This window comes from Microcaecilia unicolor, chromosome 1 (genome assembly GCF_901765095.1).
Source record: "Microcaecilia unicolor chromosome 1, aMicUni1.1, whole genome shotgun sequence".
NCBI lineage: Eukaryota > Metazoa > Chordata > Amphibia > Gymnophiona > Siphonopidae > Microcaecilia > Microcaecilia unicolor.
In genome coordinates this window covers 320,472,125-320,616,303 of record NC_044031.1, presented here as the reverse complement: position 1 = coordinate 320,616,303, position 144,179 = coordinate 320,472,125, and the positions used below count along the sequence as shown (strand labels likewise).

The 144,179-nt window shown below is 43.7% G+C and overlaps 1 protein-coding gene across 1 annotated transcript; it reads right to left on the bottom strand.

Annotated features, from left to right (window-relative positions):
* Nucleotides 1–52,540: 52,540 nt before the first annotated feature.
* Nucleotides 52,541–106,589, bottom strand: LY86 (lymphocyte antigen 86). The gene is made up of 5 exons (XM_030190053.1): nucleotides 106,415–106,589; nucleotides 71,973–72,059; nucleotides 68,388–68,516; nucleotides 54,055–54,107; nucleotides 52,541–52,858 (listed from the first exon to the last, which is right to left on the bottom strand). The coding sequence occupies exons 1-5, from the start codon at nucleotides 106,533–106,535 to the stop codon at nucleotides 52,775–52,777; spliced, it is 474 nt and encodes a 157-aa protein (XP_030045913.1). The 5' UTR covers nucleotides 106,536–106,589; the 3' UTR covers nucleotides 52,541–52,774.
* Between the last annotated feature and the right edge of the window lie 37,590 nt (nucleotides 106,590–144,179).

The following is a 144,179-nucleotide window of genomic DNA, read 5'->3' as shown; positions in this document are numbered from 1 at the left end:
AATACATAATAAAATATTTTAATAGACAGCATAGGGTATAAGCAAATATGGAAAATATAAATAGGTAAGGAGTAAGGAAGTAAATATAAATAGGTAAGGAGTACCAGGAATAAGAACATAGGGGGATTAATTTAAGAAAGCTGCAAATGAGATCAGAAAGGTGCTTGAATGTTATCTTAGTTAGGATAGGAGTGGATAAACATGTCTGCCTACAGTATGTACAGCCAGTGTCACCCCTTGTATGTGTGTGTGTGTGTGTGTGTGTGTGTGTGTGTGTGTGTGTGACTAGCAAGTTAGTTACTTCTTCCATTGTGTTAAGCAAAGCATTCCAGAGTGCATTCCAGATTGTGGGGGCTACTCCAGGGAAGCCTTGCTTGCGGGTATCACATCATATGATGTGCTTTGGAGAGGGTGTGGTTAGGGATATTCCTTGGGAGGGTGTGTAGAGGGTAATCCTGTTCTTTCAATATTCTGGGCCATTTCCTTTCAGGACCTCAAAGATCACACATACAGTTTTAAATTTAACCCTAAATTGTACTGGTAGCCAGTGAAGTTTTTGCAAAAATGGTGTGATGTAGTCACATTGCTTACAACATTCTATTAGTCTTACTGAAGCATTCTGAATCAATTGGAGCTGGTGCAGACTCTTTGTAGTCAGACCATTGAAGAGTGCAGTACAGTAATCCAGTCTTGATGTTATCATGCCATGCACAACTGAGACAAGATTTGTCTTCTCAGGCAGGGTGGTTGTCGCAGATGATAGAAGCAGCTCTTGAGGGTTGCTTAGATTTGGGGAATTAGAGTAAGTGTTGAATCGGTTCCTGACTTGTGATATGAGGGGGGGTTTGTATTTCTCAAAAGAGATTTTGATGTCAGGTATGTGCCCAATTGTGTTAGAGACCCATAGAAGTTCGGATTTACTTGGATTCAGGCAGAGTTTGTTGTTTTTAGCCCATTCTTGAATTGATGCTAGACAGGTAGTCAGTTTATTCAGGGCTGTGGGTAAGTCAGGCTCAATGGAATGAGTATCTGCATATCATCTATGTAGATATAGAACTGAGAGTTCACCAATCGAATCAGCTCGGCTACTGGCTTGAGGTAGATGTTGAACAGAATAGGTGACAGTATTAATCCTTGTGGTACCCCACAAGTCAATGCCCATGGTGGCGATGAAGTGCTGCCAAACAGTATGGACAGTTGCCTGTGTGATAGATAGGATCTGAACCAAGCAAGTACTGTTCCATTGATACCTGTTTCTGCCAGTCATACTATCATGATATCGTGATCCACAGTGTCAAAAGCTGCTGAGAAATCTAGTAGTACTAACACCAAGGCAAATCCCCATCTCAGTTTCTGTGAAGACCATCTAGTAGGGATACGAGGACTGTTTCTGTTCCATAATAAGGTCTGAATCGAGATCGACATGGATCTAGCCAGTTTATCTCTTCTAGCCAGTCTCTGAGTTGAACATAGATGGTTAGGTTTCTTCTATACGTTTTCCTAGAAATGGGATGTTGGATATTGGCCAATAACTTTCAAGTTTGTCCTTGTCAAGATTGTTCTTCTTTAGCAAAGGATGCACCACTGCTCTTTTTAATGCTGTTAGTAGTTGGCCATTAGAAAGAATTGTCTGTTTCCTCATGCAGTTACGTGCTGAATATCGACTCTGCCCCAACTCCACCCCCCGACTACCTACAATAAAGCTGATTTCAGTTAAGGCAGTTAGAAGGGATATTCAGTAGCACTATCCAGTTAAGTGCCACTGAATATCCCCAGATAGCTCTGAACAGGCAATTTAACTAGTCAGGAGCCTCTCCTGGCTGGTTAAATCACTGTGAATATCGACCCCAGTAAAATATAAGTCGATATTCTCATTTCATTTCACTAAGAATAAATTACGTCTTTTTCACCATATCCACTACACACTGAAAATTATACCTCAATCGTTTGTACCTTCCCTGGTTATCCATTCATTTTAAGTTTCCTGAAATAAGAAGGCTTTTACACCATTAGTGTCCTTTGCCCTTATTTTGGTGCCATGTGGTAAGTTTGATTACAAATACATGAAAAAGCCCATGGCTAGTGTGCAATATTGCTTTCCCAATTAACTTGAATAGAAAAGAATGAAACAAAGAAACTGAGGAATTTGGAATCTGTAAAAAAAAAAAAAAAAATTATTTTTTTAACATGTGGATCCCTTGTGAATATCAAGATCTCTGGTTAGGGATTTGCTAAATCAGGCAATCTATAGTATAAATCCTGACTAAATAAAAAATACAAATGCCAACAGCATACTAAGCTTGAACTCTGATAGCAAGAGTGGGGAATGTATTTACATACAGTGGGGGAAATAAGTATTTGATCCCTTGCTGATTTTGTAAGTTTGCCCACTGACAAAGACATGAGCAGCCCATAATTGAAGGGTAGGTTATTGGTAACAGTGAGAGATAGCACATCACAAATTAAATCCGGAAAATCACATTGTGGAAAGTATATGAATTTATTTGCATTCTGCAGAGGGAAATAAGTATTTGATCCCCCACCAACCAGTAAGAGATCTGGCCCCTACAGACCAGGTAGATGCTCCAAATCAACTCGTTACCTGCATGACAGACAGCTGTCGGCAATGGTCACCTGTATAAAAGACACCTGTCCACAGACTCAGTGAATCAGTCAGACTCTAACCTCTACAAAATGGCCAAGAGCAAGGAGCTGTCTAAGGATGTCAGGGACAAGATCATACACCTGCACAAGGCTGGAATGGGCTACAAAACCATCAGTAAGACGCTGGGCGAGAAGGAGACAACTGTTGGTGCCATAGTAAGAAAATGGAAGAAGTACAAAATGACTGTCAATCGACAAAGATCTGGGGCTCCACGCAAAATCTCACCTCGTGGGGTATCCTTGATCATGAGGAAGGTTAGAAATCAGCCTACAACTACAAGGGGGGAACTTGTCAATGATCTCAAGGCAGCTGGGACCACTGTCACCACGAAAACCATTGGTAACACATTACGACATAACGGATTGCAATCCTGCAGTGCCCGCAAGGTCCCCCTGCTCCGGAAGGCACATGTGACGGCCCGTCTGAAATTTGCCAGTGAACACCTGGATGATGCCGAGAGTGATTGGGAGAAGGTGCTGTGGTCAGATGAGACAAAAATTGAGCTCTTTGGCATGAACTCAACTCGCCGTGTTTGGAGGAAGAGAAATGCTGCCTATGACCCAAAGAACACCGTCCCCACTGTCAAGCATGGAGGTGGAAATGTTATGTTTTGGGGGTGTTTCTCTGCTAAGGGCACAGGACTACTTCACCGCATCAATGGGAGAATGGATGGGGCCATGTACCGTACAATTCTGAGTGACAACCTCCTTCCCTCCGCCAGGGCCTTAAAAATGGGTCGTGGCTGGGTCTTCCAGCACGACAATGACCCAAAACATACAGCCAAGGCAACAAAGGAGTGGCTCAGGAAGAAGCACATTAGGGTCATGGAGTGGCCTAGCCAGTCACCAGACCTTAATCCCATTGAAAACTTATGGAGGGAGCTGAAGCTGCGAGTTGCCAAGCGACAGCCCAGAACTCTTAATGATTTAGAGATGATCTGCAAAGAGGAGTGGACCAAAATTCCTCCTGACATGTGTGCAAACCTCATCATCAACTACAGAAGACGTCTGACCGCTGTGCTTGCCAACAAGGGTTTTGCCACCAAGTATTAGGTCTTGTTTGCCAGAGGGATTAAATACTTATTTCCCTCTGCAGAATGCAAATAAATTCATATACTTTCCACAATGTGATTTTCCGGATTTAATTTGTGATGTGCTATCTCTCACTGTTACCAATAACCTACCCTTCAATTATGGGCTGCTCATGTCTTTGTCAGTGGGCAAACTTACAAAATCAGCAAGGGATCAAATACTTATTTCCCCCACTGTAAGTACATAAGTAATGCCACACTGGGAAAAGACCAAGGGTCCATTGAGCCCAGCATCCTGTCCACGACAGCGGCCAATCCAGGCCAAGGGCACCTGGCGAGCTTCCCAAATGTACAAACATTCTATACATGTTATTCCTGGAATTGTGGATTTTTCCCAAGTCCATTTAGTAGTGGTTTATGGACTTGTCCTTTAGGAAACCGTCTAACCCCTTTTTAAACTCTGCTAAGCTAACCGCCTTCACCACGTTCTCCGGCAACAAATTCCAGAGTTTAATTATGTGTTGGGTGAAGAAAATTTTCTCCGATTTGTTTTAAATTTACTACACTGTAGTTTCATCGCATGCCCCCTAGTCCTAGTATTTTTGGAAAGCGTGAACAGACGCTTCACATCCACCTGTTCCACTCCACTCATTATTTTATATACCTCTATCATGTCTCCCCTCAGCCGTCTCTTCTCCAAGCTGAAAAGCTGAAAAGCCCTAGCCTCCTTAGTTTAATGATATGTTGCACACTTTTGGCAAGTAGATGATCCACTCTTTTGTCATAACTCAACTTGATTACTGTATTGCTCTTTACAATGGTCTTATTCACAAAGCTATTTGTCACAACTCATGCAAAACACCACCATAAAACTGATCACTGGATCAAAAAGATTTGACAATGTTTCCCCACTTCTCAGGAAAGCGCATTGGTTACCCACCACACAGAATTACATACAAAACTTTGCTTTTGGTACACAAGATTATAATATCTGGCGAACATCAATAACTCTCTTGCCTCCTAACCCCTTATATTTCCTTGTGAACACTATAATCAACAGCTCAACACCTCCTGATTGTTCCATCTTTCCGGAAAAATCACCATGAGCCCACACGATCTGCATTTTTTCAGCACACAAAACTGGAACAAACTCCCACAATCATTGAAGGGACATATGACACTTCAAAATTTCAAAACCGATTTAAAAACTTTTCTGGGATGCTTATGGTTAGAGCCGTCACGTATATATATAGGTTTCCCCTTTTTCAAATATAAGTCTGGAGCTTATCCCCTCTTTTGTACCCCCCCCCCCCCCCCCCCCTTGCTATCCTATCAATTTGTAGTTCTGCTCTCTTCCCTCTTGTTTCTGGTCTTCGTTTTCCCTTTTTTGGTTTCTCTATTGTTTAGTATGTAAGCCGCCTAGATGCAACTGGTGATGGGCGGGGGCAATAAGCCCTCAATAAACTTGAAACTTGGAGTGGAAACAGAGCCAAGGAGATGACAAGCAGCTAAGAGTCAGCCTGGACACTATAGACCTCCCACCCTATGACTTACACCATCCAGTGGCCTAGCTGCATTTTTACACATGGATAAGACTTGGGGTACAGTGGGAAAAGGGAAAGGAGGAGGGTAACTGCAGTGAAACAACTCAAAGAGGTTCCTTTCTGCTGGAGTCTGCCTGAGGAGTGCTCCTGCCAGGCCAGTCCTAGACACAAAAATGACCCCACAAGGTCACTAGGAACAAGGGTTTTCTTTTCTATACAACCCACTCCTCCTAACACAGAGTCCTGCATTTCTTAATTTTCTCAGTGTAGCCAAAGAAATCTGAGCAGTAATTCTGTTTTTCAGTGGCTTGTCTGGGAGAAGAAGAAGGCCAGAGATGGAATGTAAGGCTGAAATGGGCAGAGGACCACTGTGTGGAATATGATGAGGGAAAGGCGAAATTGCTGAACACATTTCGTTTTGGTATTTCTGGAAGAAGACCCTGCAGATGCCCAGGAAAGATACGTATAGGAATGGAGTAGATACCACAATGTTCACATAAAACAGAGAGTTCATGAACAACTTTCAAAACTCACAGTGAAAAGAGCAACTGGACTGGAAAAGATAAATTCCAGGATTTTAAAGGAGCTCAGAGAGGTTCAAGTGTGTCTGCTGCATAATGTATTTATTAGATGTTTAGAGACAGGAGAGGTTCCGCAGCTTTGGAGAGGGGCAGCTCAGCTGTGAACCTTCTTCACAAAAGATGTAAAAGAGAAAAGGTGGGAAACAGTAAGCCAGTGAGTCTTACTTCAGTGGTGGGAAAAACAGAGATCCCACTGAAGGAAAAGACAGTGAACTATCTATATGGAACCCAGGGAACTACAAAATCTGACGCAGCATGGTTTTACCAAAGGCTGATTGTGTTCAACAAATCTGATTGACTTGTTCAATTTGGTGACTAGAGAATTAGATCAAAGGCACATATCAAATGCAGACTAATCAGATTTCAGCAAAGCCTTTGATACTATTCCTCATAGGAGGCTTGTGAATAAATTGAATGACCTATTACAATGTACCACTTGTAGGCCATTTTAAATGTGGGCACTGTTGTTCCATCACCATAGCAGCAAGAGTTTTGAAAGTCCAAAAGACGGTTGGAAAATGTAATTTCTTTAAAGTTTCAAGTTTATTAAATTTTTTTTTTTACTATCTTGCTTATTTTCGAAAGAGAAGGCCGGCCATCTTCCGACACAAATCGGGAGATGGCCGGCTATCTCTCAAGCCTGGCCAAATCGACATAATCGAAAGCCAATTGTAAATATAGAAAAAAAAAGAAGCCTTTACCTTGTCCCCCCCTTATTTTCCTGGAAGGGGGGCATCCTGCAGAGGACAGGGAGGTACAGAGGTCTCAGGGCAGCACAACACTGACACCTTTTAGTTAAAATGTTTAAAGTGTTTATGATGCTCCAGCACTGCTGTAAAACAAAGGTGTCCATGGCTGCTAGAGGTGTGTTTAAAGTTTCACGAGGTTGAATCTGTGGGAAAAGGGTAGTGAAATCTGGTACAAGGCTCCCAATTTGCTGGCTGAGGCCCCAAAGCAAGCTGGGAAGTAGAGGAGGGGCAGTGTGGAAGACAGCCAATAGGAGCCAAGATCTGCTAAAGGGCACAAATTTGGACCAATGAGGTGGCAGGAGGCAGTCTGACCCTTAGATTGATGTGAATTTCAAGCCAATCCAGGGGACAGGCAAGGTGGAACAAAGAAAAAGAAGGGAGTCCAAAGGCAGCCAGGGAAGAGGAAGGACGAGCCGAGACAATGGAGGCTGCAAGCATGGTCTGAGGGCAAAAGAAAATCGAATCCAGGCAGGAGTGTACAAGCTGGGGCAGAGAAGGGTATTCTCTGGCAAGAAGAGACAGCTGCAAGCTGGAAGAGAAGGATCCACTGATGAGCCCCAGATGAAGAGAGGGAGCTGGTGAGTCCTATAAGGGGGCGGGCACTAAAGCAGACAGGAACAGAGGAGGAGAAGAAGGGGGTCTGGAGTGTGTTGGGAGCAGTGCAGAGCTGAAGAGAGAGCAGCTTGGTGAGGTCCCTGAATCCCAGAAGTCCACCCAGCGCATCCCTCTGTGTGTTTGCCTGTCCAGAGAGGAGAAAGCGGCCATGTGACTGTCTGTCCTGTAAAGAAGAGGCTTATCCGGAGAGGGAAGAAGCCCCACAAGGAGAGAGACACCCCCCCCCTTGCCCTGAGTGTCCAGACTAAAAAGGAACTGTTTCTTTGGGTGCCTGCCTCAGGAGAATCCAGACAGAAGCCTGCCCTGGGGGAAAAAAAAAGCTGCCCAGACTAAAAAGGAACTGTTTCTTTGAGTGCCTGTCTCAGGAGAATCCAGACAGAAGCCAGTTGCCTGGGGAAAAGCTGCCCAGCCTAAGCCTCGAGTCCTGTGAGTGCCTGCCTTTAGGAGATTTAGTTTAGCAGTCCAGCAGTGTGATTAGAGGGTGGTTGTATAGCAAAACAAAAGAAAAGGGGTCATGTTTTGGGAGGGTTAGATAGGAATTTCCCCTGCTTATCTTTTTTATTTGAATCTAGTTAGTCCACAAGGTCCTTTGCCAAAGAAAATACTGATTGAGGTTAGTACACACACCAAGCACATGGAGTCAGGGTTTTCCTTTTTTGAGTTTTTTTGAGTCAGAGCAGTAGGTATCCTGGAGTTCCTGAGCCGGTGAGCTGACCTCGCCAACCGAGGAGACGTGGATATGGAGAAGACCAAGGTACCCAACGCAAGAAAGCGGCGATGCTAGCGAAGATTTGATATACCGGTAACATTATTGTGTGCACACAAACTGCAAAAAAAAATATATCAGATCTGAGTGCAATAATTAGAGCTGTATACATGTTTGGGATGTTTTGTGTTATTGCAGAAGTGGGGTTGGGGTCTTGGTAACTGTGATTGTAATTTTGAACATGTTATTATCTTTATTTCCTTTGTAACTTACCACAAAGTATTTAATACCTTGCACTAGCTTTATCTAATACCATCAAAGCTTAACAATTGGTACCAACATTTAGGAACATAACCAACAAGTGTTTCTATTTATTTTATCATTTAATAAACCTTTAATATTTTTTTCTTGTCAAATCCCTTGGCTGCGTGGAGTTTATTTGGGAACCCTATGTGAAACTGTGACATTCATATATATTTATTTCTTTAATTATTGTAATTTACCTGCTCCACGACTAGGGGGTTTACACGATTTTGGCTGGCTTCAACTGCAGTCCGTCACAGGAGCGGACAAAGTGTAAGGGGGCATGTTGGAGGCGTAGTGAAGACGGGACTGGGGAGTGGTTAACAGATGGCTGCTCTCAGCCGATAATGGAAAAAAGAAGGCCGGCCTTGACGAGCATTTGGCCGGTTTGACTTGGTCCATTTATTTTTAGGACCAAGCCTCAAAAAGTTGCCCCAACTCACCAGATGACCACCAGAGGGAATGACCTCCCCGTACTCCCCCACTGGTCACCAACCCCCTCCCACCCTAAAAAAAACCCATAAAAAACATTTTTTGCCAGCCTCTATGCCAGCCTCAAATGTCATACCCAGCTCCATGACAGCAGTATGCAGGTCCCTGGAGCAGTTTTAGGGGGTACTGCAGTGCACTTCAGGCAGGTGGACCCAGGCCCCCCCTACCTGTTACACTTGTAGTGGTAAATGGGAGCCCTCCAAAACCCACCTGAAACCCACTGTACCCACATGTATGTGCCCCCCTTCACCCATAAGGGCTATGGTAGTGGTGTACAGTTTTGGGGAGTGAGTTTTGGGGGGGATTGTGGGGGCTCAGCACCCAAGGTAAGGGAGCTATGTACCTGGGAGCAGTTAATGAAGTCCACTGCAGTGCCCCCTAGGGTGCCCGGTTGGTGTCCTGGCATGTGAGGGGGGCCAGTGCACTACGAATGCTGGCCCCTCCCACAACCAAATACCTTGGATTTGGCCGGGTTTGAGATGGCCGGCCTCGGTTTCCATTATGGCTGAAAACTGATGCAGGCCATCTCTAAGGCCGGCGATTTGTACATCTCAACCTAAATGTTGAGATTTGGCCGGCCCCGACCGTATTATCGAAACGGAAGATGGCTGGCCATCTTGTTTCAGTAATACAGCTTGTCCCGTCTGTTTGCGGAGCCGGCCATCTCTCAGGCCAGCCATGTTCGATTATGTCCCTCACCAACCATCAAGTACCTTCGGAGCGGTGTACAAATACTAGTATATTTGTCTATGGAAAAAACTTTGTTGGACAAACTATAAGATCTTTTTGGGCTTGAATAAATGAACATCAGAGCTGTCTTTGTAGGACCTCTCTTGAGGATCCTGTGCTCGCACATTATGTTCAGTAACAGTAAATGAATTAAGCAGAAATATTCACTAGTGCCCGACAAAAAAATATATGTATCAGTGGTATCAGAGATAGTCACATCAGATAATTTCTCAGGTCACAAGACCTATTGAAGTTCTCACTTCAAACGGGCTAGACCAATATATGTAAGCTAAGGACTAAGGGCTCTTTTTTACTAAGGTGCGCTAACGTTTTTAAAATTAGCACACGCTAAATGCTAGAGACATGCATATATTCCTATGGGTATCTCTAGCGTTAGCATATGCTAATTTTTAGTGTGTGCTAAAAATGCTAGCACGCCTATTGCATGGCTTAGAAAATCGAACCCTAAATTCTATAAATGGCGCCAAAAAATAGCACTTAGTGCTTTTCAATAATCAGCACTCAAAGTTATGCACTGGGATCCACGACTAATTTTAGACATGAGCATTTACACCAACTGAACCCTAGTGTAAGTCCTCACGCCTAAATTAGGCACGGTATAACTTTATTTTGTAACAATGCGCAGAAATTGCAGAAATGCCCCCTGATCCGCCCTACCCTACTACTACTACTACTACTACTACTACTACTACTATTTAACATTTCTAAAGCGCTACTAGGGTTACGCAGCGCTGTACAATTTAACATAGAAGGGCAGTCCCTGCTCAAAGAGCTTACAATCTAAAGGACAAATGTACAGTCAGTCAAGTAGGGGCAGTCAGATTGGGGCAGTCTAGATTTCCTGAAAGGTATAAAGGTTAGGTGCCGAAAGCAACATTGAAGAGGTGGGCTTTGAGCAAGGATTTGAAGATGGGTAGGGAGGGGGCTTGGCGTAAGAGCTCAGGAAGTTTATTCCAAGCATAGGGTGAGGCGAGGCAGAATAGGCGGAGCCTGGAGTTGGCGGTGGTGGAGAAGGGTACTGAGAGGAGGGATTTGTCCTGTGAGCGGAGGTTTCGGGCGGGAACGTAAGGGGAAATGAGGGTAGAGAGGTAATGAGGGGTTGCAGACTGAGTGCATTTGTAGGTAAGAAGGAGAAGCTTGAACTGTATGCGGTATTTGATCGGAAGACAGTGAAGTGACCTGAGGAGAGGGGTGATATGAGTCTATCGGTTCAGGCAGAATATAAGACATGCAGCAGAGTTCTGAACGGATTGAAAGGGGGATAGATGGTTAAGTGGGAGGCCAGTGAGGAGTAGGTTGCAGTAGTCAAGGTGAGAGGTAATGAGAGCATGGATGAGAGTTCGGGTGGTGTGCTCAGAGAGGAAGGGGCAAATTTTGCTGATGTTAAAGAGGAAGAAGCGACAGGTCTTGGCTGTCTGCTGGATATGCGCAGAGAAGGAGAGGGAGGAGTCGAAGATGACTCCGAGGTTGCGGGCGGATGAGACGGGGAGGATGAGGGTGTTAGATCGAGAGCGGTGGAAGAGGAGAAGTGGGTTTTGGTGGAAAGACAATAAGCTCGGTCTTGGACATGTTCAGTTTCATGTGGCGGTTGGACATCCATGCAACAATGTCGGATAAGCAGGCCGATACCTTGGCCTGGGTCTCCGCGGTGATGTCTGGTGTGGAGAGATACAGCTGGGTGTCATCAGCATAAAGATGATACTGGAAACCATGAGATGAGATCAGTGAGCCCAGGGAAGAGGTGTAGACTGAGAAAAGAAGGGGTCCAAGGACAGATCCCTGGGGAACTCCAACAGAGAGCGGGATGGGGGTGGAGTGTACTCTGAAGGTGCGGTGGGAGAGATAAGAGGAGAACCAGGAGAGGACAGAGCCCTGGAACCCAAATGAGGACAGTGTGGCAAGAAGTAAATCATGATTGACAGTGTCAAAAGCGGCGGATAGATCGAGGAGGATGAGGATGGAGTAGTGGCCTCTGGATTTGGCAAGGAACAGGTCATTACAGACTTTAGAGAGTGCTGTTTCTGTCGAGTGTAGAGGGCGAAAACCGGATTAAAGTGGATCGAGGATGGCCACAGAGGAGAGAAAATCAAGGCAGCGGCTGTGAACGGCGCGCTCAAGTATTTTGGAGAGGAAGGGTAGGAGGGAGATGGGGCGGTAGTTGGAGGGACAGGTAGGGTCAAGTGATGGTTTTTTGAGGAGAGGTGTGACTACAGTGTGCTTGAAGGTGTCAGGGACAGTTGCAGTGGAGAGAGAGAGAGGTTGAGGATATGACAGATGGAGGGGGTGACAGTATGAGAGATGGTGTTAAGTAAGTTGGTGGGGATGGGATCAGAGGAACAAGTGGTGCATTTCGAGGAGGAAAGAAGGCGGGCGGTTTCCTCCTTGGTGATATCAGGAAAGGAGGAGAAAGAGGCCAGGGTTGGTTGGTTGAGGGAGAGGGTTGAAGGGTGAAGAGGAGGAGGTGGCTTGGTAGTGAATTCATGGTTGATCTTTTGCACCTTGTCGCGGAAGTAGTCAGCCAGTGATTGAGGACAGAGTGAGGGGGGGTGGGAGTGGAGGGCACTTTGAGGAGGGAGTTAAGGGTGGGGAAGAGACGACGAGGGTTGGAGCTAAGAGAATTGGTCAACTGGGTGTAGTAGCCCTGTTTGGCAAGGAATAGGGAGGACTGGAAGGAGGATAGCAAGAATTTGTAATGAAGGAAATCTGAATAACTGTGAGATTTTCTCCAGAGGTGTTCAGCAGATCGGGCGCAGGAGCAAAGGTAATGGATGCAAGGGGTCAACCAGGGCTGGGGATTAGTGCGCCTTGTGGGATGGGAGATGGATGGTGCGAGGGTGTCCTCCAATGGCCATGCCCCCTTTTAGGAGCTGCATGTAAAATTTATGAGTGGATCCAGGTGCATAAATTTACACACATAAATTCAATTAATGTCAATTACCATTGATAATAGGGTACAATTATCAGCGCTAATTGGCTCGTTAATTAAATTGCATGTGCAAATTTACAGCACAATTTAAAGCGCCATTTAAAGAATCTGAGGATAAATCATCTACCTTCTTAAACACATCAAACATACTCCTAAACCAAAAACAGATTTTAAAAAATAAAAATTATGCATACTTCCATTATAAGCTCATAGTCCCAGTGTTACACATCATGTAATCTCTTAAACCTGAAGTTCAGTTCTCCATGCTAATAGTTCAAAAAATCAAAGTCCAGTTTCTACTAGTCTTCAAACACCAGCAAATATTCCATTCCATATGTTTCAAAAGAAATCACAGAGGTACTTATCTGTAACTGCTGTAGAACAATCATATTTCTTACTTAGTCCAACACCCACAAGATAAGGGGCAAAGGGGTTTTGGTACTTGGTACATTATCTGAATGTACTTGCAATTATTTCTTCAAGTTAATCACCCTCTTTTATCTTTCCTAATTGTTTTGCCATACTCTGTCTTGCCTGTCTCTATATTCCACTTCTGAATGTCTCCACTAGTAAGATGGTTTCATGTGTATTGTGCTGACACTGGAAATATCATGTCTCTATGGCATGAATGTTTTACTATGAATTGTTAGTTGAATATTTTACTGTTTTATTTTAATGTATACTGTCTTGACATTGTGTCATATTATTGGTATTACAATTGAATTTGCTTAGTCCCAAGTTTATGTTGCTATTCTAATCATGCACTATGCTAGCGGTATTTGAGCATTTTATTGTGGTCAAACTGTCACTATAATTGTAAATTGTATATGTTCGGTTAAACTTGCCGCATACCACATTGGGGTGACTATCTGCAGGAAACTGGTTGATAAATCCAAATAAACAATACATGACAAACATTAAAGTAAGCGTAAAAGTACTTTCACTTTTTGTACTAACGCCAACCTTTTTTCATATACTAAAAGTAATAGTGCACATACTTTTGCCCACATATGAGGAGGGAGGAAAGCAAGGACATAGACACAGGTGAGTCTGGGTGCATCCACTTTACCCTCAGGTCCATCCAGCAGCTAGGTGCACCAATCTGGAGGGGGGGGGGGGGGGGGAAGCCCAAGCCCCAGCCCCACCTGTTGAAGAAATCTGGAGCTGAGTTCAGTCACTAAAGTGTGGCACTCAGCAGCAGCATGTTGAGCTGCTGACCCTGGCATTGCGAGTATGCTTGGTTCTTGGGCCTGCTCAGTTCCTGTGGGAAAACTGAGGATGCTCAGAATGCCAATCTCATTGTACTGCAGCTGAAGTCCTCACCAGCTAATTTTTTTTTTTTGGGGGGGGGGGGGGGACGGTGGGGGTGGTGGAAAGGAAGGCAAAGAAAATGGACTTTCTAGTGCCCACCCATACTAACCATTGACGTCTTCCCCCACCTCACCCAAGTCAGTTCTGGTTGTCACTGGAGGGAAGAAAAATCATGAAACAGTTTCATGTGGCTAATACTGCATTTACATATCTGAAAAATGATCATTGCTGCTATAAATAAAGCCCACTGCTAGCCACAAACCCCACTTCAGCAAATTATGAAAAAAAAAAAAAAGAACCAGCCAAAATAAATGTCTTTAAAGGCTGGTTAATTTGAAAGCTTCCAAAATTAATACTTTATTGCAATAGCTTTTAAAAGACAATTTACACAATTAATTATGATGGGCAGATAGTACATAAGGCAAATTTAACTATAGCATCAAAACAGTTAAATCTACTTCATTGATTGGTTCTCCTGCATGAAAAGCCCATAGGAGCAATTTTGGCAAGAGAATGTTAGAGAAAGATTTTTACCTCTAGGATGCTGCAGAAGTGAAGGAAAATATGCAGGGAAAAGCTTCTCCTTTTAAAACTGATGTACAGCCTTAACAGACAAAACAGTAAAGAATTACTTGAATAATCAATACATGTACAAAAAAAATCAATGAGTAAATAAGAAGCACAATAGAAGATTTTAGGCAGGAAGTACCTAGCTCAAGGGCCTACACTGTGGTCTTTCTGGGAGATATCCATATACAGCCAGCTCTCTGCCAAGTTGAATTGTCATCGTGAAATAGAAATAAGATAGTGTTTTTTTTTAATGTGGTTTAGATTAAAACTTTATTCCCTTGGGATGAGCGCTTTGTGCTGAAACTTGCATGAGCCAGGATTCATGTGGAGTAAGCGTTTTTTTCTTTTATAGGCACTTTCATTTAGAACAATTGTGCAGTGCTTTGCTGTTTTTATTTTAATGATCTGTGTCGTTCACTCATTTCTGGTTTTGATCTGAGCACTGTATGACTTAAAGTTATTTAAAATCAAATTTCTTTTAAAACACAAGGAATCCAGAAACCAATATTGGTGTCCATGATGTTTTTTTCTTATCTCTGTTGGATGTCAAGTCCCAGTATGCACACAAGTATTTTAGGGGCCTTTTCACAAAGCTGAGGTAAGCACTAACGCGTGTTTACCACAGAAAAAAAACATCATACCACGGGACACGAGGCATCCTGTGGTAATTTTGCTATGTGTGAGCACTATCCGTGTACTAAAAAATATTTTTAATTTTTTGGTGCAGAGTGCATATCTGGGAGAGGAGAATGGGCATGTTCTGTGCTAATTGGTTAGCACAGCTACAATGCTGCGCACTAACCAGCGTTTCCTCTGAGGCGAGTACATAAGCTATAGAAATGATAAGTAGTAGTAGTAGTCATACAAACTGGGAGAGTCACTCACTTCGGATCAATGTTCTCTCACTGTCTCGTGCGGAGCTCACCTTAGAGGCATACTGATTCACATAACTTTATTGGCAAGAAACAGTTCTACTATGTAACAGCAGCCTGTGAACAGTCCCAGTAAAGACCAGCCTGCAAACAAGTAAGAGCAATCATGTGACTTCAGTATGTCACAGCAGCAACAATCTCCTTCCATTCCAATTTGGGTTTGAAACCTCCATGAGCACTGCACACAAGGTAATGCTTCTTAGAGCACCCAAATCCAACCTCCTTGAGAGCACATTCATGCAGCAGAGGCACTGTCAGTTCCGCCCTCCCAGCAGCATGCCTATTCTTAAAGGGGCAGCTTCCATATTCAGTTCAGATGAGCTTCTATCTTCACTTTGTTCTGCTTTTAAGTAGCAAACTGCCCAGCTCCTATTGTGCAGTTATTTGTGTTCTTTGTTTATTCATGGTGTTTATAGAGTTTGGCAATGTTGTTGTTGCTGCTGCTAGTGCAGAGTTGTTTATCTTAGCTTCACCATGCATGATCTGAGCTGCTGTAATCCCAGTATAAAACATCACGTCAAGAATATACAAAGGAATTTTTTAAAGCATGAACATGATGTGATGTTGGAAATAATGGGGTGTACTGTTCTTTTCTTCCTTGTGCTTTGGCTTTATTTATTTTAGGGATTTAACCTTACCATCTGTTTTCTGTCCAGTAACCAATTCCTAATCCACAGAAGGACATTGCCTCCTATCCTATGACTTTTAAATTTTCTCAGGAGTCTCTCATGAGGAATTTTGTCAAAAGCTTTCTCAAAATCTAGATACACTATCAGGCTCATTTTCAAAAGAGATAGACGTCCAAAAAGTGAAATAAGTCAGCATTTGGATGTTTATCTCACAGAAATGTCCAAATCGGTATTATCAAAACCTCTTTTTTGATGTCTTTCTCTGAAGTCAGTCCAAATCTCAAGGGGGCAGGATTTGGGCATTCCTAAGACATGGAAGATGTCCTAGACTAAAACTTAGATGTTTTGAGCTAGACCTGTTTTTATAGCAAATGGCTGAAGTGGGAATTGAACCCATTTCCCCAGGATCAAGGTCTGCTGTATTGGATACTAGGCTATTCCTCTACTCCACACAAGGGGTGCCCCAAATGACCAGATGACCACTGGGATCACCTCCCCCAGTGGTCACTATCCCCCTCCCATCCCCAAAAATGTGATTAAAATATTACTTGCCAGCCTCTATGCCTGCCTCAGATGTTATACTTGTCAGCAATCATTGTCTAGGGATGGTCCTGGGTCCAGTTCACCGAGGCAGTGGGTTTCCAAAGAATACACAATCCACACGGGTTTGGATATATATAGAAAGTATATTGTATGTACATATATAGGCTCACAGCACTTAGTACAGGGAAATAGTACAATGCTGTATCTGTGTGTGTGTGTTTAGATGGGAATCAATGAGAGAAAGAAAGGATAGTGGTGTTAAGAGGAAGAGAGACACTTTGGGGTAGAGCTGGAGAAGAAGGGGGGAGCAGGGAAAGAAAAGAAAGAGCAGAGCCTTACGCTCTGGGGCTCAAGATGGTGGCGTGCAGAGAAAGAAAGAAAGAAAGAATAACTGCCAGCCCAGAGCCCTGTGCTCTGGGGCTCAGGATGGTGGTGTGCAGAGAAAGAAAAAGGAGCTGAGCCGAGCCATGTGCTTTTGCTTTATATATATATATATCTAACAGGAACAAAGAGAAAATCAAACAACTTCCTTTCTTCCCAGCCTTTGTTTGTCAGCTCTCCTTTACAAACTCCAGTTTACTTTCCTGAAGTCAAGGTGACCATTTTCACAGGTTGTACTCTTTGAAGTTCCTAGTTCTGGAGCCTATCTGTCTGGCTTTCTTTGTTCTTAGAGAGCCCTGCTCCCAGATAGGACAAAAGGTATGTTAATCAGGGGTAATTAAGGAAACACAGGGCTAGCAGGCAGCTGGGTACCATTTGGTCCATTTGCCATCCTTAGTGATTCCTGAGGGAGGGGGGAGTTCTCAGAAGTCAGAAGCTGGTTTCATCAATCCTGACATGCAGCTATCCTGAGCATGCAGCCATCCTGACAATACTCAGGTCAATCAGAATAGTATGCAGGTCCCTGGAGTAGTCTAGCAGTGGTGCAGTGCACTGCAGACAGTGGACCCAGGCTTCTACCTCCCCCTACTTGTTGCACTTGTAGAGGAAACTGCGAGCCCTCCAAAACCCACTGTACCCACATATTAGTGCTCCTTTCACCTGTAAGGGCTATGGCAGTGGTGTACAGTTGGGGTAGTGGGTTTTGGGGGGGGCTCAGCAGACAAAGTAAGGGAGCAATGGTGAGATGTGTACCTGAGAGCATTTTATAAAGTCCACTGCAGTGCCCCCAAGGATGCCCTATTGCTTTCCTGGGATGTCACTTTCCTACTATTCTACCTGATGTCTATTGTTTATCATTAGATTTGGGCTTTGAATTCAGATCTATAGACGAAAAGGAGGTCTCATTACATATATCTAAATACCAGAGTGCTATTTTTCCATACTTCATAGCAAGAGTGTACATTCCCTAATTACCTGTCCCAATGCAACTGAAGTTTTTACCTCCTCAGTGCATGTAAATGGTTTCATCCCTTATGGATTCTCTGATGCCGTGTGAGGCTTTCTTTCCAATCAAAGCTTTTACCACACTCAGGGCATGTAAATGGTTTCACTCCTGTGTGAATTCTCTGGTGCATTGTGAGGTTTACCTTCTGACCAAAGCTTTTACCACACTCTATACATCCAAATGGTTTCTCTCCCATGTGGACTTTATATGAACTTCTGTCCCAGAGATGAACAGTAACTCACATTTTTCATTTTTGCACTAAAGCTGTGACATCCTTTGGCAGAAAGTTCATCAGTTAAGATTTACTCTTAATGACCTGTGCTAAAGGAAGGTCCCTAGTACGTTTCCATCTAGTGTCTGACCTTTTGTTGGCTTACAGCCATGATAATACAGAACTGAAATCTAAACTACCCCTCCAACTCCCGGAAAGTGAGGTTTTTTTCTCTTGCTGCTAAGTGGAAGTCTTAGGGTTGCTACAGTAGCTAAAACAGAGGATGGACTGTAGACATGCTTTTGGCTCCCAACTCTGGAGCTCCATTTTCAAAGTAACCATGAATTAACACAGTAAAATTCAGAGAATTGGTATTTGAGCAAAGATGCACATATAGGAAAAATATGCTGTAGTGGTGTATGTATACCACAAATTACTGTTGTGGAAAGGTAGTAGAATAATGGGGGACCTAGCAGGTTTCAGTATGCAGTAATGTCAAAAGGGATTATTATCTCATATATGTGGACTTCTGCTTCTTTGAAATACAGATCGCCTCAGGGTAGAGGTGTATATCGTCTAGCCAAAATGCAATAACAGCAGCCTCTTAATGCTAAAGGGATCTCCTTTTGCATAGGCTTGGTTCTGGGTCTAACAGCTTGTTTATATGGAGAAGGCATAGGCTGAGGTACCTGCAGAGGTATTGGCATAGATTCAGAATTGATGGGCCCTGGGCAGGGCTGACACAAGGGTATCTGATGCCCTAGGCACACTTTCAACCGTGTGGCCTCTTCCTCCTTGTAGTTCAAGGCAATCAGCTTTTTGAGGCAAGGGATGAGGTAGCAACCCCCACCCCCCCAGACACCAAAAAAGCAGATCCCCCTCAAAGCTCTGGATAGGGAGTAGGGAGGGAGAGAGGGAGGTTTTTCCCAATAAAAAGAATGAAACTTATGCTCCCAGGCAATACAATAAAGACGTTAAATCTTTGGAATCAGCTTGTTGTGCCCATCAAAAATTGCAGTAGTTAAAATTATGTTGTTAAGGATTCTTATGTTAAAAATGATTGGCCCCTAAAGTCTCCCTCACCTAATAATAGATGCAGAGCAGGACTAGGGCATTTCTCCTTAGATCTCACCATAGAAAAAAAATGTGTGATTCTGGTTTTAATAACATAAATCCTTTCTAGGACTTGGTGAAGATCTAATTTCCACAAACTAAAAATGGGAAATTCAAAGACCAAAACTACATTGAAACTGCAAGAATCCACAATCTGTATGCAGTGCAATACCAGAGAAATAGAAACAGTGATGCATTTCCCCCTGCACTGAGCAAAATATAAAGATAGCAGATATAAATTCTAAAAACTGACATATTCCAATCATTGCATTGAAAATAAAAATTTACCTTTTGTTTTATTTATTTATTTTATTTTGATTTCTTCTGTCTGACTTCCTAGGGCCTTCTGTCAATCTGCTATTTCTTTTCTTTCCTCCTGTCTTCACTTTCTTCCCTACATACATCTTGGATATTTATAGTAGTTTTCTTTATTTTTCTGCTTCTCTATCCACTCAGATTTTACTCCTCCTTCTCACCTCTTCTCCCTTCAGCAACCCTTATATTCCCTCATCTTCTCTTTCCTTCCATGGCCTTCACTGACTTTCCCTCTCTCCCCATTTCTCACATATCCTATGTCCAGCATTTCCCCTTTTATCCCAGTTCATCCATAGTGCAGGATCTCACCTTTTCTATCCCCATATGCCCAGCATCTCTCTTGAACCACCTGCTCCATAAAGCACATCTTAAATGAGAATGGCTAAAACCAATAGAAATGGCAAACACCACATCTACCATTCGAGCAGAAAAGTCGCAATAACCAAACTCACAGTTTACAAATCAGAGAGGCAGTAACTTTGGAATAATCAATAAATCAATCATTCAAAGAGTAGAATGTGATATTCTAGTACAAAAGCATGACTAAAGCACAAAGTAGCAAATTCACTTCTATATGTCATCCAGCAGCATACAGTATTGTAGTATAAAACCAAATATGAGTTTCAACACCCTTACGTTTATTTATTTTGTTTACTTATTAGGGTTTATTTACCGCCTTTTTGAAAGAATTCACTAGAGGTGGTATACAGTAAAAATAAATCAAACATAAGCAATATACAATTACAGCAGTAAAAATATTCTGACAATACAAAGTATGGCATAGTATACTACTTACAATGTCAACACAAAACATAATAGAATAATTTAATACACAGCATAGGGTATAAGCAAAGATGGAACATAGATAAGTAAGAGAGTAAGAGGAGTGTGACTAATTTAAAGAAAGTAGCACTTGAGGTCAGAAAGATGATTAAAAGTTATATGTCTTTCAACATAGGCGCCCAGTATAAGAGGCTTGGAGAGGCTAAGCCTCCCCCCTGCTGCAGCAGAATGGATCAGCTGTGGAGTCCAGCTGCTCTGAGGGGATTAAATTGTTGATTTACCTCCATCCTCACAGCAGGAGCTGCAGTGAAAGCCCTCTAGCAGTTGTAGAAATTGGTTTATGGTTTGTTTACCTTACTGCTGGGAAAGCAGGGGGGGTTGGCTGGAGGTGTCCTGGGTTGCCAGGGAGATATTTAACCAGGATGACTTCCTGACCTGCACTGAGGACAGATAGCAGCAGAACTGATACTGGGCCAGCATGATCAGAAAAAGTCACCAGACAATAAAGGTAGAAAAGATCATTTTATTTTTATTATAGTGTTTGGAATATGTCCACTTTAAGAATCAGGTGCTCAACATTAAAAGTTTATATTTATTTACTTATTTATGGCATTTTATCCCACATTAAGCATGAATTAGGGTGTTTTGTGGCTCTACATGAGAACTGTGATGATATGATCCCTTGTTTCATATTGTTGACAATCTGCATTTTCCGTATGGGTGGTATATTGGTGTATTAGGTCTGCCCAGTGTAATATTTATGGTACAGTAAGGTTCTGAGTGTGTTTTTGGACAACGTTGTGCATAGTGTTTTGCAGTTGAGCGATTGTGGTTAGAATATGCTTTGAGCAACCACTTTATTCTTTGACATATGATACATATCTAATATCTAAATTTAATAAAAGGTATTAATTGTGACTTTTATTTTTATTTATTTATTTTTTCTGCATGTTATCAGACAATTATGGATTTAAGCTCCACCCCTGGCCCACCCCTAACCCCACCCCCTTTAGCCTCCCCAAACAGTTGGGCCACCGACTGCCTATGTCTTTCAAAGGTCACATGGTCTGCAAAAAAGGTAAATAACTTTTTTTCTTGAAATATGGACTATCAATTTAAAAAGAGGTTGAATGAGCTACTTGATATCTAAACTGCAAAAATGTATTAAAAACCCAGGGATTGATTACCACAGAAACAAAATAAGGAAGCTAAGGTAACAGCTACTTGAACTGATATCAATACAGAAATGTTTTCAATAACCAAAATCAAAGAGGACATGATTGATTACCAGTTAAACTGCATAACAATAACATTGATACAAGGAGGGGCATAATCGAACGGGCCACCCATATATAAGGGTGGCCATCTCCGGGGACGGCCCTGGGAAGGGGCAGAGCCAACCGTATTATCGAACAAGATGGGCGGCCATCTTTTGTTTCGATAATACGGTTGGGGCCGGCCAAATCTCAACATTTAGGTCAACCTTAGAGATGGTCGACCTAAATGTTGAGATCGCCAGACTTAGAGATGGCGGGCTTCAGTTTTCGCCGGTAATGGAAACCAAGGCCGGCCATCTCAAACCCGGCCAAATCCAAGGCATTTGGTCGTGGGAGGAGCCAGCATTTGTAGTGCACTGGTCCCCCTCACATGCCAGGACACCAACTTGGCACCCTAGGGGGCACTGCAATGGAATTTATTAATTGATCCCAGGTACATAGCTTCATTCCCTTGGGTGGTGAGCCCCCCAAATCCTCCCCAAAACCCACTACCCACAATAGTAAACCACTATCATAGCCCTTATGGGTGAAGGGGGGCACCTAGATGTGGGTACAGTGGGTTTTGGGGGGGGGGTTTGGAGGGCTCAACACTTATCACCACAAGTGTAACAGGTAGGGGGTGATGGACCTGGGTCCGCCTGCCTGAAGTGCACTGTACCCACTAAAACTGCTCCAGGGACCTGCATACTGCTGTCATGCAGCTGGGTATGACATTTCAGGCTGGCATAGAGGCTGGCAAAAAAATGTTTTTAATTTTTCTTTTTAAGGGTGGGAGGGGGTTGGTGACCACTGGGGGAGTACGGGGAGGTCATCCCCGATTCCCTCCGGTGGTCATCTGGTCAGTTTGGGCACCTTGTTGAGCCTTGGTCCTGAAAATAAATGGATCACGTAAAGTCGGCCAAATGCTCGTCAGGGCCGCCCTTCATTTTTCCATTATCAGCCGAGGGCGGCCATCTCTTAACCATGCCCCCGTCTCGCCTTCGCTACACTGCCGAAATGCCTCCTTGAATTTTGGCCAGCCCTGCGATGGAAAGCAGTTGAAGGCGGCCAAAATCGGCTTTCGATTATACCGATTTGGCCACCCTTAGGAGAAGGGTGCCCATCTCCTGATTTGTGTAGGAAGATGGCTGCCCTTCTCCTTCGAAAATAAGCAGGAAGGTCAAATAATGATTAAAACAATGCTCTTACAGCCCATATGTTCCAAATTGACATTGATGCATGCATTCCGATGATCTTTGTATGTGTCAATGATGCGTATATGTGCTATACTGGCGATTCTTCCACCGCAAAGTGATTCTAAACTAAAAATGAATGCAAAACTGAATTAAACCAAAAATTGCCAATCTTAAGGCAGATAAAAATACCTTAAAACCGAAAATAGGATTAAAAGTTAAATACATCACAAAAACTAAAAAAATATTCAGCAGTGCTTTTTTTTAACGCTGACTACCGCAGACAGAATTATCCCTGGATATTCAGTGCTGGGCCATGTCTGGGGCAGCAACATTGAATATCTGGGGCTAATCCAGACATCACTGATATTTAGCGGGGCCCACTTATGAATTTTGGCCAGGACCCACAAATAGTTTCAGATGCCTCTACCCCTTTGATCATCTCATCCCCCAATGGAAAATGAAGTACGGGCCAAGCCCCCCACCCTGATTCCTCCTTCCTCCTCCTCAAAGGAAAATGAAGTGCGGACCTGAGCCCTCCCTACACCGCAAAAAAAACAAAAAACAAAATAATGCACAGCAAAATACAATATAGTAAACAGAATAATATTTGCAGTATTCTAGAAATATATGTAGGTACTTTAACAATTGGCTCCCAGCCAGTCCTTCCTCCCCAGTCCAGCATCTTCCTGTTGTCTAGTTTTCAAACAACAACTGAAGTGTGTATAGAAATGTTTCCTAGTCTTATTTCGGTTTCCATGGATCCTCAGAATGTATTTCATACTTAGCTACGTGGGGCCACGGGGGCCCCCTTAGATTTGGCCCTGGACCCCCTTGCCGATGACTGTCTTGACCCCCCTCCCCCACCAACCCTCCCCCGCCGCCGCCGTCACCTACCTTTGCTGGCGGGGGACACCAACCCCTGCCAGCCGAGGTCCTCTTCTTCCGGCGCAAGGCTGCAAGGCTTCGTTCTGTTTCTGCGAGTCTGACGTCCTGCACGTTGTATGTGCAGGACGTCAGACTCGCAGAAACAGAACGAAGCCTTGCGCCGGAAGAGGACTTCGGCTGGCAGGGGTTGGGGTCCCCCACCATCAAAGGAAGGTGACGGCGGGGGAGGGTTGGCGGCGGGAGGGGGGGTCGAGAGAGTCATCGTCAGGGGGGGTCAAAGTTGTTGTTGGTGGTGGCGGGGGGGGGGGGGGGCGGCGATGGGGGGGCTAAAATGTGCCCCCTCACCTCGGGGTCTGGACCCCCCTCCCACCAAAGTCTGGCTACGCCCCTGCTCTACGTGCTACTCAATTACCACTGTGTTAGCATAGGAGCCCTTACCGGCACCTTAATGGGTGGCAGTGACCCCCCCCCCCCCCCCCCCCCGCATAGCCACATGGTAAGAGCAATCTTTACTGTATGGCCATGTCTTTTTTCGGTCTTTTTACCTGCTGCGGTAAATAGGGCCTCAGCGCACAGCAAAAACGGCCCCCGCCACTTTTTTACTGCAGCTTAGTAAAAAGGCCCCTTAGACAGATCTTCCTTTTATAAGCTACTAACAGATCTTTACCAGCAAAATGTTGTATACCCTGAATTATATGCCAATGTTTTAAAAACATCTTTGTAATATCTTTAGATAAATATATGAAAGGTAATGCACAGACTACTCTTTGTCATGTTTTTCTGTCTTTGACTCGTGCTGATGTTGCTTGTTTATATCCTTCTTCTATACAATCTCTGCGATAACCCCTTTCTTCAAATCTGTCATCACTTCAGGATTAATATTCAAAATCATCATGATCAGAACATAACCTTCTTATTCAAAAGAACTGGCTGTATGGCAAATAACTTTTTAATGCTCTATTGTGACAACTAGTTCAATGTGAGAACTTGTGCGAAAATTTGGGTCCAGAAGTGCACAAAGCACAAAAGAACCTTCAAGAGTGGAGCAAATAGAAAATCCTTTAATTTAATTGACCGGACAAGGAATCATATGGCCCATGATGGCTCAATTAAATTAAAGGACTCTCCATTGCTCCACTCTTGAAGGCTCTTTTGTGCTTTTTTTTGCTGCTTCTTTAAATTTGATCAGTATATCAAGAAATGAATTTCTTTGTCATAACACATCTGAAACTTTAGAGTCATATCTCTTGTGTTGAGCCAAATTAAGAATTCAAACTAGGTGTTTACTTCTTCACTACAAGCCATAAAAAAATCAATATATTTCTGCCATAAAAGAATATTTTCAAAGAGATGTTCCAGTGGCCTAGCCAGACAGCCAATTTTGGGTGGACCTGAGCCCAAACATAATAAGGACCTCCAAGCTCTGTCAGCTGAAGACTACTTTCTCTTAAGGTGGCCAGAATACCCTTTTACCAATCTTGACAGGCAGCAGCAACATCCCTAAGCCACTGATGCCAGCACCCCACGCACGTTTAGTTGTCGGTGGCTCAATGATGCTGTCGCCATCTGCAGAGCTTGGTAGAAGGGAGTTCTGGCCATCTTTGGAAGAGGTCCTCAGCTGGGGATGCTTGGGGATCTCCACCAGCTATACAGCAAGGGCCACGGCCATTGTTATCCATGATAGGACCTAGGCCAGAAAATAAAGGAGGGTGCCCCACTCCTCTCTGCTTCCCCACCTGCCATTACTATCACAGCAACAGACCCTTACCAAATATAGAACAAGGGTTCACAAATTAGAAATAAAAATATTTAGACAAAAACTGACCTGGGAACCCCAAGAAGTTAAACTTAGCATGTACTGCAACACTGGAGAATTAAAAATAGAAATGCATTTCCTTTTCTACTGAACATAATACAAAGACATTTGCTATGCACATTTCTCAAAGCTAACATATTCCATTTAAAACATTCAAAATAAGTACATAAGCATTGCCATACTGGGAAAGACCAAAGGTCCATCAAGCCCAGCATCCTGTTTCTAACAGTGGCCAATCCTGGTCACATGTACCTGGCAAGATCCCAAAAAAGTACAATATGCAAGAAAGAACTAAAAATTATCAGAGGATAAAATCACACATGCAAGCATGACAGGAAGCCAACAGCTGGGTAGCTGTGCTATTGCTCATCTGTGTTCCATTAGTTTTGGAAAAAGCCATCACATTGTGATAGAATCAGGCTAGTGGTCTTTCCAAAGAAATGCAAGTTTTCCTATCCTATGATGTAATCCCCCACTGTGAGTAAAACTGTTGCTCTGCTGAAGGAGGCCTGAGAATGTTTCCCTGCTTTGAAATACTGCTCATCCAGTGACTCTGAGTAGTTAACTAGAAGTCTTCTTGCAAAGTGTGAAAGTATTTGCATTAATAAATTATTTCTACATCTTTATGTGGATACGCTGAAAAGTTTCCCCCAGTTAGTCTTCTTTTCTTTCTCCAGTTCTGCAAACCCCCTAGCCTTGGGATGAGCAAGTTTGGAGTTTAATTTTTCTTTTTTTGGATAGTGCAGTTGGAGCTAAGTTTGACGCCCTACTATTATGACAGCTGCACCATGCAAGTAGGCCCCAATGCTCATACCTCTGGCACTGTACAGAATAGCGACAGAAAATACCGCAACAGTAACACCCAAAAATAATTCCCTAATGTTCGATGCTAATAATATGCAAATGATAGGCATGCTGTTAGTGTCAAGCATTAGAAAGTTAAGCGGCAGGATTGTGCTTTAGACATGTGCACTAGAGCTGTGCCAAAGCAAATCTGTTGTGCTCATGCACAGCCCAACAGCGGGAGAAGCAGTACGGCAAAGGCGGAGGGAAGTGACCCAAAGTGAGGAGCAGTGGAATGGCAGCTGGAGACTGCAGCAGCCTTTGCATCCTCGCTTCTCTCACACAGCCCCCCCCAGCCCCCTCACATTCCCGCAGCACGGTCCCTTGCCTTACGTTCCTACAGCATGCTGGCTGAAACGCCTTCCAAATCCTCAAAAACTGCCTCTGCGGATGACATGTCTCTGCATCCTTCACCAGCTACATGGGAAAGAAGGGGACCTTCATCCCATCACCTTGCTTGATGTGAGTAGTGCTTGCTCCGAGTTGGCGTACGTTTCTGTGCAGTAGAGCACCCTTCTTCTGGGGCGTTGTTTTCTGTGCATCGGAGGGATGTGGAAAGGCCTCATTTTAGTCCCTTTTTCCTGCATTTGCATGCGATTAGCATTGATCCATTGCAAGCTCTCGTATGCTTCGGTAAGGACCTTCTGATCATATTGTACTGGCAAACATGGGTGTTAGTCTGGTGCTAATGGCCTCTAGCACCTATGTTTGCTTCCAGGGTGAATCCCTACATATTTAGGGGATAATTCTATACAACAGGTGTGTCACATACCACCCACTTGTAGGTGTGGCCTGAGAATCCATGAAGTCCTTTCCATCCAATTTATTATCTCCCTGGTGGTTCAATCTTAGTGGGGTCACCTGAAGGCCTCAATCTCCCACTTAGGCCTCTTTATCCTCTTTGGGTTTTAACACCAGTTCCAGCAAATGTTCAACAAAATTCCATAGGCATCCAAGTTAATGTATTTAGAAAACTGTCCATTAATTCAAATGTATCCCAAAACAAAGTGTGTGAGTTAAGATCAGGCCTTGCCTTGGCCTGCCCAACTGCCACCACCCACATAGCCTGAATTGCTCTGCAACTATCCACTGGCTTTCAGGCAGGTAAGCACTGTCATGTCATCTGGAATATGTAGACTTATTCCAGATTTGTCCAAAATAAACAGTTTGTGAGGAAAGCAAAAACCACAGGTAAAAGTGTAAAAGAGAATCCCATACCTTATACCATGTGTTGCAGCCTACAGACTCCACTCCAGCTTCCTCCAGCATGGCATCTTTACAGGGAGACTGTGCGCTGTCACAACTTCTTCCTCTAATAGGGCAGTATACTCCTCCCTTAAGCCTCAACCTGCAGCTAGATTGGAGGGGAATATTGATCTATTGCTTCTATTGGGGAAGCTAGAGGGCCTGCCTTTAAGTCTCAGGTACTTTCCCTCTTCTATCTTTTTCCCTAGAAATGGATCTCACGTTTAACAGGGTGATTCTGTTCTATAATCACCTACTGAGACTGAAGTTGATTCTTCGGTTTTAATTACCTCCTCTATCCTTTTCTTATGCCCTGGGTTTTCCTATGCAACAGGACATAGACCTTGTCACAAGGTGCTAACATTTATGCACTAGTAATGCACATAAATATTCAGAATGCATGCAAATATTTGCTCACATATGTATGTACAAGATGGATTATGTGATATTCTGTACAATCTTTAAAACTGTGAATGAAAGTATTACAGCTTCTTCTAGCAATTTAATAAATAGATCACTGAATATAGGTGTAGTGCCACAAGAGCCCACTTTTAAAAGGTGAAAAATTAGATCCTAAGTTACCTACTATTGTCCAGTGTCCTTCATGAAAATGTGGTTCTTCAACAACTCCAAGATTATATTGATATTCATAATTTACTAGATACACATCAGTTTGGTTTAAGACCAAAACATAATACAGAAACACTTCTTACATCTGTCCTTGATACAATTAAAATGGTATTTGATGATGGAAAACAATATTTTAGGGTCACTTCAGATCTTTCAGCAGCATTTGACACCATAAACCACCAAATTTTGATCTTGCTGACACTGTTTTGTCTTGGTTCCAATTTTCTGCTTGGATGACCATTAACCCCGATTGTTCCACAAGGCTCTGCCTTCTCCACATTACCTTTTAATCTTTACATGACACCTATTTGTAAACCACTTTCTTGTCTAGCTCTGAATTATAAACTCTATGCGGATGACTTACAATTTTATTTTCCAAGTTGAGGGCTCCATTGAATTGACTCTAGTTCATCTATTATATTCTATTAAATTATTTAAAACTGGATGACTGCCAATAGACTTCATTTAAACATTGCTAAGTTGCAAGTTTTATTTTTAACTAGGATACCTTCAACTGACTGCCCTCCAAATTTTTCTTTGAATGGTTGTCTTATTCCAATTCAAAGAGAAATTCAATATCTAGGAGCATAGGCACCAACTCCATGGGTGCTGTGGGTGCTCGAGCACCCCCAATATTTCACCCACCGGAAGTTCCCTTCACCAGTCCAGAATTTTAAAAGTCCCTTCCTCCCTCCCTCTGAGTTCCAGGGTTGTGCCTCCCCCTCCCTCTCCCTCCAAGTTCTAGGGTACTCTCTCCCTCCGGATTTAAAAAGTCATCTAACCTTGTCGGGGTTACGCCGGCAGTAGCAGTGAAAAGTGTGCAGGCTCAGTGCTTCAGCCCTTCCCCTCTCTCTCAGCTCTGGACCTGCCCCAAGGGAAGGGCTAAAGCGCCGAGCCTGCACGCTTTTCACTGCTGCTGCCTTCGTAACCCTGATGAGGTAAGATGACTTTTAAAATTCAGAGGGAGGGGGGACCCTGGAACTGGGAGGGAGGGGGGAGGAGGACCCGAGAAGTCAGAGGGAGGACCCTCAAAGTCGGAGGGAGGGGTGGAGGACCCTGGAAGTCAGAGGGAGGGGGGAGGACCCTGGAACTCAGAGGGAGGGGGCCCTGGAACTTGAAGGGAGGGAGAGAGGGGAGGGAGGGAGGGAGAGAGGGGGGCCTGGAACTCAAATGGAGGGAGGGACTGGAACTTGGAGGGAGGGAGGGGGGCCTGGAACTCAGAGGGAGGAGGGGCCTGGAACTCGGAGGGGAGGGGGGGAGAGGGGGGAATGCATCACCTGTAAAAAAAAAAAATTCAGCACCCCCAATCATTTTGAAAAGTTGATTCCTATGTCTAGGAGTGCTACTAGATACTGTATTACCTATGCAGAGCCACCTGAGATATTTAATTAAAACAGTATTTTTCAAATTGAGACTACTCCATAGACTTGCTCTCTTTTGAGAATTTCCATACAGCCTTACAAAGCATTAAATTTCCACATTTTGACTATTGTAATCTTCTTCTGCTTGGTTTACCAGCCTGTGCCCTTCAGATGCCTTATATTGCACAAAGTTCAGTAGTGTGTTTGTTAACTTGTGTATCAAAAACTGAACATATTACACCGATGTTAGCATCTCTTCACTGGCTTCCAATATCAGTGAGGATCGAGTTTAAAGTTTTAACATTGATTTTTAAAACTTTGAGGGGTCCTTTTACCAAGCTGCGGTAAAAGGGGCCCTGCACTAGCAATGGGGGCTGCTTTTGCTGCATGCTGAGGGGTAAAAAGGCTGAAAAAAAGAAATGGCCAGGCGGTAAGATTTCACTTACCGCATGGCCATGTGGGGAGGCGTACTTACCGCCACCCACTGAGGAGGCAGTAAGGGTTCCAGCGCTAACCTGGTGGTAACCTGGCAGCGCACAGCACTGTCCATTTATTGCAGGGTTAGCGCCACTGGTAATATTTTTTGAATATTTCCACTAGTGCCAGCAATGTCGTGTGCTGGGAGTGGAACTACCACCGGCGGTAAGCCCACGGTGCACTTACCACCACTTTGTAAAAAGGCCCCTGAATAATGCAACTTCATCTACATTGTTGTCCACTCTAAGAATTTATAAACCTACATGGTCTTTGAGATCTACTGATAAAAATCTATTGACTGTGCCAACTTCTCTTTGGTCTCTGCCTCTCTATCTTCAAGTAGCCAGTCCTAAGTTGTGGAATAGTCTACTAGTGGAATTGTGCACGCAAATCCATTCGTATTCTGGATTTGCACGTGCAATTTAAGTACTGAACAAGCCACAGTGTCGATAATTGCCACTTAACAAGAATTATTGATACTAATTGCCTTTAATTAGAATTTAGGCGCACAACCTGCTAGGCATATTCTGCAAAGTGGTGTGCGTAAATTGTAATGTGTGCTGCCAAAAAGGGGGCGTGAACTGGGTGGACTGTGGCTATTCCAAAAATCTACACGTGAGAATATAGAATACACCTGCTCCGCACCAAACTTAGGTGCCGGCATGTACACCAAGTTTTACTTGGCACAAATGGACACGTCTAGACTTATGTGCAGGTTTATTCTATAAACCCGTTAAGCATATTCTATAAACCGCTCCTTCATCTAGGTCTGGTTTACAGAATACGCCTAGGCGGAAATATTTTGGGGGCCAATTTTTCAGGCGCTATATATAGAATCTAGTCCTTAGTATGTCTGGAATGAAACAAAGTTAATGAGGCCTGCATAATTAGCCTTCATTTCATTGCTTATTTAAAGGAATGCTTGAAGAAATTACATTTCAGTGGATGGTTCATCACATCCGTACATTGTCCAGGTCCCCCTTCCATTCTTTTTCTTTCCTTCTTCCTAGTAATTCCAATAAAAGCTTCAAAATGTCTGTTGTTGCCAACACTCCTGTCTGTGTGAACAGAGGAAAATGTATTGTGTTTCCTGTATTTACTTTGGGAGGTTAAACTTTGTGCAGTATTATTGAAGCAGCACAGAACAGAAGCAGACAGATCGAGCCCTGCTCTTCATGCAAATCTGATGTGCATAGTGCATACTTATAAGTTAGTATTAAGTATAATAAATCCATGTACTGCAAGTCAAGCTTTTTATCGACACAAGCAATGAGAGCCATATTATTTTTCTTCTTTCCATAATAAACCAAAATTGCAACATGTTATTTTTCTTCCTCACTTTAGAGCAGAAATAGGGCCTAACATCAGTTACCTCCTTTAATTCTTACTTTCCAAGGCTGTGATATATACCAACAGCTGGGTTTCTATGAAAGGGATGCTGAGGGAAAGGCAGACAAGACAAATCTATCTTCTCTGACCAGTTAAAGACTTCTTGGGCAATGCCAGGGTTTCTATAATTTTCTCTTCTTGCAAATATAATGGCCTAGTGGCTGGTGGGGGGTGGGGCTTCATCAGATATACAATGTTGGGCAGAGGCAGAACTCTAGAGACCAGGGCATATGTGGGGAGAGCTAGCTCTATAGCCCGACATTCTGTGGAATGTGTCTTCCCCCTCTGGCTGCATCAATTCATTCACCATTCAAGCACTCTATAAAATAAAGTTCACTGTCCAAGCCAGTCTGTGCATAAAACACAAGTAAAAAGACCAGCATGGAGGGTGGAACTCAAAGCAAAATCTATCAAATCATTTTGGGGTTCCTTACATACTTCTCTGTTCACTGACTGTAGATTTTGGCCAGCTCTCTAGCTCCTCCTTTCCCCTGGTTCTTCTGGTACTCTTTCTTCTGTTACCTGTGGAGAACTGAGTAATTTCTTCTTCACGTTACAGAAGATCTGAGATAGAACCTTCTCACCAGTGCTAGCCACATAAGGACTCTCACTGTAGGGCCTGAGATGCTCATCCTTTAGTCCTAGCCACCATGTGAGCAGAGTTGGCTGCTAAAATGATGCATACTTCAGTATGGACCCCTGCTCTCTAGTGCTAGTCACAAAAGGACTAACACTCCTTAAATGTAGAGTCCAGCATTCCCATTGGACCTTGCTACCTACCAGCTCAGTTGCAGCTGCAGAAAAAAAACTTAACTTCTCCCGCCACCAGGGCTGTGATACCACTCCCTTAGGGCACCTTCCTTTGGACATATCCCACAAAACCGTCCTCCCTGCATGCAAAACTGTAGGAGATCATAAAATGAATGCTCCTAACTTTGTTGATAGCAAAGTGGAATCAAACCATCATTGCTTAAAAAGACAATTGTATGCAAGCACAATACAATGCTTCCCTTGAATGTGGTTGGTATCTTGCCACTAGCTTTGATCCTCTGAGCCTGGAGATGGCATTCTAACCTTTTCTTTGCACAGATGTTTCACAGAGGTATCACGGCTGGCTTTTGGGTTGTGTTTTAGATATGACTTAGTTTAGAGCCTCCAGTTTTACTTTGTATGCAAAATGTGTAGCCCACCTAGCACTGAGATAATCTGGATAGAAATCAGTCCTAAGTGAAATCATATCTGTCTTCTCTGAGTCATTTTCAATGAGCTAATCATTATTTCTTCACAACCTAAAATGTTGATCTGACAGTATTCTAAAATTAGGACAGTATGCTACACTTCTCGGTTCTAAGCAAGCCAAATATTTATTTCGGCGAAAACATTTCTTTGTAATTATTTATTTTGTAGAAAGCAGGTCTATAGCAAGGTTGGAGCTAAGTAAAACTGCTTTCTTTCATTAGAAAAATGATCACACACAGATAGCACAAGAAACAGCTAGTTCTTGAGAGAGCAAGTAAAAAGGGGCCTGCTTTGTGAGGGAACAGAACAGTGGCCTATTTTAAGGTTTTTTTGCTAGATGGGAATGGTGGTGAGGAAGAAAGTGAAACCAGATGTTTTCCTTTCACTGTTGCTTCATATTCTTGCTGAAGAAGACCATAAAAATGTCATATCTGCAGATCCCAGGAGCTCAGATTTATGCTCTTCATGAATCAGTGTGGTGAATTCCTCCCACCCTACTATAAATGTAGCTTCTGGAAGACTCTGGCACTGATAAAAAAAACAAATCCCTTTCTTAACAATCCACAACCTGCAATGTTTCACTCCTTCTCTAGCAAAACAGAGAAGAGGGACAAAACTTCACACCTCGAAGCACAACACAAGATAATAGAGATAACCAAAAGAAACCAGCGTGCAGCCAAAAGGGTCTTCAAAAAAGGAGTTCTTTTATTGGCATCAGTTCACATGGATATGATAAAAGAGTTCAGATCGCTTGATGGGTTTGTACAAAATCACATAGTGGACTCATTTTCTTGAGGCTGTATATGAGAACCAGATGCTGGTATGTAAGGTATAGGTTCTGCAGATGATGGCCAGTCTTGGCTCCCTCTTCTTTGAGAGTGTATGGCTCCTCTGTTTGTTTGAATGATTGGTTTCCTCTTTCCTGTCTTGGAAATAGCGTTCCTTTCTCTCTTTAAAGTTTTTAGTCTGTAAACCATCTTGATCTGTGTGCTAGGAAAAGTGGTATAGTAAGCCCTAAGTAAGCATATAAAGCTACTAAATACACATCATTAGCTAACTGCTATATATAAAGAGTTCTGGCAGCAGCACCCCTCCTTTTTCCTCTGTGGATGCTGTCTCTGTATATAAGGTCTTTGAAATCTTATATCAGTTTAGGCATGAGCTAAAAACATTGTTATTTTTAGAGGCATTTGGTGTGTGTAATTGTTCTGTCCCTGGCAGCCTTATACTAGTTTTATAGCGTAGCTCCAAAATATATCTAATGCTTTAATGTTATTCTCACTTCTCAGGATTTTTAGTGCTGCAGTTTCTTCCTGCAATGATATGTGAACAATGCATTGTGTGTAATGTACTCTCATATGTACTGCAGCCACCCTTGTTTGTTTGTATAAGCTTTACTTCTAGTGGTCTATTCTCTTGCTAAGGCCTCCTCCCTTTCTCAGCTGAGCTTGATTCCTTTGTCTACCTGCAGTGATTTCCTGAATATTCCTACTATGTTTGTTCTGATGGGTCAACAGCCTTTTTCTCCAGTCAAGGAATGCCCTCTATGACCACTTCTGCTACCTGGTCTCAGGTGCTGTTCCTATTGGCCCCTTTCAATCCGTCCTCCTTTTTCTGGAGCCATATGGTAACCCTAATCTTATCCCCCCTGAACTTGTGGTTGTTCTTCTTGACCTCTCTGTCCCCGCAAGCCAGACATTCTCCATCTTGTCTCATGCACATGTCCCTGCTCCCCTACAGTGAACTTGTCTTTTTACCTCGCTCACTCTCTTTCTTACAATATTACACAAATCCAGCACTCCATCTCTGAACTGCTTCCCTCTACCTGACCACTTTCCCACCTCTGCAGTAAAGATTCCTTTTCTTCAAGTCTCCATATCCACCCAGTAGTACAGCTTTCAGAACTGAGAAGTCTATTGCACTGGGGCAATAACTTCTGAGAATTTGTCAACTGTGAGGAAATTAGCCACATTTATTCAATAAAAGTAAATTTCAGAAACAGATTAGAGACTTCTGCTGTTTGTTGAGGTTATACTCTCTGGTTATTTTAGCACATGTCTACTTTAAGAGGACATTACGCTTTAAGAGACCAAAGCAGTAATATGCATACAGCCTTCTTTGGGGTGACTCCCAGGTCCACTCCAATATGCTCAGGGCCTTCGCTCCAGTTTCCTAGCGCTCCTACCAGCTGCCTTCTAAGTGCTGTGGAGGACTTGCAGCCCGTCTGCATATCCTCTCAGATTTCTCCGGGGTGACACCCAGGCCTATTCTGATCCACTCAGGGCCTTCGCTCCAGGTGCTGTGTGCCGAAGCATTTTCTCTATACACTTTGGGCTAGATGCACTAAACCTTAACGACCCTCTAACAACCCTTTAACGAAGGAAATTCCTAACCGTTGCATGCATTAAAGGCCTTTTTCCTATGAAGCAAGCAGCTAATGAAAACGGAATGCAAAGGAGAAACTACCATTGAAATGTGGACAATTCGGAATGCACTAACCATACTGATGATTGCAACGAATCATTTACCGTCAGAAATTTTACGTGTGCTCAGACCTGTCGTTAAGGCCTGAGCTATCATCTCCCCGCTGCCCCCTGCACCATAAAAATCCAAGCCAGCATGTTTAAAAAGAAAAGTGAGATACAAACACAAAAACGTGGTTCTCCGCTTTCCCCTGCATCATTACAAAACAAAACATACTGCTTCTCCCTGCAGCTTAAAAATCCTGTCTCTCCCCTTCTCCAACAGCTTTGAAAATTAACACTCTATCCCCTAAAGCCAATTTTCCCAGTACTGTAAACAAACTGCAAAGAGGTCTTTTGTTACAAAAGGGGATTTACGAGGGTCGTTCTTTTTAGAGTTATCTTCAACTGCACTCTTCTGCTAGATCAGACAGCTAAAAGGCTTGCAGGTCGGGATCCCCCCCTCGCACGCCCCAGTCTGACGTAAGTAACCTACGTAGGTTTAATATGTTTGTGGCTGCTCTGCGCATGCTTAAGGAGCAAATTAACGATGGGGATAACGTACGCTTGATACATTGTACTTTTCAATACCGCAACGAACATTTCTGAGCTGTTTTTTTTGTGCATTCTTCGTTGTTTCAAATTCGTTAAGCACTTTTACGATTTAGATTTTTTAACGTTTGGTTGATGCATCTAGCCCTTTGTATTTTCTCCCAGTTACTTCTTATGGCTCCAGTACACTTTTTCTTCTTGGTACTGTCCCTTCCCAATCTCTTTCTCCATCTGAAACCACTGTATACTGCAGGAACACATTGCCCACCTTCTGCTTTCATCATCTCACAATCTCTTTTGTCTTCTCCCTTCTTCTCAAATCTCAACTTTCAACATTTCCTTCCTTCTGTTCAACTATCTGAGTTCTGAATTCATCTCGCCATTGTCACTGTCATTATGTTTCTACTTTTCTCTGTACTCTCTTGATCCTTCTCCTGCTCTCTGCTGGGGATATCAATCCCAATCCAGGTCCTCAACATCAGATCTAATCCTATTCATGCAGGTCACACCGTAATGTCTCCAATCTAATTTCTGTTCCTCTCCTCGCCCCCTTTTCCTTGCCTTTTTCATGTGCTCTATGGAATGCCCGCTTTGTCTGCAACAGACTTTCCTACATCCATGACCTCTTTATCTCTCATACTCTCCATCTACTTGCCCTAACTGAGACTTGGCTTTGCCCTGAAGACTCTGCTTAAGCCATGGCCCTGTGTCATGGAGGTTACCTTTTCTCCCATACTCCTTGCCCGGTTGACCGTGAAGGTGGTGTTGGGCTACTACTTTCACCCTCCTGTAGATTTCAACCTCTTCTTCCACCTTAGTCTCACTGCTTTTCTTCCTTCGAAGTCCACTCCATCCATCTATTCACTCCTCTGCCTCTCCAAGTATCAGTCATTTATTGACCTCCTGATAAGTCCCTTTCTTCCTTTCTCACTGACTTTGATGCCTGACTTTCCTTCTTTTTATTGAATCTTCATCTCCTTCCCTCATTCTTTGGGATTTTAACATTCATGCTAATGAACTCTCTGACTCTTATGCTTCTCAGTTTCTCACTTTAATATCCTCTTTCAATCTTCAATGTGCTCCACTTCCCCCACTCACTAGAATGTCCACTGTTTTGATCTTATCTTCTTCTCCAGCTGCTCACTCTCCAGTTTCTGTACCTCAGCTCTTCCCCTCTCTAATCATCATCACACTTAACCCCCCCCCCCCCCACATCCCATCCAATCTCATCCAATACATTTAGGAAGCTTCAGGCTATTGACCCTTCTACTCTGTCCTCCAGTGTTTCAAATCTCTTCTGAACCACTATGTTATCCAAGTCTGTCAATGAGGCTGTGTCTTCCTATAATACTACTACTCTCTCCTCTGCTCTGGATATTCTCGCTCCTCCCATTCCCAGTTCTGTAAGGCATATCAAACCCCAGCCTTGATTGACCTCTAGAATCCGCTACCTATGTTCCTGTGCCTGCTCTGCTGAACGCTTTTGCCTGAAATCCTGTGCCCATGCTGACTTCATACACTTCAAATTCTTGCTGACCTCCTTCCAGTCTGCTCTTTTACTTGCCAAACAGGACTATTACATCCAGTTGACAAATTCTCTTGGCTCAAACCCTCAACATCTCTTTGCCACACTGAACTCTCTCCTCAAAGCGCCTTCACCTCCAACTCCCCCTTCACTTTCTCCCCAGACTCTGGCTGAGTACTTTCATGATAAGGTTCACAAGATTAAACTTGAATTCTCAACCAAGTCACCTCCACCTCTCCTTCCCTTAGTCCATGTTCTCAACCCTCCTTCAACCCCTGCCTCCTTTTCTTCCTTTTCTGAAATCACTGAAGAAGAAACTGTAAATTTTCTTTCCTCCTCAAAACTAACTACCTGTTCCTCTGATCCTATTACCACCAATCTACTTAGTACTATCTCTCCTACTGTCATCCCTTTTATCTGTCATATTCTCAATCTTTCAATTTCCACTTGTGACTGTTCCTGATGCCTTCAAACATGCCATAGTCACACCACTCCTCAAAAAACCTTGGACCCTATGTATCCTTCCAACTATTGCCCCGTCTCCCTCTCCCTTTCCAATCCAAGATACTTGAACATGTTGTTCACCACCATTGTCTTGACTTTCTTTCATATCAAGCTATTCTTGATCCACTTCAATCTGGCTTTCGCCCTCTTCATTCAACTGAAACAGTGCTTGCTAAAATCTCTAATGACCTGTTCCTGGCCAGATCCAAAGGTCTCTATTCTATCCTCACCCTTCTCGATCTATCTTCTGCTTTTGACACTGTTGATCACCGTCTACTCCTTGATACGCTGCCCTTACTTGGATTTCAGGGTTCTGTTCTTTCCTGGTTTTCTTCTTATCTTTCCCATCGTACTTTTAGTGTATACTGTGGTGGATCCTCCTCCACTTCTATCCCACTATCAGTTGGTGTACCTCAGGGAACTGTCCTGGGACCTCTTCTTTTCTCCATCTATACTTCTTCCCTTGGTACTCTGATCTCATCCCATTGTTTTCAATATCACCTTTACACTGATGACTCCCAGATCTACCTCTCCATACCAGAAATTTCATCCAGGACAAAGTATCAGCTAGCCTGTCCGACATTCCTGCCTGGATGTCTCACTCCATCTGAAACTAAACATGACCAAGACCAAGCTTCTTATCTTTCCCCCTAAACCAACCTCTCCTCTTCACTCATTCTCTGTCTATATGGATAACACTCTCATCCTCCCTGTCTCATCAGTTTGTAACCTTGGGGTCATCTTCGACTCTTCTCTCTCTCTCTCCTTCTCTGCACATATTCAACAGACTGATAAAACCTGTCATTTCTTTTTGTATCATATCACCAAAATTTGTCCTTTCCTTTCTGAGCACACTACAGAACTCTTATCCACACTGTTATCACCTCTCACTTAGACTATTGCAACTTGCTTATCACAGGTCTTCCAGTAAGCCATCTCTCTCCCCTTCAATCTGTTCAAAATTCTGCTGCACAACTTATATTCCACCAGTGTCGCTATGCTCATATTAGCCCTCTCCTCAAGTCACTTCATTGGCTCAATATCCATTTCTGCATACAGTTCAAACTCCTCTTAATGACTTACAAGTGCATTCACTCTGGAGCTCCTCAGTACCTCTTCGCTCTTATCTCTCCCTACACTCCTCCCTGGAAACCCCATTCACTGGGTAAATCTCTCTTATCTGTAGCCTTCTCCTCCACTGCTAACTCCAGACTCCATTCATTTTACTAACCCTTGCTCGCTTGTTCAGTACCCATGCTTTATCATTCCCACCTTAGTAATTCCCTTATCCCTTATTTGTCCTGTTTGTCCTAAATAGATTGTAAGCTGTCGAACAGGGACTGTCTCTCTGTGTTCAGTGTACAGTGCTCCATACGTCTAGTAGCGCTGTAGAAATGATAAGTAGTAGTAGTAGTAGTAGTAGTGTTAGCTTGCAGTCTGTGTGAGGATTCCTTGATGTGGTGTTTTATGTGATGGTCTCTGTTTTTACAATGCCTTGCCATTTCATCTCTGTGAACGTACTTATTATAAACCACCAAGAGCTCTACAGATTTTATGGGTTATAAATGTTCTACATAAATAAACTGAGAGATAGAGAAGGAGAGAGCGACTGTGATTAGCAGGGCTACAGCAGGAGACCAGAAAGCAGCCAGAGTGCTGGAGTCAAATGCATACGTACAGAGAACTGTATGTAAATACAAATATTTTTGCCCCGGGCCATTGTAGGGCTGGCTGCTGGGTGATTGCATCAGGGTTTGCAGTCCAGATGCTATATTGAGGCTGTGGCTAGCTCAGGGAGAAGGGGACTGAGCCATGTCTCCCCCGAATCCAGAAGTGCTCAGGCCATGGTGTCTGCAATCCAGGCCTGTGGGATTGGTGGCTTATGTGAGCTAGCTGTCCCAGGAGCTGTCGGGGCTGGTTCTGGATGCAGGAGATAGGCAGGAGAAATGGACCACTTATTGGTGCCGCAGGTACTGTAGTCAATCATGCATGCATGACTAGTGCACATGAGTGAGGAAGACAGTAAATAAAGTCCCCAGATCAGTACAAAGAGAGCATGCTTATAAGGAGGGGAGAAACAAGAGGAAGTCCTCAGATTTCTACAATAAGTGTGCCTGTGAGGGAGGAAGCAGAATTAGCCCTGATAAAGAGTGTGAGTGGAGCAAACTTGTGCATGGAAAACACGAGGCAGAGCAGTGTGACCAGAGCCTAGGGAAGGGAGCAGATAGGCATAAGTTCTGAGAGAAGAGGCCATTTCTCTGGTAAGTGAACGCTACTTTGCTTTGTGCTTTGGGAACTTAAAGATTGGGGTTTAAAGGAGGAATTGTAGGTTAGTGTTGGGCAAAATAAAAATATAAAAAGCAAATTTTAACAACTAATCTCCATAGTCTTTTCCACTTAGTTTTAAAAGCTTTGTACCACAACATTAACAGATAGAATCTAACAGGCACTGCAGGATCTAGTTTAGTCTTCCCACCCCTAGGACAACTCTTCATTTATAGTCAGTTATTGTAATTAGGGTAACAAGCAAGGAGTGCTTTTACAGAGTTTTAAATACATTTCATTACCATCTAAGAAGGAAACACTAAATAAATCATACAATATACTATATAAATTAAAAGACACTTTTATATTAGGCTAATATCCTAAATACTGTAGCAAGTTTTAAATTATTGAAAAACTCAAAAACACTAAGATGGAGTCAGCAGTCCAGCAGCGAGAGGGTTACTATCCAGTTTTTTTCATTGAGTGTCACATATATGATTATCTCCCAGTTGGTGAGATGTCATATGTGTGTGCCTGATGCAAAGAGCTCCTAGCTCATAGAGAACGTGTCCGTTCTCTTGAGGCTAGAGAAGCAGACTTGGTGGAGCTGAGGGAGACAGAGAGGTACATAGAGGAGACCTACAGGGATGTTGTAGAGAAGTCCCACCTCCAGTCTGGTAGCCCTTGTGCTACCTTGGAGGAGGGAGGTCTTCTAGAAGGAGAACATCACCCTGGTGAAGTAGGAAGTACTCCTGTAGCCAGGACCTGCCCACCAGGGGATGTACTATCCTCTCGCACCAAGGATATGTCTCCAAGTGCTGCCCGGGAGGGAAAGGTTAGGACAGCCGTTGTAGTTAGTGATTTGATCATTAGGCATATAGATAGCTGGGTGGCTGGTGGACATGAGGATCGCCTGGTGACTTGCCTGCCTGGTGCGAAGGTGGCGGACCTCACGCGTCACCTAGATAGGATTTTAGATAGTGCTGGGGAGGAGTCGGCTGTCTTGGTACATGTGGGTACCAATGACATAGGAAAATGTGGGAGAGAGGTTCTGGAAGCCAAATTTAGGCTCTTAGGTAGAAAGCTCAAATCCAGATCCTCTAGGGTAGCATTTTCTGAAATGCTACCTGTTCCACGTGCAGGGCCAAAGAGACAGGCAGAGCTCCGGAGTCTCAATGCGTGGGTGAGACGATGGTGCAGGGAGGAGGGTTTTAGATTTGTTAGGAACTGGGCAACACCTTAACCAGGGTGGGACCAGGCTGCTGGCATTGGCATTTAAAAAGGAGATAGAGCAGCTTTTAAACTAGAAATGGGGGAAAGGCCGACAGTCGCTCAAAAGCGCATGGTTCGGAATAAGGTATCTTGCAAGGATACCTCACAAACAGGGAAGATAGGGTTTCTGGATAGTGAGGTTGCACAACAGACCGTGGTAGGCCAGGTGCCCTTAAATACAACTAAAGATCAGACAAAAGATGGCAAATCAATAGTGTCAAGTACTAAGCATCATGCAAATAGGAACAACAAACATATTCTGAAATGTCTATATGCAAATGCTAGGAGTCTAAGAAATAAGATGGGAGAGTTGGAATATATTGCACTAAATGAAAAATTGGATATAATAGGCATTACTGAGACCTGGTGGAAGGAGGATAACCAGTGGGACACTGTCATACCGGGGTACAAAATATATCGTAGTGATAGGGTGGACCGGACTAGTGGAGGGGTGGCATTGTATATTAATGAGAGCCTTGACTCAGATAGATTACAAATTCAGCAGGACACAAATCACACCTTTGAATCATTGTGGGTTGAAATTCCATGTATGAAAAGGAAAAGGACGGTGATAGGAGTGTACTACTGTTCACCTCACCAGGATGAGCAGGTAGATGCAGAAATGATAAAAGAAATCAGAGACGCAAACAAAATGGGCAATGTGATAATAATGGGTGACTTCAATTATCCAAATATAGACTGGATAAATGTAACATCGGGACACGCTAGAGAGGTACAATTCCTTGATGAAATCAAGGACAGCTTTATGAAGCAGCTGGTGCAGGAGCCGACGAGAGAAGGAAAAATTCTAGACTTGGTCCTTAGTGGAGCGCATGATCTGGTGAGGGACGTTATGGTACTGGGGCCGTTTGATAACAGTGATCATAATATGATCAGTTTTGATATCAACCTTGAAGTAATTATACACAGGAAGTCAAATACGTTATTGTTTAACTTTAAAAAAGGAGACTATGATAAAATGAGAAGAACGGTTAAAAAAAACTTAGGTGGGCAATTGAGAGGGTAAAAACTGTACAACAGGCGTGGACACTGTTCACAAATATAGTCCTGGAGGCCCAGGCCATATATATTCCGCGAATTAGAAAAGAAAGACGGAAGTCCAAAAGACAGCCGGCATGGTTGAAAAGTGAGGTGAAGGAAGCTATTAGGGCTAAAAGAAATGCCTTCAGAAAATGGAAGAAGGAACCATCTGAAAATAACAAGAAGCAACATAAGGAGTGTCAAAGCAAATGCAAGGTGCAGATAAAGAAGGCCAAGAGGGATTACGAAAAAAAAGATAGCATTAGATGCAAAAAAACATAGCAAACATTTTTTCGGTATATTAAAAGCAGGAAGCCGACAAAAGAATCGGTTGGGCCACTGGATGACTGAGGGGTAAAAGGAGCGATCAAGGAAGATAAAGACGTAGCGGAGAGATTGAATGAATTCTTTGCTTCGGTTTTCACCGAGGAAGATTTGGGTGGGATACCGGTGTCGGAAATGGTATTTCAAGTGGACGAGTCGGAGAAACTTACTGACTTCACGGTAAACCTGGAGGATGTAATGGGGCAGTTCAGCAAACTGAAGAGTAGCAAAACTCCTGGACCGGATGGTATTCATCCTAGAGTAGTGATAGAACTGAAAAATGAGCGTGTGGAGCTACTGTTAGTGATATGCAATTTATCCTTAAAATCGAGCGTGGTACCGGAAGATTGGAGAGTGGCCAATGTAACGCTGATTTTTAAAAAAGGTTCCAGGGGAGATTATAGACCGGTGAGTCTGACGTCGGTGCCGGGGAAAACGGTAAAGGCTATTATCAGAAACAAAATTACAGAGCACATCCGAGGACATGGATTACTGAGACCAAGTCAGCACGGCTTTTGTGTGGGGAAATCTTGCCTCACCAATTTGCTTCAATTCTTTGAAGAAGTAAACAAACATGTGGACAAATGGGAGCTGATTGATATTGTGTATCTGGATTTTCAAAAGGCGTTTGACAAGGTACCTCATGAAAGGCTACAGAGGAAATTGGAGGGTCATGGGATAGGAGGAAATGTCCTATTGTGGATTAAAAACTGGTTGAAGGATAGGAAACAGAGAGTGGGGTTAAATGGGCAGTATTCACAATGGAGAAAGGTAGTTAGTGGGGTTCCTCGGGGGTCTGTGCTAGGACCGCTGCTTGTTAATATATTTATAAATGATTTAGAGATGGGAGTAACTAGCGAGGTAATTAAATTTGCTGATGACACAAAGTTATTCAAAGTCGTTAACTCGCGACAGGATTGTGAAAAATTACAGAAGGACCTTATGAGATTGGGAGACTGGGCGGCTAGATGGCAGATGACTTTGAATGTGAGCAAGTGCAAGGTGATGCATGTGGGAAAAAAGAACCCAAATTATAGCTACGTCATGCAAGGTTCCACGTTAGGAGTTACGGACCAAGAAAGGGATCTGGGTGTCATCATCGATAATACACTGAAACCTTCTGCTCAGTGTGCTGCTGCGGCTAGGAAAGCGAATAGAATGTTGGGTATTATTAGGAAAGGCGACTAAAATGATAGCGGGGATGGGATGACTTCCCTATGAAGAAAGACTAAGGAGGCTAAGGCTTTTCAGCTTGGAGAAGAGACGGCTGAGGAGAGACATGATAGAGGTATATAAAATAATGAGTGAAGTGGAACAGGTGGATATGGACTAGGGGGCATGCGATGAAACTACAGTGTAGTAAATTTAAAACAAATCGGAGAAAATGTTTCTTCACCCAACGCGTAATTAAACTCTGGAATTTGTTGCCGGAGAACGTGGTGAAGGCAGTTAGCTTGGCAGAGTTTAAAAAGGGGTTAGACGGTTTCCTAAAGGACAAGTCCATAAACCGCTACTAAATGGACTTGGGAAAAATCCACAATTCCAGGAATAACATGTATAGAATGTTTGTACGCTTGGGAAGCTTGCCAGGTGCCCTTGGCCTGGATTGGCCGCTGTCGTGGACAGGATGCTGGGCTCGATGGACCCTTGGCCTTTTCCCAGTGTGGCATTACTTATGTACTTATGACCTTGAGATGGGGGTAACTAGTGAGGTACTTAAATTCGCAGATGACACAAAGTTATCCGGGAGGAGTGTGAAAGATTACAAGAAGACCTCATGAGACTGGGGGATTGGGCGTCCAAATGGCAGATGAAGTTCAACATTGACAAGTGCAAAGTGATGCATGTGGGAAGGAGGAACCCGAATTACAGCTATGTTATGCAAGGTTCCGCATTAGGAGTTATGGACCAAGAAAGGGACCTGGGAGTCATTGTGGATAGGACGTCGTTTTTTCAAATATAGCACCATTCCTCCACCCTTTTGGCCCTCCCTATCCTTCCTAAAAAGATTATAGCCTTGTGTGGTAATGTCCCCTTCATGGAAACCATTGAACACATCTCTGTTGGAGGAAGAATATTGAAGTTTACCTCAGATATCAGGGCTTGCAAATCTTGAAGCTTGTTACTTCAACTGTGATTGCCTTTCACTTGTTGTTCATGAATGAGTTGCTTAGATGGTTTATTATATTAACTTTATCTTCTGTATTGCTGTTATGCTTTTGCTAGGAGTCACCCCCATTCCCTAGTTTAAATGCCTAGAAACATACCCCCAGATTCTGTATAGGTCACCCAAATTTGGGCACCCAGGGCAGATGCGCACACAAATTAACTCGTTATTGAGATGACAACAATCAATAATTGGACTTAATTGGCAAGAAGTCAGTATTCTATAACATTTGCGCCCTTTGCAGAATAGTAGTTTAGCACAGATATTTTTGGCACTTAACTTTGGGTGCCATTTACTGAATTTGGCCCATACTGCCTGAATTTCTCCCTAAGGATCATTTTTCCTGCCACAGAAAGATGTAGCCCATCATTACAAAGTAGCTTTGTGTTTTTTCATGCATTGCTCCATCCTGCTATGTATCTAAAACCTATTTCACAACACCAGGCTTTGAGTGACTTATCGAACTTCTCTGTATTATGTAGTCTTTCCTCCCCCTTTCCATAGGTAGGTAGTACTTTGGAAAAAAGCTATAGTCTGAACTAAAGGCTTCAGCCCCTCCCCTAGCTTCTGGAAAGCTCTCTGTATTCTATGTGTGGTATTGTTGGTCAAGTCATTTGCCCCCAAGTCGATTACAAAATCAGTGTTAGAATCCTTACTCTCTTAATTTAATCCCTTAAATTATCAACTAGTCTAAATTGGCAGGTAGATTCTTAGCTCTCTGGTGTACAGCAAAGTCAAACAGTTGTGGTTGCTGAATTTTTCAAAATGTGCTCAGTTCAGAAATTTCTTCACTTTTTATCCACTGCTCAGTTTCACTCTGTTTTACACATCTTGGGTGCTTCCTGGATTAGATTATTGTAATGCTTTGTTTTTTGGGTTGCTGATTACAAGTGGTATAGAAAGTTAAGGCATGTTTATTAACAAGGTATCCTAAAACAGTTGTACTGGCCTCCAGTGAAACAATGTATTAAATTCAAGATCTGTATCTCATGAAAAGACACCTAAATACTTTTTTTTTCATTCTGTTTATGCTTCTAGATCAATTGGTATTAAGAAACTCATTATTCCTTCTGTAGCACAGGCTAGACTTGTGATTGTAAGAAAGATGGCTCTTTTGGTAGCCAGACAAATCCTATGGAACTCTTTGCCCAGCACTTGAAGCAATTCAATAAGTGGGTCTCTCCATTTAGGTGCCCCCATACCACATAGTGAGAGCTTATTCAATAATGGTATCTAGGTAGCATCTAAATGGCAGATGACGTTTAATGTGTGCAAGTGCAAAGTGATGCATGTGGGAAAGAGGAACCCGAATTATAGCTACGTCATGCAAGGTTCGACATTAGGAGTCACGGACCAAGAAGGGATCTAGGTGTCGTCGTTGATGATACGTTGAAACCTTCTGCTCAGTGTGCTGCTGCAGCTAAGAAAGCAAATAGAATGTTAGGTATTATTAGGAAAGGAATGGAAAACAAAATAAGGATGTTATAATGCCTTTGTGTCGCTCCATGGTGCGACTGCACCTCGAATATTGTGTTCAATTCTGGTCGCCGCATCTCAAAAAAGATATAGTGGAATTAGAAAAGGTGTAGAGAAGGGCGATGAAAATGGTAAAGGGGATGGGACGACTTCCCTATGAGGAAAGGCTAAAGCGGCTAGGGCTCTTCAGCTTGGAGAAAAGGCGGCTGAGGGGAGATATGATAGAGGTCTATAAAATAATGAGTGGAGTTGAACGGGTAGATGTGAAGCATCTGTTCATGCTTTCCAAAAATACTAGGACTAGGGGGCATGCGATGAAGCTACAATGTAGTAAATTTAAAACGAATCGGAGAAACTTTTTCTTCACTCAATGTGTAATTAAACTCTGGAATTCATTGCCAGAGAATGTGGTAAAGGCAGTTAGCTTAGTGGAGTTTAAAAAAGATTTGGATAGCTTCCTAAAGGAAAAGTTCATAGACCACTATTAAATGGACTTACGGAAAATCCACTATTTCTGGGATAAGCAGTATAAAATGTTTTGTACTTTTTTGGGATCTTGCCAGGTATTTGTGACCTGGATTGTCCACTGTTGGAAACAGGATGCTGGGCTTGATGGACCTTTGGTCTTTCCCAGTATGGCAATACTTATGTACTTATGCTGGGTATAACCTGGCATCCGCATGCCTAAAATTTAGGTGCCCACATTTATACCAGTCATAGACCTGGTATAAAAGTGACTCCATCAATGCAGCAAGGATGCTGGTATTCTGTGCATCTATGCATGTAAGTGGTGTGTAAATGCAGGTGCTCAGTTATAAAATTACCTTTTATGTGGGTAGAAGTGGATAGGAAGCAATTGATGGATTTTGATGCATGAGGCAGATTGCTAAAGCCTAATGTATTGATTGGAGGTTTAGGAACTGGCTTTATTGTGTGCACTGTATTGTGTGTATTATTTGTATTTATTGTTTGTGATGCCAATTTGTGTTGCTATTTTATGTATATTTGATTTGAAATCCATCTAGAACATTTATGTACAGAACGGAATATAAATTGAAGCAATGAAAAGTTGAGGAGGCAAAAGTGGAGGAAAAATAGTCTTCCATTTATTAGAAAAAGAACACTTGATTTATTGAGTTCCTTATAGACCCTCACTCACTTCATAAGGCTTCAGGAGCATTTAATCATCTCAAGGGACTATTTGCTATGGGGAGTGGGCAGACCCTGCCAATTATTTTTTTTTCAAATAAAGATTATTCTTCTATTTAACTCCTTTTTCCTGGTGAGATCATCTTCTGAGATGCTAGCTGTTTGTGCCTTCTGATTTTCATTTAATTGCTGAAGCAGAGGTATGGGGGTGGGGGGGGGGGGGGGGGGGTTGCAACTCATTATGAAGACATTCATTAGGAATTTGCTTATTCTTTCCAGACTCCTGTTTTATGTTTCATTTTCCATCATCCTCTTTGCTTTTAAAATATGCTCTTTTCATGTGTTCCATTTGTTTTATGATTGCAATCCACTGAAAAACTGGGTTTTCTGTATCAGTGTAAAATAATATTGAAATAAAAAAAAAATAAACATTGCTTCACTGACTGCAGGGTAATATTTACACTGTGCTAACTGCCTACACATAGTATTATTGTAGATGATGGTAGATAAAAATCAATCAGCTGATCTAATTGGCTCAGTTATTCTTGTGCACACTTTAAAGGATACATCTATATCACCACTGAAGCTTGGCATGTCATTAGCCCAATGAATGGAGTTAAATAATCCATTTTAATGCATGTATTCTTTCTGTGAGGGAACACATTAGTGAATTGGCCCCATATGCTTTAATAGATTCCTAACCCACAATGCAAGTGTATAAAACTGAAGGCACAGCAAGGAAATAAGGATGTGTATTCATTAGTGCCTTAAAAAATGTAGGGGCCCTTTTACTAAGATGCATTAAGCAGCTAACATGGAATTTATTGCACGGTAGACCTTAGAGACTTCTTCTGGTACACATCCCATGTTAGCTATCACAGGAGCAGGCAGGAGATGGATGTGACATGGTTGGGCGGAGGAGTGGCTGGCTGTGACAGCTAGCACAAGGGTCGGTAGTGCATGTTAGCTGTCACAACTGTCAACAGCGCAGCTGATCTTACCGCCAGCTGCAGTACTAGCAATCCAGTCACAGTGCAGCATCAGAGCAGGTGTGGTGGTGTTCCTTTGGATTCCCTTGAGTAGACCCCTGAACTCCTTTGAAGTCAACACCAAAGCCCCCGATTCAAGCCTGACTTCTCAATGTCAATACCAAGCCCTCTGATGCCAGCCTGAGCCCCCAATGTCACCACAAACTGCCCTGACATCAGCCTGACCCTCCTTCCCCAGATGTCAGCACAAATCCCACCAACATCAGTCACACCTCACCCACCCATGTGAACACCAAGCACTTCAGTGTTCTTCCGCCCCCCCCACCTTGATGTGAATCCCAACCACCCCAATGTTCAGCCTTACTGCCTGATCCAACAACCCCACCCCCTTGTAGATCTAAAAGAAGACCACACTCCCACATACCTTTTCCCCACACCAAGGATTTACCTGGGAGTCGGCACTGGTGGGGCAAGAAGTTCTAGAAAGCAGTAATCCTCCTCTACTACAACCTGAGTTAGCACCATAAGCCATAATGGTTAGGTTGAACATCAGGGTGGTTGGTGCTGACTTTGGGGGGAAGGGTTAGACCATTATCAGGGGAATTGGTGCTGACATCAGGGGGAATCAGGCTAGTTCCAAGGCAGTTAATGTTGACATGGGGGGGGGGGGGGGTAGACTGGTGTCAGGGTGGTTGGTGTTCACATTTGTGGGGTCACACTAGTGTTGGGGTAGTTAATGTTAACATTAGGGGGAATGCCCACTCAGTCTGCAACAAACTGTCTCTCACCCATGATCTCTTTATCTCTCTCTCCCTTCAACTGCTCGCCCTAACCAAAACCTGCATCTCCCCGGAAGACTCTGCCTCAGTTGCAGCCCTCTGTCATGGAGGCTCTCTCTTCTCCCACACGCCCCGCCCAATTGGCCACGGCGGAGGCGTTGGGCTACTACTCTCACCCTCCTGTAGTTTCCAACCCCTCCTCCTACCGCAGTCTCACTGCTTCTCATCCTTTGAAGCCCATTCCATCCGGCTATTCTACCCGCTACCACTGAGAGTGGCAGTCATTTACTGCCCCCCTGATAAATCCTTCCCTTCCTTCCTTACCGACTTTGATGCTTGGTTCTCTATCTTTCTTGACCCCTCATCTCCGTCCCTCATTCTCGGAGACTTTAACGTACATGCTGATGACCTATCCGACCCCCATGCTTCTAAGTTCCTCACCCTAACATCCTCCTTCAACCTCCAGCTGTGCTCCACCACCCCTACTCACCGTGATGGCCATTGTCTTGACCTCGTCCTCTCTTCCTCCGGCTCACCCTCCAATTTCCACGTCTCAGCTCTTCCTCTCTCCGACCATCACCTGATCACATTCACACTTCTTCACCCCCCCCCTCCACCCCGTCCAACTTTAACCACCACCTCCATGAACCTCCAGGCTATTGACCCCTCCACCTTATCATCTACTATCTCTAATCTCCTGCCCTCCATCACGTCCTCCGAAACTGTCGACAAAGCGGTCTCCGCTTACAATACCGCTCTCTCCTCTGCTTTGGACACCCTCGCGCCATCCATCTCCCGTCCCACAAAGCGCACCAATCCCCAGCCCTGGCTGACTCCTTGCATCCGTTACCTTCGCTCCTGCACCCGATCCGCTGAGCGCCTCTGGAGGAAATCTCGTACCCTTTCAGACTTCCTCCACTACAAATTCATGCTATCCTCCCTCCACTCCTCCCTATTCCATGCAAAACAGGACTATTACACCCAATTGACCAATTCTCTCAGCTCCAACCCTCGTCGTCTCTTCACCACCCTTAACTCCCTCCTAAAAGTGCCCCCCACTCCTACTCCCCCTTCTCTCTCTCCTCAATCACTGGCCGACTATTTCCGCGACAAAGTGCAAAAGATCAACCTTGAGTTCACGACCAAGCCACCACCTCCTCTTCACCCCTTAACCCTCTCCCTCAACCAACCTACCCAGGTCTCTTTCTCCTCTTTTCCTGAGATCACCGAGGATGAAACTTCCCGCCTTCTTTCCTCCTCAAAATGCACCACCTGTTCCTCTGATCCCATCCCCACCAACCTACTCAACACCATCTCCCATACTGTAACCCCCGCCATCTGTCGCATCCTCAACCTCTCTCTCTCTCCACTGCAACTGTCCCTGACACCTTCAAGCACGCCGTTGTCACACCTCTCCTCAAAAAACCTTCACTTGACCCTACCTGCCCCTCCAACTACCGCCCCATCTCTCTTTTACCCTTCCTTTCCAAAATACTTGAGCGCGCCGTTCACAGCCGCTGCCTTGATTTTCTCTCCTCTCATGCCATCCTTGATCCACTTCAATCCAGTTTTCGCCCTCTGCACTCGACAGAAACAGCACTCTCTAAAGTTTGCAATGACCTGCTCCTGGCCAAATCCAGAGGTCACTACTCCATCCTCATCCTCCTCGATCTTTCCGCCGCATTTGACACTGTCAACCATGATTTACTCCTTGCCACGCTGTCCTCTTTTGGGTTCCAAGGCCCTGTCCTCTCCTGGTTCTCCTCTTATCTCTCCCACCGCACCTTCAGGGTACACTCCCATGGATCTTCCTCCACTCCCATCCCACTATCTGTTGGAGTTCCCCAGGGATCTGTCCTTGGACCCCTTCTCTTCTCAATCTACACCTCTTCCCTGGGCTCGCTGATCTCGTCTCATGGTTTTCAGTATCATCTTTATGCTGATGACACCCAGCTATACCTCTCCACACCTGACATCACCGCGGAGACCCAGGCCAAGGTATCGGCCTGTTTATCTGACATTGCGGCATGGATGTCCAACCGCCACCTGAAGCTGCACATGGCCAAGACCGAGCTCCTCGTCTTTCCTCCTAAACCCACTTCTCCTCTTCCTCCACTCTCTATCTCTGTTGATAACACCCTCATCCTCCCCGTCCCATCTGCCCGCAACCTCGGAGTCATCTTCGACTCCTCCCTCTCCTTCTCTGCGCATATCCAACAGACTGCCAAGACCTGTCGCTTCTTCCTCTTCAACATCAGCAAAATTCGCCCTTTCCTCTCTGAGCAAACCACCAGAACTCTCGTCCACGCTCTCATTACCTCTCGCCTTGATTACTGCAACTTACTCCTCACCGGCCTCCCACTCAGCCATCTATCCCCCCTTCAATCAGTTCAGAATGCTGCTGCATGTCTTATATTCCGCCAAAACCGATATACTCATATCACCCCTCTCCTCAAATCACTTCATTGGCTTCCGATCAGATATCGCATACAATTCAAGCTCCTCCTCCTTACCTACAAATGCACTCAGTCTGCGGCTCCTCGCTACCTCTCCACCCTCATCTCCCCCTATGTTCCCGCCCGTAACCTCCGCTCACAGGACAAAGCCCTTCTCTCAGTACCCTTCTCCACCACTGCCAACTCCAGGCTCCGCTCATTCTGCCTTGCCTCACCCTATACCTGGAACAATCTTCCTTTACCCATACGCCATGCCCCCTCCCTACCCATCTTCAAATCTCTGCTTAAAACTCACCTCTTCAATGCTGCCTTCGGCGCCTAACCGCTCGAGATATATAGAATGCCCCAATCTATCCACCCTATCAGACTAACTGTTCACTCGTCCTCTAGATTGTTCACTTGTCTTTAGATTGTTCTCTTGTCTTTTAGATTGTAAGCTCTTTGAGCAGGGACTGTCCTTCTATGTTTAAATTGTACAGCGCTGCGTAACCCTAGTAGCGCTTTAGAAATGCTAGTTAGTAGTAGTAGTAGTTCAGGCTTGGTATAGGGCAGATGGGGTAGACATTGGAGGGCAGGCTGGGATCAGGTGCTTTGATGTTTACATTCTGGGGGTTGGGCTGTTATTGGGGTCTTTGGTGTTGACATCAGGAAGGTCAGGGTTGTATTCCAGGGGCAGGGGGGTACTATAGACTGTTAGCATTGCTATGGGTAGTTAACATGTTGGATTGTGACTCATTGTTACTATTTTATGAGCCTCTGCACTATTGGCTCAAGTGTGTAACACAGTGGCCATGAGGTAAATGCTGGGAAGATGCAGAGCACTCCACTAAACTTATCGCATAGGTTCTGCTCTTATCATTCATTTTTATTTTAAACATGTGCTTATATGCAAAGCTTACTGCAGTTTTGTAAAAGGGCCATTTAGTGTGCACTAAATCAATTTAACACAAGTTAACCTATGAATTAATGTGTGTCAAGTCATTAAGGCATGTTAAAAAGTTCTAATGTGCTTTAAACATTATTTATTAAAATGAATGTGTGAAACAAACAAACAAAAATGCTTAAAAATTGGAAAGAAAGACCAAATAAGCTGAAAATGAACCAAAAACATTTGCCTTGTGCATATCCCTAAAAGAAAGTATGCCAAGGCAGATATTAATTCAAGCATATAAGGAAGGAAATAGGGAATTATTTAATAAATTGTCCATTGATGATTTTATTTTGACTCACACCCCTGCCACTCTACACAGTTAAAGCAGTTTGTTGGATTTCAGCTTTTCAAGTTATTTCTGCAAAATGTTGAGATGAACTAAAAACGTAGTCAGCGGCTAATCAGAGTAATATTGGCACAACCAATATTATAGTTGTCTTCATTAAACAGCTCCAGTGACACATTATATTCTCCCTGTAAAAAAGCACAGAGGGACGAGTATGTCAATGCAGAAGAAGACAATTCAGAATAAGAATATGACATCATGTTTCATGGTATGCTGTGGTTTGATCTGTATAGAGACATGTTATATTCACTAGATGATAACCCCTCTCTAACCTTACTGAATCCAAACTAGAAACATTTTTTAAAGAAAAGAGACACTAACAAAAGACCAGATTACAATTTTAAACAAAATAACACATATTTTACCATACAAGAAGGAGAAAACATAAATAAGACCACCACATGGACTTTCATACATAGGTTGAAACCACAGTTTTCCACTAAACAAAAGAAATTTGTGTTCAACCTCTCTCTACTAGAAAAAGCTGCCATAAAAAAAACCCTACAAAATAACCAAAATATTATCATCAAGCCTACAGACCAGTATTCTTCAATGTACGGCCTGCAGGACAATGGCGGCCCTAGGGGACCTCTGAGGCTACCCTGCTGTCATTCTATTTTTTTGTTTTTGCAACTGGATTCAGTCTGCGGGCCTTGCTTTGGAAAACATAGTCATAAATGCAAGCTCCTCTCTCTTTTCCATTCTCTCCCTTCCGTGGGTCCAGTGTGGGAAAAGGTGGAAAAATAGATAGATTTGAGAAGGCAGAAAAATGGAAGCAAGCTTAATGTGAAAAATATGTGCCAAAGATAGATGGTAGGGAAGAAAGTGAAGAAGAAAGGAGAGAAAGGAAATCCATGAGTCACTTCTTGGTGGAGCACTTTCTTAGGAGCTAGCTGTATGGGTTTCCAGTGGTACTCAGCTCCCTCCATATTGAGGAGGCTCAAACGTTTCTCATGGAGGGATAATTTGAGCCATGTTTTCCACCCCCTATCATTTTTAAATGTTGCTGCCTAGGCTTCTTTGTGTTATCAACTGAGAGCTGGTATTATCTGTAGTTTCATTAGTTCAGAAGTGTAAGGTGTTAATGGACTGGGAGTTGAAGTGGCAGATACGGCAGCAAAATCACATGTTGTAATACACACAAAAGCCACTGGTATGAAGAAATGGCAAGACCAACCTACCAATGGTCTACATGCAACACTTCTACGAAAGAAAATCCACGCAATAGAAGCTGTTTTATCTTTTCTTCATCTGTTTATTAGTATTATATGCAGTTAACTGATAAGCTGATTCTCTTAAGAATTAACCCCCAAAAATCACTCACTTGAGGAATTGTCTGAATTCCAAACTTGACAGGTCCTTCAAAATAGACAAGTTCTGAAAAAGAAAGTGACATATATATTATGCACAAAAAAATAAAAAAAAACTAAATCGGCCATTATCCCCAACGTTCTATAAATGGAATTTAAAGTTAGGCATTCAATTGCCTGCACAGTTAGAGCATAGGGTCAGTTACACATGTAACTTAATTAGTGCTAAATTGGCACTGAATTGGTTATAAGTACCAATAATTGACCTTAACAAGCAATAATTAGCAAACATTTGTAGTTACACACGTAACTGACTTACACCCTTATTCTATAAATTGAGTACTTACTTACTCATGCCCTGACCTGCCCATGGACCTGGGAGGGGCATGGGCAGGTCAGGGGCATGGAAAAAAAAATAAAACTGAGGTATTGAAAAAACGTTTTATTATGTATTTTATTGATTGATGTACGATGTTCAGACACATTGAATTGTTTTGAGTGTTTTATATTTTTAACGTTATTTTACATTTATTTGTGCATAGACCAGGGAGCATTCAATGATGACTGAAACTTTTATTGAAGACTCTTAATCTCGACACGACACAGTACCATGTTTCGGCACACACGTGCCTGCCTCAGGAGTCTCTTCTAATGTTCAAATGAGTAAACATTGACTTCAGTGTTGATTAATAAGCACACATGAGCATATGTTATGGATGTTGAAATGTTAGAGAAGTAAAGCATGTGCTGCCAGCGTCCTCATTGATGATACATTGAAACCTTCTGCTCAGTGTGTGGCGGCTGCTAAGAAAGCAAATAGAATGTTAGGTATTACTAGGAAAGAAATGAAAACAAAAATGAGGATGTTATAATGCCTTTGTGTCGCTCTATGGTGCGACCGCACCTCAAATATTGTGTTCAATTCTGGTCACTGCATCTCAAGAAAGGTATAGTGGAATTAGAAAATGTACAGAAAAGGGTGACAAAAATGATGAATGGGATGGGATGACTTCCCTATGAGGAAAGGCTAGAGTGGCTAGGGCTCTTCAGCTTGGAGAATAGACGGCTGAGGGGAGATATGATAGAGGTCTATAAAATAATGAGTGGAGTGGAACGGGTAGATATGAATCAATTATTTACTCTTTCCAAAAATACTAGGACTAGGGGGCATGCAATGAAACTACAAAGTAGTAAATTTAAAATGAATCAGATAAATTTTTTGTTGCAAGAGAATGTAGTAAAGCAGTTAGCTTAGCGGGGCTTAAAAAAGGTTTGGATGGCTTTCTCAAGGAAAAGTCCATAGACCATTATTAAAATGGATTTGGGGAAAATCCACTGCTTATTTCTAGGATAAGCAGCATAAAATGTATTGTACTTTATTGGGATCTTGCCAGGTACTTGTGACCTGGATTGGCCTCTGTTGGAAACAGGATGCTGGGCTTGATGGACCTTTGGTCTGTCCCAGTATAGCAATACTTATGTACTTATGGTTTTCAGTCTAGGACACTGAGGCACTGATAGTATTTAATTCAAGTTGTGCCCCATGAACCATGTTATAATGTGAGCAGCTTGTGAGTAGAAGGGTGCTCTACTTGAGACCCAGTGGAGGAAAAGGAAAAAGAAGGGGCAGTTTATTTAAGCAGATGCTATTTCTCTCTATGGATTGGAAGAGATCCTTTTTTTTTTTTTTTTTAACTTTGATTGACTCTTACCCTTTTTGATGTTCTCATTGTTTTGCTCAGCTAGTGTCATGTACCTACCTATTTTTTGTGGATCACTAACAAAAAAACTGTTTTATCTAAAGACATCCCTGGTGTCCAATTGTTTATTGCACAGTACATTGAATGGTTACTTTTTCCTATGTCACTACTATCCCCTTCACTCAGATTGAGTCACATTTTGGCTAATGGAACATCATTGAGGGGCCCTTTTACTAAGCTGCGTAAGTGTGTAGACTTGCCCAATATATGCCAAAATGGAGTTACCGCCCAACTACCGCGTGGCTCTTGCAGTAATTTCATTTTTTCCGTGCATCCAATACGCACATCCGAAAACTAATTTTTATTTTCAGACACGCGCCAAGTGGCATTTGACACGTGTAGGTCATTACCACCCTGTTACCACGGAAGACTTTACCGCTAGGTCAATGGCTGGAGGTAAGGTCTCAGACCCAAAATGGACGTGCCAATTTTGATTTTGCTGCATGTCCATTTTCGGCAAAAATTTTAAAATGCCATTTTTTGTAGGCACACTGAAAAATGGATTTGCGTGCACCCAAAACACACATCTATACTACCGCAGGCCATTTTTCTGCATACCTTAGTAAAAGGACCCCTTAGTACTTAATACTAACAAGACTGTTGCATGTTGGTTCTCTGGTTCTTTAACACCTCCATTTGCCCCTATTCCTCTATTTGGAGTTCCCATCACCCCTCTACCCAGTTTCCATTACCTTTGTGTCATTCTTGACTTGGCCTTATCCTTCTTACCACAAATGTCATTTTTATCCTGTTAGTTTTCTAAATTTTCTGAAATTCCGGAATATCCGTCACTTCTTTGACCGAAACCAATTGCTGCATGCTCTTTCACTTTACTTTTTTACATATCGTCAAGACTACTGCAATACCATCTATGCAGGGTTACCATAATCATCACAAAAGAACTTACAAATGTTGCAAACACTGCGATTCATTTACTTTGCCGTGCTCACCGCTATGATCATACTTCACCCTTGTTAAACCAGTTGCACTGGTTACCAGACCGCCAATGTATTATTTACAAGGTTGCCACTCTAACATTACCTGACTATCTCTCTTACCTCACAATTCCCTATTCTCCTGCTAGAGTCCTCCATTTGGTTAAGGACCACCGTCTGATTCTCCCAAGCCCAAAACTCACTTATCTAGAATCTACTAGACACTGTGCTTTTTCTTTCTCTCCCCCCTCGTCTGGAATAATCTATCACTGCCCTACCTCCTTCAAGCAATTCAAATCTGAACTCAAGCCTGAGTCCCAGATACATGAGGTTCACTGACTACCTTTTACCCTTCCTTTTGTCTCCTTCCCTTTTGAAATGATGATTTCTTCCCCCTACTCCTATTCCCTCTCCCTGATCTGTTGTCCGCGTCCTAGTACTGTATGTATGCTTGTACTTTCCTATCAAAACAATGGAGTTCCTTTTCTTTTCCTTCTATATATACAGTAGTATGTACACTGATTAGTCCTGCTTGGTCAGTTTAAGCAGGAAAGAAAATGCAAATAAACTATAAACTACAACTTCAGCCATGAGGTTTTTCCTCCTTCATCCACCTAAACCCTTTCTTTTAAATGCAGTGGTCATTTTTACTGTTTTCTCATCCCAATTTTACAGTTCCTGTTGATTATTTCTTTTATGTAAAGATGCTGGGGCTACCCTCACCCCCTTATTGAGATGTGCAGATACACGTTAAATCAGAACATATATGAGTGTTCATCACAAATCACTGCCATGTTACAATAGATGCTCCCAAAGAGCGGAAGGGGGAAGCTGCTCCCGGATCTTTGAGATGTACCCACTTTGGAGCCAGCCAGGTTCAGGATGTTTCCTTGCTCTAGCTTTAATCATATTGTATAATATCAATCAAATAATCAAACTTCACTGTGCACTCTGTTCATTAATAGAAGTCCTATGTGACATACCATATAGTTTTTTTCAGAAAGGAAAAGTCTCAGATATAATTTTTTAACCCTGCTAATATCAAAAAACCCTTCAGAATTCTTAAAAATAAATTAATTCAAAAACATAGCTTTTTTGGGTTCAGATGATTATAGAACTGGTCATCCCACACTGCTGCCTCAGAGTATCCATCAGACCGTACACCATTTAGGCACTCCGTCTCAGATCAGCTCTTCTGAACACCCAATCATATTGTAACTGTTTATGACTGATTTGTTTTTGAACCAATATGAAACTAGGGTTACTAAGGTACATTAATGGAATACTGCGTGTTATTTGCCAAATAACATATGTTAGTTGACAAGATTGTACGTTATTTGCCATGAACATGTGCCACGTAGTAACGCTTAATGAGATACAAAGTATGGAACTGCATGCAAAGTGGCTTACTGTATTACTTAAAATGAATAATGGCACTTGTATGAAACCTCGCAAGCTCATTTATTTATGGAAAGAGAACATCACCTCAGTCACCTTACGTTTCTCCAGTCAGGTACTGTATGTATCTTAATAACATCACTTTCCAGCACTTTTCTATTCTGAATGGGCCTGTTTTAGATGGGAGTTTCTCAAGTGAATCCCTCAGATCAGTGAGTCTGCTGCCACTTCTGATGAAATAACACCAATAATTACTTTCTTGCACCTTTATTTCTCAAATCCTTCCTTGCTCTGAGACTTTTAATTAACATTCTCACACTCTAGCACTAAGAAAAGCTCTTGAGAATTGGAGGGAGGGGGAGGGAAAGGGACTCCGAAGCTGACTGTTGGATAGAAGTATGAGACATCTGCTAACTGAGGAACAAGCCAAAAACCAGAAAGTAAAAAATGGCTCTCTTTTAAATGCTCATTCCAAGAGAATAGTCATGGCCAGTAGTAAATCAACAGAGTCAGATTCCCTTACAGCATAATTCTCTGGATGAAATGAAGGAAAACCCTTTCTTGTTGCAGGATACTGCGGTACTGCTGCAGGACAATATCAAAATCATTTCTGAACTGAAAAGGGACTTCAAAAAGAAAAGCAAAATAGAAAACATGATGTGGAAGGGCATTTTCGATATGAGATCTAAATCCGACATTTTGCTGAAAACGTCCAAAAATCAAGTAGTAAAATGACCATTTTCAAACCATAAAAATGTCACTCTTTTTTCTTTGAAAATGACCATTTCCTAGATGTTGTTGTACTTAGTGCGTCTATCTTCTTGGACCATTTTCCAAAAAAAAAAAAAAAAAATTTAAATTAAATTTCAAGTGAAAAACTCACAAAATCAAGCCATTGGGACATAGGAGGAGCCAGTCTTCCTAGTAAACTAGTCACACAGACATCTCAGCAGAGCAGTGGGGCACTGCAGTGGACTTCACATAAAAGGTCCTAGGTACATCTAACCATCACCCCCTTATATTGTATGGTGAGCCCTTAAAAAAAACCCTACTGTACCTAACTATACACCACCACAATAGCCCTTATGGTGGCAGCTGTCACCTATATATGGGTACAGTAGGTTTGGGGGGGGGGGGGTTGACACTTTCCACCACAAGAATAATAGAGTGGATTATGGGCCTTGGTCACCTTCTCCATAGTGCACTGCACTGACCACTAGGCTACTCCAGGAACCTGCTTGCTGCTCTAATAGGACTGGCTATAACATCTGAAGCTGTCTTAGAGGCTGGTATGTACAGCTTCATTTACATCTTTGTGGGGTAAGAGGGGATAAGTGACCACTGAAGAAGTAAGACGGTGTCATTCCTTTATTCCTGCAGTGGTCATCCGGTCATTTAGCGAACGTTTTGTGGCTTATTTGTTAATAAAACAGGTCTAGACCAAAACTTCCAACTTATAGCCCTGGACGTTTTTGTTTTGTTCCATTATAGCAGAAAAATGTCCAATGTTAGGAATGCCCAGATCTTACCACTAACATGACTCTGAAATGCCCCCCCGTGATTTGAATGCACTTCTTATGGACCTCATAGAAAAACATCTAAAAATTAATTTTGAAAATACCAATTTTTTTTTAGATGTTTTTCTCTTTTGAAAATGAGCCCCAAAGTAATTTAGGGGGAATGTTTGAATAGCTCAGGTAATTTGCAATGTATGTAGGCATTTTCAGTTTCATTTTCAAAAGGAAACCACCCAGCTGCATGATTTATATTAGCTATTTCTGCAGTATTTCCATCTCCCCATATCCAGCATTTCGTCTAATGTACTATTTCTCTCCCATGCAGTCCAGAATCTCTGCCATTGCATCTTGCTGGAACTGCAGCAGCAAAACACAAGTTAGCGCAGGTCTTTGAGCCTAGGCACATGCTCAAGGCCTCCCACATCCTAACTCCCTCCTATGCAGACTTCCAGAAACACATCCCAAAAAGAACCTTCTTTGTTCCCATCTGGGGGAAAAGTGACTATTCTGCTTCTAAACGTTATTTTATAGCTTAGGTGTTCTTTTGGATTCTATACTTTCCAAGGATGATCATGTCTTTGGGGGCGGGTTGCACACTTACACAGGTAATTTATAGACTGCTATAATTTATATGTGTATCTCCAGAATACAGGCACATGTATTTATGTTGTTTCTATGGCTAGCATTAGTGCTTGTGCCTAAAATACATATGTACATATAAGTACATACTGTAAGTACATACAGTAAGTATTGCCATACTGGGAAAGACCAAAGGTCCATCAAACCCAGCATCCTGTTTCTAACAGTGGCCAATCCAGGTCACAGATACCCGGCAAGATCCCAAAAAATATACAAAACATTTTATACTGCTTATCCCAGAAATAGTGGATTTTCCCAAGTCCATTTAATAATGGTCTATGGACTTTCCTTTAGGAAGCCGTCTAAACCTTTTTTAAACTCCGCTAAGCTAACCGCCTTTACCACATTCTCTGGCAACGAATTCCATAGTTTAATTACACGTTGAGTGAAGAAAAAGTTTCTCCGATTCGTTTTAAATTTACTACATTGTAGCTTCATCGCATGCCCCCTAGTCCTAGTATTTTTGGAAAGTGTGAACAAACGCTTCACATCTACCCGTTCAACTCCACTCATTATTTCATAGACCTCTATCATATCTCCCCTCAGCCGCCTTTTCTCCAAGCTGAAGAGCCCTAGCTGCTTTAGCTTTTCTTCATAGGAAAGTCGTCCCATCCCCTTTATAATTTTCGTCGCCCTTCTCTGCACCTTTTCTAATTCCACTATCCTGCTTATAATCGAACGAGAAAAACGCTCAAGTTCCGACCTAAATCGGGAGATGGACGTTTATCGCACAAAAACGAATAACACGGTATAATCGAAAGCCAAACTTGGACGTTTTCAACTGCACTCCATCGCGGAAGCGTACAAAGTTGACGGGGGTGTGTCGGAGGCGTGGTGAAGGCGGGACTGGGGCATGGTTATCACCCGAACAGAGATGGGCGCCTTTCGCCGATAATGGGAAAAAAGTATGCGTTTGTAGCTAGAATTTAGGGCACTTTTCCTGGACCCTGTTTTTTCACAAATAAGGCCCCAAAAAGTGCCCTAAATAACCAGATTACCCCCAGAGGGAATCGGGGATGACCTCCCCAACTCCCCCAGTGGTCACTAACCCCCTCCCACCACAAAAAATGATGTTTCACAACTTTTTATTGTCACCCTCAAATGTCATACCCACCTCCCTGGCAGCAGTATGCAGGTCCCTGGAGCAGTTGTTAGGGGGTGCAGTGGACTTCAGGCAGATGGACCCAGGCCCATCCCCCCCTACCTGTTACAATTGTGCTGCTTAATGCTTAGTCGTCCAACCCCCCCAAACCCACTGTACCCACATGTAGGTGCCCCCTTCACCTCTTAGGGCTATAGTAATGGTGTAGACTTGTGGGCAGTGGGTTTTGAGGGGGATTTGGGGGGGGCTCAACACACAAGGGAAGGGTGCTATGCACCTGGGAGCTCTTTTACCTTTTTTTTTTTTGTAAAAGTGCCCCCTAGGGTGCACAGTTGGTGTCCTGGCATGTGAGGGGGACCAGTGCACTACGAATCCTGGCCCCTCCCACGAACAAATGCTTTGGATTTATTCGTTTTTGAGCCGGGCGCTTTCATTTTCCATTATCGCTGAAAAGCAAAAACGCCCAGCTCACAAAATGTCGAATAAAACATGGATGTCTATTTTTTTCGAAAATACAGTTCGGTCCGCCCCTTCACGGACCCGTTCTCGGAGATAAACGCCCATGGAGATAGACGTTTTCGTTCGATTATGCCTCTCTAAATCTTTTTTGAGATGCGGCGACCAGAATTGAACACAATATTCGAGGTGCGGTCGCACCATGGAGCAATACAAAGGCATTATAACATCCTCATTTTTGTTTTCCATTCCTTTCCTAATAATACCTAACATTCTATTTGCTTTCTTAGCCACAGCAGCACACTGAGCGGAAGGTTTCAACGTATCATCAATGACGACACCTAGATCCCTTTCTTGGTCCGTGACTCCTAACGTGGAACCATGCATGACGTAGCTATAATTCAGGTTCCTCTTTCCCACATGCATCAATTTGTACTTGCTCACTTTAAACGTCATCTGGCATTTACACTCCCAGTCTCCCAGTCTCGTAAGGTCCGCTTGTAATTTTTCACAATCCTCCTGCGATTTAACGACTTTGTGTCATCAGCAAATTTAATTACCTCACTAGTTACTCCCATCTTTAGGTCATTTATAAATATGTTAAAAAGCAGCGGTCCCAGCACAGAGCCCTGGGGAACCCCACTAACTACCTTCTCCATTGAGAATACTGACCATTTAACCCTACTCTCTGTTTTCTATCTTTTAACCAGTTTTTAATCCACAATAGAACACTACCTCCTATCCCATGACTCTCCAATTTCCTCTGGAGTCTTTCATGAGGTACTTTGTCAAATGCCTTCTGAAAATCCAGATACACAATATCAACTGGCTCCCCATTTATCCACATGTTTGTTCACCCCTTCAAAGAAATGTAGTAGATTGGTGAGGCAAGATTTCCCTTCACTAAATCCATGTTGACTTTGTCTCATTAATCCATGCTTTTGAATATGCTCTGTAATTTTGTTCTTAATAATAGTCTCTACCATTTTGCCCGGCACCAACATCAGACTCACCGGTCTATAATTTCCCGGATCTCCTCTGGAACCTTTTTTAAAAATCGGCGTTACATTGGCCACCCTCCAATCTTCCGGTACCACGCTTGATTTTAAGGATAAATTACATATTTCTAACAATAGCTCCGCAAGCTCATTTTTCAGTTCTATCAGTACTCTGGGATGAATACCATCCGGTCCAGGAGATTTGCTACTGTTCAGTTTGAATATATTAGCAATCTATAAAGAAAAGTAGGTGCTTCCTTTCCTTTATAGAAAATGCACCTCTCAGGTGCACTGCTATAGAATTGCCCCTATCGGACTAGATTCTGCATATGGCGCCATAAAAATCGGTGCTGAAAAAAATTACACCTAAGCGTATTCTATAAATTACACCTGGTTAGGCACTGTCACGGTTGTGGCCATGTCCCATGCCTACACTCACCTCTCCTCCCGGTGACCAGACCCTATGGCTGCTGTGGACTACTTTTTCCCTGTTTCAGCCAAGCCTCACTCTTGTGTTTCTGTATCCAAGCCTCACTTTGGTGTTTCTGTAGCCAAGCCTCGCTCTAGTGTTCCTGTAGCCAAGCCTTATTCTCACTTGTGACATCACCAGTAAGGTCCTTTATAAAGCATCTTTCAACTTTCACACTTCGCCTTTGCAACAGAGGTCTTCAAATGAGTTCTTGTCTGCATGTGCTTGTTGCACTTTTTACCTGCCTTCAGCTTCTATTCCAGTCCTGTCTGTTCCAGTGCTGCCTGCCTTCAGCTTCTGTTCCAGTCCAGTACATCTTCTGGTGCAGACCCTAGAGCATTTTGGTTGCTTTCCTTTAAATCACTTCAAGTCTTTTTATATTCTTAGCAAGATATGGCCTTTCAAACTGAACATAGTAGTCAAAGTGAGGCCTGACCAATAACTTGCACAAAGGGAATGATCACCTCCTCCTTTCTGCTGGTTATAACTTTCTCTATGCATTCCAGCATTCTTCTGGCCTTCCCCACTGCCTTGTCTCTCTGTTTTACTACTTTGAGCTTTTCAGATACTATCACCCTGAGGTCTCTCTCCTGGTTAATGCACATCAGTCTCTTATCTTGAATAAACATGTGGATAAAGGTAAGCCAGTTGATGTAGAGGGGCATAATCGAAAGGGACGCCCAAGTTTTGCTGAGGACGTCCTCGCAAAACGTCCCGGTGGAGGGGCGGGGAAACCCGTATTATCGAAACAAGATGGACGTCCATCTTTTGTTTCGATAATACGATCGGGGACACCCAAATCTTGACATTTAGGTCGTCCTTAGAGATGGTCATCCCTAGACTTTGTAGTTTCTGATTTTTGGCGATAATGGAAACCAAGGACGCCCATCTCAGAAACGACCAAATGCAAGCCCTTTGGTCATGGGAGGAGCCAGCATTCATAGTGCACTGGTCCCCCTGACATGCCAGGACACCAACCGGGCACCCTAGGGGGCACTGCAGTGGACTTCATAAATTGCTCCCAGGTGCATAGCTCCCTTACCTTGTGTGCTGAGCCCCCCAAACCCCCCTAAAACCCACTACCCACAACTGTACACCACTACCATAGCCCTAAGGGGTGAAGGGGGGCACCTAGATGTGGGTACAGTGGGTTTGTGGTGGGTTTTGGAGGGCTCACATTTACTACCACAAGTGTAACAGGTGGAGGGGATGGACCTGGGTCCGCCTGTCTGAAGTGCACTGCACCCACTAAAACTGCTCCAGGGACCCTAGCATCAGATAACTATGATTCAGATTATTCTTTCCAATATGCATTTGGATGCCCAGTCTTCAAATTTCCTAAGGTCTTCCTGCAATATTTCACAGTCAGCTCGTGTTTTAACAGCCTTGAATAGTTTTGTATCATCTACAAATTAATCACTCGTTATTCCAATTTCCATATCATTTATAAATATGTTAAATAGCACAGATCCAAATACAGATCCCTGTGGCACTCCACTGTTCACACTCCTCCATTGAGAGAAATGACCGTTTAACCATACCTTCTGTTTTCTGTCCAAAAACCAGTTCCTAATCCACACCAGAACCTTGCCTCCTATCCCATTAATTTTCTCAGGCGTCTTTCATGAGGAATTTTATCAAAAGCTTTTTGAAAATCTAGATACACTACCAGGCTCATTTTCAAAAGAGAAGGACTCCCATCTTTCGACACAAATCGAAAGATGGGCGTCCTTCTCACAGGGTCGCCCAAATAGGCATAATCAAAAGCCGATTTTGGGTGTCCCCAACTGCTTTCCATCACGGGGATGACAAAAGTTCATGGGGGCGTGTCAGAGACGTAGCGAAGGTGGGGCTTGGATGTGCCTAACACATGGGTGTCCTCGACCCATAATGGAAAAAAAAGGGCATCCCTGACGAGCAGTTGGACGACTTTACCTGGTCCTGTTTTTTCTTACAACCAAGCCACAAAAAGGTGCCAGAACTGACCAGATGACCACTGGAGAGAATCAGGGATCACTTCCCCTTACTCCCCCAGTGTAGGGTTGCCATATGGCTCCAGAAAAAGGAGGACGGATTGAGCCAGCCGGGTTTTACTTCCATTGCTTTAGCAATGGAAGTAAAACCCGGCTGGCTCAATTACTTCCATTGAAAGAATGGAAGTAAAACCCGGCTGGCTCAATCTGTCCTCCTTTTTCTGGAGCCATATGGTAACCCTACCCCAGTGGTCACTAACCCCCTCCCACCCTCAAAAAACATCTTTAAAAATCTTTTGTGCCAGCCTCTATGCCAGCCTCAGATGGGCTCTTGGGCACTGTCCGGTTGCCTGAATGGTAAGTCCGCCCCTGTACCCAACAGAACCTGGACATTCTTTAGAATCACCATATTTTACCTCCAAGCAAACTAGCCTCTGCACACATGGACACCAGCTAATGAAAACTGAAACTAAAAGCCACAGTGTTTTTACAATGGCTGATTTTGCATCACATTTGAAGTGACAGCTGATATTGTATCTCCACGGAGAGGCTAATTTCTAAAGAGCTTATTATCCCCAATTTACAGACTTAAATTCTCAAAAGAATGTATTTGGAGCACTCTATTTTCCATATAAACTACTATGCAAGATCATAACTACATTACTTGCAATTGCATTACAGAAAAAAAAAAGAATTCTAAGAGTAGTTCCCCCCCTCCTCCCAGACTACCTTACAATCCCTTGCAGTCTAGTGGTGTAGTCAAGGCAGGAGTGATCCCCAGTCGCTCTTGCCCAAGTGAGCTCTACTCTCAACATGGCTGCTTTAACCTCTTGTGGCAGTCTTGTGAGATTAGCACTAGAGGTAGGGTTACCATATTTTGTCCTCTGAAAAAGAGGACACATGTCCCACCCCTGCCCTGTCCATGCCCCACCCTTTGCCCGCCCACACCCCGCCCCTATCACATATTCCCCTCCCCCGGGTCACATATTCCCTTCCCCTGCCCCCCGTCACCTCCCCTCCTCCCCATTACCTCCCCGCCCCCGGGTCACCTACCCTTCCCTTACTTACTATCTACTGCCCTGGTGGTCTAGTGACCTCTTTGGGGCAGGAAAGAGCCCCCTCTTTCCTGCCCGGAGCTCTGTCCTTGCCCTGCATCCTGTTGCTGTGACAGTCTGGGGATTCAAAATTGCCGCCGAGAGTTGCAGTCTCACGAGGCCGCTTCAACTCTCGGCGGCCATTTTGAATCCCGAGACTGTCACAGCAACAGAATGCAGGGCAAGGCAGCGCTCTAGGCAGGAAAGAGGGGGCTCTTTCCTGCCCCGAAGAGGTCACTAGACCACCAAGGCAGTAGATAGTAAGTAAAAGGAGTGGAGGCTAGGATAGGCTCGCCGCCTGCCCGTTTGTCCAGAAATCCGGACAAATGGGCGGACTGGCAAAACTCGTCCGGACGCCCGGACATGTCCTCAAAAAGAGGACATGTCCGGGTAAATCTGGACATATGGTAACCCTAACTAGAGGTAATTGCAGCCATTTTGAGAGCAGAACCAGCATGGATAAGAGCAACTGGGGATCATTCCTGCCCTAACTACACCTCAAGACCACCAAGGATTGCAAGAAAGGCCTGAGGGGGACACCTATAGGTGGGCAGGGGGAAAAGGCAATTCCTGCTCGGAGGGGTGGGGAAGGGAGGGAGACAAAACAGGACAAAGTACAAATTTTTGGCTTCCACTGAAAAACACAGTCAGTTTCATCCAAAACCAAAACCATGGCCGTAGCCTTTTGACTGAAACCAAAACCAGGCAGAGAAAGGATTTTGGGCCAGTTTCGGTACCATAACCAAAACCGAAACTGAAATTTGGTTGGCCTCTAGCTCAAACCACATAAAATACAGTCTTATCTTTGATATGTCATTTAGGTAAAGTGCTGAATATTGCATTTTACTGCATAAAAGAAAGCCGGCTGCATAAACCCAGATATTCCCAGACATAGCCCAGCACCAAATATTTAGGAATAACACCACTGGCGGCTAAAATAATGCTCACTGTCGCCAACTGAATACCTACCCTTATGTACTTAAGATGTTATAAAAACTTATTTTGAAAAAAAAAAAAAATAAAGATCTAGTACCATTTTTATAACTCCTTTTAACTTGATCCAAATGGGAGTTCATGGTAGGGGTCCACAAATATACATTTGCCTTGGGCTCAACATAATGTTAATCTGGTCCTGAATGCCATGTTCTGCATCACCCCCTATGGCTTTGTGAAAGTCAGCATGGGTGAGAATCCAGGAAGCCCATTCCACAATTCCTCCATACTCCTGGAGAAAGATAGAGGAGCAGCAGTGGCTGGGCCAATTCCTTCACTCAGTGGCACAGGAGGCAGCAGCAGAGCCTCCAGGCTAAGGGAACCATCCATGTCCAAAGAGGCTATTATTCCCATATCCAGTCTGACAAAAGACTTCCTGAACCAAGAAGTTGATACAGAAGAGACTGGCTCTGGAATAGAAGAAGTCTGCAGCACTCAGGGAACAGTAGGTTTCTCTTTGCCCTACTTCTCCATTTCCTTATAAATATAAACTGGTCAACAAAATCCAGACAAAAGGGGTACCATAAAATAAAGGCAGAACACAGAGCATGCCTCCTCCCCCTGCTTCTAAACAGCATCTATCATGGCGCCTATATGTCAGATATTTAAAAAACAATCTTCAGTCTTATTGTTCAGTAACAGTTTAAGAGGATGTAGTGATGTCTACAATGATTTTTTCTCCTTACCCCATGCTTTCCTACTCATGGCAGGTTCAATGTGGCTTACATATTATATACAGGTACTTATTTGTACCTGGGGCAATGGAGGGTTAAGTGACTTGCCCAGAGTCACAAGGAGCTGCCTGTGCCTGCAGTGTGAATTGAACCCAGTTCCCCAGGACCAAAGTCCACCACCCTAACCACTAGGCCACTCCACTTGTGAAAAGTGCTCAGAAAAAATGATAAGAAATCTAAGTACATCTCAGCATTTAAACACATTTTATAATGGTACACGAGGACATTTTGAGAAAGAAAGAGTTGAAAGGAGATTGTATAAAAAGAACAGCGACTTACCTCCTTTTCTTCTTCCACAGAAAGTATAATATGCAGATGTCGGTTCACAAAGGGAGTACGAATAGGAGAATACTTTCAGTGACTGGATGAAGACGTTTAGTTTAGCAGTGAGCCATTTGAAATCACGCCCTGGCACAGAAGAAAAACATAGGCTAGTGAATTAGTGGGGGGGTTTCATTCCACTGCATTTAGGTCATAAATGGATACATTTCCAGTATTACTTTTATTACATTTGTACCCCACACTTTCCCACTCATGACAGGCTCAATGTGGCTTACATGGGGTAACAGAGGGTAAAGTGATTTGCCCAGAGTCACAAGGAGCTGCCTGTGCCTGAAGTGGGAATTGAACTCAGTTCCTCAGGACCAAAGTCCACCACTCTAACCACTAGGCCACTCCTCCATTCAGTTTTCAAATAGAAAGATGAAATTTTAGAGCAATATGATAGAATTACACTTTAATATATTCAGTTATCAAGGAAGAGCCATTGACTTCTGTTGCTGGGAATATACTAAAGGTCATTGATTTTGATATGCTGCCCTTCTGTGGTACAACTGTATAATTATAGTACAGCAAGAGGCCCTCACTGGATGCCCACCGGAAGGGTGGAAGGCCAGATTTTAGGACTCAGGCTGTAAAAATACCAGCTAGGTTTAAAAATCTATGACTGGCTGAGCAAGAACTTGCTTTTCCTGCAAGTTAATATGTGTTCTAGCTTAAGACCTATCCACTGGAATAGTGGTGGGCCAAGCTACATAGCTTTAAACAGCTGAAAAGCACTGACTAGGCCTGATAACAAGATGATGGCCTTATAGCAGAGAGCCTGCAAGAGCAAGGACTGCTTGGTGAGTTCTAATGAAACCTGGTGCAACTTCCAAATTGAGTGTAACACACATGATGTAGAAATTAAAGACAGAAATGATAAGAAGTTTGGTTCATAACATGGAGTCTGTCTTTAATAAGTTGGCACCCAGATCACAAGATGTTATGAAATTGATATATCTATATTTAGATATCTTCATAAGAACAAAGTGTTTACAAAAAAGGAAATTACACAATAGCCATGTTTGGATGTTTGGATGTCCGTATCTAGGGAGATGTTGACAAAAAGGGAAATTGCACAATAGCTTGCAATAGCTAAAACGGAAAGATGGGCACCTGACCGGGTATGATTCAGAGAGATTGAGCAAGATTAGAAAAAAAGTCCCTCTCAATAGACTTGTATGGGGACCAGATGGTATATAAGGACTGGTCACCCAAGCATATTTCGGAGGTTCTCCCCAACGCATCTAGGACGCAGAGCTCCAGTCAGCTGAATCCAGAATTTGTCTGATGAATGTATCTGATTAAAGTCTGATTTGGTAAGAATAAAAAGACTATTTCTTTAACTACACTGTTTCTGTCCTTGCTTCAATTTATTCTCTATCTTCTATCTGTTTTGCAAACTAACACACACACACACACAAGTAAGATTTCCCACTGAACATAAATAGCCAAAGATTCATTTAGATCCAAAGAGACAGAAAGCTGTGGTCATGGGAATAAGATCTGAACTAAGCCTTCTGATGCCTCCTCAACAGCGATACCCATGGGCAGGAGTATCGCTGCAATTCAGGGAGGCGGTCCACAAGATCATAGAAGAACAGACCCTCTGTACAACTCCGTGTGGAAGGATCCCACGGGGGTCTATAGAGGGGTAAATAAACAGTGGTGACCCCGACTTCTGTTGCTGGGAATATACTAAAGGTCATTGATTTTGATATGCTGCCCTTCTGTGGTACAACCAAAGCAGCTTACATTTTTATTATATGCAGGTACTTTCTCTGGCTCTACTGGGTTCATAATCTAAGATTCTGTACCTGGGGCCATGGAGAGTAAAGTGATTTGCCCAGGGTCAGAAGGAACTGCAACGGGAATCAAACTCAATTCCTCAGGCTCTCAGCCCATTGCAGTAACCATTAGGTTACTCCTCCACTCCTGCAACTGTAGAGTTTATTTGGACTCTCAGATGCTGGATCTTCTTGAGAGTGTAATGAACTGTAGAAGACAGGAGTAAAATGTGCTTCAGATTTCATTGAAAAGGGAGTCAATATTTAAAAGCGCCTATGCAGTTGGCAATGGTGCTGACTGAATAAGTGCTTTTTTTCCCAAATTAAAATCAGGGTCATTTATACATTTGGCCATTTAAATCACTAAACTACCAAAGCTATTGGTTTATTGAAACAGCATGGCTGAGATAGTTCTGGGGCTGCCCAAAAAGGTTGTCTAAGCAGCAATATTCAGTCACTAGGGAGCCATTTTAGAAGGGACTCGATTTTTGCATCAGTATCCTATCTCCTCTTTTGGTTCGACCAATTGAGCCGTTAGAACAATTATTCCATTAGACCAATTGTCTTTTAGACCAAATGATCCAAATGACCCATATCCGTTGTCTATTTTAGACCAATTGTCCATTAGACAAACTGTCATTAGACCAATTGTTGGGGACCCGTAGAATCGGAATTGAGAAGTCCAGGTTGGGACATGTCCAAATCCAGTAGCATTTTAGAAAAGGATCTGCTGATATAGATTATTTCCTAAAACATTTGTATGTAATGGCTGCGTGCAGTGAGAGCAACCATTTTACATTTGTCTAAAAAAATTAACAGAGAGAACACAGACGTGTTAGTTTTAACACTTAGATATATCTGTCGTTTTGGAAACCTTTACATCTATATGTCCTTAATTAAATACAGAGGCCTCAGTCATTCTGCACTATCAATTTTGAGGGGGGAAAACCCCTGGAGCGTTATGGGAGAGATCTCCTTTACTCCCTCCTATAAAGCAATGCCCAAGATGCACACTTTTCCAAAATCTATATGTAGCCAGGAGGAGCAGTAAATGCTAACAATAGTCTCTGGCCTCACAGATGTGCATTCACCTATGAAATGGAGAATAAATGTGTAGATTTTTGTTCTGCCCTAGTCCCACCCAAACCACACCCCCTTGCCATATACACCTTCTGCAGATTTATATGCATAAGTCCTCTACAAAATTGGATTTTGCATGTTTATTCAAGGAATATGTTTACATGGAAATACTTTTAAAACAAATAGGAGGAAATATTTTTTCACTGAACGAATAGTTAAATTCTGGAACTTTTTGCCGGAGAATATGGTAACAGCAGTTAGTGTATCTGGGTTTAAAAAAGGTTTGGACAGATTCCTGGAGGAAAAGTCCATAGTCTGCTATTGAGACAGACATGGGAAGCAACTGCTTGCCCTGGGATTTATAGTATGGCGTGTTGCCACAATCTGGGTTTCTGCCAGTTACTTGTGCCCTGGCTTGACCACTGTTTGGAAAACAGGATACTGGGCTAGATGGACCACTGGTCTGACCCAGTATGGCTACTCTTATGTTCTTAAAGGCTGATGTTTAGATGTGTAAATTCCAAATAGGGCTTCTAAAATAAGAGCCAAATTATGCATGCAATTTGTGTCTTCACATCAAGTGAATTGGTGGGTTAAAAGGAAGGCAGATGAAATACCAGACAGTCGCATATTGAAAGTTACCCCTTTGTTCATATGCAATGTATATCTTACTTACGCAAAAGTAGTGCGATTTTAACATATGTGGTTTCAAGTAGAGATTTGGAGCAGGGCTCAATGCTCACGCCAATATCTTGCAATGGATCTGTAAGGAAAAAGGCACAATGAGTGGGTGAAAAGAACTTTTTTCATATAGTTTATGTCTTCCTATTTGCTGATAGGCCAGTGATCCTAGTCTATTCAAACTTCATCCACACCTCCCAGGTCACTCTCACATTCAAAAGAAAGTCATTCACTTAATCAAGTTATCCTCCTCCATATTCTACCATAGCAACATTACTCTTTTAAAGATTTCTTGATTATAACCTCCAAAATCATAAAAAAACTGTATTCGCTGACAAAATGATATAAAAGGGCATCTACCATGGTATGAGTTTAGACTCTTTATACCTTTCATCTCAACTTCTCAAGAACTTATCTTCACGTTTATCTCCATTGATCTGCTGATCATCATTGGAATACTTCAGAGCCAGCGCTACCTATGATGGCCACCAACAGTTCAATCTGTTTCTGGTGAAGAAACTTGCATCACTGACCCAGGTTGCATAAATCAAGCAGCATAAAATCTGTTTTACTGTTCTGGGATCTTGCCAGGTACTTGTGACCTGGACTGGCCACCGTTGGAAACAGGATACTGGACTTGATGGACCGTTGGTCTGTCCTAGTATGGCAACGCTTATATTCTTTTGAGTCTATATTATGAAGGCAAATATTTCGAACAGCCTGAAAGGAGTGTTCATTTATTGAGGTTATTCCTTGCTCTGAGTGTATTGTTATATAGAATGTAGACATAATAAACATACATATCTGACATCAGATGCATGCTTCCAGAATGACATCGAGAAGAAGATCTTGCACTAAAATGGAGTACAGTTTGCTTTTATACTATGAATTGTTCTCTATTTTGATGTATCGATCAAAGACATAAATCACATTTTTTAGGGGGTCCTTTTATGAAGCTGCGGCAATAGGGGGCCTGCGCTGGTGTTAGTGCGCATTTTGATGCACACTGAGGCCCTCTTTTACTGCAGTGGGTAAAAGACAGGCTTTTTTTTTTTTTTTTTTAAAGAAATGGGCATGTGGCAAGTGAAGCACTTACCATACGCCCATTTTGGGTGGCAGCACTTACTGCCACCCATTGAGGCACAGCCTGATTACAGCTGGGTACACACCGGCGCTACAAAAATAAAAATATTTTGGTAGCTCCGGAAATGACGCACGCTGGGGGTAGGAACTACCGCCCGCGTTGGGCTTACTGCCGCTTTGTAAAATGGCCCCTTACTGCATAAATAAATAGGGTGGTACCGCTTAACTCAGAGACAAAGCTATCTCTTGGGGGCAGACTCAGGAAAGATGCCAGGAAGTATTTTTTCACGGAGAGGGTGGTGGACGCTTGGAATGCCCTCCCGCGGGAGGTGGTGGAGATGAAAACGGTAACGGAGTTCAAACATGCGTGGGATATGCATAGAGGAATCCTGTGCAGAAGGAATGGATCCTCAGAAGCTTAGCTGAAATTGGGTGGCGGAGCAGTTGGGGGGAAGAGGGGGTGGTGGTTGGGAGGCGAGGATAGGGGAGGGCAGACTTATACGGTCTGTAACAGAGCCGGTGATGGGAGGCGGGACTGGTGGTTGGGAGGCGGGAAATACTGCTGGGCAGACTTATATGGTCTGTGCCCTGAAAAGGAAAGGTACAAATTCAAGGTAAGGTATACACATATGAGTTTGTCATGGGCAGACTGGATGGACCATGCAGGTCTTTTTCTGCCGTCATCTACTATGTTACTATGTTACTATGTTGCTCCCCTTTGGATCAACATATCTATGTGAGAAATTTTTTACCATTTCTATTATCAAAACAATAGAAAGGGATAGTTTGCAAACAGAACCTGACATGATGCTCTCTTAGCATTCTAACCCATATTGGGGTGTTAATGCCACTGTTCATGCCTTTTGCCCTTCTTGGTCCTCCTGTAATATGTTCATGCTGCACTTGGGGGCCCTTTCACTAAGGCACAGTAGGCCTAATGCGGGTCTACCACACGCTAAAAGAGCACTACTGTGGGAAACGCTGAGAGGTCCTGTAGTAGCTTTCTGCTTAGCATGCGCTAATCCCGCACTGGAAAATAATTGTTATTTTTCAACGTGGGAGACATGCCCATGGGCGGACAGTAGGTGTGCCTGCGCTAATAAGGTAGTACAGGCACGTTACCCTGCACTATCTGATTAGCATGAGAGCCCTTACCGTCTCCTAAATAGGTGGTAGTAAGGACTCCCACGGGAATGGCTACATGCTAATGGGAAAATTAGCACATGACCATTACAAAAAATATGGAAAGGTGGCCATTTACTGCTGCACTAAAAGTGGCCGCAGTGCGCAGAGAACCCATATGCAGCGCCAGCCACTTTTTAGCGCCAGCAAATTTGATTACAAATGGATGAAAAAACATTTTTGATAGCAAGATTACTTCCCTCTTTGACTTAAGGGCAGAAATGAAACAAACCAAACACACAAATTTCTGGGACCCAAAAATGAATTAAAATTAACATTTTATTTGTTACATGCAATCACTTTTCCTTGTTTGTTAACAAGAGGGGAAAGAATGCAGAGCATAGCTCATGGGCTTTTCTTTAACCCGTTGCACATGTGTATGTGGCTGTGTTGTCTCTCAGGGGTCCTTTTACAAAGGAGCACTAGCATTTTTAGCACATGCTAAAAATAAGTGTGCGCTAAACAGTAAAGAGGACTTCTCTAGTGTTTAGCGCACACTAATCATGCTAGTGCACCTTTGTAAAAGACCCCCTCAATGACTTACATGAAAGAGGGAGATGGTGGCTTTGTTCTTGGGGGTGGGGTAGTTTGGGGGTAGTTAGGTGAGCAGGAATTTGATGTAAGGGTAGTTTGGGGAGGGAGGTAGCTGTGAGAGCGGTGGTAATTATGGAGGGTAGTTATTATCTGTTGGGGTAGTTGGCAATGAAGATAATTTGGGGGTTAATTTTTAGAGTGGGGTTATTTGGGTAGGTGGGAGCTAGTTGTGGGGTTAGTTTTGGGGGTAGGGTTAGATGGGGAGTTACGGTAGTTGTAATGGTTGATTTTGGGGAGCAGGGTAGTTGTTGGGATGATTTGGGGGAGTTGGGGATAGTTGTTGGTGGCTATCTTTGAGGTGTGGAGATAGGTTTCTCTGCTGCACAAGCTGGAACTATTTCTCCCATAGAAATGCTTTGAGATGTTTTTAAAGTGCTTATTTCTCTGGAACCCCTATTCAGATCTGGCCCATTTTTGAACCTGATGTGTCTTTTTACCAGTCCCCCTCCCCTCCACCCAATGTCAAATTTGATCCTACTATGGTGATTAATGCTATTCCCTCTCACTTACTTCACATCCTAGAGTGAAGTTTGATCTCCCCTATTAGTAGTTTCTGCCATATTTAGAGGCATTGTTATTACTATAATCAATCTCCATATTCCTCCAACTAGAATCCATATTCCCCCCTGCAGCACCAGCCTATTTTAATAGAGACATTAAATCCTCCAAAGTGTATCTCTCTTAATTGTTTTTCTCAGAGAGTGCCAGTGACATTATTTCCTTTATTATTACTAAATGGTTTTGAAATCCCATTCAAAACTGTGTATTGTCCATACCAATCAATCTTTATCTATATATGTAGATAAAGATAAGGATTGATGTATACTTTCAATGCTCTGTTTCCCTTAGTAAAAGAACTTGAAATTGAAATGCTTCCAATACGGTTTCAAATAAATAATAGTTTAAAGTTGTTGAATAATTCGAATCCTTTTGCAAAGCAAAATCTGGTCACTGGAAAGCATCAAACTAGAGCATGATATAACAACTCTTTCTTGGTTGGTGATCTGGATAAAGCTCATTGTGCAGTCTTTGTGGCATTTTTACCCTTGTTCTCAGCCCTTCACTAACCTCAATGGCGTAGTCAGAAAAATGCCTTTTCCTCACTAAGAAAGAAGAGGATGATGAGGAATCACAGGCTAAATCAATGTCTCACTAGCAAATTTCAATTTGATTACACAATATTTCTACAAAAAACGTTTATACCTAAGTCATGTTACACCGAAATTATAGCACTAAAACAATGCATCATATACATATGTAATCCCCTGTTAAATTGGGATTACTAACTAGAATGAATGTCCTGTGAGGAGTCACTAAGGGGAGTAACTGGGAGGTCCCTGAGAGGAAGGAAGCCCAGCCCAGGGGAGAGTTGTTAAACAAAATGCAGAAGGAAAGTGCAGGGAAGAAAGAGTCCCTGGACTGAGTGACAGATTTGGGAGGAGTTAGGAGTTAATTAAAGCAGTTGCACGTGAAAGAACTGGGTCCTTGGTTTTACCTCTACCTAGAGTACCATGTGAACCCTGATGATCCACCAGCCTCTGCCAACTGACTCGGGAGGAGAAAGGGGGTCCTGAAAAGCCAGTTACAACTGTCACCTGCATATTAGTTGCAGAAGGAGTAAGAGTTCTGGGGGGATTGGGACGTACTGACCAGGAGAAGGATTCAGAGCAGAACAAGGGTCTGCTTAAGGCCAGGGTGTGATCTAGCTGGGTATACCCTGGGAAGGAGGACAGCCGAAGAAGGGGTCTGTGCCAGTCAGAAAAGGAGTGAAAGACAGCAGAGAAAATTCAGCCCTTGAAACCCACTTCTGGGTACCAGGGTAGACTTGGGACAGGCGAATTAATACATGTGTAAATAGCCCAGAGTTAACTGATTTCTTGTACATAAATATACCTTGAAGGAAGAAGGGGCCCTGATTAGGGAGATCTCACAAACACCATTAATTTTGCCTCAAAACCTCTGGAACTATAGAATATGTTTGAATTACATTGAAGAACGTTTGAGCTACTAACTGCCTCTTGCAGCTAAGTTTAATAAAGTTCAGTTTGGTTATAAAACCTCTTGATGTGCAGAGTGGTTCTTGGACTGGAGAGCACAGTGGGTTCCTGCCTGATAAAGTGTCTCCCAACCCCCCCCCCCCCCGGATCGCTATTCCAGACCATTTACTGTTCTCCCCCCAGATTAACTGGAGTCTGACTGCGTACGTGAGTGGGGTGAGAGTGGCCTGAATACAGGGCCGTGCCAACACGGTAAGCGAGGTAAGCATGGCAGGAGGGCGCCATCCTCTGGGGGGCGCCCCGCCGCACCATGCTTACCTCGCCCTCTTCTCCCCAGATCCTTTTCCTTTTTTTTTTGTTTAAATTTACCTCTGTCCGGCGGAGTAGCGTCAGTGAGAAGGAGGCAGTGCTCCCCCGCCCCGACGTGTCTACTAGTCTTCCCTTCGCTGTGTTTCGCCTTTTCTGACGTCAGAAATGACGTCAGAAGAAGGCGGGACACTTAGTGAAGGGAAAAAGACTAGTAGACAAGTCGGGGCGGGGGAGCGTCGCCTCCTTCTCACTGACGCTACGCTGCCGCCGGACAGAGGTAAATTTAAACAAAAAAAAAAGGAAAAGGATCTGGGGAGAAGAGGGCAGGCAGTGTAGCGATCGTTTTCGGGGGGAGTGGCGCGGTGCCAATGGGGGGGGCGGCGGCGCAGTGCCAACGGTGGGGGGCGCCGGAGACCCTAGGCACGGCCCTGCCTGAATGTTCAGTGACTGTGGTTTATGTACCTGGGATCAGAGCTAGATCCGGGTTACAAATATAATAATTAACACATAGAGTAACAGTCAGGCCAATTTCAGACTTTCAAACCCTCTCTTACAGAAGGGAACAGAAAAAAAAATTAACATATATCCTCCCATATTCAAAAATATCAAACCCAGCATTTTTGGTCATTGCTTGAAGGTTCTGCTGCCAGCTGCAGGTCAACTTGTGGCCCACCTCTGATGATAGCATAGTAACATAGTAGATGACGGCAAAAAAAGACCTGCATGGTCCATCCAGTCTGCCCAACAAAATAAACTCATATGTGCTACTTTTTGTGTATACTTTACCTTGATTTGTACCTGTCTTTTTCAGGGCACAGACCATAGTCATTGTAGTCAACCTATAGTTTCATTTTACTTGTCATAAGACAAATGGGCTGGGGGATGAGCCATTGATACAATCTGGAGTGGAACACTAGCAGGAAACTGGAGAAGGACAAGTCTCAGGGCTGGGGGGGGGGGGGGCAACCAGATGAAGACAATGTCTCCCCCCTCTAACAGCCCCCCCAGAATGGCAAATTAGCAATCTCTCTCTTTCTTTGGTTCCTTATTAATAAGTTTCTTATCCCAATAACTGTCTGTAGTAAGATCTTCTAGACTATTTCTAGTTCAGAGCATAATTATTATTATTAATTTTCTTCCTTTTGTATGTAATCCCCCTCGTGTGTCCTCGGTTTGGAGAGGGACCCATTTGAAGGCTAATGAGGCCTCATTTCTTATTTGTGGGCTTACAAGGAGTAGACCATAAATATTCATTTATTTCATTTTGATTCCCTTTCTGGTGTGATAATGTACTGTATTTTCTTTATATTCTCGTTGACATTTCAGTAATTTTTTTCCTTCCTTTCTCATTACTGTAAACTTTATTCCAAAGAAAGCGGACACGGAAGCAGTTCGATTTTCAAAGGGGAAGCTTCCTGCGAAGTTAATCTGTGAAAATTATGGTGGGCCTGTGCTGGTAATGAGTCTCTTTCCAGGATGCAAAATTCACAAGGCAAGCATATTTAGCCAGATAATAAAAAGGACATACCAGTGGTATTCCCACAGCAGGCTTAAGACTTTTCCAGCTGGTGGTGAGTTTCAGAGCTATGCAGCTAAGTATTAGAGATGGGCAGTCAGAAAATTTATGTTTCATGTCAATCGCAGGAATGGTCTTTGCAAACATTTTCATTGGCCAATTTTTCATTGAGTGTGGACTTCTTTTGAAAGAGAACACACTATTTGAATTTCAGTGCTGTTAAATGTGTATATTTTTTATACTGTTTCACAGTAGTTCTATTATTAGGTTTCAATTTACTGTTTTCAAGTTTATCTCATTTATTGTATTTATGTTTATTCGTGGCTATTTTACTATTGTTAATTCTGTTAACAAAATTGTAAGTTTGATGTTAAATTGTAACCCGCCTTGGGTGAATCTCTTCATAAAGGCGGTTAATAAATCCAAATAAATAAATATTTGGAAAAAGGGTGCAGTCTTTCAGAACCAGTGCATACTCCTTTCCTACTAGCATATGCATGTGAATGTGCAGGGTTGGCACCTGCATGATGGTTTGCTCATGTGGAATAGCACTAGTGGGAAAAACATGTGTACTGTTTCAGAAAGAGTGTGCCCTCTTGCAAAAGAGTGAGCACAATTATTGGAAAATGAAAAACATGAATTTTCATGGGGTTTTTTTCCTGCTCATTTCAGGTTTTAACGACATGGGATATGTCAGTGACATATTCCATGTTAAGTAAATCTGACACACAAATAGCTGCCCCTGAAGAGGTCCCATGTGGGGACTGTGCAGAGAGTTATGTGCCATTCAGATGCAAGTCCTCAATTTGCTAAGGATCACTTTTAAATTAGACTAGATTGGTTTTTTTTCCTCCCCATTTGAAAGAACAATATATTCCAGCTCTATACACTTGCACATGGTAATTCACTAGTGAAATGTCTCTTTTAAAAAGCCAAGTGGGCAGGATAAAGTAACAAACATAGGATCCCTGGTTAATCCTTAAGCAATTTGTCATTATTCAGCTTCACTGGGGACATTCTAAGTTAATCAGACTAGAGCACTAATTAGATTTATGTTCCTAAGTAAATATGACATAATGCTGATTGAACTGAATAATTGCTACAAAACAGAAGCAGAAAATTGTAAAGGCATTTCACGCAGTTGAAATCCATTCATGACATTATTTTAACTGCTGGCTTTATGCTTTCTGTGCACGTGTATAAAGCCAGCATCCTGTTTGCTTTTTTGGCTGCCACCGCACACTGAGCAGAAGTTTTAAGTGTGTTGTCTACAATGGCACCTAGATCTTTTTCTCAGTGGCGTTCTGAGGGGCGCTGACACCCGGGGCGGATCGCTGATGCGTCCCAGCCCCCCCGGGTGCAGCGCCCCCTCTGTGCAGCACGACCCCCCGGAGAAGAGACACCCCCCCACCGCGGTGAAGGAACCCCCCCGGGGTGCACACCACTGGGGGGTGCCGCACGCCGGTCAGCGTCATTGGTTTCCATGCTCCCTCTGCCCCGGAATAGGTTACTTCCTGTTCCGGGGCAGAGGGAGCATGGAAACCAATGACGCTGACCGGCGCGCGGCACCCCCCCCCCAGCGGCATGCACCCGGGGCGGACCGCCCCCACCGCCCCCCTTTGGTACGCCACTGCTTTTTCTTGATTGCTGACTCCTAAAGTGGACCCTGGCATCCGGTAAGTATGATTCGGATTATTCTTCCCAATGTGCATCACTTTGCATTTGTCCACATTACATTTTATCTGCCATTTGAATGCCCAGTCTTCCAATTTCCTAAGGTCTTCCTGCAATTTTTCACAGTCTGCATCTGTTTTAAGAACTTTGAATAGTTTTGTGTCATCTGCAAATTTAAGGTTGCTGGCTTGCTATAGTGAGAAGGACCAAGGAAAATCTCAAGACTCTTAGCCATACCATCCAGGTGGCCCATACACTACTTCTATGGGACACTACACCTAGGGCAGAGTGGAGGAAAGAGCAAAATAAAGATTTACCTGTACCTGGCTACTGTAGCTAAGGTGTCATATTTGATGTAACCATCAACTTGTGTAATTGTAACATTTCACTGAACTGTATTCACCATCTGTTTGAATACCTGTACAGCCTTGATTTTAAGAAGTGTGAGCAGGAGGAATGGATATCCAAGTGTATATAAGTTGGTATTCTACATGACGTTCAGTATTTCTGTGCTTCATTAACTGATAGTACAGTAAAGTTCCAGTTTTAAGTTATTTCATGTTATGGTCTGGATTGTGGTGTGGATGAAAAGTCTGATGCATGGCTTGCCCAGCCCCCCTTAAGGTTGGTCCTGACCCTGGCCCCACCAAATAAGCAATTTATGTGTCCCTTCTCCCCCCCTTCTGAGCTGTGTCTAGGCAATTGCCTAGGCACCTCAATCAGGGAGCTTACAGTAATTTCCTGGATCACCCCTGGTACCTTTTTTAAAAATCAGTGTTACACTGGCCACCCTCCAATCTTTAGGTACTACAGATGATTTTAATGACAGGTTACATGTCACTGACAGCACATCAGAAATTTCATGTTTGACTTCTTTCAGTACCCTAGGGTGTATGCGATCTGGTCATAGGCGGTCGGTGGCCCAACTGTTTGGGGAGGCTAAAGGGGGCGGGGTTAGGGGTGGGGCCAGGGGTGGAGCTTAAATCCATAATTGTCTGATAACACACAGAAAAAAATAAATAAATAAAAATAAAAGTCACAATTAATACCTTTTATTAAATTTAGATATTAGATATGTATCATATGTCAAAGAATAAAGTGGTTGCTCAACTACAAAACACTATGCACAACTTTGTGCAAAAACACACTCAGAACCTTACTGTACAATAAATATTACATTGGGCAGAACCTAATACACCAATATACCACCCATACGGAAAATGCAGACCGTCAACAATATGAAACAAGGGATCATATCATCACAATTCTCATGTAGAGCCACAAAACACCCTAACTCATGTTTAATGTGGGATAAAATGCCATAAATAAGTAAATAAATATAAACTTTTAATGTTGAGCACCTGATTCTCAAAGTGGACATATTCCAAACACTATAATGAAAATAAAATGATCTTTTCTACCTTTGTTGTCTGGTTGTCCGATTCTGCTGCTATCTGTTCTCAGTGCAGGTCAGGAAGTCATCCTCGTTAAATATCTCCCTGGCAACCCAGCCAACCCCCCTCCCCCTGCTCTCCCGGCAGTAAGGTAAACAAACCATAAACCAATTTCTACAATTGGTTACACAAGGCTAGAGGGCTTTCACTGCAGCTCCTGCTGTGAGAATGGAGGTAAATCAACAATTTAAACCTCTCAGAGCGCAGCAGGGGAGGCTTAGCCTGTCCAAGCCTCTTATACCGGGCGCCTATGGATCTGGTCAAGGTGATTTTCCACTCTTTAATTTGAAGATTTGGCTCAGTATGTCTTCCAGGTTCACTGAGATTTCTGTAAGTTTCTCTGCATCGTCACTCTTGAAAACCATTTCTGGTAAAGTAGATCTCTTACATCTTTTTCCATAAAGACCGAGGAAAAGAATTCATTCAGTCTCTCTGCTATGGCCTTGACATCCCTGAGTAACCCTTATGCTACAATGATCTAATGGTCTCTTACAGATTTTCTGCTTCTGATATACCTGAAAAAGTTGTTAACATGAGTTTTTCTCAATTAGTTTATTGTTATGATTCTGCTGGATAGGCAGGGGAATGTTTGGGACTCACTCCTGATTGGCTTGTCAGGGGCTGAGCCAGCAGATGTCAGAAGCCTGATCCATTTAAGCCTGCGTTTCCCCTGCAATCATTGCTTTAGCGTTGATTGCTTTGCTTGCTCAGCTGAAGCCAGCCTGCGCTTGGGCGCTTGAGTTCACGTTGGAGTTTAGCCTTTTTCCTCGTGCTTGTTTATTCTGTGTGTATGTGTGCTGGGTATTCCTGGTTTGCTTTCTCCTGCTCTAACTTTGTGCTGTCTGGGGTAAGCTTGTGCCATGAGTCCTTTCAGTTTGTTTGTTTGTTTAGCTTTCTCTCTCTCTGTGTTCCCTTTGTTGTGCTGAGCGTCTGCTCTTCTCCCTGTGGTTCTGCCTCCCCTAGTCCTTGTATTTTGCTCCTGTTTGTTTGTTTTAGTTCTCTTTGTTTGCAGTATCTGTCTCCTGTTTCCGAGGAGCAGCGTGCCTTTTCTGGTCTGTGTGTGTCAAGGCAGCTTCTCCTGTTTGCTTATCACTCCCCTTTATCCTTGCCTGCTGGGTAGCACTGTTCTGTTTATTTCTTTAGCAGTTCCCTTTTTCCCTTGGGGTGTGGTGGGGCCATCTTTGTGTATTCCTTAGGTCGTTCTCCCTTCCCATTGTGTGCTGTATAGTCAGCCTAGTGTGTTCCCTTGTGGGGCTACCTGTATTGTTGTATGCTGTGGGGTACAAGCCTACAGTGTTTCTTTCTGGGGCTTCCTGTATTTTTGTTTGCCCTGTGGCACAGCCTTGTATACCTTTGGAGGCTTCTGCCTCTCACCCCTTTCTTTGTGTCTCTACCCTGCACTGTGTGTGCTGCTTGTGGCCCAGTTCTGTGGGGAACCCTTGTTGTTCTTTCTCCCTTCCCAGAGTGTGATTCGATTCCCAGTCAGCCGTAAGGCCCGCTTGTTTGGACTCTGCGCAAGTAGGTTCCTGATTGGCCGTGAGGCCCACCTAAATGCTCTATCTCCCACTTACTGGTGTGTGTGTGAGGGGCTTGGTGGCTGGGGTGGTGCGTAGGGCCTGTTCGGTCTACACTAGGCCTCGGCCTGGGCTCAAGGGCTCACGTCCGGAATAACAGTTATCTTCCTATTCTGTTTTAGCTTTCTTTATCAATGCTTTGCATCTAATTTGCCAGTGCTTATGTTGCTTCTTATTTTCTTCATTCATATCCTGTTCTTTTTTTTTTTTAATTATTTCTTTATTCATATATTTCCATATATCATCACAATACGTGAATATGCAGTCGGCATTTATACAAAAGGCAAAAATAAAAAATAAAGAGAAATATCATTAATAGCCTTTCTGTCCACAAGTTTAGGACATTTTGGAATCCAAGAATTTAGAATTTAAAGTAAAACATATAGCAATAATTAAGGACTAGTGGTTGCAACCTCTGGTTCAGACCCCAGCCTGCATTTAAGGAGGGCACACAACATTCAATTCCACTCTAGCATCTAGAAATTGTTTTAACTGTTTTGGGTCTACAAATTGAAACTGTTTACCCTCAAGCATTACATTACAATAACAAGGAAAACGTAATATAAAAGTTGCTCCCAGTACCACCACCCTAGGGCAGAGTTCCAAAAAGGCCCTCCGTCTCATCTGTGTAGGCCTTGAGAGATCAGGAAAAATACAAATTTTTGAGCCCCAAAACAGATTTTCTAAGTGTCTCAAGGAAAGCCTTAATACAGCATTCCTGTCAGGCTCCAGCACAAAAGTAACAAGCAGAGTCAACCTCTGAGTAATTATCTCCAATGAACTTTCAAGGAAAGAAGTAAGATCTATTCCTTCCCCTGCTAACGGGGGATTTTCTTCCACCACTCCACCACTCCTGATGTAATAAGCCCGAGTAAGGGGAGGCAGTGAGTCCTTATCCATTCCAAGAATATCAATCATATATTTTTTAACCATGTCCAAAGGGGAAATTAAAGGCGATTTGGGAAAATTAAGAAACCTGAGGTTTAATCTTCTAGTCTGGTTTTCTAGGTACTCCAATCTTTTATGTAGGAAATTATTATCCTTAACCAAAGCCGTTTCTACAGATCCCATTTCTTGAATTTTAATATTCACAGTCTCCAAATCTAAGGTTTGCTGTGCAGTCTTTTGCGCCTGAAGCAGGGCAGCCTCAGAAAGAGTCTTTATGTCAGAAGTATTCATTTTTAAAGTAGTTTGCATAGAAGTGTGAATGCTGTAAACCATATCCCATAGTGACTCTAATGTCACAGTTGCTGGTCTATTCACACCACTAATGGCTGGAGAAGGGTGAGGTTGATCTTCAACACAAGCAAGTTTAGAAACTATATCCTGAGGCAATACCTTTGAAGCTGATTGTAGCAATAGTTCTCGGCGTTGAGATTCAGCCTCCGTTACTGCAGACACTCCCTCAAACAGGTCGGGCTGAGCCCCTTCGGCTTCCTTCCCTGTCAGAGCTGCCAGCAACTCCCCTCCAGGCTGGGGTGGAGCAACTCGTTCCACGGGGCTCAGGGAAGCCCCGTTTCCATTCTCAATCGACACCGAAGTGCCGAGAGTTGCAGAGGGGGTCGAAAAGCCCTGAGGACCTGGTTGCTGTCTGAAAAATTGCAAAGTTGTCTGCCTCGTCGCTGAAGAAGTCACAGGAGCTGAGGGATGTTCCTTCACTTTTCCCCTCCATTTCCCCATGCTTAATGAGGCGACAGAGGTGCTGTAGAGGACCTACAAACAGAGCAACTTCCAGGAGCTAACACAGGTGCGTCCATTCACAACGCCATCTTGGAACTCCTCACATATTGTATCCTGTTCTTTTGACTCTAATAGACTCTTTTACTTCACCTTTTAACTATGCTGGCTGTTGTTTGCTTTTCTTTCCACCTTTGTTAACACATGGGATGCATCTGGTCTACGCTTCCAAGATGGTATTTTAAACAACATCCATGCCTTATGTGATGTCCTAACCTTTGCAGTCAATACTTTTAACCTCTTTTTAAAGATTTTCCTCATTTTATCATACCCACCCTTTCGAAAATGAAATGCTGCCACAGTAGATTTCCTTAGTGGCTTCATTCCAAATATCAGCTCAAATTTGATCATGTTATTTATTTATTTGTAACACTTGTACCCCACACTTTCCCACTTATTAGCAGGTTCAATGCAGTTTACATAATATAACAGGTTTACAAGATAACAAAGATTGGATAACAGTTGTAATATAGTGTATGATGATCAGTGTTTCCCAGTGGACCCAACACTGTTACCTCTCATACTATATCCTGAATTCTACTAGAGACTAGATCTAAAATGGCTCCCCCTCTTGTCGGCTCCTGGACCAATTGGTAAGTTGTTATAATAAGTTATTTATTGCATCTAGGAATTTTACCTCCCTAGCACTCCCTGATGTAACATTTATCCAGTTAATATTGGGGTAACTGAAATCACCTATTATTATACTGTTGCCCAATTTGCCAGGTTTCCTAACTTCTGTAAACATTTCTTCATCTGTCTGTTCATTCTGACATAGTGGAGAGTAGTATAGCCCTACCAGTATACTCCTTCCCTTCACATGTAGAATTTCTATCCATAAGGATTCCACGCTGCTATTTGTTTCACGTAGAATATTTATTTTGTTTGACTCAATTCCCTCTTTAACATATAGCACATCCTCCCCTGCAATTTGATATACTCTATCATTACAATATAATTTGTACCCTGTTAACACAGTGTCCCGTTGATTGTCTCCCTTCCACCAGGTCTCTGAGATGGCTATTATATCTACCTCTTCATTTAGTGCTATGTACTTCAACGTTCCCATTTTATTTTTTAGACTTCTAGCATTTGTAAAGAGACATTTGAAATTGTGTTTTTTTCTTGCATCTACAAGCTGTTTGGAAGTTGAAGGGGATAATTTGCATCCTTTATTCTGCTCTCCCCTTAAACATTCCTGGCTTTCTTTTACCATTGTTGAAACCTTTCTATTGGGATTCCCTAAATGTCCTGTTTCAATTCTTTTGTAGAAGGTATATAAATTTATAGAATTAAAATACATTGTCCCACACAGGATCAGTAAATTTGGTCTCTTTATTAGACCTGCATAATATATCTTATTGCAATAAAGAGAGAAGACATGGAGAGACGGCTCTCTCCTTCCAAGTCTCCCCTGCAGAATGACAGTCTAGTGCTTACATTTATACCCCTTAAACACATATGAGGTAATTGATTCATCTATACAGAATTCCATAGCATCAGCATAACATACTTTTTAGAAGGCAGAACTTAATCTAAGCAAGTGTGTTAAAAGTCTAAAGTATAAGGACATAGGTCAATGGAAAAACCTATTACATAACATTTCTCAACTACCTTTAATAATAGACTAACATTTATTACCTGTTTTTCTACAGAATATGCTAAAAGAAGACATCTATCACAAATACTAGTCAGTTCGGACCTTCTTTTAACCTCTCTTATCTGAAGGCCTTTCTTTGTCAATATAGATAAAGAGGTCTGCAGTACACTTCTACTTACTGGCCTTCTCCTAGGCCAGCTAAACCAGCATTTCGTCAATAGCTCACGTAAGACAATTTCTTGCATATATTTCTCTGTTTATTACCCTCCTCTCACCTACCAACACCCATTCTGTTAGAATATCAATGAAAGGCTTTGATGTCCCCATGCATACCCCCACCCTCCCACTCTGTCAGACTGTCAAAGTAATGATTTGATGTTTCTCTCATATATACTATCTGCTACCACATTTGCTTATTTCCGATCTGAGGAAGAAGGGCAACCTTCAAAAGCTAATCAAGAAATGTATTAAGTTATGTCCAATAAAAAAGGTATCATCTTATTTTCTTTTCCATGTTTTATTTTGTTTGATTTCTATTGATAACCTTTAAGAGTGGACTAACACCACACCTCTTTGCATATATTTTAAAGACATAAGTCTTTTTTTTTAAACTCCTTCTTTCCCAGTTCCACACTATCCTTCGAGGATACTCTACACTAAACCATGTGCCCCTGGGTGACAGTCAGCTTTCTTCCCCCCACCCCACTCCCATTTTAGTTTAAAAGCTGCTCTAACTCCTTTTCAAATGTTAATGCCAGCAGCCTGGTTCTATCCCGGTTAAGGTAGAGTCCATCCTTTTAGAATAGGCTCTCCCTTTTCCAGAATGTTAGCAAATCTAAATCCCTCATCCTTACCCCATTGTCTCAACCACACATTGAGACTTCAGCGCTCTGCCTGCCACTTGGATCCTGCACATGGAACAGGGAGTATTTTTGAAAATGCTACCCTGGAGGATTTGGATTTCAGCTTTTTACCTAAGAACCAAAATTTGGCTTCCAGAACCTCCCTCTCACATTTTCCTATGTCATTAGTATCTACATATACCAAGAGAGCTGGTTTCTCACCAGCACTATCTAGAATCCTATCTAGGTGACACATGTAAATAGATGTATTCTAGTCAGTTATGCATGTATAAGTGGCCACTTACCTGGATAAATGACCTCTTGTAGAATACTGACTAGTGGAAAATTACATGCCATGATTTAAAAAACATATTTATTTCTTAATTAGAAACCACCAACAAAGCAGGCATATTTTACACAGATTAACATGTCTACATCACATAACATTACCTGGCAAATGAAACATTGTACATATTACATAGCACCCACCAGCTGTAAAAATAACAACCATATTTTTCCGTTTTACTCCCCTTACACCATTACCCTCCCAACCTCCTTCAGTGTTACCGCAAGGGTTGAGCACTCAAACAAAACAAAACAAAAACAAATGCCCATGGGTGCGCCAGAAAGGACATGCGCACGTGTGGGTGTCCTTTCTGGCGCACCCACGGGCATTTGGTTTTGTTTTGTTTGAGTGCTCAACCCTTGCGGTAGCTGAGTATTTGACCCCTGATGATGCTTTAAAAGCGAAACACATGCGTGTAGGGTCTCTGCATGTGTTTGGATGAAGCTGTAACAACAAGAAGTGACCAACATGGAGTCAGCAGTTCTTAGATAAAGTGATGCAGAGACAGTCGCATGTCCTCTGGTCCTGTATGGAATATGAAAATCGTTGCAATGTTTGCAAGTACCTACTTTTCTGGTGAAGAAATACAGTTGTATTGAACATTGATATATGGGAAGATTAAGTGAAAGTTCAGCGTGAAATAAACTTTATAAATAACTATTTCTTTGTAACGGAGTGACTATAGACTCTACCATTTTGCAGTGACTATGAGGAATATGGACTGAAATTTGCACTAGTAATGTATGAATATTTAGTAAATGGTATTGATTATGTTGTTTGTAGGGATGAGTGATTGTAATAATGTGTAGTGATGTTGGTTTGTGTTAAAAGTTTTAACGATAGGAGTAGTAATGTGTTGAACAAAATTTGAGATAATAAAACAGTATTTAATAAAAAGAGAATATAAATGTCATAAATGTAATTGAGCCTGCTAATATGTGGGAAAATATGGGATACAAATGTTACAAATATATAAATAAATAAATAACAGTTGTTATAGAATTTGTAAGATTTACATAGTACAACTAATTATTGAGAGTGTACCTAGAGCAGAACATTGGTTAATGAATATGTATGAGATATCTCATACATATACATTATGGTTATTCCCAAAAAAGCCAGCTCTTTCTCCCTTCCTTCCTTCCTTCTTTCCTCCTTACCCAGCACTCCCTCTTCCTCTCCAGTAGTATTTCCCCACCCCCTTTCCCATACTATGCCAGTGTAGACCTTAGAAATGCATAAGCTCTATATGTAGATCCTTCAAGATGTAGTGTGTCATGATTTAAGCTCTAAAACCCTTTCTGATGTTTTGGTGCCACCTCAGTAAGGCCAACACACAATCTCTCCACTGAAAAACACTATACACAAAGTTGTGCAAAAACCCACTCATAACCTTACCAAACCATAACAGCACTAATTCGAAGGACAGTACGAGCTACAACCTTATGCGTGGAAAGACAGCACTGTAATTACACCGGGCTCTAAAACACCAGTACACTACCTAATGAAAAAACAAAACAAAAAGGGCTACAAACACTGCACACTAGCAGAATGCTGCACCTTGATCACATATGAAAAACACATGACAACGGATATTTATTTATTTATTTATTATATTTGTATCCCACATTTTCCCACCTATTTGCAGGCTCAATGTGACTTACATAGTACCGGAGATGTGTTTGCAGACTCTGGTGTAAACAAATAAATAGTGATGTTGAGATAAGATTAGAGTTCATGTGGTCCAACCACATAAGGGAATTGTGCAAAGGGAGAGTTATGTTATGTCCGTTATGTGTTTTAGTTTTGTTGTGTTGCAGAGATCAGGCATTTATGTTGGATTGGTAGGGTATGCCTTTTTATGAAAAATGTATAGTTGAAAGTTCAATGAAGACCACACGCTCACCCCATACACACCCCCAGCTCAAACAGTATAGCCCAAGGGTTGAAGCAACAGATCCGACAACACCCCAACAATGGTCTTGCAAAGAGAACTTCTCCAACATATAGAAGTTAGGCTTGATGCTGTTGGGAAGCTTTGGGATATGTGCATCACAGATGTTTTTGTAATGTACTCAGTGGCGTAGCCAGATGGCTGATTAGGGCGGGACTAGAAATAAAAAAATATGAAGGCAAAATACTGAACTGGAAAGTTACCTCAAGAAGTTAGACTCGGCATGCAGCAATACCAGAAAAATTGAAACTTACATTCAAAATATCACAGATGCACATTTCCAAAAGCTGACATATTCCAATTAATAAATTCTGAATAAATTACTTTTTTCTACCTTTGCTGTCTGATCATTTAGTTTTTCTATTCGCTTTGGTCCTAATGTCTTCTGTTTTATGCAGTGTCTTCTTTCCATTTGATATTTTTTCACTCACCATGTCCACCATCCTCCTGTGTGGAAAACAAACCAGCTGGATATGGGTGGATGGAGGAGAGGGCAGGGGAAAATGGAGAGTTGCTGGACATGGATGGATGGAAGGGAGGGAAGTCAGGAAGGAGATGCACATGGATGGAGGGGAGGGAACAGAGGAGAAATGTTGGACATGGATGGACAGGAGGGCTGTTGGTTGGGGAGCTGAGAGCTGAGGGAGAGCTGCCTGCAGCATTGCACCGACCCTGCGTTTGGGGGGGGCAATGCCCCCCCTCACCCCCCAAACTATGTCCATGCTTGATTCCCATCTTACTTTCACTCTCCAAATTTTGAATCTTTGTAAAATAGGATTTTTCATACTTTGCCAGCTCTGCTCAACTCGCTGATATTTCACCACCAATATTTTTTATTCCCTCATTCTTGAACTACTGACTTCATAGTTGGATTACTGTAATATTGTATACTTCGGTTGCACTCATTCTAATTTAAAAAGGCTGCAGTCTTTGCAAAATATGTCCATCAGATTATTATGTCATGCTTAGCATAGGACCATGTTTCTCCATTATTGCAGAAGTTTAACGACTACCTGTTCAACAAAGGATAATTTACAAATTGCTAGCCCTCACTTTTAAAGCACATAGGGTAGGGCTCCCACTCTACCTGAATTCACTCACTGTTCCTTAGTCTCCTGTCCATTTACTGCGTTCCCTTAATGATCACCGCCTCGTTCTGCCAGGGCCTAAGTTTACCCAATTAGATCTATTAGAAATCGTGCCTTCTTTTTCGCTGCCCCTTCTTTCTGCAATTCGCTCCCTCTCCATATCCATGCAGAATCTTCCTTTAAAGCTTTTAAACTTGCGCTAAAGGCTTGGCTTTTTCCACAGGCCTATGAATCTGTATAGTGTGTTCCCTTTGAGATTGGACTCCGTGGAATTGTTTTTGGATGCTTGTTGATATTGTTTTGTTTGCTCCTTAATTTCCTCCTGTTATATGCTTTTGTAGTAATCTTGTTTTTTACTAGGATGTTATATCTTTCCTATCCATATTGTAGTTATTTTCCTTTTAACCAATTTTGTTTTAATTATTAATTGTTGTAAACCGCTAAGACCTGCTAGATAGCATTAGCGGTATAGCAAAACTTAATAGACTATAACTATCATTTAAGCACACACCCATTTCCTGGCCTATTGAAAAATATCCTTTTTCCCAGCTGCAGTAAAAAATGGCCCAGAGCGCACCAAAAACATGTACCCACATTACCACAGTCCACTTTTTAGTGCTGCTTAGTAAAAGGACCCCTTAATGAACAAGATTCTCAAAAATGTATACCAATTTTTCAAAAGAGGAAAAATACCTCAGTAGTCTTATGCCACTAATAGTGTCTTCTCTAGGCTTTAAAACAGTTTCTTACATTGATCAATAAACCTCCATGTTCAAAGTGAAATTTTTCTTATCAAAAATATTTTACTTTTATAACTTTTCTTTCAAGTCATTATGTTCTACTGATTCTCAAAACATCCAAAGCAGGTCAAAAATTTATATCAGGCGAATCAAGATGGCGTCTTGAACGGATGTGCGGTTCTCTGTCTCTCAAGACACCACTCCGGCGAGAGGTTTGTCTTCCCGATCCTATGATGGGGAACAGAAAAGGGAAGACGGTGGCCCCTTCCTCCGTGGCACCGCCGCCAATACCCACCACTCGCCAGATGACTCTGGAGAGCTTCGGAGTAGGTACCCTTGGAGAGCGGATGCCTACTTCGGCAGACTCAGCCTCTTTGGGCCTAGAGCGCAGCATTGAAGGAGTGACGCTAAGTCCTCCTTCTTACACAGTTCCTTCGCGACCTGGAGACGATTTGATGCCAATGGGCTCACGACAGTTCGAGGTCTCACGGCCGGCGACATCTGTGGAAGGAGGACCTATGGGCACTTCAACCCCGGGGAAAGAATCACCTGAACAGGAGCGTGTGCAGGACACAGCTCCTTCAACTCGGGATATCATAACAGTAAGTACCGGAGGATTATTGAGACCTACAGTGGTGACTTTGAACACGCTATGGGACGCCATTCAAGGCGTGAATAATACCTTACTATTAATGAATACCTCAGTTAAAGGTGAAATAATAGAAATAAAAAAGACTAATCAGAAACTATCTGATCAAGTTCAAGAATAGAATGTAAAAACCATTAAAATGGCAGGAGAAATTGAAGAATTAAAAAATTTAACTACAGCTTTAATTAAAGAAAGAGATATCCAAGATAAAAAATTGGACTACCCTGAATATAATGGTCGTAGGAATAATTTGAGATTTTTGAATTTCCCGAAATCTCCTTTGATCACCTCAGTGGATATGCTCAATAAATACTTTTGTGATGTATTAGAGATACCTGTAGAGGGATATCCCCCTATAATGAGGGCCCAGTACATAACTGGAGTACCTAAATTACCTAAAGAGCAACCTCAAACTACTCCTACTCCTAACTTAAATCTGATTGAATTCCTGGGGAGTTCTCTTGAACATATTATGGAAAGAACGACATTACTGGTAACCTTCGCTCTTGAACCAGATAGGAATAATATCCTTCGTTCATATTTTCGCCATATCAATGATTCTTTCTTGGGACAAAAGATACAGGTTTTTCCCAATATGGCACGAAATACACAAAAAAAGGAGAAAAGAATTCTTGATATACAAATCAAGAGTTCTTAAAATAGGTGGATCTTTTTTGTTGAAATTTCCTCGTAAATGTTGTAAAATTGAATAAATAAAAATTAAAAAAAAAATTATATCAGGCATGGATGTTGTTCAAACATACCATCCTGGAAGCCCAGGTTAAATATATTCTATGTATTAAAAGAGGATGAAGGAAGACCAAATGACAGCCAACATAGTTAAAAAGTGAGGTGAAGGAAGCTATTAGAGCTAAAAGGAAATATCTATGGACTCTCAAAACAGAAAGTAGCATACCTTTCATGTAAATATGTTAAAGGCCGATGCAAATCACACAGTTATGGTGCTAGCTGTGAGCAACCTACCAGAAGAGTGTCAGGATAGTGAGCCCATACCTGACCTCCAAGCAGAGACATTACAAGAGGGATCTGACACTGAAGAGAGACTATTTAAACGTACAGACTGAAAACACTTTCAGTCAAAAGGGGGAACTAGAAACACATATAAAAGAGACACATTTTACATGCTCTAAGTATGAGAAAGATTTCAGTATGAAAAAAGAGCTAATGCAACACCTGGAAAATAGTAAAGAAACTGGACTATGTAAAAGTATGGAATATGAGAAAAACTGTATCAATAAAGCAAACATTTTAGAATATCAGATAAACACTGATAATAGAATATCTTCATGTCAGTATGACAGTAGCTTCAACCAGGAAGAAAGCTCCACAAGAAATGCAAAATTTTACTCAGGAGAGAGACCATTTTCAAATATGGAGTGTAAGAAATGTTTCCGTTGCCGAAAATTATTGTCAAAGCAGCATAGAATCCCTTCAGGAAAGAAACCATTTACATGCACTGAATGTAGAAAAAAGCTTTATTCATAAATCACAGCTAACCAAGCACCAGAGAATGCACCAGAGAATGCACACAGGAGTAAAACCATTCACATGTGCTGAGTGTGGTAAAAGCTTCTGTCAGAAGATACTCCTCACTATTCACAAAATGAAGCATACAGGATTAAAACTGTTAGCACGTACTGAGTGTGATAAAAGCTTTTGTTATAACCACCAGAAGGGCAATGAATATGGCAAAGCTGATGGCCTCTCCAGGAAGGAAAAGCCAGAACCGCCCTGACACTGGACTTTAGAGGCCGCAGTCGGAGGTCTCTCTCTTGAGGAGGGAGGTGTGACAGAACAGTGTGTTTTAAGCCTATAAAATTGCCTTTATTAAATCTTGAAGTGCATTTCTCTAGTTTGACCAGCAGGTTGTGCATGTTCTGTTTTAATACAAAGAACTGACCTTTCTTTCCTAGTTAACACAGGAAATGCCTGAGTGATGTAACTGGACTCTGGCCCAGGAGCTTTCTTCATTTCAATTGTACTGGCTTTTGCTCTAGTTTCAGCCCAGGAGAAGAGAGAGAACTCTTTGCTGAAGCCCTGCAAAAAACAGTTATATTTGATAACTGATGAAACAGCTATATGCCCTGATCTCCCCAGGTCCTTTCTAGGAAGTAAACAAATGTTTAGTTAGTGTTATAATTAATCCATATTTCAGTTACCTGTTGTTGTTTGTTGATTGTACTATTTAGTTCCACTGTTCAATTTTCAAGACAATAAATAATTTTGTTTATTGACTCTGCTGTCTGGACTGATAAAGAATCCTGGTAGTTTGTGTGTTGGGTCTGTGAGTGCTTTCTAGGAACTATGGGACCATTGGGAGTGTGGCTCCAGTAATCACTGGAGGATAATTTGAGAGCAGGAGATTTGCTCAGAGGTGGTTGTGACCCAGTCAGTGGGAGGAGGGTGCTAGTGTAGAGCACAAGTTGTAGGTGCAGGGAGACTTGAGCTGTGCTAGGATAGACCCTCTAAGTGACTACGGGGTAACCTCAGGCAGGTGGCTAGGTGTTTCGTGACAGTTATGCTTATGTTTATTATGGATGTCCTATTGTACTTTGCCTTGTGACAAGTGGAATATAAGTAAATAATAAATAAACAAACAAACAAGTAAATGAGGAGAGGAGGAAGTGGATGAGTGAGGTAAAGGGTATGGAGGGCTGTTATTTTGTTTTCTTCATCATCATCTGGAGTCACATGTATTTTTAAAACTTTAAATGGGGTCATATTAGATAAAACTTTAGTAAGAACTGTGACAGATGTTTAAGGGGCCCTTTTACTAAAGGGCATTAAGCCCTTAAAGTGCAGTTAACGCATGCTAATAGGCTACCATGAGCTAAGGGGAACATTAGCGTATGAGTTGCAAAAAATGCCCTGCAAAAATGCCACATTAAATCTGGGCTTACCACCAAATTCTATATATCGCACCAAAAATTGGGCACCGATCCAAGATGTTTGCCCAAATAAATTGGCTAATGAGCCAATTAGTGCCAATAATTGGGTGCTACTTGGCAGTAAATGGCACCAATTTGAATTTGCACACATCTTGCTACGCACTATTCTTTAGCAATGAGTGCCCAAATTCCATAGCGTGCAACCCCAAAGAGGGCATGGTCATGAGCAGGTCAGAGATGTTCCTAAAATTTGCACACTGTTATAGAATACTGGGGATGTGTACCCAAATTAGGTGTTGGGAATTACACCTGGTTTTAGCAGGTGTAAAACCTGGTGCTCAAATTTGGGCACTGCAATTGGAACTCAGTGCTATGCTATAATGGGCGCTTACTATGTTAGCCCTACCAATAGGCATTGACCTCAGGCAGCATGCTCCAGGAGTGGAACTGTTCCCTCCCTCATCAAACCTTTACCTTATTTGTTTCTTTTTGAAAATGTGGCAGTGGCAACGATTCCCATAGGCTGCCCTGCCGCCAGCACCAACCTCTTCTCCCACTGCAGCCTGCCTCTTGATGTAACTTCCTGTTTCCTCACAGGTGAGAGAAAGTAGTGAAGAGGCCGGTGCCTGCGGCAGGTCAGCCTATGGGAATCGCCACTGCTGCCGTTACCGCCTTGTAGAAACAAAAGAAGCTAATCGCAGGGAAATGGGGAGAAGATAGACTGGGCATGGGGGCAGGGATGGGCAGCATCTCATCTCTGTCTTGGGTGGCAGATTGCCTGGGCTCATCATAGAATAGTATGGAGCACCAATTTTTCTAGGTGCTGACTTTTGAGTGCCATTTACTGAATCTAGCCCTATGTGTGCAGAAAAGTCCTGTGTTAGAATGCGCTAAGACCAGATTTTGTATGAACAGCTTGAAAAGCTAAAGGTGGACAAAGCCATGGGACCAGATGGAATCCACCCCAGGATATTGAGGGAGCTCAGAGAGGTTCTGGCGGGTCCTCTTAAAGATTTGTTTAATATATCCTTGCAGACGGGAGAGGTTCCGAGGGATTGGAGAACGGCAGAGATGGTCCCTCTTCACAAGAGTGGCGATAGGGAAGAAGCTGGAAACTACAGGCCGGTAAGCCTCACTTCGATTATTGGAAAAGTAATGGAAGCGATGCTGAAGGAAAGGATAGTGAATTTCCTGGAAGCCAATAAGTTGCAAGATCCGAGACAACATGGTTTTACCAAAGGGAAATCGTGCCAAACAAATCTCATTGAGTTCTTTGATTGGGTGACAGGAGAATTGAATCAGGGACGAGCTATGGACGTAATCTACTTAGATTTCAGCAAAGCTTTTGACACGGTTCCCCACAGGAGGCTCTTAAATAAACTGGATGGGCTGAAGATAGGACCCGAAATGGTGAACTGGATTAGGAACTGGTTGACGGACAGAAGCCAGAGGGTGGTGGTGAATGGAATTCGCTCGGAGGAGGGAAAGGTGAGTAGTGGTGTGCCTCGAAGATCGGTGCTGGGACCGATTCTGTTCAATATATTTGTGAGTGACATTGCCGAGGGATTAGAAGGTAAAGTTTGCCTATTTGTGGATGATACTAAGATCTGTAACCCGGGAGGGAGTGGAAAACATGAAAAAGGATATGAGGAAGCTAGAAGAATTGTCTAAGGTTTGGCAGTTAAAATTCAATGCGAAGAAATGCAAAGTGATGCACTTAGGGAATAGAAATCCTCGGGAGATGTATGTGTTAGGAGGGGAGAATCTGATAGGTACGGATGGGGAGAGGGATCTTGGGGTGATAGTATCTGAGGATCTCAAGGCGACAAAACAGTGTGACAAGGTGGTGGACATAGCTAGAAGGTTGTTAGGCTGTATAGAGAGAGGTGTGACCATCAGAAGAAAGGAGGTGTTGATGCCCCTGTATAAGTCATTGGTGAGGCCCCACCTAGAGTATTGTGTTCAGTTTTGGAGGCCGTACCTTGCGAAGGATGTAAAAAGAATTGATGCGGTGCAAAGAAAAGCTACGAGAATGGTAAGGGATTTGCGTTACAAGACGTATGAGGAGAGACTTGATGACCTGAACATGTATACTCTGGAAGAAAGGAGAAACAGGGGTGATATGATACAGACGTTCAAATATTTGAAAAGTATTAATCCGCAAACAACCTTTTCCAGAGGTGCGAAGGAGGTAGACCGAGAGGACATGAAATGAGATTGAAGGGGGCAGACTCAAGAAAAATGTCAGGAAGTATTTTTTTCACGGAGAGAGTAGTGGATGCTTGGAATGCCCTCCCGCGGGAGGTGGTGGAAATGAAAACAGTAACAGAATTCAAACACGCGTGGGATAAACATAAAGGAATCCTGTTCAGAAGGAATGGATCCTAAGGAGCTTAGCTAAGATTGGGTGGCAGAGCCGGTGGCGGGAGGCGGGGATAGTGCTGGGCAGACTTATACGGTCTGTGCCAGAGCCGGTTGTAGGAGGCGGGGCTGGTGGTTGGGAGGCAGGGATAGTGCCGGGCAGACTTACACGGTCTGTGCCCTGAAAAGGACAGGTACAAATCAAGGTAAGGTATACACAAAAAGTAGCACATATGAGTTTATTTTGTTGGGCAGACTGGATGGACCATGCAGGTCTTTTTCTGCCGTCATTTACTAGGTTACTATGTATTTTACCACACCTTAATAAAAGAGCCCCTAAATTAGTAGAATGCAATGCATTGCCATTAGAACTGGCCCTTGTGCAAAGTATATAACAGTGGAGAATCGTGGTCATAACATTAATAAAAATCTCTCAAAAAAAATTTGAAACAGTAGTGAATGCTTTTCCTTTGAAGAAATGAAATATCAAGCAGCTGGGCAGGGGGGGTCACGTGATGATCGGGTAGTGAACGGAGGATGCCCATGAGAGGAGTTCCTGAATGGATCCCTAATTATTCTTTATTTAATACCCCATTGCAGCACAAAACCCAGATAGGAACGCTGGGGCAGTCTTCAACTTTCCTCACTCTGCTTTTTACTACTTTGGAGCAAGATGATAGAGTCTAGCATAGCCGGAAAGACGCCGCGTAATGCGAAAGAGCAGAATCGATTAGTGGAAGACAAAATGGCACTAGACCCATCGATACCCATGGTCACACTGCAGGAGGAAACGGTTCAGGAACTTACCCGAAGTGTTGCTGCCATCCTTGAAAACAAGCTATCAAAGCTCCAATCGTCAGTAGATGATAGTAAGACTTGTTTGGAATCCCAAGGAGCTCGCCTGCAACAAGTAGAAGACTGCGTGGCCCATGCAGAGGACTAGTTGGCCTCGGCTGAGAATTGGCTGCGGATACTCGAGGAGGAAAATAAGACCCTTTCCAATCATCCTTTCCAATCATCTTGAAGATCAAGAAAACAGAGCCAGATGAAATAACATCAGGTTAGTGGGCATTCCGGAGTCAGTTAAAGACAGCGAACTCCCCACTCTAGCTCCTCACGCAATTGGGGTTCCCGGCGGTGGCCCTCCCTATTAAGATAGAGCAAGCACATCGTCTGGGAGGCACGGTACTACCAGCAGGCTGCCCACGTACAGTGATAGTCCAAGTCCTGAATTTCGCAGACAAAGCTCAAATTATGGCACTCTACAGGCAAAAATGGGACTTATGCTACGAGGGTACACTCCTGTGGAATTTTCAGGACTACAATCTGGTGGCAGGAAAGCGGAGAGCGTTGGCCCCTCACTGCATGACCCTTTTCAAACGAGGCATGCAATTCTCACTGCACTACCCGGCAAACGTTCGTCTACACTATCAGAACAAATAGCTCTTTTTCGAGGAACCCAAGAAACTGCAGGACTTTATAGAGTCGCTACCACCTGTGAAATAAAACGTGGTTTAAGACTGTGTTCGATATCTGCATGGTAACCCTTATCCTATTTGACTGCTTAATCTTTGATCAGGCTTTCTGCATAATGATGTTTTTCTTCTTGACGGTCTGAGTTGACTGAGTAATGTAGCCATTGCGGACGGTTATGGAGTCCGAGGGCCTGGTTATACCTGCTGGCTGCTTCGTGGTTTGCCTTCTGCAGCTATATTTGTAGGGTTCTTCATTACACTCATGTAGCTTATCCAAGATGGTTGTCTTTCTTCATGAGGGATTGGGACCTTGGACTTTCATGCAAGCTGAGTAGTATGGAAATTGTGGGTGGTCATGGAAACCAAGGGCCTGGCTTTATGAGCGGGTTGACTTGTGGCTCGCCCACTGCATCAAGCTAAGAGCGCAATAAGCCTCTTTAGACACTGTTTGTTATCTAAACGCCTTTGTTCTGCTGTCTCTATCAATAACTGCATGCTGTTTGGGGGTTATATGGTGGGACCGGGAAGGGGCTCCTCTCTATGTAGATATTTGGGAAATATGGTTGCTTCTGTTGGGGGAGCTTTACTGTCATTAGTGCTGGTGGGTTTGTGGGTGGGGTGGGGTGGGGTGGGATGGGGGAGAGTTGTACTCTATGATCTCTGTTGAGGTGTGGATTTTGTATGACTGATTGGGAATGTGTGAATGTGTATATGCGATATGCAGGTGCGTGCAACGGTTGTAGCTGGGCGGGTGGGTGTTGGTGGAGAGCTAACTATGGGCTTAAGTTGCTATTCTTTCTACTCCAAAATGGGGATTTAGTTCATGAGCTACTGGGGGTCGAGGCTGGGAGGCCCCCTGTTTTTTGACGATAGCAGTGGCTTTTATACATCTTTATTGTTTTCTTTTGCTAGTATGACTGACTCAAAAATCACTACCTGGAAAGTGGGAGGGATTAATTCACCCATCAAAAGAACAAAAATCTTGCAATACTTACAAAGAACCAATGCAGACATTGCATTCTTGCAGGAGACACATCTCACCGCAGGGGAACACGTTAAGCTTAAGCGAGGTTGGGTGGGGACCCTGGGGTTCTCCTCTTTTTCAGGCAAACAGCGAGGAGTGGCCACTTTATTTCACAAGCGCCTTGCTTTTGACCTACACAACACGATTACAGACCCATCAGGACGTTACCTGTTATTAGCGGGGAAGCTTCAGGGGAAAAATATTTTACTCTGCAATTTTTACGCTCCAAACATCCCTGACCCCACTTGTTGCGGAACACGCCAATTACTCTCCGCTTATAGCTGGGGATTTTAACACTGTCATCGATACTTTGGTGGACGCCAAACCAGCACGGATGGTATCCCAGTGGTCGAGTCGAGGTCATGGAGGCCTGGGTGCTCTCCTGGAGGAACTAGATCTGATAGACACATGGAGAGTATTGCATCCACTGGAGACAGATTTCACCTATTACTCTGGAGCCCAAGGGTCATACTCTCGGATAGATTATATATTAATACCGGTCACAAGCACTCATCGTCTCCTGTGGGCAGACATTAACACCCCCGATTTCACGGATCATTCCACAGTAGACCTTCGCCTGTATTGGGGGGACAAGACATCAGATAAATGGTGGCGAATTAATCCAGCCCTGTACCGTGATAAAGGTTTTTGTGCTTATGTGCGACAAGCTTGGGATGATTATGAGCTCCAGAATAACACAGTAGAAGTCGATGCTGGCATTTTTTGGGAAGCTGGCAAGGTGGTACTTCAGGGCCAAATCCTTTCGTACATAGTCTCAACCCGAAAAAGGTGCTACGCAGAAATTTTAAGGCTACGTAAAGAGTTACAACAACATCAAAAGCAACATATCCAGCAGCCCACTGCAGCCATTCAGACTAAGGTTCTGGAAGTTAAGAAATCCCTTAATGATCTATTATTTCAGGGAGCCCAGGCCAATATTACTAATTATAAATATGAACTTCACAAATGGGGAAACAAAACGGGGAAATTACTGGCCCACCTACTAAAACCTAAACACTCAAAATCCTACGTTGCAAAAATAAAAGATCAGGGGGGCCGGTCTCACACTCAGGTAACAAATATTTTAAACACCTTCCAACAATTCTACAAGGACCTATATGCCCCTGGTCTGTACGATGAACATAATAGAGATGCTTTCTTCCGTTCTCTGCCCCTCCCTCAGATATCTTCGGAACAACTAGCCTATCTTAACAAAGCTATTGAAGCGGCAGAGGTACTGGCCATTAAAAATCTCAAACTGGCTAATGCGCCAAGGGATGGCCTGGGAGCAGAGACTATAAAATCCTACGGATGAGGGTATGTGGTATATTGGTACACATGGGCATGGGGGCGGTTCGAAAGGGGCAATTTGTATCACACCAAAACCATGCCTATGTAGTTGTGCTTCCCAAGCCGGGGAGGGACAGAGAACTATTGGGCTCCTACAGACCTCCCTATTAAACCAAGGCCAACAGCTACTCACGACAGTGCTAGCGGATAGATTTAATTGTATTTTACCTGATCTTATTCATGAGGACCAAGTCGGTTTTGTGCCTGGTCGCTACTCCTCTACCAATTTACTTAAAGTACTAGCAACTCTACAGAAGAAACACTTAGCTTCAGAGGAGGTTGTAGTGGCCAGTCTTGATGCAGAAAAAGTGTTTGATAAGATAACTTCGGACTACTTATTTTGGGTGCTCCCCCGATACGGGATTCAGGGCACGTTTGTAAATTGGATCCGCACCATCTACTACTACTACTTATCATTTCTAAAGCACTACTAGATGTATGCAGCGCTGTATCGCTGCCCTACAGTGCAGATTTTGGTAAATGGCCAAAGATCATTGCCCTTTGACTTGCACCGGGGTACCAGACAGGGCTGCCCCTTGTCACCGCTACTTTTTCTGTTGTTTTTAGAGCCTTTGGCAGCCCGGCTCAGGACATTCAGAGAGATTCAGGGAGTATCAGTTGGAGGTAGAGAGCTTATAATCAGCACGTATGCAGATGACATGTCTATGTCAGCAAGGCCAGGCAGAACATGCCTAAAATTGTACAAATTATTGAACACTTTGGCAGTTTTTCTGGGCTAAAAATTAATTATGATAAATCAGAGGCTTTAGCTATGAATAACACATATCCTCTGGATTATTGGGGTGATTTTCCCCTGGGCTGGGCTCATGATACAATTAAATATTTAGGAATACATATAGGACTGGATGCGTAGCTGACGTATCAGAAAAATATCACTCAGAAAGTGGAACTTATTAAGGACCTTTGTCACCGATGGAAAGACCTCCCACTGTCCTTTCTTGGGAAGGTAGCAGTTGTGAAGATGGTACTTTTCCCAAAACCTTTTTATATGTGCCCCAAACCCTGCCCATCTGGGTCAAACCCTTAGAGGAGCGCCTATATAAAAGTATCATCCACCAATTTAACTGGAGGGCTCGTGGAGCACGCATCAGCTATGCCAAATTAATTTTGCCCAGGGATGGGGGCGACCTGCGCTTAGCAGACCTCCGCTTGTACAATGTTGCAGCTATATTGAGATGGGTTCATGAGGGAATGGGATTATCACCTAAATTCACACCCCCAGATTTTATGAAGGGATGGTGCCACCCCTTCGTCTTCATTAACATCATGCATGGGTGGATCCCAGGAGCGGGGGTGCCAATGCTCCCACCTTTCTTTCGCATAATGCGTCGGACCTGGAGATGGTGGCGGATCAGGACAGGGGGAAGCGCAAGAGCGTCACCATTCCTACAGTTTGTGGGGAGCCAGGGATACCTCCCCGGGATAGACTTTGCAAGATTCCATGAGTGGCAGTCCAAGGGATATTTGGCGGTGGGAATCTTCTTACAGGCAAATGGGGGTCAAATGCCATCCTTCGATCAGGTGAAGTCCCGATGGGTCCTGCCCAACTCTCATTTTTTACAATATATGCAGGCTAGGCACTACTGTACCTATCTCATGCAATCACACCAGACATCCTTATCATGGACAGACTCAGATAGAGCGCTTGTGGGAATTTCACACAAGACCAATACCCTGTCTAATTGGTATGGATTGCTTTGTGACCAGGCAGACTCAGGTTATCTTGATCGATTAGCGATGGACTTGACTAATGACTTGGGGGGAAAATGTTTCTCCAGGAACCCTTAGCTCTCTTTTCTCAAACCTATGGTTGGGGGTTCCCCAGGCTGATCTCAAAGAAACCCAATCCAAGCTACTGCATTGGTCATATATTACTAAAGCAAGGGGAAAGAAATTGGGGATGTGGCAAGATGACACTTCTGAGAAATGTGGGAGGGGTGGGTACATGGCTTCATAGCTTCCTAGAGTGTCCCATCTTAGCTGCCATCTGGAGGGGTGCTATGAATGCTCTGGTGACTGTGGTGGGACCCATCACCTGGGATTATACTTTTCTCATGCTGGGTTGGGATCTGAATTTAAGGGAGCAAGGGATAAGACCTATGGGCACAAAATTCTTACACTTAGCCACTTTAATGGTATTTCGTGATATTCTACGCCACTGGGTGGATGTCAATCCTTCCAGCTATGCAGAATAGCAGCACAAAATGTTCGAGCTAGGCACCTACGAGCTCAAGGATAGTTCTCCAAGACATACCCCTGAATAGGAATACTATAAAACACTATGGCTTTCTTTCCATGCCCTACCCGGGATGCCCTAGGGTGGTGATGGCGAACCTATGGCACGCATGCCAGAGAGGGCACGCGGAGCCCTCTCTGTTGGCACGCGCGCCGCCGGTCGCCTCACCCGAAACTTAGCCCTCCCACCCACCTGGCGTCAAGCATTCCTCCCTCCCTCCCACCTGGCACCAGCCCGCCCGGCCTCCATCTCTCCCTCCAAACCCGAAGAAATTTAAAAGTCTTCCCTTGTCCGAGTAGGCGGCGTCAGCATCAGCAGTAGCAGTGAAAAGCGTGCTGCTGGTTCGTCGCGTCTTCAGCCTTCCGTCTCTCAAGCTCTCTGGTCCCGCCCTCATTTCCTGTTAGGGCGGGACCAGAGAGCTTGAGAGACGGAAGGCTGAAGACGCGCCGAACCAGCAGCATGCTTTTCGCTGCTACTGCTGATGCTGACGCCGCCTACTCGGACAAGGGAAGACTTTTAAATTTGTTCGGGTTCGGAGGAAGGGATGGATGGCGGGCTGGTGCCGGGTGGGAGGGAGGGAGGAATGCTTGACGCCGGGTGGGTGGGAGGGTGCCCTGGTGCACGCCGGGTGGGAGGGAGGGAGCGAGGCCTGGTGCTTGGGTGGGAGTGCTGGGTGGGTGGGAGGGTGGCCGGCCTGCCTGCCTGGTGCTTGGGTGGGTGGGTGGGTGGGAGGCCTGCCTGCTTGCTTGCTTGCTGCTTGGGTGGGTGGGAGGCCTGGTGCTTGGGTGGGAGTGCTGGGTGGGTGGATGGCCTGGTGCTGGGTGGGAGGGAGGGAGGCTTGGGTGCTTGGGTGGCCTGGTGCTTGGGTGGGAGGCCTGGTGCTTGGGTGGGAGTGATGGGTGAGTGCATGGCCTGGTGCTTGGGTGGGAGGGAGGCAGGCCTGGGGCTGGGTGGGTGGCCTGGTGCTGGGTGGGAGGGAGGGAGGCTTGGGTGGGAGGCCTGGTGCTTGGGTGGGAGTGCTGGGTGGGTGCATGGCCTGGTGCTTGGGTGGGTGTCCTGGTGCTTGGGTGGGAGTGCTGGATGGGTGGATGGCCTGGTGCTGGGTGGGAGGGAGGGAGGCTTGGGTGCTTGGGTGGCCTGGTGCTTGGGTGGGAGGCCTGGTGCTTGGGTGGGAGTGCTGGATGGATGCATGGCCTGGTGCTGGGTGGGAGGGAGGGAGGCTTGGTGCTGGGTGGCCTGGTGCTGGGTGGGAGGGAGGTCTGCCGCTGGGAGGGCAGGGGGGAGAGGAGGGTGGCTGGAGGGGAGGGCAGGGGGGAGAGGAGGGTGGCTGGAGGGGAGGGTAGGGGAGAGAGGAGGGTGGCTGGACACGGGCGGCTGGAGGGGAGAGGAGGGTGGCTGGACATTTGTGGCTGGAGGGGAGAGGAGGATTGCTGGACATGGATGGAGGGCAAGAAATGAAGAAGAAAGGAGGAAAGTAAAGATATAAATGGAAAGGAAACCCTGGAAACAGAGTTAAGAGAACAGATAGCAGCAGAATCAGCGACTAGGACCAATATGGATAGAAAAACAAAATCACCAGACAACAAAGGTAGAAAAAAAATCATTTTATTTTCATATTAGTGTTTGGAATATGTCCAATTTGAGAATTTACATCTGCTGTCTTATTTTGCACTGGGTATACTGGAGCTGTAATAACTTACAGAAATGATTTATAATGAAAGAAAATCATGTTATTTTTTTCTCCTATACTAGTATAATATTTTCAATAATGTCTGTTTATATGCGCCATGGCTGGTGTAAGGGGGTGTGGCTATCATGGGGTAGAGTCATATGTGGTGACCCCGCCCATAATGAGTACCGGCACTTCGCGATGAGTAATTAGATTTTGGGTTGCTGTTTGGGCACTCGGTCTCTGAAAGGTTCGCTATCACTGCCCTAGGGTCTTAGGATTTGGACATCTGTTCAGCCCAACCCTGTTTGGCTTGATGTAAATACTGTTTGTGGGAGCGAATATAAGGAGATGACTGTAATGAGGTGAGAGAGTGGAAGGATGTTTGGTGCAACAAGTGTGAGTGGGGGGTACAACTACATTGAAAAATAAGAAAACTCCGGAGGGTTCTGAGGGCTGAGCATTTCATTTTACTGAGTCCAGAAGCTGTAGAGGAAGTAGAAATTCTAGAAGGGTGATGGGTAGTTCTGCAATAAATATGCCATTCCCTTTGTTTTCTTATATTATGTTTTTATGTAATCCTATGCTTGCTACAGTTGTTGGCACATGATATTTGCACGTCTCTTTTCCCTCAATAAAGACATTTACAAAAAAAAAAAAAAAGAAATATCAAGCAGCTGAGCTTCCTAGTATGATACACGTACAGTAAGTACATTCATTATAGTCACACTGAAGCTGATGGCAAAGAATGAGGAACTACAGTAAGGAAGTTTCCAGTCTTTGATTAGCAAGCTTTACTGTGTATGTAATAATCTGAATTGCTATCACTTACGTGTTTATGTCTTTCTAGGCACTTCACCTCCCATGCTATTACTGTTCGAGTTGGTAAGCTCCTTTGCCAGAGGTCTTACTCACCAGCCTGCCTCAGAATGACCACCCAAACTGAGGGACCAAGGTAAGAAGCGAGGCACCCTCAGCAGAGAAGCAAGGTTAATTGCCCCTTTCATAGCTGAGTGAGCGGTAAATGAAAACCCCATGTTTAAATAAACTCACCACAACTTCTGTAATACCATTCCAGATCCGGCTCTCTGCAGATCGTGTGCATGGGCCATTCTTTGCTCTCCAACACATAAAAAAGAAAGAAGGCAGAGACTGCAGTAGTAAAGATGTTCATTTTGTGACTGATTATTTTTCTTTCATTTGCTTTGGCGCAGACCTGGCGAGATGGTTTCACTTCCTTATCTGAATGACTGTAAGTGAGGGAAAGAAAGCAAACCCTCCCCCATACCCTCATGTGCAGGGCAGTGTAAACATCTCACCCTCTTTTGTTACAGTTTTCAAAATTCAGTTAGTTGCCTTCATACTCAACTAATAATTTTTTTTTAAATTTAGTACAATCTTTATTCATGATAACCACACAAATGTAATAGCAAGCTAACACAACAATAACACACACACACACACACAAAAAGAAAAATAGAAAACAAGACAAACTTAACAAGGGAAAGGTATCAAAAAGGTTATCATTTTCAGTACATCACTACTTGCAGGCTCAAAAAAAAAATAAACATTTGTAACAACTGGCATTGGACTATGAACCTGGAGGGCTCACAATCTAACACCCCCCCCCCCCCCCCCGTTTACTAAGCCGCACTAGTGGCTGCTGCACGGCAGTGCCAACACAGCCCATTCAAAGTGAATGGGCTGTGTCAGCATTAGCGCACCAGCGCCTATGTTTACTAAGGTGCGCTATGGGTGTGTTAGCATTTTTAACGCGCTGTGAGGAGTACAGGAGCATGGAGTGGGAAACAGCTAAGGCAGGAGGGAGAAAGTCTCCTTAGGGTGTCCTAAACCCGCAAGGGAGGGCAGAGCCCCAACATTCCAGTCCTCAAGGATCAAACAGGTCAGAGAAAGCAGCTTGTCACCTTCCACAGAGAGAACAGGAAGATCCAATGACTACAATTCCCATCCCAGCAGCCATTGAGGGAGACACAGGGTACAACCAGGAAGAGTTCTCTATACTACCAGTCCCAGAATAATCAGGAGGATATGGGACAGCTGGAGGAGAGAGTTGTAGATCCTTTTAAAATAATGATAAGCTTTCAGTGCATCTTAATTATGAAGGAAAATAGCTCCACATTTTTGGACATATCACTTTAAACATTGATTATGACATTTTTCCAACCTGATCTCCTTGAATGAAGGGATTTCTAATAAAGAACTGGTAGCAGATCATAGAGATCTAGGGGTTGAAATATCCCCAGGCTGATTGCAATCACTGGGGATATTAAGTTATTAACAACTTTTAAAACTAAGGCCCCTTTTACTAAACCGCACTAATGATTCCTGGCGCAGCAATGCAGACAAAGCCAATTCACTTTAAATGGACTTTATCGGCATTGCTGTGTGGGCTTTGCTAGAGTAGTTTGTTAAAAGAGGCCCTAACAGAAGAACTTTTTAAAAATCCTTTGCTCAACAGGTGGCCAATGTAAACTCTTAAGAATGGCAAAATATGAGTAAAATGTGGACCTACCAGCTAAAACTTCAGCTGCTGTATTTTGTGTCACATGTACAGATCTCAATAAGTTTTTAGAAATCCCTATTAAAAGCCCATTATAAACAATCAAAAGAGGGCATAACTATACTTTGAGGGGCATAATTGAATGGGACACTCAAGTTTTCATGAGGGCGTCCTCGCAGGATGGCCCCGCGAAGGGACGGGGAAACCCATATTATCGAAACAAGATGGGCATCCATCTTTCGTTTCAATAATACGGTAGGGGACGCTCAAATCTCAACATTTAGGTTGACCTTAGAGACGGTCGGATGTAGATTGGAAGGTTCCATTTGCGGAATCGGAAAGAAGTAGACAGATCGTGGATGCTTTTCAAAGTGCTCTGCTCAGATAAATGGTGACGGAACCCACGAGGGAGGGAGCGACGCTGGATCTGGTGCTCACAAATGGGGATAGTGTGTCAAATGTCCGAGTGGGTGCCCCAATTGGGCAGCAGTGACCATCAAACAGTTTAGTTTGATATGACAGCTGAAATGGAGGGCGGCCACTCAAAACTCAAAGTCCTGGATTTCAAGCATGCTGACTTTAGTAAAATGGGGGAATACTACTAGTACAAATCATTTCTACAGCGCTACCAGTCATATGCAGCGCTTGAGGAAGGAGCTGATGGGCTGGGAGGATGTACGAGAAGTGGAAGGACAGTGGTCCAGGCTGTAAGAAGCTATAAATATGGCCACAAACCTTTATGTAAGGAGAGTAAATAAAAGCAAGAGAAAAAGGAAACCGCTATGGTTCTCCAAGCAAGTGGCTGAGAAAATAAAGGCGAAAGAGTTGGTGTTCCTGAAATACAGAAAAACTCAAGAAGAGGAACACAGAGAGGAATACCGGATGAAACTGAAAGAAGCCAAGAGAGAGATACGTCTGGCGAAAGCGCAAGCGGAAGAACAAATGGCTAGAAATGTAAGGAGGGGTGACAAAAATTTCTTCAGGTATATTAGTGAAAGAAGGAAGACTAAAAAGGGAATTGTGAGACTGAAAGATGCTGCAAACCGCTATATAGATAATGATGAAGAAAAAGCAAATTTGCTAAATAGATACTTTTGTTCTGTTTTCACAGAAGAAAATCATGGAGAAGGACCACGATTGACTGGCAAAAGTACATATGAGAATGGAGTGGATATAGCACCGTTCACGGAAGAGAGTGTATATGAACAACTTGAAAATCTAAAGGTGGACAAAGCCATGGGACCGGACGGGATCCACCCCAGGATATTGAGGGAGCTCAGAGAGGTTCTGGCGGGTCCTCTTAAAAATTTGTTTAATAAATCCTTGGAGAAGGGAGAGGTTTCTTGGGATTGGAGAACAGTGGATGTGGTCTCTCTTCACAAAAGTGGTGATATGGAAGAAGCTGGAAACTACAGGCCGGTAAGCCTCACTTCGGTTATTGGAAAAGTAATGGAAGCGATGCTGAAGGAAAGGAGAGTGAATTTCCTGGAAGCCAATAAGTTGCAAGATCAGAGACAACATGGTTTTTCCAAAGGTAAATCGTGCCAAACGAATCTCATTGAATTCTTTGACTGGGTGACCGGAGAATTGAATCATGGACGTGCTATAGACGTAATCTCCAGTCGGTTCAAAACTCTGCTGCCCGTCTTGTCTTCCGCCAGGGTCGCTTTACTCATACTACCCCTCTCCTCAAGACCCTTCACTGGCTCCCTATCCGTTTTCGCATCCTGTTCAAACTTCTTCTACTAACCTATAAATGTACTCACTCTGCTGCTCCCCAGTATCTCTCCACACTCATCCTTCCCTACACCCCTTCCCGTGCACTCCGCTCCATGGATAAATCCTTCTTATCTGTTCCCTTCTCTACTACTGCCAACTCCAGACTTCGCGCCTTCTGTCTCGCTGCACCCTACGCCTGGAATAAACTTCCTGAGCCCCTACGTCTTGCCCCATCCTTGGCCACCTTTAAATTTAGACTGAAAGCCCACCTCTTTAACATTGCTTTTGACTTGTAACCACTTGTAACCACTCGCCTCCACCTACCCTCCTCTCTTCCTTCCCGTTCACATTAATTGATTTGATTTGCTTACTTTATTTATTTTTTGTCTATTAGATTGTAAGCTCTTTGAGCAGGGACTGTCTTTCTTCTATGTTTGTGCAGCGCTGCGTACGCCTTGTAACGCTATAGAAATGCTAAATAGTAGTAGTAGTAGTAGTAGTAGTAATTTCAGCAAAGCTTTTGACACGGTTCCCCACAGAAGGCTCTTGAATAAACTTGACAGGCTGAAGATAGGACCCGACGTGGTGAACTGGCTTAGGAACTGGTTGACGGACAGACACCAGAGGGTGGTGGTTAATGGAATTCTCTCGGATGAGGGAAAGGTGAGTAGTGGAGCTGGGGCCGATTCTGTTCAATATATTTGTGAGTGACACTGCCGAAGGATTAGAAGGCAAAGTTTGCCTTTTTGCGGATGATACTAAGATTTGTAACAGAGTGGACACGCAGGAGCAGGGCCGTGCCGATGCGGTAAGCAAGGTAAGCGCCGCAGGGGGGCGCCCACCTCTGGAGGGCGCCGCCGCGGTGCTTACCCTCGCCCCGGCGCCCCAGCCCAATCGTGGACTTCGGACGTCCCTGCTGCCCTCACAAGCGTAGCGCTTTTGCGAGGCAGCTCGGGCTCTCCCTCCTTCCTTCCTTAGTTCCCGCTCTGGCTCCCCGATCAGCAGCCCCCTCCCCCCCCCGCGTGTTTTAACCTTTACGCGATGTCAATCAATGAAGAACGCACACCAGACTCGTTTCCAGCTTCTCTCTTCACACAGTGTCCCGCCTTCAGCGTCAGCGATGATGCACTTCCTGTTCCCGCGAGGGCGGGACACTGTGTGAAGAGAGAAGCTGGAAACGAGTCTGGTGTGCGTTCTTCATTGATTGACATCGCGTAAAGGTTAAAACACGCGGGGGGGGGGGGGCTGCTGATCGGGGAGCCAGAGCGGGAACCAAGGAAGGAAGGAGGGAGAGCCAGAGCTGCCTCGCAAAAACGCTGCAGCCTGCCACATGTAGGGGGGAGGGCAGGGGAGAGGAGAATTGTTGGCCATGTATGGATGCAGGGCAGGGAGAGAGAAGAAATCACTGGACAGGAGGGGAGAGGGCAGAGCAGGGGAGAGAATTGCTGACAGGCATGGATGGGAGGGCAGAGAGGCATGGATGGGAGGGCAGCAGCAGGGCCCAGGGAGAGGACAAATTGCTGGAAGGGGAGGGGAGAGAGGAGGATTGCTAGCTATGGATGCAGCAGGGAAGGGCAGAGAGGGACAAGGATGGACATGGGGGCCCAGGGAGAGGACAATTTGCTGGAAATGGAGGGGAGGGGAGAGAGGAGGATTGCTGGCTATGGATGGAGGAGGGAAGGGCAGAGAGGGACAAGGATGGACATGGGGGCCCAGGGAGAGGATAAATTGCTGGAAATGGAGGGGAGGGGATAGAGGAGGATTGCTGGCTATGGATGGAGGAGGGAAGGGCAGAGAGGAACAAGAATGGACATGGATGGGAGGACAGGACCCAGGGAGAGAGAAGAAATTGCTGGAAATGGATATAGAGCAAGAAATGAAGAAGAAAGGAGGAAAGTAAAGAAATAAATGGAAAGGAAGCCCTGGAAATGGAGTTAAGAGGACAGATAGCAGCAGACTCAGATACTGGGCCAGCATGATCGGAAAAAGAAAGTCACCAGACAACAAAGGTAAAAAAAAATCATTTTATTTTCATTTTAGCGTTTGGAATATGTCCACTTTGAGAATTTACATCTGCTATCTTATTTTGCAATGTATAGCAATTTGTTTCTAAGAATATTGCTGACAGTTCCTGTCAGTGTGGCAAGTGGTGAGCGATCATTTTCACCGGGGGGGGGGGGGGGCGTGATCATTTTCACCGGGGGGGGGGCGCCAACTGATAGTCTGCAGGGGGGCGCCAGAGACCCTAGGCACGGCCCTGCGCAGGAGGGAGTGGAAAACATGAAAAAGAAGCTAGAAGAATGGTCTAAGGTTTGACAATTAAAATTCAATGTGAAGAAATGCAAAGTGATGCACTTAGGGAGTAGAAATCCACGGGAGACGTATGTGTTAGATGGTGAGTATCTGATATGTACCGACGGGGAGAGGGATCTTGGGGTGATAGTATCTGAGGATCTGAAGGCGAGGAAACAGTGTGACAAGGCGGTGGCCATAGCTAGAAGGTTGCTAGACTGTGTAGAGAGAGGTGTGACCAGCAGAAGAAAGGAGGTGTTGATGCCCTTGTATAAGTCGTTGGTGAGGCCCCACCTGGAGTATTGTGTTCAGTTTTGGAGGCCGTATCTTGCTAAGGATGTTAAAATAATTGAAGCGGTGCAAAGAAAAGCTACAAAAATAGTATGGGATTTGCGTTACAAGACGTATGAGGAGAGACTTGCTGACCTGAACATGTATACCCTGGAGGAAAGGAGAAACAGGGGTGATATGATACAGACATTCAAATGTTTGAAAGGTATTAATCCACAAACAAACCTTTTCCGTAGATGGGAAGGCGGTAGAACTAGAGGACATAAAATGAGATTGAAGGGGAGCAGACTCAAGAAAAATGTCAGGAAGTATTTTTTCAAGGAGAGAGTGGTGGATACTTGGAATGCCTTCCCGCGGGAGGTGGTGGAGATGAAAACGGTAACAGAATTCAAAAATGCGTGGGATAAACATAAAGGAATCCTGTTCAGAAGGAATGGATCCTCAGAAGCTTAGCGGAGATTGGGTGGCAGAGCCAGTGGTGGGAGGCAGGGCTAGTGGTTGGGAGGCGGGGCTAGTGCTGGGCAGACTTCTACGATCTATGCCCTGAAAATGGCAGATACAAATCAAGGTCAGGTGTACACATAAAGTAGGACATATGAGTTTATCTTTTTGGGCAGACTGGATGGACCGTACAGGTCTTTCTCTGCCGTCATCTACTATTTAAATGTTGAGCTGGTCGAACTTAGAGATGTTAGTCCCCGGTTTTCGGCGATAATGGAAACCGAGGACGCCCATCTCAAAAAAACGACCAAATCCAAGCCATTTGGTCATGGGAGTAGCCAGCATTCATAGTGCACTGGTTCCCCTGACATGCCAGGACACCAACCGGGCACCCTAGGGGGCACTGCAGTAGACTTCACAAATTGCTCCCAGGTGCATAGCTCCCTTACCGTCAGTGCTGAGCCCCCAAAACCCACTCCCCACAACTGTACACCACTACCATAGCCCTAAGGAGTGAAGGGGGGCACGTAGATGTGGATACAGTGGGTTTTGGGTGGGTTTTGGAGGGCTCACATTTACCACTACAAGTGTAACAGGTGGGGGGGGGGGGGGCGGGGCCTGGGTCCGCCTGCCTGAAGTGCACTGCACCCACTAAAACTGCTCCAGGGACCTGCATACTACTCTGATGGAGCTGGGTATGACATTTGAGGCTGGCATAGAGGCTGGCAAAAAAAATTTTTTAGTTTTTGTTTTTAGGGTGGGAGGGACTTGGTGACCAATGGGGGAGTATGGGGAGGTCATCCCCGATTCCCTCCGGTGGTCATCTGGTCAGTTCAAGCACCTTTTTGAGGCTTGGTCGCAAGAAAAAATGAACCAAGTAAAGTCGGCCAAGTGCTCATCAGGGACGCCCTTCTTTTTTCCATTATTGGCCGAGGATGCCCATCTCTTAATCACGCCCCAGTCCCGCCTTTGCTACGGTGCCAACACGCCCCCGTGAACTTTGGTCGTCCCCGTGATGGAAAGCAGTTCAGGGTGCCCAAAATTGGCTTTCGATTATGCCGATTTGGGTGACCTTAGGAGAAGGACACCCATCTCCCGATTTGTGCCGGAAGATGGGCGCCCTTCTCTTTTGAAAATAAGCCTGATCGTATCATCATTCTGAAATTAGTAGGGGTTAGTAAATCCCTGAGATGTCTAATTTTCCTTTCTTTACTCAGGGCCCTGTGTACTAAGGTGAGGTAGCATTTTTAGAGTGTGCTAAAAATTAGCGCATGCTAAAAATGCTAGTGCACCTATAGCGCGGCTTAGTAAACAGGGCCCTAAAAAGGTGCCGATAATCTTCACATAGAATTTCATCTTCAGTGCTGAATCCAACATTACCCCTAAATTTGCAGGCTTCTGTTATAATCAGGATTTTAACATAATTTATCACAAAAACACAAAGGGACCTAGCTAGACAGAGCGAGTCTAGGAAACAGAGATCCTGCAAGCTGAACAGAGAATCTGTCCCTAGGACAGCAGCTGTGAGAAACAGCAACTGTAAGAAAGCTTCAGAAAGCCCTAGTCTACTATAATGTGCCAAATATCTGATGCTGGTGAAAGGAAGTGCCAGCCTTCAGCTGGCTAGGCTGCAAGTAAAAGAGACTCACTAGTCAGAGATACAAAACCTTATTTTTATTTTATTTCTAGCTGTTTTCAGCACAACCTAATCATTTGGGACATAGCTGAAAATTAGCCCACAAATATCCAGTGAACAAGAAGATGTTTTGCCATTTGGAAAATAGGCAAAAGATAGCCAGCTCTCTTAGCTATTCGCTGGCACTTTAAAAATGTACCCTTTTTGGTTGGTCATTGCAGTGGTAAAAATTTCAGTAATTAATAGTTGGGCAGACTGGATGCACCATACAGGTCATTATCTGACATCATTTACTATGTTAATATGTTAACCTGAATAAATCAATCATATTGAGTTATATGGATTTTTAACCATCTAAAATTTCAAATGTACTTCCATAATATACCTTTGAGAGAAAAGGGTCATTTTGGAGTTGTGCTTGAAATCACATATTATATGCTGTTGTTGTGGAACATGTAAGAGTATGTATTCATTTTTAGTTGCATAACAGCCTACCATTTAAGGAGTAAGAGGATAATTTTATAAGTGACGACTTACAGTAAGCGAGCAAAACAGCATTTGCCATGGACAAGTAGGGGCTTATAAAAATGCCCAGGGGTATATACACTAGCCCCCTAATTCTAGACAGTGCACCAGAAGTTAGGTGAACTGGAATACATGCTATATAAACTCCATGACAATGCCAAAGGAACCAATCAGATCACTCTACTACTTATTTAGCATCCACCAGGACCCTGGGTTAAGGCTGAACCTACCGTAATGGAGATCATCTCATCTGCAATGTCCCAGTTTCCAAAATTAGTTGTCCTGGGAGATCTAAACCTATACCTAGAGAATGATGGGGATGCCAATGTACACAACTTTAAATCATTCTTGAGAACAACTGAACTTGCTATACATGGGGGAGGCCCAACCCATGAGCTAGGCCACACTTTAGATTTCCTTATGTCCCATCCCACCAACCTAATTGGATCTACCACATGGAAGCCAATACCATGGTTCGACCATTTCCAATTGGACTTTACCATTAATATCTGCCTTTTGAACCACCCAAACCATCACCCTATTAAGCTTATCACCACCAGAGGGAAAACTGACGAATCCTGCTTCTGGAACAAAATTGTTATCAATAGAAATCAAACAAAATAAAACATGGAAAAGAAAATAAGATGATACCTTTTTTATTGGACATAACTTAATACATTTCTTGATTAGCTTTCGAAGGTTGCCCTTCTTCGTCAGATTGGAAATAAGCAAATGTGCTAGCTGACAGTGTATATAAGTGAAAACATTCAAGCATTACTATGACAGTCTGACAGGGTGGGAGGATGGGGGTGGGTAGGAGGTATGCATGGGGACATCAAAGCATATCATTGATATTCTAACAGGATGGGTGTGGATAGGTGAGGGGTGGGGTGATCAACAGAGACATACAGCTTTATGGTTTATAATGGGCTAGGAACCCCAGATCCTTGTTAAGTCCTTTCTGTTGGGTGTTAAAATATTCAATCATTCTGACTTCAAAGGTCTTACGTTCTTGTATGGTTTTAAAGTTACCTTTCAGGATTCTCACTGTGAAGTCACTGGTACAGTGTCCTGGTCCTGTAAAATGCTGACCAATAGGTGTGGGAACCCTACTGGCACCAGTATTGTTCATGTGATGTCTATGTAAATTGACTCTTGTCTTAAGCATCTGGCCTGTTTCTCCAATATAGCATCCTTCGTTACATTTTTTACACTGAATGATATATACCACATTGGAAGATGAGCAAGTGAAAGATCCCTTTATGTTGAATATCTTTCCTTTGTGGATGACTTTGGGGTCCTGTGAAATATTTTGGCATAGTTTGCAACTGGATAAGTTACAGGGAAATGTGCCCTTCTGTTCCTTTTCAGTCTGTGATGGAAGTTTACTTCTGATTAGCTTGTGTTTTAAGTTGGGTGGCTGTCGGAAGGCCAGTACTGGTGGGGATGGGAATATCTCTTTCAGTAATTCATCCTCCTGGAGTATAGGTTATAGATCTCTTATGATTTTCCTCACTTTTTCCAGCGCTGGATTGTATATTACTACAAGGGGGATTCTGTCTGTGGATTTTTTCTCCTTGTACTGTAGCAGATTCTCCCTGGGTGTTTTGAGGGAGGAGGCAATATTCTTGGAGATTATTTTGGGGTTGTAGCCTTTCTGTTTGAAGAATGCAGTCAGGCTTTTAAGGTGTCTGTCTCTGTCCCCTGGGTCAGAGCAGATACGGTGGTATCTTGTGGCTTGGCTGTAAATGATGGACCTTTTTGTATGTGAAGGACGGAAGCTGGAGTTGTGGAGGTAGCTGCATCTGTCTGTGGGTTTCTTGTATATAGATGTTTGTATACAGCCATCACTGATTGAGACCGTGGTGTCCAAAAAATTGACTTTTTCTGGGGAGTAGTCAATTTTGAATCTGATTGTAGGATGGTATGTATTGAAGGCAGAATAAAATTGTTACAGAGTTTCTTCACCCTCCGTCCAAATCATAAAAATGTCATCGATGTACCGGTAGTATTTTAGAGGTTTGGTCAAACTGAAAATCACCCTTCCCCTTGAAAACCCCACGCAAGAATCTGTAAAGTCAGTCTGGGATATCAAAGTTAAAACAGTTCTGGACAAAATAGCACTAAAAAGTTAAAGCATCTCAAAAATCACCATGGTTCTAAGAAGGGCTATCACATTTATAACACAAGTACAGAAATCTCAAAAAAAAATGGAGAAAAAACAAAGCTATCAATGATAGATTCAAATGGAAAATCTCCTTTTGTCACTACAAACAAAAAGTAACCGGTTCCAAGCAAAAATATTACAGCTAGCTAGTGGGCCAAGACAAATATGATAATAAAAAAAACTATTCATCCTAGTTAGGAGCCTAACCTCCATCCACTCTCCTGTTAGAGAGCAACAAACACGCCCTGTCCATTCAAAACCTAGCTGACTATTTCGAAAGCAAGATCAATCAAACTAGAGCTGACCTAGCCAAACAGAACCCAAAAGAAAAGCCTATGACTCAGGGGTCACCTCTACCCTAGATTCAAGTCAAGGAATTAAAGCAAATCAACTATGGGATTCATTCCAACCACTATCAACCAAAGACGTAAAATCACTACTACTAAAATGTTCACGTTCGCATTGCTTCCTAGACCATTGTCCAGAATTCCTGTTCCAAACTACCCCAATAGAAGTAATTCATTGGCTAACAGGCTGTCTGAATGGACTACTAGATTCTGGCTCTCTTTCTTTAGATATGTGCAAAATCGTCCCCACACCACTTTTAAAGGGATCAGGAATAGACTCAGCCTACACTGCAAATTATCACCCAGTGGCGAATATACCACTCTTTACAAAAATGCTTGAATCATATGTAAGTAAACAGTTCTCCAAATATCTGGACACATTCTCCACACTATACCAGTTCCAATTTGGATTCAGATCCGCACACAGCACTGAAACCCTGCTCTTAGTACTAACAATGTATGTCAAACAATACCTATGCAAGGGGGATCAGGTGCTTCTACTTCAGTTCAACATCTTAGCAGCATTCAACGCAGTGGATCATGCAATGCTACTAGACTATCTGAATCAGATTGGAGTTACTGGCCAAGTCCTCAAATGGTTCAATGAATTCCTCTCAAACCGAAGCTACTCAGTTAAACAAAACAATAACCCAGTGGCGATCTTAGGTCGGCTGCCACCTGGGGTGGATCGTCGCTGCGCACCAGGTGCAGCAGCATCCATCTCCCAGGGTGCAGCACAACCCCCCCCCCTAGGCGCCATGACACCTCCCTCCCCGGTGCATCAAGACCCCCCCCCCCCCCGGGTGCATTCTTAGCTGCTGGAGGGTGCAGAGAGCAGCAGGGCGCCTGTTGGCTCCACTGGCTCCCTGCTCCCTCTGCCCCGGAACAGGAAGTAAAGTGTTCCGGGGCAGAAGGAGCAGGGAACGCTAGGGGAGAGAGAATGGCTGGATCTGAATGGAGGCGAGGGCAGGGGAGAGAGGAGAACTGGATATGAATGGAGGGGGGAGGGGGGAATGGAGGGGGAATGCACCACCTGTAAAAAAAAAAAAAAATTCAGCACCCCCAATCATTTTGAAAAGTTGGATCCTATGACAATGGCAGTTAAGTGCCAAAACAATGGCAGGTATGCATGTAAGTGCCCTTAGACACTATTCTGTAACTTTATGCGCGTAAGGCCAACGTTGAAGTGGGAGGGTCCTGGATGTTCCATTCATTCCAGTTCATGCTTTATAAAATACTAAGAGCTGTGTGCAAGGCGCCACACTTAAATGTAAACATTTACACCTGCCACAGAGCAGACATAACTGTTCACACCTAAGTTAGGGGTGCATCGTTCTGACTTACATTAGTATACTATAATGGATTTGTTGTGCAAATATGCCATTATAGAATACTAGCTTAGCACTCAGTATGGGGCTTAACTTTTATCTCTCTTTATAGAATTGCCTCTTAGGAAAACATTTTAGCTACTTTTTGGCAATATACATGTAGGTATTCCTGAGGATGGAGAACAGGGGCTGGATTGGCACTTAGAAACATAGAAAAATGTAGGCAGATAAAGACCATATGGCCTATCCAGTCTGCCTAGCCATGCCATCTACTCTCCCTATTACTCCCTTACAGGTCCTAGGTACTAACCACTAGGAATAGCCTAGTGGTTAGTGCACTGGACTTTGATCCTGCAGAACTGAGTTTGATTCCCACTACAGCTCCTTGTGACCCTGGGCAAGTCACTTAACCCTCCGTTGCCCCTGGTACAAAACAAGTACCTGAATATATGTAAACCACTTTGAATGTAGTTGCAAAAACCTCAGAAAGGCAGTATACCAAGTCCCATTTCCCTTTCCCTCTCCCTCTATTGAATTCAGATACTGTTTTTGTCTCCACCCCACCGGGAGGACATTCTAAGAATTCACCACCCTTTCTGTGAAGAAGTATTTCCTCAGGTTATGTCTGAGTCTATCCCCTTTCACCTTCATCCTATGCCCTCTCATTCCAGAGCTTCCTTTCAATTGAAAGAGACTCGCCTCCTGTGATTTTTGTCACATAGGTATTTAAATGTCTCTATCATATTTCTTCTCTCCAGCTTTTCTACCAAAGTATACATATACTTGTGTGTATCTTATAAAATACATATATGCTGATTCTTATTGGCACATACATATACCAATTTATACATGTCTCTGGGCAGATTCATCATTGTGCAGTAGCATTCAGGTAGACTAAATTAATTCAATGACTCTGCTGGCTGGAAATCTGGCCTTATGCCTATAGTCTGATAGTCCTATTGTTCAGGTTTACCTAGATTATTACTATTGATGATACTAAATTACTACAGTACAGCTCCCTTATCTACTATAGAAAGAGAAATATGTACCAGATGGAAGGTAAAGGAATACAAATCCCAGCTACCATGTAAAATATGTCAAAGAAAAGTACTTTTATGAGTAACCACTGGATGGCACTGCAAGCTTAAGGTACTTGAAAAAATTTGTAGCATTAAACAACCTGAATGTAAATCTCCTCCCACCTCAGCCACCCTCTTCTCCCCCCCCCCCCCCAAATGAATACATTTAATCAAATAAAAAAAGGTTTGTGTTTCCAGTACAGTTCCAACTGTAAGCTGTTCATTTTGCTGCAGAGCACAAGGGCAGCTGATCAATGGTTGTTTAATGTGGCTGGATTTCAGGGAAGTGCTAGACGTATCCTCCCTTGACTGTGGAATACCCAGTACTGTGCTGCAGAGCTTTCAGGCCCCAGTGCTCAGAAGCAAATGCGGGCACTAGAGGCCAATAGTGCCGGACTAGGACCCACATTTGCTTGTGCTGTACGCTGAGAACTGGCGAGCACATGAATCAATTAGCTCGCCGACTCCCAGCGCAATTAGCATGCAATTGCATGCTGATACAGTCTCTCCCTATCCTCCCCAATGTTCAGCAGCAAGCACGCCAAATAAGGGCACTCTTGCCGCTGAAAACCCTACGCCAGCTCAGCTCGAGCTGTAGAGATCTCCAACACCAGAAAAAGCTGAACAGTGACCAAGCAAAGCCCGAAACTGCACCACAGAAGACCAGGTGGGGAACAAGCCAGGGCCAGGAATGCTGCTGTGGAGCCCTGGAAGGAGCAAAACGTGACCTAGGACAAAGACACAAGGGTTTCTCAAAGACATGCAAGGACCAGCATATTATACGGGCAAGAAAGCTTTGCTTTGCAGAGGTAGTCAGAAGAGCCTGCAAAACTCGTTGCACTGCTGGGCAACCTGCACTTCTTCCTCCTTCCCTCCTCCTCCCTCTGGCATTCTGGGCATGAGCTGAAGAGCTGTGCTTGATGCATAACTCTTCAGCACAGGGGCCATCCTTCCCCTAACTTCAAAACAGCTCCCTAATGCTCAGCGCTGACAGTGCGCCTAAATTTGAATGTCAGCGCTTAGTAATAGGGAGCTATATTGCAGCGCTGTTGTGGCGGTATTTTTCTGGCGCTGTACTGAATAGCACCGGAGGTTTGAGCATCTGGGCCTCTGGCTTTCACTGTATGCAGTGCACATGCTCTTCTGGGGCCTCTTGCCCAATTTACAACTCTTCTGCACTGAAAACTCACTAGTCGTCATGCTGATTGTGAGATTTTTAAAAAATATTCACTGTATGCAAAATAGAGTATGAATATTTGACACGTGTGCTTTACCTAGAGCCATAAACTAGCTGGGTTTGAGGAAGCATACCATTTTTATTTACCCATTCACTGCCAGTGTGCTGGAGTAAGCAATTTACTAATAGGCCATACACCAGTGGTTCCCAAACCTGGTCCTGGAGGCACCCCAGCCAATCAGGCTTTCAGGATACCCACAATGAATATTAATGAGAGAGATTTGCATGCACTGCCTCCACTGCATGCAAATCTATCTCACGAATATTAATTGCAGGTATTCTGAAAACCAGACTGGCTGGGGTACCTCCAGGACCAGGTTTGGGAACCACTGCCATAGACCGTTGAATTTACTGCTGTCCTATCTGAAATCAGGGTCTTTACTGGAGTTTATTTATTCATCATGTAGCTGGGTTGCTTACAATTTTGAATTGCTAAATATTTCACAGGCATCCTCAGAAATGTTCTGAAAGCTGAGCCTCTGTGCCACAGACCCTGTGGCACACCCAGCTGCAAACTGCTGCTTAGAGCTTTTCATTGGATGTGCCCATTGGTGATGCCACTTGCAGCTGCTTAAATGTCTCCTGAGAAAATCTCACTCTGCTGTGAAGACTTTTCAGCATGTGAGCAGGTACAGAAGAGCCATTTTAGGATGGCTCTATATTTTTTCTTTTTTTCATGAAAGATTTTTCTTTCTACAAAAGCACAGGGGCATGCATGAAAGAATGAACCACTGAGGCTCAGTGCAGTGCTATCTGCTGCTACCTGGAACACCTACTTTTGAACTTTGATTCTCAAGCCTGGCTTCTGTTCTTGACAGTGCATTTTTTCTAGTGAAAAAGGTGCCAGTACTCAAATGCCAGGCCACCCTTCAGGAGTGGGGTGATCACTGAGGGACCCACCCCACAATAGCCAAGCCCCCTGCAACCAGTCACAGAATCTATGACAAGGCAGAATTGATGTGTAGGGCCTGAGCTCTTTCATTAAAACTTGGGGACCTTGGGTCAATTTTAGCAGACAATGAAAAAGGTGCCGGTACTCAGTATCCCCAAGCACCCCCTCAAAAAAAGCCCTGGTTCTTGAGGTCAGGCAAGGTCAAGGATGCCAGAGTCAGCATAGGCAGCTCCTGGGGAAAGAAGTTTTGACCATCACATAGTGGTGACGCCTAGGGAATAATTCTGAAAAAGTCACTGAAATTTAAGCATTAGGATGCTGTCTGCTAAGTGTGAATTCTATATCAGCAATTATGCATGCAATTGCCATTATAGAGTAGTAGCTTAAGTGGGCTTAAACCTCAACATTTAGGCGCAGCTGTTTACATCAGAGTGTAAATATCTGCAGCTTAACTGTTAGCATTCTAGAACCTTAGTGGATAAGTGCTGGGGGCACCCCTGACCCTCCCTCTCCTACCCACACTCTCTTGCAGTTACATACTATAGATTTTTCATTCTGGAGGTTTTAGGTCATTTCCCACCTGGACAATTCCCCCCAGACAATTCCCACTGACCGATTGCCCCCTGGACAATTTCCAACTAGGTCAATTTCCCCTTGATAAATTCCCCCCCCCCCCTCTCTACCAAGGACAATTCCCCCATCCCCATAACATTTATATTGTCAAATATACTTCAAACACAGTGTATATGTAAAGAACAAAAATATTACTTGGTAAACCATTAGAAAGAAGGAAGAGGGGTAGACAGTTACAAGGCTGATTTAGATGTATCTCTAGTTTTCTTTTGAAATCTAGTATTTATAGTGGAAACCAACATTCAGTTTTAATAGTGTGCAGGCTGTGTTATAGGTCCATGACATTGAATTTGCTACATCACAGTCATTTTCCAACCTCTTCTAGACCCAGGCTTCTGTCCTCCACTTCTCCTAGCCCCCTCCATTTTCTGCATATCACTCTGGTTGTGTCCTCTGCCGGGGCTTTTGTCTCTCCCCTGATGACCGACTACTTTCTGTGCACAGCATATAGCATTGGTGTCAGTGTGAGAAGTAAGAGCAATGCTGGTTACTGGGGGGAGGGGGATAGAAGCACCTGTCACCATAGTCTGCAGGCTGTGTTAAGTCCATAAGTACATATGTATTGCCATACTGGACAGACCAAAGGTCCATCAAGCCCAGCATCCAGTTTCCAACAGTGGCCAATCCAGGTCACAAGTACCTGGCAAGATCCCAAAACAGTACAATACATTTTATGTTGCTTATCCTAGAAATAAGCAGTGGATTTTGCCCAAGTCCATTTTAATAATGAATTATGGACTTTTCTTTTAGGAAGCTAGCCAAACCTTTTTTAAATCCCGCTAAGCTAACTGCTTTTACTACATTCTCTGGCAACAAATTCCAGAGTTTAATTACACATTGAGTGAAGAAATATTTTCTCTGATTCATTTTTTAAATTTACTACTTTGTAGCTTCATTGCGTGCCCCCTAGTCCTAGTATTTTTGGAAAAAGTAAACAATCAATTCACGTTTACCCATTCCATTATTTTATAGACCTCTATCATATCTCCCCTCAGTCGTCTCTTCTCCAAGCTGAAGAGCCTTAGCTGCTTTAGCCTTTCCTCATAGGGAAGTCGTCCCATCCCCTTTACCGTTTTCATCACCCTTCTCTGTACCCTTTCTAGTTCCACCATACTTTTTTTGAGATGCAGTAAACAGAGCTGCACACAGTATTTGAGGTGCAGTCGCACCATGGAGCGATCCTCATTTTTGTTTTCCATTCCTTTCCTAATAATACCTAACATTTTATTTGCTTTCTTAGCCACCACTGCACACTGAGCAGAGGGTTTCAATGTATCATCACCAATGACACCTAAATCCCTTTCCTGGTCGGTGACTCCTAATGTGGAACCTTGCATTACATAAGCTATAATTCAGGTTCCTCTTTCCAACATGCATCACTTTCCACTTGCTCACATTAAAGGTCATCTGCCATTTGGCTGGCCAATCTCCCAGTCTCGTAAAGTCCTCTTGTAATTTTTCACAATCCTCTTGCAATTTAACAACTTTGAATAACTTTGTGTCATCAGCAAATTTAATTACCTCACTAGTTACTCCCATCTTTAGATCATTTATAAATATGTTAAAAAGCAGCGGTTCCAGCACAGACCCTTGGGGAACTCCACTATCTATCTTTTTTCCATTGAGAATACTGACCTTTTAACCCAACTCTCTGTTTTCTATCTTTTAACCAGTTTTTAATCCACAATAGTACACTACCTCCTAACCCATGACTCTAATTTCCTTTGGAGTCTTTCATGAGGTAAGTTGTCAAATGCCTTTTGAAAATCCGGATACACAATATCGACCAGCTCACCTTTATCCATATGTTTGTTCACCACTTCATAGGAGTTATAGGCCCATGGCAGTGAGGTTGCTACATCACAGCCATTTTCCCACCTCTTCTAGACCTGCACTTCTGTCCTTTACTTCCTACCCCCCTCCGCCCCCCCCCCCCCCGCATATCACTCTCTGTCCTGTGCCGGCTAGGTGGGAATTAACACATGAAAGGGGGGGGGGGAATTATCCAGAGGTAATTGTCTAGATGGTAATTGGTGGGTGGGAATTGTCTGGGGGGGGGGGGGGGAATTGTTCAGTTGGGAACTCACCAGATACGATTCTGGAATGGTTCCCTGGATGCAGCAGTGTGATCAGTGAAACGTGTAAAGTGTAATGGGATTTAATAAGAACATAAGAATAGCCATACTGGGTCAGACCAATGGTCCATCTAGCCCAGTATCCTGCTTCCAAAAGTAGCCGATCCAGGTCACAAGTACCTGGCAGAGACCCAAATAGTGGCAACATTCCATGCTACCAATCCCAGTACCAGCAGTGGCTTCCCCATTTCTGTCTCAACAGCAGATTATGGACTTTTCCTAAGGAAACTTATCCAAGCCTTTTTTAAACCCAGATACGCTAACTGTTGTTACCACATCCTCCGGCAGCAAGTTTCAGAGTTTAACTATTCTTTGAGTGAAAAAAATATGTCCTCCTATTTGTTTTAAAAGTATTTCCATGTAATTTCATTGAGTCTTCCCTGGTCTTTGTACTTTTTCAAAGAGTGAAACATCGATTCACTTTTACCCGTTCCATCCCACTCATGATTTCATAGACCTCAATCATATCCCCACTCAACTGTCTCTTTTCCAAGCTGAAGAGCCCTAACCTCTTTAGCCTTTCCTCATACGGGAAGAATTCCATCTCCTTTATCATTTTGGTCACTCTTCTTTGAACCTTTCCTAATTCTGCTCTATCTTTTTTGAGATACGGCAACCAGAATTGAACTCAAGGTGAGGTTGCACCATGGAGCGATTCAGAGGCATCATAATATTCTTGGTCTTATCTTTTCATCCCTTTCCTAATAATTCCTAGCATCCTGTTTGCTTTTTTGGCCACAGCCACACACTGGGCAGAATATTTCATGTATTGTTTACAATGACACCTAGCTCTTTTTCTTGAGTGCTGACTCTTAAGGTGGTCCCTAGCATCAGGTAACTATGATTCAGATTATTCTTCCCAATGTGCATCACTTTGCATTTGTCCACATAAAATTTCATCTGCCATTTGGATACCCAGTCTTCCAGTTTCCTAAGGTCTTCTGCAAATTTTCACAATCCGCATGTGTTTTTGACAACTCTGAATAGTTTTGTGTCATCTGCAAATTTAATCACCTCACTCGTCGTTTTGTTCTCCAGATCATTTATAAGTACGTTAAATAGCTCTGGTACCAGTACAGATCCCTGCGGCACTCCACTATTCACCCTCCTCCCTTTAAGAAAAATGGCCATTTAACCCTACCCTCTGTTTTCTGTCCAATAACCAATTCCTAATCCACAGAATAACATTGCCACCTATCCTATGACTTTTTAATTTTTTCAGGAGTCACTCATGAGGAACTTTGTCAAAAGCTTTCTGGAAATTTAGATACACTATATCAACCGGCTCAAGGGACTTGATCTGCCCCTCATGTTTATTTATGTCTTCAAAGAAATGACACAAGTTGGTCAGGTAAGACTTCCCTTGGCTGAACTCATGCTGACTCTGTCCCATTAAATAATGTTTGTTTATATGTTTTCTATCAGAGTTTGCCTGTTGTGAATGCCTAGCTGGTGGGGTGCCTGGTCAGCTCTCGGAGGGGGGGGGGCAGGGGAACATCTTCTTCCTCTGTTGCTTGCTGCTGCTGCTGTTCTGGGAAAGACTGCCTTCGCCATTGTACAAAATTGTGGAGCATGCAGCATGCCATGAATATTTTTGCCATCCTTTCTGGGCAGTGCAGCAGCTTCTCCCCAAAGCAATTGAGGCATCTGAAGTGGCTCCTCAGATGCCCAAATGTCCATTTGATTATGACCAGTGTTTTTTTGTAGGAGAAAAGGTACCAGTACCAGTTATGAGCGGGGTCACCATCTATGGCTCCACCCCTGTGGTAGCCACACCCATAGTAGCCACACCCCTTATACCAGCCGTGTCGCATATAAGCAGTATGATTGAAAATATTATACCAGTATGGGAGAAAAAAATAACTTCAGATTTTTTTTCATTATAAATAATTTCTGTAAGCTGTTACAGCTCTAGTATGCCCAGTGCAAAATAAGACAGCAGATATAAATTCTCAAATTGGACATCTTTCAAACACTAAAACAAAAATAATATTTTTTCTACCTTTGTTGTCTGGTGACTTTGCTTTTCTGATCATGAATCTCTGATTCTGCTGCTCTCTATCTGTTCCCTTAACTCTGTTTCCAGGGCTTCCTTGCCATTTATTTCTTTACTTTCCTCCTTTCGTCTTCATTTCTTGCCCTACATCGATAGGTAAAAGCTGGGTCCTCTGCTGACTTGACTGGAGGAGGTATAGAGTGGATCCAGCTTTTGCCTATTTTATTCATCCGTGTGCAGTTTTTCTCCTCTTTTCCCTTTCCCTCATCTTGTCAGTATGCATCTCCTTGCTCTTTCCATCCACGTCCAGCATTTTTCCTCTCCCACTCCATCCATGTCCAGCATTTCTCCTCTCTCCTCTCCTCCATCCATGTTCATCTCACTTCCTCTCTCCTCTCCTCCCCTCCCCTCCATCCATGTCCAGCATTTTAACTCTCTCCCCTCCCCTCCTTCCATGTCCAGAATTTCTCTTCTCTCCCCTAAATTCATGTTCATCTCCTCCTCTGTCTTCCCTCCCCTCCATCCATGTCCAGCATTTCTCCTCTCCCCTCCACTCCATCCATGCCCATCATTTTTCCTCTCTCCCCTCCATCCATGTGCATCTCCTTCCTGTCTTTCCTCTCCTCCATCCATGTCCAGCATTTCTCCTGCCCTCCTCTCCCTCCATCCATCCATGTCCGGAAACTCTGCTCTCTCTCCTGCCCTCCCTTCCTATCCATGTCCAGATTCTCCTCTGCCCTCCGCTCCCATCTGTGTCCAGCGATTCTCCTTTGCCCCTATCCTCCCCTCCCAACCATGTCTAGCAATTCTCCTCTCTCCCCTGCCCTGCATGTCCAGCAAGCCTCCTCTCTCCCCTGCCCTCCATGTCCAGTGATTCTCCTCTCTCCCCTGCCCTCCATGTCCAACGATTCTCCTCTGCCCTCCCCTCCCATCTATGTCCAGCGATTTCTCCTCTCTCCACTGCCCTCCCCTCCCACCCATGTCCAGCGATTCTCCTTTGCCCCTATCCTCCCTTCCATGTCCAGTAACTTGTCCCAACCTCCACCTGCCCCCCTTTTAAGGCCCCATCAAGTTCCAGTACCCCAGCCTCACCTACTACTACTATTATTTAACATTTCTAAAGCGCTACCAGGGTTAGGCAGCGCTGTACAATCTAACAAAGAAAGACAGTCACTGCTCAAAGGAGCTTACAATCTAAAGGACAAAAAAGTGTAGTCAATCAAATTGGGGGCAGTCTAGATTTCCTGGATAGAGGTACAATGGTTAGGTGCTGAAAGCGACATTGACGAGGTGGGCTTTGAGCAAGGATTTGAAGATGGGCAGGAAGGGGGCTTGGCGTATGGGCTCAGGGAGTTTATTCCAAGCATAGGGTAAGGCGAGGCAGAAAGGGCGGAGCCTGGAGTTGGCGGTGGTGGAGAAGGGTACTGAGAGGAGGGATTTGTCCTGTGAGCGGAGGTTACGGGTAGGAGCGTAAGGGGAGATGAGGGTAGAGAGGTAATGAGGGGCTGCAGATTGAGTGCATTTGTAGGTTAGTAGGAGAAGCTTGAACTGTATGCGGTACCTGATCGGAAGCCAGTGAAGTGACTTGAGGAGAGGGGTGATATGAGCATATCGGTCTAGGCGGAAGATAAGACGCGCAGCAGAGTTCTGAACGGATTGAAGGGGGGGGTAGATGGTTAAGTGGGAGGCCAGTGAGGAGTAGGTTGCAGTAGTCAAGGCGAGAGGTGATGAGAGAGTGGATGAGAGTTCGGGTGGTGTGCTCGGAGAGGAAGGGGCGAATTTTGCTGATGTTATAGAGAAAGAAGCGACAGGTCTTGGCTGTCTGCTGGATATGGGCAGAGAAGGAGAGGGAGGAGTCGAAGATGACTCCGAGGTTGCGGGCAGATGAGACGGGGAGGATGAGGGTGTTGTCGACTGAAATAGAGAGTGGAGGGAGAGGAGAAGTGGTTTTGGGTGGAAAGACAATGAGCTCGGTCTTGGCCATGTTCAGGTTCAGGTGGCGGTTGGACATCCAGGCAGCAATGTCGAATAAGCAGGCCGATACTTTGGCCTGGGTTTCCGCAGTGATTTCTGGTGTGGAGAGGTAAAGCTGGGTGTCGTCAGTATAAAGATGGTATTGGAAACCATGAGATGAGATCAGCGAGCCCAGGGAAGAGGTGTACATTGAAAAAAGGAAGGGTCCAAGGACAGATCCCTGAGGAACTCCAACAGAGAGCGGGAGCCCGCCCTTAGCTCCCCGACAGCCCTGCTTTCTGTTCATGCTGCTCGTGACACATTTTAATCTTTTTTTTTTTTTTACCTGAAGTCGCAGCACTGGCGTTAGTGAAAGGACCAGGCTCGCCTCCTTCAGCCTTCCCTTCATTCCCTCTCAGTATCCCGCCCTCGCAGAAACAGGAAATTATGTCAGAGGAAGTCGGGACACTGAACAGATTGAACCATGTCCACAAGAACAATGTTCAATGATAGTGAATTCATATATGACACTCATTCTCTGGAATGCTGAGGATACTAGAAAATCCCATAAACGTTTACCTCTGCTATATGTTACTAACAATTCCTTATAAGCAAAATAATCTATATTTTTAATCAAGGGCCAGTGTTTTCTTAATATCTTCTAAACAGAGGCATCTCAATCTAAGGAATTCACAATAAGGCAGGTTTCTTTTTAAACTTTTATGGCAGCTTTCATTCAAAACGTAAAAGGTTATTAGCATCAGTCTCTTTTCCATAAATACTGGTGCATATCCGACCTCTTTCTTTTTTAATAAACAGGTATTGGACATGGAAGGGAGATTCTCAGAAAGGGGCTACCCAAAGAAATGTAATAAACAGTGTTTGGAAAGGGTACGATTATGCATTAGGAAAAATGTATTGAAAAGAAAAACAAAAAGGTGGACGACATTTGGAGTGGGCAGGAGCACTTGAGCACTGCTCCTGCCTGAAGACCCCTGAACTAGCAGACCCCCTCTCTAGACCACCAATTAGAAGATAGCGATAGGCACTGGGGGTAGATGGACAGGCCTGGGGGGGCGGTCATCAGGGGGTGACATCAGAGGGGGACCCAGAGCTGCAGTGAGGGAGAATTGGGCCACGGCTTGCTAACTTGACTCTCCCTGTCACTTGGAATAATGCTGCTTGCAAGGTGGCTCACAGACAGCGTTATTCCCTAGCCCTGGATTCAGCAATCTGCGGTACGGGGATCTCACAGGTTGCTGAATCCCATGGGGGATCAAGGTGTGGTAAAGGGTGAACCTTTTCCGCACCTTGATGAATCCACCCCCCCCCCCTTTTTTTTAAAGCACACTCCACTGGTGCTGCCTTTTATTAGTATATAAAGAGGAACCCTTGATTGCTCGGAGAGTTGAATTCAATCCTCTCTCCAGGGTTATAGTGAAGATATTAAGAAAACACTGGCCCTTGATTAAAAATATAGATTCTTTTGCTAATAAGGAATTGTTAGTAGCACATAGCAGAGGTAATAATGCAAGGGATTTTCTAGCTTCCTCAACATTCCAGAGCATGAGTGTCACACATCAATCCACTATCACTGGACATTATCCTTGTGGACACTGTTTGGTCTGTTCAGTCAGTGCAACTATTAAGACTATAATATATCTAGCAACAGGAAGCCCTACCATCTGAGACATTTCTCTAATTGTTAAGTCTGAAAGAGTCATTTATGCAGGAGTATGCCTCTGCTTAATGTCTATAGTTAAGACCAGAAGACCTTTCAGTGTGAGGCTCATAGAATATCGCAGTGCAACCAAGAAGAAGCATTTGGAGAAACCATTGGTAGAACATGCACTTCAGATGAATCATACATTTAAGAACAACAGGTTTTTCGTGGGCCTTTTTAACTTCTTTGATCCATTGTTTTATCTCATACAGAAAAGTTCATGGCATGTAAGGAGTTTTTCACTGTAGTTTATTTAAGCAATCTGTTGCTTATGTTTGTAATTTATATGTGGCTTTAGAATTCTCTAAGAATGATAAGCAGTCCCACAGAAGTCAATGGGGAAAGTTTCTCACACAGGTGGCCTAATTTCAACACAGATTTGCTGTACAACAATATTTATTTGTTTATTTTGGGGCTCATTTTCAAAACAGAAAAAGTCCAAAAAGTGGCACAAATCAGCAGATGAATCCACTAAAGCTCAAAACAAGTGGGGTGTGGAAATACCAATTCGCTAGAAAACTCTCATTAAGGATTTCCACTAGACAAAAATGACTAAGGCAGTTCAATACAAAGAAAGGGCTGTATCAACTGTCAAAAAAACATATAGCACCTTGCATGAAGGAAAAAGGCCTCAAAGAGCTCCTAGATACTTTACATCAAACAGAGCTAGAACAGGTCTTTATGATCTTCCCTTCATCAATGGCCAAAACCCCTTCAGAATCATTACAACTTCCTATTGCTTAAATATTGTAAATGTTTTCCTAGAATTTGATATGTTTTTAGTATTATTATATATTGCACTCGGCAGAAGTACCGACACTTATCTTTAAAGTTGGTACTGGTCTATGGATTGCGTTGACAGATCGAGTGCTCAGCCGCGCTATCTTCGCCTTCTAATCCCGAGCCGACGGTGGCCAGCGTTTGTGGCCAAATCAGTTAATGGTCCCTATTTTGATAGCATGCAGTTCTCACAGTTTGCTAAGCAACTAGACTTCAAACATTAGAAAACTGCCTACCACTAGCACAGGTCACGGATGAAGCTGAATGTCTTGTAAGAGTGGAGTGAAGGAGTAGCCTAGTAGTTAGTGCAGCAGACTGATCTGAGATTCCATATGATAAAAACAATTTTGTCTAACTTGAGCACTATGTCATTTGGTAGAAATTGTGGTGAGAACTTCTACCTCTGGAAAACATCAGTAATCATTCATGACAAGGGGATGCTATCTTGTAGGAAGGACACAGAAATCCAAGCTTATCTCAAATCATGGGTTTGATAATAGAGGAATAAGGAGTAATGGAGCAGCAGAGTTTGCAGATATTGTAGCTTCTCGCAAATGTCAGAACCTGAGATGGAGCTCCTTATGGCGATCAGTTTCTGGGAACGAGAACTTCTTCCTGAGTAATTGTTTTGTTTTCACAATACCATGGTGACTTTCATGGGCTACATCAATTATCTGAGTCCAAAGTGAATATGGGCCTGATATTCAAAATGATTAAACTGGGCAGGAGACACCCCCCATGCAAAGTTAACTTACACTGGGTGGGTTAGGGTGGGATATTCAGTGTCATAGGTGCCAACATTTCAAACTGATTAGGTGTGTCAAACACAATACAAATGACTACTTCCTGTACACAATGAAGGTACTTGCTCAATATTGGGGGCACTCAGCATCCACTAGCACCCACAGAACTGGTTTCTATGTTCAGCGGCATTTTTTAACTGGGCAGTACCACAGAGCTTGTAGAACTTTTACTGTAACTTAGAGTAATTCATCAAGCAGTGTTAGGGCCTTAAGTCGTGTTAATTGGGCCTTAATGCGACTTAAAGGCCCTAATGCAGCCTGACCTAAAATACCACAGTACTATTTATGGTGCCGTGAGTTTGATAATAATGAGATGCAAAATATGCAAATGCATGTTTTGCATCTCATTACTATGCAAATACCGTAACGTAACTTGTGATGATACACTGCAAGTCACGTTAGGCCAAAAAAGCACATTAAAATACCAACCAGGGGCATCGGGCCACCAAGCCATAGCCTGATGCTCCCGGGCTGCAGCTCTGGGTCCCCCCGATGTCCATTTCACCCCCCCCCCAGGTCCACTTACTCCCCTTGTGCCTACCGCAGCTTTCTAATGGGTGTTCCCAAGGGGGGTCTGGAAGAGTCTTGGGGGGGTCCGGGGGGATGTCTGCTGGTCCAGGTGGTCTTCAGGCAAGAATAATGCCCTATCTCTCCTGCCCACTCTGGGCACCATCTTCCAATGGTGCCCCTAGCAGTTGTCTCGTGTGACTACCGTCAGGGGTCATACTTTCTAATAAGGCCCTCCTTCTGGACATTCCTGGTCCTCCCACACTCTCCCCCAGACCACCAATTGGAAGATTGTGGTAGGCACGGAGGGGGGCGGACCTAGGGAGGTGCCAGACATGGGGAGGTGACATCGGGGGAGGGAGAAGAGCTGCAGCCTGGGAGCATTGGGCTGCAGCTTGGCGGCCCCACAGGCAGCATTATTCCATAGCTCCGGATTCATCAACCTGCGGTTTGGGAATCCCACAGGTTGCTGAATTCCACAGGGGATCAAGGTACAGTAAAGGGCGCCTTGATTAATCCACCCTCCCCCCCCTTAGTGCATGCTCCACTGGTGCTGCCTTTTATTAGTGTGTAAGGAGGATCTCTTGATTATGCTTGGAGACAGTTTAGGGGAAAGGGTATCTGCTCACATAACTGATTTCTTGGTTTGGAAATCAGGGCCAGGACTGACACACATCGGAAGGCCATAAACTGTTAGTAGACACACGCTACACTCTTCACTCAGTAAGTCAGATCACTCTAGTATAGGTGTTCTGAACCAATGAATTTAATGAAAGTCTGTATTGCCAATTAACGGGACAATAACAACAACAGAGGCAGTAAGCAAACAATATTTACAAAGTCTCTTTATTTGCCTTGTAACCTTTACTTCTTGTGAGACTATGGGAATATCATCCCCTTAGCTGTCTTTAATAAAAGTCTAGCAGAGAGCATAATTATGTTTCAAAGAAGATTGTCACTTATAGTCTTAGTTGTTAGAGATATTGACAGACTCAGGGATTCAGAAACTCCTAAGCAGTGCATTAGGTAGCTTCTTCCTGGATGAATGGGTTATGGTTCCCAGGAGAGTTGGTACTGTAAATGTGGTCCTCGTTACCCTGCTAGAAATATTAAACAGAGCCAAGCGTCTCCTTTACTCATTCTCACTGTCCCAGTCACAGCACTGAGCTGAAATGGCTACTGTCCCTGAAAATGTTCCTAGACCTCTCCTTATGAATTGTGCTGACTATGGTAGTCAGCTATCTCTATCTCCTATACTTCCTTGGACTTAGATGGCCAGGGCCTTTGGGCTTGATGGCTCTCCTCTCACATGTAGGTTGGGTGGGGGGAGGGGGGCAAGGAACCAAAGACAAGGATTTTAACTATGCCCAGAGTTTGTTTTTTTTTTTTTTACCATGAGAAGTTCCCTCTAAAAGTAATCTCTGCCCCTCATTTTTGGATACTGTGGAAGGTCCTCTCTAGCAACCAGTGATGCCATACTAAGTAAAAGTACATTATTTTGGTAGAGTCTCTAGGTTATCACTGCTAGCACCACTAATCAGGACCCTAGCATCTCTCTACAAGTGATTTTGCAGATGAGCTAATGGAAAAAATATTTTTTTACCAAATTATACTAAAATCTGTAATAGGATGGAGATTCCAATTTGGACAAAAAATGAGACGTGGTCAAGAGTTTGGCAAAAAAGAGCAAGAGTCAAGCCTTTGGACTGAAGAAACCAAGGGAGAAGTATATGATAATTTAGTGCCCCGTTTTAAAACTGTAGTCAAGTTTTGCACTTACTACATGTTAGATGCAAAAATTAAAGTACATTAAGTGCAAAGCCTATGCCTTAGCTGCTGGGGGTGGTTCCAGCATATTCCATACAGTTACCACACAGAAGCAGGTTTTACTGCACAGTAAGTGTATCCATGCTAATTGTAAACTGGCCGCACACAATATCTTACTACCAGTGTTGTTCAAAGTACTAGGTTGAAGTATTTAAGTACAAGTAAAAATAAATGTGTATTTTAATACATAAGTAAAAGTACAATGAAGAACACATTAAAAAAATGTACTTAACTGAAAGTAAAAAAGTTGCTGCCTAATATAATACTTTTTGAGTAAAAAGTAAAAGTACCGTAACTATTTTTATCCCTACAATGTTATTGCTCTACAATTCAATCTGCTTGGCTTTTAGTAAAAATAATTTTGAAAATGACTGTCATTTATCTGAGTGTGCTTGTGAGTCATTAATCTACAATAGCTAAAGAGGTGCCCAAAACTGCGCTATCAGGAAGTGAAGTTGTTCAGTCTGATAAAAAGTTCCTTCAAATAAGGCCAAGCCGCAATATTACTGATGTCTTTTAACTGGGTCTGCAGGTATTGATCAAAGGAATCTCTGTCCGATGCACTTGACTTCCTTATAGCAAAGAATTCTTTATCATCATCGTTGTCATTATCATCTGCATTAGTAGTAGTGCTAATTCATCACTTGCATCTTCATTTTCATCTTTGTTATCATGGTCATGCTGTCCAATCACAGAGAAGGCTTTCACAAAGTTCAAATCATTGTCTGCTGTTGTCCCAACAACTTTATATCTGGTAGCAAACTTTCCCCTCTGTTTACAAAGCCACACCAGCAACCGCTAGCGCAGCTTTGTAAATGGGGGGGGGGGGGGGGGGGGTCTGTTTCAATATCTTCAAAAACTGATGAATGTCAGACTGTCATGCCAATGTAAACTTTTCCTTGGGATGTCATGCAGTCTGTTAAGGAAGAGATATATGTCTGTTCACCAAGAATTGGAACCAGTTTCAGCTTCTTTTCTGCTTCAAAGTGACGGAATTCATCACTGTTCTGTTTGGCTGGAGACTAGTAACCAGTTCAACAAGCACAGGCAACTCTACTGTTCTCATAGGCTGTATTCCCTGAAATACCAAATTTAAGATGAGATGATCCACTCACTGTTTGTGTGACAAGGTTTGCAATAGCAAAATCCTGTTCCAGGTTTTGCTGTTTCATTTGGATTACAGAGGAATCATCATTTAGGTCTCTCTGCCACTTCTACTTTTTACTTTTAACTGCAAGCATTAGAAGTTACTAGATAAAAATAACAAAAATTGGTATAATTATTAACTCTGTAAAAGTAACACATTTTTCCTGTACTTCTTTACAAGTAAAAGCAACAAAACATAAGTACATAAGTACATAAGTAGTGCCATACTGGGAAAGACCAAAGGTCCATCTAGCCCAGCATCCTGTCACCGACAGTGGCCAATCCAGGTCAAGGGCACCTGGCACGCTCCCCAAACGTAAAAACATTCCAGACAAGTTATACCTAAAAATGAGGAATTTTTCCAGTCCATTTAATAGCGGTCTATGGACTTGTCCTTTAGGAATCTATCTAACCCCTTTTTAAACTCCGTCAAGCTAACCGCCCGTACCACGTTCTCCGGCAATGAATTCCAGAGTCTAATTACACGTTGGGTGAAGAAAAATTTTCTCCGATTCGTTTTAAATTTACCACACTGTAGCTTCAACTCATGCCCTCTAGTCCTAGTATTTTTGGATAGCGTGAACAGTCGCTTCACATCCACCCGATCCATTCCACTCATTATTTTATACACTTCTATCATATCTCCCCTCAGCCGTCTCTTCTCCAAGCTGAAAAGCCCTAGCCTTCTCAGCCTCTCTTCATAGGAAAGTCGTCCCATCCCCACTATCATTTTCGTCGCCCTTCGCTGTACCTTTTCCAATTCTACTATATCTTTTTTGAGATACGGAGACCAGTACTGAACACAATACTCCAGGTGCGGTCGCACCATGGAGCGATACAACGGCATTATAACATCCGCACACCTGGACTCCATACCCTTCCTAATAACACCCAACATTCTATTCGCTTTCCTAGCCGCAGCAGCACACTGAGCAGAAGGTTTCAGCGTATCCATGTCCATCAGGGTATGCAGTTAGCATAACAATTAGCATGCATTGTCATGTCAGCATATCAGTAGTTACCACACTTGTGCGTTAAGTTAGGATGAGCTAATACATACTGTATCTGCTTAGGACAATTTAATAAACAGGCCCCTTAGTTTAGTTTATTAACTTGATGGATGGCCTTTCTCTTGAGGCCTCAAGGCAGCTAACAAAAGGGGATGAGGTTCTTATTTGAGCCAATTAAAACAGGGAGCTGAGAGTGATTGTATTTGATGATTTCAAGGTTGTCAACAGGTCAGCCTTGACGCACTGATTGAGTCCTGGATTTGCTGCCTTACATTTATGGACTTTCTATTTCAATTTCTCTAGAAAAGGCAGGATGCAAGGGTGAAACCAATATTGGATCAGTCTGTCAGAGCTGATTGGGGTCAGGTGGCAATTCTAGTGGCAAAAGCCAGAGGAAAACTAGGATATAAATTGATGCCGAGAGTTGTACTCAACAGAAAAAAAAAAGATGTGATAGTGCCTCTGTGTCTATTATAGATAAGACTGCATCTGAAGTATTTTGTCCAGTTGTCAGGGCCAGCACAGCCTACTGTGCAAGGTATACTCCTGCAGAAGATGATGGCTCTGAGGGGGCAGTGATGTTCTACATTGCTGAGTCACGCGGAGGAACAAAAAGAGGCATGGAGCCTGACTTAGCTTTGAAATGCAACCCTAGCTGGCAGCAAGAGGAGTGCGTGGCATGAACCTTGGCTGATTGACTTCTCCCCAAGTCATCAGCAGATAGGATTGTTTATAGCATTCACTTCTGATGTGTGGGGCCACTGAACTGTGCACCGGAAGTGAATGTTATAAGCAGCATCAGCTTCCGCTGGAGACTTGGGGAAGAAACAAGTCAGTCGAGGTTGGAGCTGCTGGATCCTCTTGCCACTGGGACTGTTGAAAAGCTAAGTTGGGCTCAGTGCTGCTGTTCATTCCTCCTGCCAACTCAGCAAGACAAATCAACATCTTCATGGAGGTATGGGTGATTGTTAGACCATCTTGTTGGAGCCAGTTAGAGGGTCTACTTTTAAGAGGAGGACAAAAATAATGTAGTTGGCATCTTTCTTAATGTAAGTAGGATTAAAAAAATATATATATTTTATTTATATATTTACCGACCTTTGGAGCTTTGGGGGGGGGGGGGCTCTGGGCTTGTGTCTGCAACCGGGGGCAGGTCCGCCATGGGATCATGCTTCTGGCGTGAACCGCAGGGTTCTGGACTGTCCTGAGCTGAGGGGAACCGGACATGGCCGACAGGAAAAATCTGTTCCGGGGCAGAGGGAGCAGGGAACCAGCAGAGCTGACACCCCCCCAGCGGCGTGCACACGGGGCGGACCACCCCACCGTCCCCCCCTTCCTACGCCACTGGAGAAAGGGACAGCTTTCAAGAGAGCAGAAGTGCTATATGAGTGAGAGAGTTTTTAGTGTGTGAAAGTGAAGAGAGTCTGTCTGAAAATAAAAATAAAATTTGCCTAAAGTGAGTAAGAGCAAAAGTGAGTAATTTCCTAAGAATTTTAAAGGAAAAGATTGAACTCAAAGAAGAGTTTTATCTGGTCAGTTCAAAACTGATAGCTATCTTAAAGGTAATCTTAGTTCTGTGACAAAGGAGTTTGTCACTGGAAAATGATATATGAATTTACAGACCAGAGAGGAGCATTAAATAGCGAGAAATAGCACTACAATTTTCATTGAGCAACCCATTATGTGGATGGGGGAAACAGGAGATCTAGATTAATCCAAGACTCTAATTATCCATCACTATAGGTGAAGAGGTAACAGTTGGGGACAGGGCCGGCGAGAGGGGGGGCAGGGGGGACTAAATTCCCCTGGCCTCCAAGGGGGGCCCGGCACAGGGGTCTTTCTCCTTCTCCTAGACCGCCAGCACTGCAGTCCCCAGTCTCACCTGCCCGCCTTCAGCTCCATCGACAGCCCCTCTCTGTCTGCCACCAGGCCCCCTACATTCAAATTGGCAGTGCCTCACCTCTGTGTGAAAGCAGCAGATCACCTCCTTTCAGGCCTTCCCTCACTGTGTCTCGCCCTCATCTGCTGTAACTTCCTGTTTCCGTGAGGGCGGGACACAGTGAGGGAAGGTCCGAAGGGAGGCGATCTGCTGCTTTCACACGGAGGTGAGGCGCTGCTGATTTGAATGCAGGGGGCCTGGTGGCGGATGGAGGGCTGTCGACAGGGCTTAGGGTGGGCGGGTGGAGACTGGGGACTGCGGCGCCTGTGGCCTAAGTGCAGGAGAGGGAGGCGACATTGGTAGCGATTGGGGGGGGGGGGGGGGCGGCGGTAGCCCCTGGGGTGACCAGGCCCCGCTCAGTCTCTCGGCGGCCCTGATTGGGAATAGAATATTCCTAGTCTCTGGAAAATTTTATAAATGTAATAGTTTGGTAAAAACATAATTCTGAGACTGATACTTCATGAAACACTTGCAGGAAAAATGAAGAAAAATGTTGCCCCAGAGCAAGGCATTTAGCATGGCCCTCTCAGCTGGTGACTTATTGTATCTGGTCTGAACGACGTCTTTGTAAGCAGCTCATGAACTAGGATTTTTAATATTTTTCTTTCACCACTTCTTACACACCTATAGTCCTGAGATATGACTCCATTTGTATATGCCAATGATATTTCAAATTCCAACCTGTATAGATTCCACATGACATGGGCTCTCTTGAAGCTACATTCCCAAATGGTTCTCCTCTCAACAAATGATTCCAAGCCCAACCAAATCTAAAGCCCTTATTATCCCATCAGTAGTTAGATGTGGAAGTTCTCTCAATGCACTGCCCAATTATTATGTGAAGTGAAGTTCTGTATCTCATTTTAAGGTTAGGGAATAATTATCCAAAGTTGATTTATCAAAAGAATGAAATTTAAAGCTGCAGTGGGTTTATAAATACTGACAGGAAAGAACACATCCACCTCGCACTTGAAATGTCAGTAGAAGCCTGGAAAATCTCAAATTACATTGCACCATTTTTCACATACTTCTTTTAATACAGTTTTCTTTTTTTTTAATATAACAGTATATTCTGCATACATAACACCAGGACCAGGGCTGGCTTAACCACTGGACCAGGTGATGCACTGGCTTAAGGCACCAGTGATAAAGGGTGTGAAAATCCCTAGCTTCTGACACCCTAGTCTAATGGTTAAGCCTTCTCTTCCTCTTCCACTTGGAAGATCTGTTATCTTCCTTCAGTTCAGTGTCTCTCCTCTTATCTCTCTACACCCCTTAGCCTGGTCTCTTTCTTCCCCAATACTTACGCCCCTCCCCACAGGTTTGGCATCGCTCTTTCTCCTCTGTCTCTCTCCCCATCCCATGGTCCTGTAAATTGTTTGAGAGTTGCCAGCAGCAGCAGCAGCAGCCTGAAGACTGGCTTCCTTCACCCAAGCCCTTCCCTCTGCCATGTTCTAACTACAGGAAATTGCACCAGAGGAGGCAGGATGCAGCACAAGGAAGACCCAGGGCCTGGTAAAGGCAGTTTGTCTTAGGATGCTACTGCTGGCAACTTGCACACAGTTTACAGGACTGCAGAGAGAGGGTAGTGCGAAGGTAGAGGGAGACTACATTAGGAAGTGGGGAGAGAAGGGGAGAGATGCCAGACCCTTGTTGAGGGGGAGGTGTGGAAGCAGTGGGGGGTGGGGGGCACTGATCAAGGTGGATCAGGGTACCACAATCCCTTGAATCAGCCCTGCCCAAGATCTCCTATTTTTTTGCCCTGCGACTGCTTGTGTCCTACAGGAGGCAGGCTCTGGCATACCTTCGGGTTCTGGGACCTGTTACAGTTAATATGTGTGTAGCTGGTATCAAAAGAGACAACAGCTTCCTGAGCTCTGTGAACAACTCCTTTGCACCTAGAATTTACCAGAGAGCAGACTGTATTCAACAAGAAATTTTACTATAATATGCTTAATGACTTTAATGTAAACAATAGTATGGAAAGAGTATCTGCAAGATATAAACAGATAATTAGACAGTGACATAAGATCAGTTTCAGAATATAAGTACACTAGTAACATTAGAACCAGCTGTAAGATCTGGTAACCAAAAAGGGGCTGAAAGCAAAATGTATTAAGAAATAAGTAAGGCACTCTACAGAGAATGCACACAGTTCTAATGGGGACCTATATAATATGGTGGTTATTTAAGTATTTTCTAGGCAGTTCCTTGAGAGTTGTAATAGTAAATTAATGCTTTATTTGAGGTGACGGCTGCTCAGCCAATGTAGTATAGAGTTGCAAGAGGACAGAAATCTAACCCGTCCCCGTGGGAATCTAACCTGTTCCCACTGGAATCTAACTTTTCCCAACCAGTCCCTGCTCATCCCCATTGGGAATCAAACCTGTCCCCACTCATTCCCGTGGAAATCTTACCTGTCCCCGTTGCAAGTAATCTCCTCCATCCCCACCCCATGGCCCACCCAGCCCCGCCCCTACCACACCACATCGCGCCTCGCCGCACAATCACTTCAACCCCACCCCCACCCAAGAAAGCCAGATTCTATAAGCAGTGAAAATACTAGTAAAAGTATCAAATTGCATTTCTTCCATACTCTGCTACATAAAATTTTTTTAATGCACATTTTCAAAAAAGCAAACATTTGTGAGTAGCATGTCCCCCTCTCCTCTCCATCCCCTTCTATCCCATGTGCTTTATTTCCCCTTTTCCCTCTCCAAATACATCCCCCTTACCAAAATATTTTTCCAGCCCTCTCCCTCCTTCCACCCTTTTTACAGCCCCCTCACTCCCTCCCACCCATGCCCCCCATGCATGACTCCATCCATCCACCTCCCTCCCCTCCCTTCCAGCCCTGGGTGCCCTCCCCGAACATACCTCAGTACATCCTGGTGGTCTAGTGGCCTCTCAAGAAGCCGACACTTGATGTTTCGGCAGCCATTTTAAAGAAATGGCGGCAGCGGGCAGAAAAGAGGGGATTTTTCCTGCCCCGAAGAGGCCATTAGACCACCAGGGTGTATTGAGGTACGTTCAGGGAGGGCCCCCTGAGGCTTGGGGGAGGGAAGGCAAGGCTCAACTCTACACTTCTGCAGGAACCCCACAGGACCTGGGTCCATCCCCACAGACCTGGATCTATCCTCATGGGATACACCCACAGATCTGGAGCACGAGATTCCCAGTAACCCCATTCCCATGCAGCTCTCTACAATGTAGCCACTGTGTATGCTGTAACAACTTTAAAAAACAAACAGGCAAGCGATCTGCAAGATCTAGAACAACAGAAAAAAGAGCAGACCACATAAAAAGTAAAATGATATTTATTTCCAAGTCATCAAAACAGCGATTAAAGGAAATTGTTTGCTGTTTTGATGACTTGGAAATAAATATCATTTTATTTTTTACGTGGTCTGCTCTTTTTTTTCTGCTGAAACAACCTTGGCAGAGCCCTGCATTGGACAGTAGTTCCTTGGGCTGAACAGTTTCAAATGCAGCTCCTTTCTGCTCCCAGCTCTGGGGGAGATTTACACTGTTTACCATCTGTTACTGATACTGATAAAGAGTTTCTGTGCAAGTCCCTCTGTGATTCCTTCTTCATGCTTAGGTGGTATGGACTCCACTCTGATTTCAGAGGAGCCTTTTTTCTGGTGCAAGCAAATATCTTTTTCAGTGGTTGGAGTTCTTTTAGTTCAACTTTGATTGCTGAAACCCTGGGTTCAGGGGCTGAGTCCTATGAGCCTCTGCAGCCCAAGCCCTTTTCAGTGTCCTCCTTGGGTTTTTTTTTTTTTTGTTACATTTGTACCCCGTGCTTTCCCACTCATGGCAGGCTCAATGCGGCTTACATATTGTATACAGGTACTTATTTGTACCTGGGGCAATGGAGGGTTAAGTGAGTTGCCCAGAGTCACAAGGAGCTGCCTGTATCTGAAGTGGGAATTGAACTCAGTTCCTCAGTTCCCCAGGACCAAAGTCCACCACCCTAACCACTAGGCCACTCCTCTACTTTCCGCAACCACCAAATGAACTTTTTTTTCCTGCGCTGCATCAGAAATCCACATAGTTCAAAACCAACCAATGGAAGTGAACTCTGTTACTGCTGGAGGGAGGGAATAAATCAGTCCTGCAACTCCTGGTGGGTGGGTTTCACTGACACAGGTCAAAGGAATCCACTCCAGGGTTTCTCCTTAGATGCCTACTGGCTGTACTTGAGTTCCCAAAAGAACCCTGCATTGTCTTGGTTCCAGAAATCCAGTAAGCTTAATACTCAGCTATTTATAAGCCAAAGGGGATGGGAACCTCTTTTTTTTTTTTTTAGTGGGGTCCTCTGTCACATATAATTAACTTACATTGAAAATAACGTTTAATTTTAGTACAGCATGGTATGAATGAGGGGATTAGAGGGGGCATGTGGGGAGAAAGTAATGTTATTCAGAGAGGTGTAGGAGGATGGAGGAAGAGTTTGGATGGTCAGGGCTTGGGAAGGTAGGTAGAGTGAAGGCATTGGAGGTGGAGACAGGGGTGAAAAGGAATTGGAGGGCCATGGGGTGTGAGTGGGGATCAGATGTGGTTCTTGAGGTATGAATGGTAACTGGAGAAGGAGGAACAGAGAGAGTAAGGTGATCAGAGGGACTTTGGGGTTTGAGTGGAAGGATGTGGGAGATCAGTTGACAGGCTTTGGAGTATGAGCAGATTGGAGGGGGGAGGGGAGGATATGGGATGTGAAGGAATTGGAGGAGCTGCAATGTATGAGGGGATTGTTGCTCCCAATCTTGGATCCCCTCCTCTCCAATCCAGATCCCTTCTTTCTCCTTCTGATTGCCATCTCCTCCTTCCCTTTCCCCTATGCTCAGAATCCCCCTCTCCTCCTTCCTACTGCACTATATTCTTCATTCTAGGACATATCCCTTTGTCCCAACCCCCTGAAATCCGTTCTCCATTTCCTTCCTCTGAGGTCCCTGCTCCTTCTTCTTTCTCCAGATCCCTTCACTTAGTCACTTTTCAACTGCTGAACATCAGTCTCTATATAACTTAATATCAACAAATAGGTAGGCACAGTTTCTAAAATATTCCACATAATTGCAGAATCTTGAAAAATCTGCTAAAGGAAACTGGGGCTTGTGGCCAGGGCCAGTCCAGCCCCAGTAGATGGGGGATTCAGATTCAGGGCCAGCTCCAGTATGCTCCTTCTGTAAAAACTTTCTAATGTACAGTTTATTCTGAGACAAATTTACTGTCCAGTGAAGTCTATTCTGATGCTCCATGCATGACTATGAAGTCTTAGTAATGCTACGGTTTAACTATGAGAACAATACTATACAAAAACAAGAATGGATACACATATCTTCCTTGTGTGAGTTTCTCTTCTGTAACTACTATGGAATCTGCTGAAAACTGCAGTCCTAGCTTTGCAATTACTGATAAATGCTGCAGGGAAACTCATAAATCTTCATTACAAATGATCATGCTAATTGAGGCAAACAACATACAGGCAAATCTTTTCTAGTTCTCTGCCATCAAATCCCCTCCTCCTAGTTGGGCAAGTTCTGAAGTGGTGTTAATGGCTGAAGCACATTGGCATTGATAGATATGTGCAGGAGTGTCTAATTCTTTAGATGGAGATAAGCTCCTGGGGGCAGGGGAAGGCACTGGTTGCTAGTTTACTTTCCTGCTTATAATCGAAATAGAAAAACGCCTATCTTGTGACCCAAATCGGGAGATAGACGTTTATCTCACAAAAACGAATAAAGCGGTATAATCGAAAGCCGAATTTGGACGTTTTCAACTGCACTCCATCGCGGATGCGGACAAAGTTGATGGGGGCGTGTCGAAGGCATGGTGAAGGCGGAACTGGGGCGTGGTTATCGGCCAATCAGAGATGGGCGCCTTTCGCCGAT

Excerpts from the sequence above, each read along its gene's own strand:
- LY86 (XM_030190053.1), bottom strand. The coding sequence starts at position 106,535 with ATGAACATCTTTACTACTGCAGTCTCTGCCTTCTTTCTTTTTTATGTG. Across the intron at positions 68,517-71,972 it reads TAAAATCGCACTACTTTTGC|GGCGTGATTTCAAATGGCTC; the intron begins GTAAGTAAGATA and ends CTTCTGTGCCAG. Across the intron at positions 52,859-54,054 it reads GAATTCAGACAATTCCTCAA|GGAGAATATAATGTGTCACT; the intron begins GTGAGTGATTTT and ends GCTTTTTTACAG.